General features: G+C 58.3%; 7 protein-coding genes across 13 annotated transcripts; 4 read left to right on the top strand and 3 right to left on the bottom strand.

Moving 5' to 3' along the window:
• Positions 1-60,031: 60,031 nt before the first annotated feature.
• Positions 60,032-74,478, bottom strand: CRYBA4 (crystallin beta A4). 4 transcript variants are annotated; one of them, XM_090063775.1, is made up of 7 exons: positions 74,348-74,478; positions 68,267-68,326; positions 67,833-67,951; positions 67,603-67,744; positions 67,168-67,310; positions 63,960-67,052; positions 60,032-63,696 (listed from the first exon to the last, which is right to left on the bottom strand). In XM_090063775.1, exons 2-6 carry the CDS (start codon positions 68,303-68,305, stop codon positions 66,905-66,907), a joined length of 591 nt encoding a protein of 196 aa, XP_089919901.1. In that variant the 5' UTR covers positions 68,306-68,326; positions 74,348-74,478; the 3' UTR covers positions 60,032-63,696; positions 63,960-66,904. The 4 variants fall into 4 exon arrangements, with proteins under 4 accessions (XP_089919901.1, XP_089919900.1, XP_089919899.1 ...); XM_090063774.1 differs by lacking the exon at positions 74,348-74,478 and having other exon boundaries at positions 68,267-72,358; XM_090063773.1 differs by lacking the exon at positions 74,348-74,478 and having other exon boundaries at positions 63,960-64,045; positions 65,083-67,052; positions 67,833-68,407.
• On the top strand, positions 72,380-74,237 carry CRYBB1 (crystallin beta B1). Its single transcript, XM_090063776.1, is given in 6 exon segments — positions 72,380-72,626; positions 72,858-72,976; positions 73,376-73,517; positions 73,629-73,669; positions 73,671-73,817; positions 74,055-74,237. Coding segments are annotated over 6 exon segments (873 nt in total). The 5' UTR covers positions 72,380-72,383; the 3' UTR covers positions 74,236-74,237.
• A 9,780-nt stretch (positions 74,479-84,258) lies between the features above and the next one.
• TPST2 (tyrosylprotein sulfotransferase 2) lies at positions 84,259-91,246 on the top strand. The gene is made up of 6 exons (XM_090063771.1): positions 84,259-84,856; positions 87,388-88,292; positions 89,337-89,535; positions 89,912-89,962; positions 90,430-90,478; positions 90,773-91,246. Exons 2-5 carry the CDS (start codon positions 87,457-87,459, stop codon positions 90,466-90,468), a joined length of 1,125 nt encoding a protein of 374 aa, XP_089919897.1. The 5' UTR covers positions 84,259-84,856; positions 87,388-87,456; the 3' UTR covers positions 90,469-90,478; positions 90,773-91,246.
• A 523-nt stretch (positions 91,247-91,769) lies between these two features.
• Positions 91,770-105,804, top strand: TFIP11 (tuftelin interacting protein 11). Its single transcript, XM_090063400.1, has 13 exons — positions 91,770-91,831; positions 92,097-92,299; positions 94,533-94,689; positions 95,352-95,508; positions 95,874-96,001; positions 96,552-96,704; positions 97,298-97,807; positions 98,491-98,597; positions 99,704-99,872; positions 100,065-100,308; positions 103,108-103,250; positions 103,568-103,733; positions 105,340-105,804. Exons 2-13 carry the CDS (start codon positions 92,103-92,105, stop codon positions 105,693-105,695), a joined length of 2,487 nt encoding a protein of 828 aa, XP_089919526.1. The 5' UTR covers positions 91,770-91,831; positions 92,097-92,102; the 3' UTR covers positions 105,696-105,804.
• A 646-nt stretch (positions 105,805-106,450) lies between these two features.
• On the bottom strand, positions 106,451-109,762 carry SRRD (SRR1 domain containing). The gene is made up of 7 exons (XM_090062514.1): positions 109,628-109,762; positions 109,494-109,534; positions 109,269-109,417; positions 109,102-109,200; positions 108,648-108,802; positions 107,230-107,275; positions 106,451-106,928 (listed from the first exon to the last, which is right to left on the bottom strand). The coding sequence occupies exons 1-7, from the start codon at positions 109,726-109,728 to the stop codon at positions 106,698-106,700; spliced, it is 822 nt and encodes a 273-aa protein (XP_089918640.1). The 5' UTR covers positions 109,729-109,762; the 3' UTR covers positions 106,451-106,697.
• A 57-nt stretch (positions 109,763-109,819) lies between these two features.
• Positions 109,820-122,931, top strand: HPS4 (HPS4 biogenesis of lysosomal organelles complex 3 subunit 2). 3 transcript variants are annotated; one of them, XM_090062509.1, is made up of 14 exons: positions 109,820-109,938; positions 110,373-110,752; positions 112,041-112,131; positions 112,543-112,686; positions 113,254-113,361; positions 113,529-113,645; positions 113,792-113,886; positions 116,638-116,710; positions 117,643-117,679; positions 117,964-118,060; positions 119,030-119,912; positions 121,139-121,268; positions 121,921-122,029; positions 122,617-122,931. In XM_090062509.1, exons 2-14 carry the CDS (start codon positions 110,712-110,714, stop codon positions 122,786-122,788), a joined length of 2,097 nt encoding a protein of 698 aa, XP_089918635.1. In that variant the 5' UTR covers positions 109,820-109,938; positions 110,373-110,711; the 3' UTR covers positions 122,789-122,931. The 3 variants fall into 3 exon arrangements, with proteins under 3 accessions (XP_089918635.1, XP_089918637.1, XP_089918636.1); XM_090062510.1 differs by having other exon boundaries at positions 109,879-109,895; XM_090062511.1 differs by lacking the exon at positions 112,041-112,131.
• Positions 122,932-123,842: 911 nt separating this feature from the next.
• ASPHD2 (aspartate beta-hydroxylase domain containing 2) lies at positions 123,843-129,941 on the bottom strand. 2 transcript variants are annotated; one of them, XM_090062512.1, is made up of 4 exons: positions 129,817-129,941; positions 127,035-128,151; positions 125,627-125,740; positions 123,843-125,251 (listed from the first exon to the last, which is right to left on the bottom strand). In XM_090062512.1, exons 2-4 carry the CDS (start codon positions 127,909-127,911, stop codon positions 125,142-125,144), a joined length of 1,101 nt encoding a protein of 366 aa, XP_089918638.1. In that variant the 5' UTR covers positions 127,912-128,151; positions 129,817-129,941; the 3' UTR covers positions 123,843-125,141. The 2 variants fall into 2 exon arrangements, with proteins under 2 accessions (XP_089918638.1, XP_089918639.1); XM_090062513.1 differs by lacking the exon at positions 129,817-129,941 and adding an exon at positions 129,266-129,406.
• Between the last annotated feature and the right edge of the window lie 5,883 nt (positions 129,942-135,824).

Below are 135,824 nucleotides of genomic sequence, written 5' to 3'. Positions count from 1 at the left end.
GCAGGTGGTATAATCAGCTCCACCCATCAAAATGCGTTGATTCATAGCAACAAGAGAGCAGTGGGGCTGGAAGGTCCCCTAGCCCAACCCCCTGCCCGAGGCAGGATCAACCCTGTCCAAACCATCCCAGATGATTCTGACTCCCATGCAGCAAGACCGACCACTGAAGGCTGATAGGTCGTCTTCATCGTATCTCCAATCCAACCTTTCCATATGGTCTGTTCCCAATATCCTGCACAGGCCACTGCTTCTGGGGTTGGTGTTGCCAGATCTCGTGGGGTGCATTGTGGTGCATCTCCGGAGACGATCTGTGACTTGCTTCTCTTGACCAACACATTAGGCGCTTGCATAGAGGCCCCATGATTTCATGGGAAAGTTGCATCTTCCAAAACCCACTCTCAATGTATTCTGGCTCCACCACGTATGCCATTTGTAGTTGATAGGTAACAGCAGCACCATTCCCTGAGGACCAAGCCATCCATGGTGCATCCAAACCGTACTATCCCCTGACTGCCGAGGAAGCAAGGCGTTCATTGCATGGCAGTAACGGCAGCGAGAGCCGTGATTCAGGCCATCGTACGCATGCGTGCAAGTGTGTGTGTTGGCAGTGAGTACATGCCCTCCACTTGCAAGGAGCTTAGCAGGCGCCGCACCCTGAAGCCCTCCAAAGCGCACTGTTTAATTTGAATGAAATCTATTAAATAGTATGGTGTCAGGTGTAATTACATGTTACCAGCTGGGTGCCAGAAGTAAGTTGCTAACACATTGGCATGGTTACTGTACACTTGGGTGAGTTTCAAACGTGGGTTTGTTAGTATCGGATCTAAGGGAAAGAAGCCAAGTCTGACGAGGGAAGAAAACAAGAGGAAGCGCTGTAGACTCATTGTTCGTCTCTGCTCCTGCAACGTTCGGATCGAATAACAAGCTCCTCTCCTCTCGTAACAGAACCTACTATCTCCTCTGCTGGTTTTTTCTCTCCAGTTCCCCTCTGCCTTGCCGAGGAAATCGCGGGCACGGTGGAAACGCTTGGAAATAACCTGACGGACAATCCTGGAGCAGGGAACAAGGTGTTTCTGCAGCACCCTGCTCTAGCAGCACATCCCTGGTGAGGTAGTTCCTACTGCTTCTGCCAAAGGCTTTCCCCAGGCTCACAGGGCACGACAGCACAGGCCGGGAGCTTGCCTGCCCCAGGCTGAGACAGAGGAGCTGGCTCTTGGCAAAGACCAAGTGTTGGCTCCCGGTTGCTTTGCATGTGCCCTTGGTTGTCCTCTGCCAGGTGCAGGTCTCTCAAAATCGTCATGTGTACAAGTGCCTGCAATGAATGGGCCAGGCAGAAGGAGCTCGTGTTCACAGAGCAGGCAGGCCTGAGCAATGCATATGACTGCCTGGGGCACTTCTTCAGGGTGCTCCAGGCATGAGGTCATGAGGGATGTGGCAGTGCCTTCCTCCCTGGGGAATAGCAGCTCCCTGTGTGTCCCATGCTGACTGCTGAAGAAAAGAAGCACCCGGCTTCTGCCTGGACAGGGAGAGTCTGCGCTTTGTGCCCCTTCCCTTTCCCTTTCCCTTTCCTCTGGAGCAAAGGACTGCAGAGCTCTTCTGTGCGAGCCTCAAGAGCCGTGCACTGAAAATCATAGAATCATCATCGAATCACAGAAGTCGGGTCGGAGGGACCTTGTAGATCTGCAAGTCCGACCCCCTGCCTGGGCAGGAGAAAAACTGGGCTCAGATGACTCCAGCCAGGTAGGCATCAAGCCTCTTCTTAAAGCCCCCCAGGGTAGGAGCCAGCACCGCTTCCCTTGGAAGCTGGTTCCAGACCCTAGCCGCCCTGACCGTGAAGTCGTTCTTACGGATGTCTGATCTAAACCTCCTCTCCAACAACTTGTGGCCGTTATTCCTTGTCCTGCCGGGGGGCGCTGGGGAAACAAGGTCCCCCCCAAACCCTTCTGGTCCCCCCAGTGAGTTTATAGATGGTCACCAGGTCCCCCCTCAGCCGTCTCTTGTGAAGGCTGAAAATGCAAAGAGGCTTCGCTCTGGACATGAAACACTGGAGTGAACCAGAGCTCATCTATGCATTTGTCTGCAGCCTGTCTGGGCTTCAACAGGTGCCGCTGTGTTTTCAGATTCCTTGCTGATGAATACCATGGAGACAAAGCTGCCATCTGGCTGGTTATAGGATTCACATTAAAATGGAGCTATGCCTGTGTAAGTAAAATATTGATGAAGAAGGCCTGAAGCTAGGAATGAAGTAGCCTGACTGTATTTCCTTCCCATTTTAATAGCTTGCTGCTTCATGCCAAGAAGACTAAAGTGTGTTATTTGGCACCGGATGAAAATGATTTCAATTGGGGAGTGAACGTGTCATTTGCATCTTGAATAAATAGGTTCTAACAAGAAGAGATCTATTTAATGGAGGGATGGAAGGAATCCGGACAGAGCCCTGCCTGGCTCCCGGTACGGAGACTATAATCAGGACGAGCAGAGAAAAGCTGGTAGCTCTTTATGGGACTAGGCAGCATATGAGGTTTTAAGTAAAAATTGAACTGTACAACTCTGTCAGTGCATCTGGAATTGGAAATGGGGATGTTTATAGGCCTGGGAATTGGAGATCCCTGCACCAGCCGTGTATTATGTATAATAAGCTGGCCTGGTTTGTAATGAGCGCTGTTGGAAATTAAAAGACATCATTACACTTTGAACAGCAAATTGCCAGCTTCCCTGTTAAGGAAGAGGCATTGCCCCAGATAAAGCCATGGGGGTTAGCCAAGCTCCCTGCTGATGTCACGGACGTGGCTATTTAGAGAGCACTGCGAACTGAAATGCTGACATCGAGGGTTCCCAAGCGGGGTGGATGACCCGGCACTCATCCGCGTCTCTCGGCACCCCGGGAATGGTAAACCTTGCCCCAGGGATGGGCACACAGGGTGCCGGGCAGAGCCACGTTTGCAGACTCAACAGCTGCAGAGAGCCCTGCAAATGGTGGTACCGGCGCTGTTCCAACACCCAGTGAAACGTGGTGTCCCTGGAGGCCGGTACCTGCATGGGGTCAAGGGGCTATGTCTAATCCTGGTGCACCACGAGGTCCGGGGGGGTTGGGACCAGTACATCCACCAGCCATTGCATTCCTGCGCAGCCTGAATCCCAAACTGAAAGCCCTTGGGGGGCAGAGTCCTGACCTACATCCCTGCTCAGCTCGGCTCAGCCTGAGGCAAGTGCTAAGTATGAGCAGTAATGTGCAGAGGCAAAGGGGGACGCGGTTTCCTTTGTGGGGCATCTTGTTGTTTTGGTGCAGAATTGGGATCTGGACTCACTTGCTTCTCAAGCGCTGCAGTGCAGTCGCAGGAGACCTTCCTGACCTGGCACTCCCAGTCTCCTCTCTGTGCTGGCATCCCTGGTCTGACTACAGGTTCCATGATGCACCACCGTGGCCCGTCTACGTGGTGCATCATGGGAGAGGAAGCCCGGCCCATTGAGCAGAAGGGCGTCGAGACAGGGCCTAGAGGTCGTCAAGGCAGCCCATGGAGATGTGTGTGCACACTGAACATACTTGCCCTTTGTAGAATCTGATTTTTATTTTTTTTAATCTAAAACTTGTTGGAAAGAGGATGCTTTTCACCAAAAAAGTGCAGTTGTTCAGAAACCCAAGCTTCCACCTAGAAACAGCGCTGAATCCCTCGCCCCGTCGGCCTGAGGCTGACGTGGTGGAGGTACAGCGTGCCGGCGGCCTCATCGGCGCCAGCGGCTTGCCCCCAAACCAAAGGCCTGGGGCGGGGCAGGGCGGAGGGTGCTGCAGCCGGCTCCGAGGAAGCGCTCCCATTTTCCACAGATCATTGGCCCCGCGCTGCACAGCGGCGTCAGAGATGTGACGCTCTACCCCGCCGATGTGTACTCGGGGAGCCCTTAATCCACGGGTCTCTGACGTGACAAACAATAATGTCTCTTTCGGAGCCGTTACGACTGATCGCGGTAACGTGCCCAGCGGGAGTCGTTAATTGGTGATTTGTGCGGGCGCTGTTGCAAAATTTGAAAATGTATTTACCGTCGTTCGTGGGGGCGGGGAATGAGAGGCACCGTGCCCCGGGCCGCGGGGAGGAACAAGCAGGCCCTCCTGCTGGCACCACCTCGCCGTTTCCAGGGCCGGCTCACTTGGAAATGGCTCTTTCTGCCTTCGAGACGTCTGTAAAGAACCGGGCCGCATCGGTGGTGACACAGTGGGGTTTCCCACAGCAAATAACACTCTGCATGTACGTGCCAGCGCGCAGGAAAGCATTCACTACAGATCCCCCAGCCATCACCACCCATGAAGGGGGCAAAGACGCGGTGCAAGCCCAGTGCAGCTCCGTCCCCGTCGAGACTGCCCTGCCAGCTCCTAGCTTCCTGCCCGAGTTTTCGGGAGGGTCTGAGGGGGCATGGACAGGCTGTCCTGCCAGCCTTCAGGCCCGTTCTGCTGGAAAACTTGTACCTAATCATCAGAGATCTCTCCCACGATTCAGGCAGACAAGGTTCTTCGGGTACATCCGATATCCCAGGTTTCACGCACCCAAATCTCACCCTTCAATTGTCAGCACAAATTAAAAGATGAGATCAAATAAGAGAAAAGCAATGACTGGAAAAGAGGCGGCCCCTTAGACCTAGTCTTTTAATATTGGGAGTGCAAAATATTGCCAGGCTGAAACAACCGGGTGATATAACTGGCATAACAGGGGCTGGAGCAGCTGACCTTGCCTTAAAGCCTGGGAGGCTATGAATAAACCCCTGCACACAGAAGCGTTCACACTAGGGTCACCTCGAGCCGGATTGCGAGGCCTCCAACGAAAACGGGTTTGCTCGCTCTGCAGCGGAGGCTGTGAACATACCCTCCGGCAGGACAAGATGAGCCCGCCGGGTTGCAGCTCTGCCACGCTGAGGTGCTGAGCACAGGCTTCGGGAACAGCAATAATTAACAAGCCCTTCCTCCTGTGGAATAAAGTGTACATCAATGCACAATTAAAATTCTGCATATTTTTAAGTAGTGCTTTCCAAATAGAGCCCCAGTCGTCTGCAGCTATTAATTTAATCAGCCCGTACAGTGCTCAGGTGAGTTCATCTCTCTCTCTCAGCTCTTTTCCTTGACCTTAATAGTAACAGGAGTGGATTGAGCAAGAGGGCTTTAACTGATTAAGTTACCATAGCAATGCTATTCATCGCTGCATTGCCATTTCCAGCTCGGCGAAGAGCGGATCATATTCTGCTCTCTGTTTATCCAAGGACTTGACTCCAAACAGGCCGAGCGCTGCCTGCATGGCAGGGACCGGCGGGCCTGACAACCTGCTCAGGGGAGGAGCGGGCCAGGAGCTTGCAAACCCAACACACTCAAAGGGAGCGTGTTCTTGTGCCCCTGCGGGCTGTGGAAAGGTCAGAGGGATCGTGTCATAAACCACAGACAGGAAAGGGGAGTCCGAGCTGAGCCACGAATTCTGGCCAACCCCTGCTCACAGGCACCACATAATTAACCTGCAGAAAGGGGCTGCACAATTACCCTCTCTAGCAATGGTCAAATGGAAACCCAGGGGCATGGGGAGTGCTGCAGGAAATTATCTGTTTGCTGAGAGCAAGGAGTTTTCCATGCAGATCTACGCAATCCTGCTCGCCCAGGACAGGGGCTGGGGCTGGGGCTGGGGCTGTGTCCGGGAGGCAACCCTCTCGCTATTCTTGGCTGCAGAGCTGCTCCTGGCAGCCGTTGCAGCTAAGTGTACATTAGTGCAGCCTTTGGGCTGCTCTCATTCACCCCTGGGCTTGGGCAAGCCCTGTTAGAGCTGAGAATGGGCACAGCACGAGGGTAGCCATGCCATCTCCCCTCCCACTCCTCGTGCGCCAGGAGAAGCTAGCCCCAAGTGATTTTGCACCGGAGGACGAGAGCCCCGGAGGCCCGGACTCCTCCGTTTCCCAAGCGGCGAGGTGCTCCCGGAGCTGGTGGCCGCCTTCGGTGGATCGGCGTGGAGCTGTATGAGTGTGCAATCAACACAGGAGAAGCTGAGTGTTGGTTATTGTTCTGCCAGTGCGCTGTTGTTTGTACGAGCATCATCCAGCAGCTGGGGAGGGGCGCGCGCACGTGACAGCCTGAAAAATTCATTGAAACGTTGGGTGTCAGCCAGAGAGAAAACATCACTGAATGGAAACATAAAAGGAAATGGTCCCATAACGTTCAGAGAGCGCTTCGGTATTTGTCCTCTTTATTCTGAAGTGTCGGGGATCTTTGGGAAACACTCTGGAATGGGACTTTTATAGATGGTCTAAATTAAACTTCACTTAATATTATAAGCAATAAATCCTCATTGTCAGGTTTTGTTTAGCGGGTATAAAAATGATTGGTAGGTGCTGTAGCTTTTCCCTCACGCTGGAAGATCAGGGTTTTTGCAATGCAGGGATAGTCCTCCCGGTACAAAACCCGCTGGCCTCCGCAGAGCCCTAGGACGTCCCCTCGGACCCGCTCCATCCCATCTTGGGCCAGGTCTGTTATTGGCACATGGCCTTTCTGCCAGGCGTACCCGGTACCTGCGTTGACACTCCCATGGAGAGATGGGCAATGCGCCTTCCCGGGTACCCTGCACATGGCCAGCAACGGGCATCACTGAAGAGCAGCAGCTCAGGCAGGTGAAAACCTCCTGTGGCCCCAACTCCCAAATGAAAGGGCCATGGCATATGCTATGCCCTTGCATTGGGCCCCCGCAAGCAGAGCCACGGGTCCCTCCCCACCTGCCCTCACCTGTTTGCTTCCAGGCTGCGGGGCTTTTGGGGGCTGAAGGTTGGATTCAGAGCGGGATGGGTCCAGGCCAGGTGCTGCTGCAGTCTGGGTGTAAGGAAAAGCAGCTAGGTAGCTATTTGCTCCGGATCCAGCTCGGTGTCGCACATCAGCACAGTTGGGAACTTGCAGGTTAGACTCCAAACCGTGAGATTGTTCAGCCAGTTGTCAGATTTATTTTATTTTTTTTTTGCTTTTTTAAAAAGTATACACAGTGGCTTTCGCTTCTGCTCTCCAAAGCGATAGGAGGTCCCCATGCAAGAAACGCACAGCCTTTTCCACCCTGCCTGCTGCCTGGCCTCCCTTCAGCAGTAGCAATCTCCATTCAGGCTGGGATGATGTAGTTGGGGCTGGTCCTGCTTGCAGCAGGGGATGGACTAGATGTGACCTCCTGAGCTCCCTTCCAGCCTCATTTTCTATGAAACTATGGAGAGATGGGCAATAGCTAAACATCAGCAGGGTAGGCAGGGACACTGCTCCAGGGTATTCAGCTGGCACCCAGCCCAGCGAAGGGCTTCCCCATGTCTTCAGCCTTCGAGGCCATCTCTGCAGGCAGCACAGGAGGGGGCCCGTGAGGATGGGGGAAGGAGGGCAGGACACTTAACAATTATTGACAAGAGAGTTACCCCATACCACGCATTTAACCCATCTGCCCTGTTTCCAGCGACTCCCCGTCTCTGCACCTGGGCCGGGATGCTGCTTTGCAGATGCAATTTCAGAGACAATCTTAGGTGCAAATTCATAGAATCGTCGAAACACAGAAGTCGGGTCGGGAGGAAAAAAAACAACAAAAACCAAAAACCAAAAACTGGGCTCAGATGACTCCAGCCAGGTAGGCATCAAGCCTCTTCTTAAAGACCCCCAGGGTAGGAGCCAGCACCACTTCCCTTGGAAGCTGGTTCCAGCTCCTAGCCGCCCTGACCGTGAAGTTGTTCTTACGGATGTCTGATCTAAACCTCCTCTCCAGCAACTTGTGGCCGGTTATTCCTTGTCATGCCGGGGGGCGCTGGGGAAACAAGGTCCCCCCCAAACCCTTCTGGTCCCCCCTAGTGAGTTTATAGATGGTCACCAGGTCCCCCCTCAGCCCTCTCTTGTGGAGGCTGGACAGGTTCAGGTCCCGCAGTCTCTCACTGTAGAGCCTGCCCTGCTGCCCCCTGACCATGCGAGTGGCCTCCTCTGGACCCTCTCCATGCTGTCGACATCCCTCCTGCACTGCGGCGCCCAGACCTGGACGCAGGACTCCAGCTGCGGCCTGACCGGTGTTGCACAGAGGGGGAGGATCACCCCCCTGGACCTGCTCGAGATGCATCTGTGGATGAACAAGAAGGTGCGGTTAGCCCTGCCAGCTGTGACCTCGCATTGTCGGCTCGTGTTCATCTTGGAGACAATAATGACTCCAAGATCCCTTTCTGCCTCCGTGCTCTCCAGAAGGGAGTTTCCCATCTTATAAGTACGCTGCTGGTTCCTACTGCCCACGTGCAGCACCCTGCACTTGTCAGTATTGAAACGCATCCTGTTTTTGTTAGCCCACCCCTGTAACCTATCCAGGTCTTGCTGCAGGCTTTCCCTCCCTACTAGCGTGCTCACCTCACCACAAATGTTGGTATCATCAGCGAATTTAAACAGGGTGCTTTTCACCCCATCGTCCAAATCACCGATGAAGAAATTGAACAGCGCGGGCCCAAGGATTGAGCCCTGGGGGACTCCACTACCCACTTCCCCCCAGGTCGACCCTTGAGCCAATCTGCAATCCATCTGACTGTGTAGGCATCAATGCCACAGTCGCCTAGTTTTTTAGTGAGGATGGGGTGGGAGACGGTGTCAAAAGGCCTTGCTGAAGTCCAGAAAGACTACATCCACAGTGACACCTGCATCCAGTGCTTTTGTGACCTGATCATAAGAGGCAATCAGGTTGGTCTGACATGACCTGCCCCTAATGAAACCGTGCTGGTTGTGCCCTTGAGCATCATCCCTGAGGCCGGCCCATCGCAGATGTGCTTCTTGAGGATCTTCTCAAAGAGTTTCCCTAGGATTGAGGTAAGACTGACGGCCTTATAGTTGCCCGGGTCCTCCCTCCTCCCTTTCTTAAAGATGGGGACCACGTTGGCTATCTTCTGGTCATCTGGCACTTGGCCCGAGCACCACGAGCGCTCGTAAAGCCGTGCCAAGTGCCCTGCAATAACCCCTGCTAGCTCCCTCAACACCCTGGGGTGGAGAGCATCTGGACCCGCTGACTTGAACACGTCCAGCCCCTGCAGAAGCTCTCTAACCCGGTCCTCTCCAACCTGAGGTCTGGAGGCGTTCCCCTCGAGTCCATCTTGCATCACAGGTGGGGAAGTCCCAGGTCCCTGCCCAAGAAAACGGAGGTGAGGAATTGGTTAAAGAGGTCTGCTTTCTCCTCTGGCACAACCGCCAGATTGCCCAGCGTATGTTGCAGGGGCCCCACGTTTCCCGGGGCTTTCTTCATCCTCCCTATATATTTGAAAAAGGACTTTTTATTATCTTTGATCTTGGACGCTCGTCCTAGCTCTGTGTCCGCCTTAGCTTTCCTGACAGCCCCCTCCAGGCCCGAGCAGAGGAGGTATACTCCTCGTTGGAGATAGCATCCCCCTTCCACCAGTTGTACGCTGCCTTTTTGGCAATCAGGCATTCCCAGATGCCCTTGGTGAGCCAGGGTGGCTTTCGGGCACTCCTGTCCCCCTTGCTTCTTGTTGGGATGGTCACCCCTTGGGCCCTGAGTATCGTCTCCTTAAGGAAGGACCACTCATCTTGGGCACTGAGCTCCCCTGCTCTCGGGACCCCCAGCACCTCTCCCACTAATCTCAACTCGTTGATGTTGGCCCTCTTGAAGTCTGGGGCTACCGTCTTGCTGCAGGTCCTCGACACCCTGAGCTGGATGGTGAACTCCAGCAAGCGACGATCGCTGTCGCCCAGGTGGTTGCCTGTGGCCAGGACCAGGTCCAACAGGGCATTTTCTCTGGTGGGACTGTGCACCTCCTGAATTAAGTGGAGGTCCTGTATCTCGGCCAGGAGCCTTCGGGAGCGGTCCGACCTGGCTGACTGCTCCTCCCCGCAGATGTCCGGGTAACTTAAATCATCCATGACAACTACATCCCTTGCCTGAAGTGCCTCTGCAAGCTGGCCTGAAAATTCCCGGTCCAGCTCCTCCCCTTGGTTGGGGGGTCTGTAGTAGACCCCCACCGTCAGATTGATTTTGGGGGGGGTGTGTGTGTGTGTGTGTGTGTGTGTGGAGGGGGGGACTGTGGGGCTGGGTGTGGTGTGCTAGTGCAGCCGCCTGCCCTCGCCTTGGCTCCAGTCGTAACTGGAATATTTATAATGTAACGTGCATGAAACGAAGGCGCCGCGGGGCCGTTCCAGGCTGGGGCCAGGCTCTGCCAGCGCGCCAGGACCAGGCACTGGAGGAAGCGGCGGGCTGGCCTGGCAGCTGATTTGAAATGCACAAAGCATCCCTGCTGCTGGTGCCTTCCACTGCAAGAAACCCGGAAAAGACAAGAAAAATGAAGGCAGGCGCAATCTCATTTTCTGAGGGCTGCAAGTCAGCCAGGAAATGGCTATTATTCCATCGACACTGTCGGTATTAAGTTATTTCCTTCGCTAAATACGAGAATGTTCATGAATATCTATTGAGTTCCAGGTACTGGCGTCTCCGAGCACTGCGGCTCACTGATTGTAGCTTTATATTCCTCCGACAACACACCTCAATCTCACATTGAAGTGAAAGACAATAGTATTTTAAATTGGTTAATAAATCTCTAGATTGATGCTCCTGGAAGGCCCAGGAACTTCGTCTCTATTACACGAATAAAAGTGATAACATTTTAACCACTGAGGTGCTAGGAGTTTGGGCAGCTCCTTCCATGTGCCCTTCGGGGAGGGCCGCGTCCCCCCGCCAGTCCAGAGAGGAGGGAATGGGTGTCAGGTGTAGTGGTCCCGGCCATTTTCCTTTGCAAAAGTGGGGGGAAATTAAAAAAAAAAAAATAGAAATACTAATGGGATCCAGGCAGGATGAGGTTATTGCATTGTCTTAGCTCCTTTTTTTTTGCCGGCGCCTCCACTCAGGCCCATATAAGGAATGGAAAATTCCTTTTTAGCAAGGAAAATGGAATCCGTGCAGCGCGCGCTCTGGTTTCCACGGCCCCCGTCGGTGAGCGGGATCTCGGTGCCTTATTTAGCGGTGGGAATCCCTTGCATCCTCCTCCTCCTATCTGCATGGGAGAGCAGCTCAGCGCCCCCGCGGGCACGCTCCGGCCCGCTGGAGGCAAGTTGTGGGGCAGTCTCACTCCCCCACAGCGGTGGGGTTTCAGCCGTCTTTGCTCCTCTGCAGGGTGTTAGCTTAGCATGCTGCATTCGCCCGGCAGTGGCCAGCGCTCACCTGCAGGCCAGGGCAAACGGGAGATGTACAGAGGGGAAAAGCGAATGCAATGCTCTGGCCTTGCAGCGAAGGAGGCAGAGTGGGTGCTCGTGCAGACTCGCCAGCCCTGCTGAGCTCCCCACTCCATCCAGGGACCGCAGCATGCTGTGCTCACGGGCTTGCCACGCACGGCTGCTTGGGGTCATGCCAGGGGGGTGCTCAGTTCAGGTACCCCCTCTGCACCACCCAGCATCACCCTTCTGCCGCTGGCTCTGCAGCTCCAGCGTGCTTGTGCGTGTGTAGCAGGGATGGAGCAATGCTGATGGTTCAGGGGCAATGTCCATAAGTGATTTCCTTTGCTCCTGGAGGTGCCTTCCGTTGGCAGATCCTCTCCTCTTCCTTCCCCGCAAAGCAAGGCTTTCAGAGCCTGACCTGCTTCCCAGGCACTCAGCGACTCATCCGCAGCAGCCTGAGGAGCAAACAGCACCGCCGATTCAGGAGAAGAGAGGGGAACAATTGGAGAGAGTCCAACTGAGGGCAATGAAAATGGTCGGGGGCTGGGGGACAGGACTGGTGAGGAGAGGCTGGGGGAAATGGGCTGACTGAGTCTGCAGAAGAGAAGACTGAGGAGGATTGAATAGCACCTTCACCTCCCTCCAGGGGGGCTGCACAGAGGCTGGAGCTGGGCTGCCCTCAGTGGGGGCAGACGACAGGACAAGGAGCAATGGGCTCAAGCTGCAGCAAGGGAAGTTGAGGTTGGAGATTAGGAAAATTTTTCTCACGAGGAGGGTGGTGAAGCACTGGGACAGGTTATCCAGAGAGGTTGCTGGAGGTTTTGAAGACCCAGCTAGACAAAGCCTTGGCTGGGATGGAGCTGGTCCTGCTTGGAGCAGGGGGTTGGACTGGATGTGACCTCCTGAGGTCCCTTTCCTCCCTCATTGCCTCTGATTCTGCAATGCTCAGCACCTTTGCTGGCCTGCCCATGCAGAGGCTGTTGTTCTCCCGCGGCACGGCCTGTCTTCACTCAGTGAACCTCTCTGTGGTCTTCATGGCTGCAATGCTGCAAACGCCGCTCTTCACATGTAGAGAGAGTGCAGCTCCCCGATGCACAGGGTCAGCGCGGAGACACCCCATCCATCATGCAGCCCGCTCAGAACCGGCCCAGGCTGCAGCAAGTCCTAGTGAGTCGCTCCAGGTTGTAACCGCAGCTCTGCTGAGCCAGTGGCAGTTGTGTTCACACCTATATGTCTACGCCCCGCATTGATAGCAGAGCCACAGAGGTCTTGCACACATGTGCTTGGTGCACAGTATGGGCATGCGTCTACATGTGCACACTCGTACTGTGCAGTAAATATGGCAACTTACGTCAACTTGAGCATACATTTGATACCTGCATTAGTTACCACACAGTAACGCATTTGTAGATGCCTTGCTGCGCAGTAACACCATGTGTGTGGACTGACCTGGGACTAACTTTGGTCCCAAATTGGTCCCCACACAGCGTTAATGCCCTTTAATGGCTGCCCATGTAGACACCAGCCTATTCCCATTCACTGTGCAGTAATTTACTGCGCAGTAAATTTAAGCCAGCATAAACGTACATGTAGACATGCCCTGCGTGTTTGGCCTGGCTGATACCATTGCTAAATAGAATTAGGAAGAAATAGAGTCCTCTTCCTTTTTTGAAGCCTCATAAATTACAGGGAGATGAGAATATTTTAATACAAGCCAGAGTATTTCAAGAACAAAGAGCCGTTCTGAAAATGTATTGAATATATATATTTTTTCCCCACCGATATTTAGCGTTTGTAAGATTCCTCGGGGAGTTCACAACAAGTGGAATACTTAAGGATATAGTACCATAAGTTCTTTCAGTATTTTCTTTTCAAGGAGAGTAACCTCTGAATTATCTAGGAAGTACATGAGCAACATGAAAGAGAGATTATGCACAGAAAGGAAAAATATGCAGAGAATTCAATTATGCAAAAAATGTGATGCGCTTTGCTTAATTCCCTAAACACATCCCCGCACTATAGTCAAGACAGCAGAGCTCGATGCACGCAGACAAGGTTTCCAGGTCACCCTTCTCAGCTCCTTCTGATCATTTCTTGTTTCTCTTGCTTCTGTATTGTCAGGGACTTTGCAATATCAGGGCTTCTTTATGTTTCATCCCTTGGCTTTTGCCAAGGCTGGGGACACTTTGGGAGACCAAATCCTGGAGCGAAGCGTGGCAGGGAGTCTGAAGCACTTGTGTGCTGCTGTGCCTTCTTTCATATGGTGTCAGATCGACTTCCAAATCTGTGAGCCCGTCTGGTGTTACCGCTCAATGCACAGTTTCCATGTACCCTGCCGGGGAATTTGTAAAGACTGCAGCTTTGGACAACATGCTGTGCTGTCTGCTGGACACTGCATCCATGCGGGGGCTGTCCGAGATGCTCATCTTGTACAGTGTTGTTCTGAAGCGTCCATATCCAGATCTCAGTCTGTCCAGCTTGACCCTCGCTTCTCTATCAAGGTTGTGCCCAGGTGGGGACTCATTCTGTGTTGGTATAAAATATTGTGAGAACAGATCTGACCTTTCCCAGTGGCCGACCCACTCAGTTGCTGGCCACCGGGTAGGTTTGACTTCCCCAGTCTCCTCCAGGAGCTCGTGGCCTTCACGTACAAATAGTTTATGACTTTTAAGCCTCTTAAGCCTCCATCTGTCCAGGTCTTCAGTTAACAGTTGATGGAGCAAGTGATTTTCGACATCTCTTGCCTCTATTGCCGTTAATGATGTTAGGGTCTGTCTTCTTATGTCACCTGGTCCAATGCCCAAGAGTGCAGGGAGTACATCAGTATGTGTGGAAGTTGTGCGGCCTGTTCTGAGCCTCAGCGCACTATTAAGTACAGCATCAAGCTGTTTAGTGTGATAACTTGTCGACCAGGCAGAAGCACAATATTTTGCTGGGGCATATAACAATTTTTTCCAGTTTCGATGCATTATACTTGGGTGCTGGTATCTCTCACACAGGGGGCGCATCTACATATGCATTTACTCTGCAGTAAGTGGGTTTAGGCCAGCATCTACACGTGCAGCCGTTAAAGTTCAGTAATGCTGCATGTGCACTGACTTGGGGCCAAAGTTAGTCCCAAGTCAGCCCACATACAGTGTTACTGCACAGTAAGACATCTACACATTCATTACTGTACAATAACTAATCAGGTGTAAATTTGATACCTGTATGATGCAGGTATCAAATTTACGTTCAAGTCAACATTAGTCACCAAATTTCTGGCGCAGTACAAGCGTGCACGTGTAGGCGCCACCCATACTGCGCAGTAATTTTGAGTTACTCTGCAATAATTTTGGTTACTGTGCAATAAATGTGTATGTATAGATGGGCCCAAGGGTTATTTTCCAGCAGGGAAGGTGACTGGCCCCTTCTTCTGAGGGACGAAGGGACTGGCTGACCCAGAGGGAGCCCTGGCTCCCATGCATCTCTGCCTATCACCGCTGCTCCGTTCTCACTTAATAAAGATATGATGGGGCTCACATCAGCCCTGGCAAGGAGGGGAAGGTGCAGCCCGGATCCCGGGCTGCACAGAAGTGAGGAGAAAGCACTGGGACATTCCCTTTCTAGCAACACCCTGATTACTTCCTACAGGCACGTACCCATCCTAGACCAGCTAGGTTTAGCCTTTAATTATGTCCCCAGCCTTCATGGATTTCCAAATGAAAGCCTCCCCCCATGACCCGGCGCCTGCTGCCTGCTACCCTGTTACCCGGAGAAGGTCGACATGACTGAGGTCTCTGAGCGACTCCTCCCCGAAGGGGGTTGAGAAGCATCCCCCCAGACACTCAGGCCCCTGGGGAATTTTACTGGTGAAAAAGGGGTTGGGTGAGGGCTGGATACACCTGGAGAGTTCAGCATCATTTTGCAGATAATAGAGAGAGATTTTCCAAGGTGTTTAACTACCTAAAGGTGCAAATAAGTGCCTAGCAGGATGTACAGAAGTGCCCCAGCACAAGGAGGTGGTGGGGAAGTAACCCCTACTGATTTCACAAGCAGAGAATAGGATGCTTTGCTTCTGGATGTTGTTTTTAGGTTACCCAAGACACAGCACTAAACCTGCTCCGACAAGCCCAAGGTGCTACAGCGTCTCTGCTCCTCTCACACACGGTGTCTTCAATCTTTTGTCGACGCCGACAGTGGGGTCGGGTGAGCTTCGTTCTCACTGCACTGCCAGCCGCTCCCGATTGCACTGAAGCCAAGCTCACATGAAGCCCGAGCCGTAAATGCACTGCTGGCGGGAGCTAGCCCCAGGGACACAAATTGCCGGGATCACACGGGCTTCTGGTTTTATTCTTGGAAGTCAGCACAGATGTTGCTTTTCCCCAGTTTTCTGGCTCCAGGACGTGAGCTGGCTGCAGCCCATCTTATCCTGGCATGCACATCACCGGGGCCACCTGCCATCCATGTGTACTCTTCGTATACGGTATTCCTGCACGGTTCAGTGCTGGGCTGGCTTGTCTTCGAAGCCACTGCTGGTTGCAGCTGGCTGTGACACAGCTCCTCACCCCCCTCCCCATGGGGGCAATGCTTCCCCTGGGCCATAAATGGTCTCACCGCTCTGCACTCGCGCAGGCTGCCTGACGTGCTCGCCGCTGCATTTCCCGGGCCGCCTTCTGTGGCAGATCCCTGCGCGCACGTTCAGTAGCTTCTGTCCTCTCTCTCCCGCGGCGGCTACAAATCAACCGGAGCAGGACAGGACGGCGCTGAGCATTTCGCTCCGGCGGGCCTCAGGCAGCACGAGAAGATGCTGCCTTGCTGCACCCTGGACCCAAGCGCCTGCGTTTAGTCATTTGCTGGCTTAAAGAGTCTTTAATTAAGAAACCAGCACAGCCCAGGGTCAACCTGATTTTTCATTTCCATTTTTAATAGCAGTAATCACCTGAGTCCAGGGTTAACGAGCAAATGGAGTTCCTCTACGGTGGCCTCCTCCTCCTCCTGGCTTGTCGTTAACCCTCAGGGCATCCCATGCCAAGGCCATTATTGATCAAATATTTTCTCTCATAAATATAATAAAGTTGGATCTGATATTAAAGCATCCCATAAAGTGAGCTTGGGGGCTCGCAGCGGCTCGTGCTGTACAGCTTAGATTTTGTTGGGCTATGAGGTGCAAACTTTGCCCGTCTTCTGCCTGAAAGTACAGGCCATTTTTATGGTGGTACTTGGCAACTCGGCTCATGTGTCCACCCCGGAGTCACCCCACCGTGCTCCCTGGGGCTTAGGGGAGCTGTTTGCTTAGGCAAGTTGCATCAGACCATGTGAGTAACTGATCTCTGGACATTGGCTCCTCTTTTCCCAATGTCCATCCGTGAATTTATCCGAGTCTGAAGGTTGACGTACGTAGATTTCCTCTGCTCAGCCGTTCGCACGCCATTCATCCAGCCGTTCACTGTTCACAACGGGCTACTATTCTCCTAGGTCACACAGCCTTGTATCCATCCCCCTCCTGAACAAATGAAGCTCTTCAAACAGGAGCACGTGCAACGATAGCACTCAGTGAACAGCCGGTACGCACCTCTGCACATGAGTGTGCACACGCCTCTCGTCCTTGGAGGTTTTGAAGACCCAGCTCAACAAAGCCTTGGCTGGGATGATGGAGTTGGGGCTGGTCCTGCTTGGAGCAGGGGCTTGGGCTAGATGTGACCCCTGAGCTCCCTTTAACCCTCATTGTCTATGAATCAGTGATTCAGTGAAGACCGACCGGCTCGTAACACGCCAGCACATGCCCATGTTTGAGAAGGCATGTGAGGTAAGTGGTCCAAATGAAGCTGGTTGTGCCCACAGCCCCCTCTGCTCCTGGCAGTGCAAGGGCTTCAGTTGAGGTTTATTCCTGGAGCATTGTAATCCAAGCCTCCAGCAGCACGTGTTCTGCATCTCCTCCTCCGTCCTTTCCTCGCTTTCTGGGTTTTGTCATCTTAAAGGATGCCATCCTTTTTGACTGCAAGGCAGGAAGACCACAAGGTATCCGTTCTCCAAACTCAGCCCTGATTTTTGTCAAATCCCTAGAAAGCAGCCGGGGGAGCTGGGATGGGCTGGCCCCACTTCCACGCTCTCACTGTGAGATACGGAGAGTTGGTCGAAATTTGAGGCCAGCAAATAGTCCAAAGGCTTTCATGGCAGTTCAGTCGCTTCCTCGGTGAATTCCCTTTGCACCCGTGTTCTGTTCCCACGATTGTGTCAGCGAGCCGGTGAGGTGGCATGAACGCTAGCGGGGAATACATTTCCAGTGCTTGTGTGCTCTTCCAAAGAGAAAATTGGAAATTATACCGCGTGACTTCTGGCCAATGGCAGCGGCAGTCGTAGCAGTTTGAATCTGGAATGAGCGCAAAGGATACATAGCATAATGTGCTTGATGGTTAAATTAATGCAGCCACAAATAAATCCAAGGGGCTTTCAGATGAGCTGTTAAAGGATTTGCTCAGCTCTAGCTCAAATCCCTTCTTCTTGAAAGCACAGGGCTTGGGGGCATTTTCTTACCAGCACCAGTGATACCAACTGATCTACAGCAGATGGAAAAGTCCCTCTGTGAGACCAGGATCAGAACGACTCTCTTCTGCTAAGAATTTCCTCTTCGGCTCGAAGGCAGGAGACGAGCAGCCAACGACGCGAAACTTGGGAGCTTCAGCTGAGCACAGGCTTCCTTTCCCTTCATCATCTTTCCCAAATACTCTCCTTGCCATCTGTGCAGGCTGTGAACATCCCTGCAGCCGCTGGCACGAGGCTGGATGGCAGTCGCGGGTGCTGTCAAGAGTGCAGCGGCCGATGCAAAAGCACCAGCTTCTCTGTCCACGGGTCTGATCCGAGACTCCGGCTCGTTCAGGGAAGGGGCTGCAAGCAGCGAGCCGTGGCCCCGCGTGGACACCCTTGTGCGACGCTGCCCTGCATCTCTCTGTTGCACAAGTGCCTCTTTTCAGTCTTCAGCCATCAAAAATGTTTTGGCTCCAGCCACGACTAGTATTTTGCCACTATTGTAGAAAAGCGGGGAGAAGAAGCTCTGTGGCTCCTAAGAAAGCTTTCAGACCCATTTCACTCTGCAGGGTTTAGGGTCTGTTCCCCACCAGTGACTCTCTGAGCCCACGCTGCGGTGCAGCATGTGCCCAGGGAGGCTGCTATCCAGCCACGTCTCCTGGATGAAGGCTTATATTTAGTGGCATGGTCAGCTGCAGGTGCCCCACACATCTCTAGGACCTTTCCTTGTCCCTGGCTGTCTCCTGTCTCCCCTGCGTGCAGTGTTTCCACACCTTGCAGTTCCAGGGACGCAGCGAACGGCTGCTCTGGGCGCATCCAAGAGGCCACTGATGAGTCCTGTCCCCGTAGGCAGAGATGCACAGCTGGCATCCCAGAGCAGGCAGCATCCCCAGGGACACGGAGGATGGAGAACGGGGCCCTGACTGTGCAGACAGTAACCGCCAAGGGCTGCCTCCGGGCAGGGGCAGGACAATGCCAGTCTTCTGCTCTGCCAGCCAAAGGGATGAGGCCTTTCAAAGCTTATGGTCAGGCAGGAAAAGAGTCGGAGGAAGAAGTGCCAGCTCCTAGGGGTGGGGAAAATGTTGGAAAAAGCACTGGGACTAGAATTAGGAGGAACCTTTGGGAAGCCCAGCAGAGCCCACCCTGTCCCCTGTGCAGTGAGGGCTGGAGGCACAGAGGAGCCAGCAAACAGACCCATCCTCGGAGGGCTCCGACTCCATCGATCCCGCTCGCAGAGGCCCACAGCGCTCATTTGCATGGAGAGGGGGAAGTCAACTAACTTCCCAGAGCCAAATGCACGGTTTCCCTCTCGCTGCTATCGACCAGCCCCACTGCTGCCGTCTGCAGCATCTCCGCTGATCCCACGGCGCTTCGATTGGACACTGCTAAATGAATCCTTTGCAAATGAACGTTTGCTGCCTGGGTGCAAAGAGTGTTTTGATAACGTGTGGGTGCTATTAGTTTATTTATTTATTTATGTCCCCATTAGTTGATAAATTTGCATTGAGCGCTGGGGGGGGCAGAGGGGGTGGAAATTGCTTCTTCTCCGAATTGAATGACATGAATTATTTCGGCCTAACTTACTAATTAAGACCTCATTAGCAGCCCAAATTTGTGATAGATCAGCAGTGGACTTGGCACACTGGTTTAATTTAATGATTTCTTGCATTACTTTGTTAATCATCTTTAGTCTGATTTAATTTATGCCAATGTGACTATCCTAATTTCTAATTAAGGCTTTGATGGCAGGGACACCACCATAGCATAAGAATTTCAATCAAGGATAATACAAAAGCAGATCCTAGTTCTTCTTTCTTGATGGATAGTCGTGTGGGGCTTTGCTCTTTTTGTCGGTGCTGCCGGCTGCCCTAAGAAGGCATGTCCCAATGCGTTCGCCCTTCCTGGGCCCTGGGGAGCCAAGGGCAGCAAAGGATGCACCCACTCTCCATCTCTGAGACTGCTGCCCTTGCACACAAAGGTGGTTGTGAGGAGGGTTTTGCATTGCAATGACACAAGCCCATCTGGTGCTGCCTCTTCAGTGAGGAGCCCCACAGGGCACAGCCAGGCCCAGCGTTTACCCCTCCCTAGGAGCCTGCAGGGCTATCTCTGCCCATGGGGACTGGACTTAGCAGTGGCCTCTTGGATGTGCCCAGAGCAGCCATTTGCCACATCCCTGGAACTTCAGGGTGTGGAAAAACCATGCACGCAGGGGAGACAGGAGACAGCCAGGGACAAGGAAAGGTCCTAGAGATGTGTGGGGCACCTGCAGCTGATGCAACTAAATATAAGCCTTCCTTAGATGTGGCTAGATAGCAGCCTCCCCAGGCACATGCTGCACCACAGCATAGACTCAGAGGGTTCCCAGAGAGTCACCTGCAGGTAACAGACCCTAAAACAGGGGTAGGCAAAATACGGCCCAGGGGCCAGATCCAGCCTGCCAGGCCATTCTATCCAGCTCACAGGGCCCTAAAAATTTACAAAATTGAATATTTATTTTCTCCTGGCTGCCTGTCAAAGATGACAGGAGACAGGGGCAGCAGGACCCAGGGGAAGCCAGCAGTGGGATCCAGCAGCAAGGCCCACCCAGCCCTGCCTCTCAGAACAAAAGCCCCTGCCTAGCAGAGGCTTGTGGCCTGGGACTGTGGGGCTGTTGCTGCTTCCCTGAGCCAGAGAGGGAAATGCGGCCTTCGACAGCTTGCCACAACTTGGGAAGTTGCCCTCTGCCTGAAATAATTGCTCACCCCTGCCCTAAATCCTGCAGAGTGAAATGGATCTGAAAGCTTTCTTAGGAGTCATAAAGCTTCTTCTCCCCACTCCTCCTACAACAGTGACAGAATACTAGTCATTGATGGAGCCGAAACGTTTTTGATGGCTGAAGACTGAAAAGAGGCACTTGTGCAACAGAGAGATGCAGGGCAACACCACACAAGGGTGTCCCTGTGGGGCCATGGCTCCGCTGCTTGCAGCCCCTTCCCTGAACGAGCCGGAGTCTCGGATCATCCCTGTGAACAGCGCAGTGCAGAAAAGCTGGTGTTTTGCATCAGCTTCAGCGCATCCCCTAGGTCTGCTGTGGTTTCTAAGTGGGCAGCCCTAATTGTCGGGGCACAGACCCGGCTTGGTGGCTCTGTGGCTTCTTCTTCGGTGAGAAACGAAATGAGCACTCTTGAGAGCTGGGAGATGTGACTGGACTGGATACAGTGACCGGACCCAAACAGGCCTTCAAAGCCAGGCTGCATTTCCTCCTCGGGGGTCACGTCCCGCTGCGATGCCTTGATGAAGGGATCGTCTCCCAGGCGGCCACGGACCCCATGCTGGGGATTGCTGGTCCCTGTCTCAGCATAACCCATGCTCTGTGCTGCGCCGAACGCCACTTTGAGATCATGAAGCAAAAGAATCGCCTGTACCAGCTGAGTCCTGGAAAATTAGAAAGTTTGAGGGAAAGTACATCTGCTAATCCAAAACATTTACACTAGTCGATATAAATTTATTTAGCACAGTAAATGACATAATTGAATTTTTATTTCCTTAATATATTTCACTGAAATAACTAATATTGTGAGTATCCCTGGCCTACAGATGTCTTTCATAGGAACATATTTCCTATATTATTACTCTTGTATAAATCTGACATTTAAACAGTTTAATAAATGAGCAGTTGTTTGACTTGTTTCAGTTTCAATACATTCTGGTGTATTAATAAAATATATTTCATAAGGCAGCTCAATAGACCATGCTATAAAAAATCGTGATTTATTAAAGATACATTTGCTATTAGTTGGGACAGATACTCAAAATGTCATTAAGGTTAAAATAATAATCAATCAAACTAATTAGACCCTATTTTTCATATGCAAATATAATTAAGCATACATTTCTCAATAACTTTAAAGAGAATTATTAAAGCCGTGCACAGTATGCTGAGTCCTAACTTGAGCTAATGAAATGACAGTGTCTCAACTTGCATGTGCAAACAAAATGGATTGGCCACTTTGTGCTTTGCCTAATAACTCAGAGCTGCACCACGTAAGGGATATACAAGCCAGCTGCACCAGTAGCCTATGGCAGCGTGGAAATCAGTTCTCGCAAGGGATGCCGTTGCTGCTTTTGATCACAGGAAGGGGGTAGTTGAGTCCCGTAGGCCAGCTACGTCACGCATGCTGGCTTTGCACCCACCTCCAGAGAAGAACGGCTTAGGTCAAGGAGGGAAGGGCATCCGATCTATCTGAGATTTGAGAGGGGCAGATGTCACTGCCAGAGCTGGCAGTAGGCCAGGCACAGAGGTTCACCTCCGTTTAACGCCATCCTCCTAGTAAAGCAATTGCAACCTAATTCGTGTTTTCAGCTTCATAGTCATAGCACCTCGCTGCCGTGATGACAGGGAGGATAGAAAGGCGGAAAGAAGGAAACGGGGGTGATTGCTGAGAGCCTTTGAGGGGCCGTATGAGTTTCTGGACTGGCGATGGGAGCGGATGGAGGGAGGGAGGGAGGGCAGCCTCCCTGCCAGGGCAGCAGAAGTGAGACCGTGTCTACACATGCAAGTTCCCGCTGACTAGCCAGAGTCCAGGAAGTTCGGAGAGGATGGTGGGAGCTAAGACCCCCATTTTCCATTCATCCAGAGGCCTATGGAGGTGGGAGGTGGGTGTTTCTCACCACGTCTGCTCCACTGGGAGGGTCTGGACTGGAGACTGGGCTCACTGGGGGAGGGAGTGGGTTAGCCAGATGCCTTGCACCCTTCTGGCCTTAGGATCGGGGCCACTTACTGGGGCCCCACACCAGCCATGCCCGCCTGGTGCATGGGATCCAAACTCTTCTCCGTCATGGAGGAAACTGAGTTTGGAAGTGGTTTCACGGTAAGCTGCCCATGCCACCACCGAGCTTTCTACTGCCCACCTGCTGGCCCAGGCCCACCCCGGCATTGTAATAAATTAAGAGTTTTGGAGATAATCGACTCCAAAATGCTTGTGTCGTGGTGTAATTAAGAGGACGGGTTCTGCAGGTACTAAAGCCATTGGCTGGAGATGCTCTGTGGTTGTTTGCTGAGGCTTTCCCCGGCAAATCATCCTGACTGCTTATTTCAGGGAGACGACCATTTTGTTAAGAGAAGGGTTAATAAGAGATGTTTATTTATGAACTTGGCATATTACTGTTGCGTAATTTGAATACAGTGCCTATGAGCTTTTTTTATTGCATGCTATAATTTCATTTTTAAAGCTTTTCCTATGCCATACTTTAAAAATGATATCGCAAACAAGAAATAAATTCTGTTTTGCAGCTGTGCTAACTATATTTACCCATGGGATACACTATTTTGTCCTTGACATAAATCCCCTGGGAATTCACTCAGAATTACTTCGGCATGCCAGATTCACTACATTAGGAGATTGTAGACCATGTGTATCACAGGGATGCTGGCTGGAGCTGAAAAGAAGAGGCACTTGTTTAGCATATTACCATGAAAATCAGTCACCTTGCATATTAGTGATTGCAGAGAAATCCAGGCAAGGGAAAGAAGGGAAATCGGCATGGATTACAAGACCCACATTGCTCCCAAGCAGCCATGGTATGTATGCGCGCGCCTGCTCAGCTAGGCATAAGTCAGCTAGCTCGGGGCTCTCAAGTCCCTGGCTGTTTGCGCTAAAAAATAATAGATTGAGCAGTTAGCACCTTTGAGAGGACATTTTTCTTCTGCACCTGCAGCAGCGGTCCCAGCACAGCCCCAAGAGCCAGAAAGCGAAAGGGGCTGGCCCCCGGAGCCGGCACGGACTCTCCTAGAGGAAATCCAGCTGGAGCAGTGAATGTCCAAAACCAGCGTCAGACAAGTTGAAATCAGTATAGGAAAGTCCGCGCACATGGCTGCTGCATTTGCACCCTTGGCGTGCGCTGGCACAACCGGGGGTCCACGCATCTAGCACCTAGCTCCTACGGGAGCCTACAAGACTGCAACCCCATGACCCCAGCCCCTCTCTCGGCACACCTCGCGGGGCAGGATGACTCTACCAGCGGCCTCCTTCCCCTGGCCTCTGCCGTGAGGCTCCATACTGGGGCGAGCTGCACTGTGCAGAGGGGTCCAGACGTTCCCACCGAATTAGTTTTTAATGTAAAACGTTGGGCACGGGACCTCAGCTTCCCCTCCCGGGATTCAGGGCAGCTGCAGGTCTCCATTGAGCAGATGGATGGAGCGTGCACCCCTGGTGCTTTCTGGCTGCTTTGGGGCTGGAGCTGGGCCTGGATCTACTCAGACCAGCTGTTTGTCCACCCAGGGGTCAGCGAATACTTCCCCTTGCGCCACAGGGCCTGATGCCCCGCCAGCGTCCGCGGGGACGGGACCTTAGACCGTCCCTGCTCTTCCTGACCTGGGGGTACAGTAACTCTGCTCCAGGGGCTGCAAGCTTTTCCCTGGAGCCTGCATGGCTCGAGCACCACCGCCGAACACAGCCACGCAGGACAGGGGCTGTTCAACCCCCCTGCACCGTGCTGCTCCACTCAGGGACTTGCTAAGGGCACTGAAGCCACGGCAGAGGGAGGTGCAACCCCACACTGGTTGAATGAGGCTCTTTCTTTTAATCTCAGGCCTCGTTCTGTGCAGGTGTCAGGATCCGGGACGTCAACTTGAATACGCAAGTCAGGCCCCCACTCAAAGGCCCAGGAGCAGACACGGGAGCTGCCATGAAAGAGGGCGCTTTGCCTTTTGCGCAGGGTGGAAAGAGGCAGCAGATATGACATGTCAGCACCTCTCGAGGGACAGGCATATTTTTGTCGATCGTGTAGCATCGGGTTCTCGTGTCACTGCATTATGGAGCTTGATGGCACTTTAATACGCTGTGACAAGGTGTAACGTCAAAAAATGCAACGCAAAACGAGATCAAACAGCACCGCAGTCCCCGGGGGGCTCTGATCAGATCTGAGGCATGGAAATCGGAAGGGGGAAAAATACATGCAAAGTTCTCCCCCCCCTTTTGAATCCCATTATTGTGGGCAAAAAACAGGTGACTTGAATTTCATTTTAGAAGGAAGGAATTAGGGACAAAGCAGATGTTTTCCGGACTCTCAGCTCTGTGGGCTGGGCCAGGCCTCCCATGCCGTTCACAGCCGGACAGTGCAAGAAGCTGCTTCACAACTAAGTTGTCCCCTTGCAGCCAGGAGAACCCGATCATCCACAAACCCAGAGCACCTGGACCTTGAAAAGGGCACACGGTGCAGGGAAGTCCTGCAGCCTGCGATGTGGCTCCGCCAGGCCACGTCTTACCGGCAGCAGGGCCAGCGGTCGATGGTGCCAGGGTTGTGCTGCGCCAGGGAGGGGGCGACCAACGGGGGAGGTTGGGAGAGAGCAGGGAGGAGGCCAGAGAAGATAGCTTTCATTTGAAGGAACTTCACCATTTATCGCCCGTGTCCCTGGCACCAGGACCGTGCATGGAGGAGGTGGGCTACCCCACTGTTTGCCCTCCTAGCTGGTTATGGGGCTGGCTGGGGTAATAGAGGTGCAGTCTGTCGGCACATTCGGCGCTTGAAGCCTGCATGCAAAGCGGGGTCCATGGTCCCCGTGGTGTTAGCCTGCGGGCCCCAGCACCACAGCCAGGATGACCCTGTGCCCAGGCCTGCAAACCGCAAAGGCAGCCCTGCAGTCAGTGCCGTGCAGGCTGTCGTGTCCCCGCACCAGGACCCACGCCGAGGCTGCCACAGAGGGACGCCGACACCCTCCTCGGGGGCTGCTCGGGCAGGGAGCAGAGCGCAGGGTCCTGCGTGACAGTCCCATGAGATGCGGGCATGCCGGCCCGGGGATTTAGCTACCGGGCCACACAGCCCCCGTGGCTTCGTTGCTGTGGGAGCCGTGTGGCCAGTTCCCACGGCTGTATCACACCCCTCGCGGTTTGGGGCCCTGAGTTTTCCCCGAGGGAGGCTGCGTCCCAAGCGCACCCCACAGGCTCAGGCCCTGGAAGGCCAAGCAAAAGCCCCAGCATTGTCTTAAACCGCCCCTGGAGCCCCCTTTTTTCCTGGCTCGTGATTTTTGTATGCTTAGAGCTGGCACTGCCCTTCAGCTCTGGCCCAAGAGACCCAAAGAGGCCAAAGCCAAGCCTCTAAATCAGCCCCGTCACTTATGAACTAAAGGCAGGGACCCCCTATCGCGCAGGTACGTGCGTCGGAGAGCCCCGCGTTACGCTGCAGCTGCTGCCCTCGGGCTTTCCATCACTCCTCCTCGGGCTCTCCCAGTTTGGAGACTGGCAAAGCAGCCTGCACTGGGATTCAGTCACCCCCATACAGTGCGGGGTCATCCCACCCCACAGCACCCGGGTGCATTCAGGCCCGTGCAATGGTGCAGCAGATGTGGAGCAACTTTTGCACCAGGGTCGTGGTGGGAGAGGCACCATGCCCACCTGCCCAGGGCCTCGGCATTATGACCCGTCCTTGCACTGGCTTTACCGGGGGTGGGCTCTCTACCACCCTTCCCCCAGCGCTGGGCTCCTGTTCACCGGATCAATCCTTATTGATCCCGCGGCTTTGAGCTCAGAGCGGGCGGGAGAGGCCGGGGGGGCGGCCGGCCTGCGTTTAAAGCCCCCGTGGCAGCACTCCAGCCACTTCTCCTTCTCGCCAAGCTGCCAGAAAGGGTTAAGCCCCAGCCGCAGCTGCATCCCTGCAGCTGCTGGTTTCTCTCTCCTTGCCACGGTTCAGGGGGGCTGGGGACTGATTGACAGGGAGTGTGCAAGGCACAGGCATCTGCACAGACTAGTTCCAACTGGTTTATTCCAGCAGTAACTTTAACGCCGAGGAAGGCACCAGGGTTGTGCGCGCGGGGTGGGAGGGAGGCCCTCTCCTGCCATTCCCCCGGCCTCCCCGCCCGGGGATAATTACCCAAGAAAATGCAGAGCGCGGCTGGAAAAGCGGCAAATATTTTAGCATGGAGGTGACGCGGCTCGGCCTATCGATTCCCGAGTTTAATAAGTTTTAATCACTTTATCTTGCCAATTAGCTGAGCAAAGAAAGGCTGCGCGCGTGCCAGCTGAGCGGGCCGAGAAAGCCGCCGGCTCAGCAAGCGCCTGATTTATTTTATTTTATTTTTTCGTTTGTTTTAAAATTGCTCGCCGAAGCTGCTGGCAACATGAAGCCAGGCAGCGCCGAGGGGAGAGGAGGTGGGGAGGAGGGTGTTGCAAAGCACCCAAGGATCGGGGAGTCCTGGGAGCTGCCCGTCCATGCAGGAGATGTGTGGCAGGGTCCGGGGTGATGGGGGTACCCTCGAGGCAGGTGCCAAGGGCAAGGGGTGTCTTGAAAACAGTGACACCCGCCTTGCCGATGGGCACAGATCCAGCCCCCTGCATCCCCGCTGCACCTTCCCGGCGGTGCCCATCCCCGACGTAGCTCTTCAGCAGCTACGACTGGTGCCCCAGCTCATGGCAAGGATCCAGTGCCTATAGCCAGCGTGCGCACAGCGTAATTGCAAGCAGATGCTTGCTGTCCCGAGAAGGGGCTTCCTTCTGCCTCCCGTGGCTCTCCAGCCTCCTCCCAGCTGCTGCCCCATGTTGCATCCGGGCGAAGTTCACTGTTGCGTTGAAAGGTCGGCAGTTCGGATGCGTGCCTAGCCTTTGTTTTAAACTGTCCAAAGTCCCCTCTCTGCAAGCACGGCCTCTCTGGCCCCGTGGTGGAGAGCAGGGACTGGGTGCCCTACACATTGCAACAGGTAACCAGCTGGGAAATTAGGGTTTGGCATCATTCCAGCCCTCCTTGGGCTCCTCCATTCGAGAGGCCAGTGCTAGCAGGAGACAAGCCTCCCGCCGTCCCTTCACCGGGGGAATTAATCTAGGAATTAATCTCGATGACCTCTGCAGGTCCCTTCCAGCCCTGCTCCCCTGTGACTGCGTGGCAGGGCTCAGGAGGGGTTTCAGCATCGGCTTCCCTGGCCTGCCTCTGCCTGGGGCTAAACCGCAGGCTTCAGCGCTCTCAAGTGAGATGAAAGGCAGGGGATGACTCCCTCTCTGGCAAATAATCATTGCCTCTGCACAGGCATCTGCATTAGCAAAGGGGAAAGGAAAATAAAACCGGCCTGAGTGCACAGCCCAAAAGAGCTGGGGGTGGCACAGGGGCATTTTGGGGGTTCCCATTCGCACACATTATGCAGCCACCCCAGAGTCGCTCGCTTGAAGATTGCGTATTTGTTCTTCGTGGCACAAAGCAGAACAAACGGCCGAGGCAGCATCTAAACAAGGCCAGCGTGCCGGGAGCAGGGTTAATCACCGCGTGCCAGGAGCCCGGTGTCTGCTTAAATGAGTTTTCCGCCTCTGGCGTCACCCAGGGCTGTGAAGATCAGCAAATCGCTAATAGGCCCGAGCCTTCGCAGGCTGCTCGAGCTGGCTGCAGCGCTGCGCCACTGCCTCGTGCCCCCGAGCCGGAGCGCAGGTGAGCCCCGGGAGCTCTCGCCGCCCTGGACCGAGGAGCGCCGGGACGGAGCAGGAGGTCCCGATCAATGAGCTGCTGCACAGGCCACGTTCATGCAGCAACGAGCTGCACCCTTGTTGGTGAGGAAGAATCAGGCTCATCTTCAGCTCCATCTGTCCGTCCATCCATCCCGCCCTCTGTTCAGGCCCAGCGCCGTGCCCGCGTGGCACTTCAGAAGCCCACCTGGGTCGTGACATTACCTCTGATAAATGCAGGGTAGCGGCTGCCATGGGTAAAACAGGACCCGGGTGGATGCATGGTGAAGCAGTAATACGAACCAGCAAAGCGAGCGTGCTGTGTCCGTGCAGGGGGTGGCTGGGGAGGCGCCCCCGTCTCCCTTGCTCTCGAGAGGGGCTGGGGGAGGTTTGCTTGCACCGGGACGGCGGTGATTCCTCACGGAGCTGGCCCTGGGAGCCGGCAGAGACGCCCCGGAGATGAATGCCTGTCGGGGCGAGCTTTGACCAGCATGCCTCTCCATTTGATCACTCCGAGACATGATTAATAAGCTTCATTACATGTAAAATTGGAGACTCTGACAAATGAGAGCAGCTTCTTCTCCTGCCATGTCGCATCCAGCCTGATGCGGGGAGGTCGGGGAACTGGGCCAACATCCCCTGGCCCAGCTCTTCCCCTGGCACCCGCGGCAGGCGCAAAGCACCACGCCCAGCCTGATCCACGCCAGCGGGCAGGGGTCTCGCTGACCCCACGAAAGAGGTGTGGAAGCTGGGAGAGGTTTATGGCGGCTGCCAGGAGCTGTTTCTAATGACTTCGAGATTGATGGGGGTAGGAAGAGCCTCTGCACTCACCTCCCCTTCCCCTCACAACGTGAGGATGGTTTCCAGCGAGGCACAGTTCGTCTGGCCCAGGGAAGTCCATCATGTCTCGGGCAGCAGCGGTCGCCAGTCTCGCCTCCTCCCATGTGCCCGGGCCCCGTGCCCAGCAGAGCCAGGGCAGCAGCAGGAACAACCTTCACGGTTATTATTTCTCGTGCTGGAGCTGACACCTGGATGACAAAGAGTAGGGAGGGACCTTGGGGTCAGGGCATTGCCCCGGGGCTCACTATTTCTTGCTCTGCCACTGGCTTCCAGGGTGGCCTTGGTCACGTCACTTAGTTCCCTAGCACCTTGAGACGCCTGAGCTGGGGGCTTTCCTGCCTGGGTCTGAGCTTGCATTGGCCAGATCCTTGTGCAGTCTCCTATCCCCCAGGGGCAGCCAGGGGGTCATAGGAAAGCAGGGCTGGAAGGGACCTCTCCAGGTCATCTAGACATATGCCCCTCCAGTCTCGACCGTCCTGCTCGCAGAAAGGGGATGACCCAACTCCCGCAAGGACGGCTCCTAACGAGCCTGCCACTGCACCTGGCAAAGAAAGGGTTAACAGCGCTCCCTTCCTTTTCTGCCGCACTAAAGTTCATTACTGCTACTAATTGCTTTGGAGTCGGTGCTTCAGCAGCTAATGGAAAATGTATCTCTAGGTAATGGATTAATTGCCCACCGCTGGCTGGCTCGGAGCTAGATTTCAGGCGAGGTGCAATAGCAGGGGGCTCCGAGCCGGCTGGTCGGGGACCAGGCACTCGCTCTGCAGGACAAATACAGGGTCATTTAATTAACTGGGCAATTGCACCTCCCAGCCCAGCTCCAGGGAGCGGGCAGCCAGGCCAGGGCGGCGACGGTGCAGGCCACTCCGGATGGACAGAGGCTTCCTTGGGACTGCCACAGAGGAAAGCGCGTGTGCAGAGGCGGCCCTCGGTGCTTCCCATCATATGGCAATTCGGTGCAATACAGGCCATTTTGTGTAATTAAATGGTTTTATTAAGGCATTATTAGCACTTTAAATTGAAAAGTCGCCGAGTGGGGAAGTAATAAGCGGCCGGCGTCTGCAGGCAGTTGACAATGGAGGGGAAGCACCAAGCGCCAGCTGCTCCAGCATGCAGGGGTCTCCTCCACACAGGGCCTGCGAGCTGGGGGCTGAGCCCAGCTCCCCGGGATGCAGAGTAGCCTCGGGTCCAGCCTTGAGTTATCAGCTGAGATCAGCGATTCATGCTGGCCTGGCAAACCAGCCCCTTCTGCGGTCACATAATTATCCAAAATCCTTGTTGGAGGGACCTCAAGAGGTCACAGCTAGTCTGACCCCTGCTCCAAGCAGGACCAGCCCCGACTACATCATCCCAGGCAAGGCTTGGTCCATCTGGGTCTTCAAAGCCTCCAAGGATGGAGACTGCACCACCTCTCTGGGTCGCCTGTCCCAGTGCTTCACACCCTCCTAGTGAGAAAGTTTTCTCTAACATCCAACCTAAACCTCCCTTGCTGCAACTTGAGCCCATTGCTCCTTCTGTCATCCGCCCCCACTGAGACCAGTCTCTCTTTCCCTCCACCTGGCATGTCTATGACCAGCTCCTGGTGCGTCCTGGCAGCAACAGCCAGAGAACAGCAGCTTCCACTTGGAAATGAAAAAGCCCATCTCTAGTCCTTGCCGCTGCAGCCAGGAGCGAGCCCCACGCTGTCGAAGACCCCCGAGCACCCGTGCATCAAACCGCAGAGCCAGCTTCTGCTTTCCAGCCTACCGGTCTCGAGGGAGCCTCGTGATGCCGGGGGCTTGACGTGGCCTCTGGGCCCCATCAGGACCAGCTGCCTCCACCCCTCCCCGCTGAGCTCTGAAGAGGTCACCCCACCGCCGGATGAGGCTCCCGACCCTTTTTGCACCGCACGCCGCAGGGAGGCCTTTCCTTTCCCCGAGCACGGCCGACTTGGCCTGGTCACCCTCCCTGGGGGATCTCACCGCTCATGCCGCGAGCCAGGGCTGGCCGAGATGATGCTCAAGGACCCTTCCAGCCTAGGATCGCCCTGGCACTGATGTTGCTATGTTGCATGTTGCTTCCTTGGGTTTTTTCATTATTATTATTTATTTAAATTTCATGTCTCCGGCCAAATTAGCCAAATGAGTCCAAATTCAGACAAAGCCCAATAGTCAAGTTCCAAGTTTCGACTGAGCAAAGCTCAGTGGTGTGGCTCAACCGCCGGACAAGTCTCCTGCTGCCCAGACTCATCAGTCTGGGGCTACAGATACTCCCCAGATGCACGGCAGGCACCCTACGTGCAAGCCCAGCGCCTAGGGGCCCCGGGGTGCAGATGTCCCCTGGACTCACTCGCTACGTCAGCACCAGCTCTCAAGTGAGCAAAAGCAGGTTTGGGAGTCATGTATGACCCCCGGGGAGGAGACAGCCCTCCAGGAAGGCTTGGTGGGGACAGAGCAGCTGCTTTTTAGTTCAGCAGGGGAGGGGGGTCTTCCACCTGCACCCTCCTGCCCCCAGGATTGCCCACGCTTCCCCAGCACTCCCATCCCGGGGGGTCATGTCATTGTGGAGCCGTTGCGAGGTGCTTGCAAACGGCCAGCCCTGTTTTCCCCCACGGCCGGAGGATCCTGGGGCAGGGCCTGTGCATACAAACGAGCCCGATAACCTGGCAGCCCCAATGAAAGCAGCAGGGCCATATATCTGTGTGCGGGAGAGGGGCGCCCGCAGCCTCCCTCTCCCCTTCCCCAGCGCAGCTTGAATAATTCAGTGTGGCCTGGTCTCGGGGGCACCATTGTCTTCAGTGAAGGCAAATCAGCCGCCTGGACAGCCTGTTAAGAGGGCCCAGCCTGCTGCCTTTTTCTGTAAATCAGGATTAATGAGACGGTGGAGGAAACTCAAAGCCCAGCGCAGCTCGGCTGGCAGCTCGCTCTGAAGTGGCTGCCGCTTGGATATCCTCAGGCAGTCTGCTGCGCCAGCCATCAACCTGCCGATAACTAGGTCTCGCCCAGGCCTGGCGCGCGCGGCCCGCTCCCCCGCGCCGCTCGCCTCGCGCCGGGAGGTTTGGGAGGTGCCGGAGGGGGAGACCGGACCCTGCATCGGCCAAGGGATGGAGGGACCGGGAGGGAGCGGCTGGCCCAGCCATCCCTGCCAGGGACCGGATGGACGGGCTGGTCTGCAATAAGTGCCCCCCATCCTAACCTGCTCTGGGACCCCTCCAGACAGCGGGGCCATGACACAGGACACCCCCCTTTCCTGCACTGAGCATTGCCTTCAAGGGCTTTCTGCATTGCGAGGATGGACAGAGTGCAGGATGCCCCCCAGTCCCGAAAAGCAAGGGGCCTAGGTGAAAGCCCGGCGCTCGTGACCGCCTTTGCCCACGAAGCAGAGGGGTGACATCCCCGGCAGTGCTTTTTCTCCCTCTGAATTTGTGCGGCCTGTCCTCTACTCGCTTGTATGTTATCCATCATCCCGCGTCTCCCTGCCCTGCCGGCTCGCCGCTCCCGGCCATCTATCTTACCGTTAAAAAATTGTCTCCCTTACACGGCGGCTTTCGAACAAGACAAATAGGAAGAGTACGATCGGGGAGCGAGGTGCCGCGTGGTGCACGTGATCCGGGCGGCAGCCGACAAGAGATCCCGCCGGACTGTCAGCGGCAGATCGAGAGGATGAGCGCGCCTGGCCCTGCAGCGAGCAAGATGGGCAGGAATTAGCACTCGAGCGACGTGAGCATGAGCTCCTCTGCCTCCCCAAAACAGTGTCTGTGCATGGGTCTAGGATAGGGTCTCTGAGTGGTTCCACGGCTGCAGAGGTATGAAATATCCCATGCCCAGTGTCCTTCAGGGCCCAAATCCTTGCAAGCAGCCAAGCTGGCACGTGGAGTCAGGAGAAACCCCCAGCCCCTTTCCCATCCAGAGGTCTGCAGCGCTCCTGGGTGCTCTAGCCCCTTCCCCATCAGACCACAGGCCTTGCCTCTTCCTCTCCAACTTGCACATAAAAGGTCCCCTTGGAGCAGGCTAGAGGGGAGGTTTGCCAGCTACTGCTCAGTGGTCAGTATGAAGCACTAATGGAGGAGTCACAGGATGTTTTCTGGGAGGAGCAGGTGGCTCCACATCCCTAGAGACACTGTGTGCCCAGTCCTCCCTCCCTTCTGCATCAGCCGAGGGACTGTTTTCCCTCCCTTCGCTGCATCTTCTTGCTCGTGATGTGTGAAGTCGCAGCAATGGCCCAGCAAGCAACCTGCAAGCCTTAATACCGCGTGCTTTTAGCATCTCGGCTACTGGTGCACTCTCCTATTCAGCTTAGAGAGAAGAACAAGGTCTGTCAAGCTATAGGGGAGGTTCTGGTCCTCCAGAGGTGGAGCAAGGCTGGTGGCTTTTGAACAAGGCAAATAGCAAGCATACGATCAGGCAGCGAGGTGCTGTGCAGGCATGCGATACGGGCAGCGGCTGCTGGAATAACAGAGATGTGAGATGCAGCAAGATCTTCCCACAGTCACTTGTGCCAGCCTGAAGCATCCTCAGAAGGGCTTTCCCCAAAGGGCAGGCTGGCACCTGAGTCAGGGTCGGGCATATACCCTGCCACCTGCTTGTACAAAGCCTGCGGGGCTCAGGATGCCTGACATCGCAGATGTGTTCCCTTCTGAATAAACTGAGCCGGCCACGCAGGGCCGGCTCGTGACACTTAGCCTAGGCAGGCGAGGCCGGCGGCACTGGCAGTCTGTGGGCAGCACGGTTTTCCCTCGTGGCTAAATGTGGAGCGGCGCCTCCGCATCAGCTACAAATCAGGCCCGAGGAGGCATCGTCGTTAAATCAATTAACGAAAGGCTGCTTTACATGCACAGACACGTGGCAGAAGTAGGTGAGAGCGAACAGCCCCACGTCACACTCCACAGCCCCGTGTCTGCTCCCAGACACATGACAGGGATGAGCTGCTCGATGCATGATCGTCTCTCCGTGAGCATCGGGACCCCATTGCGCCAGCTGCTGAAGACAGCCGCTGCCGTCAAGCTTGCTGGGGAATATCAGTGTGTCTGCAGCTTTCAGAGGAAAAGCCGCCACCATTGCAGGCGGCAGATAGTTTCCTGCGTTCAGCAGATATTATTGTCGGAGGCCGCCGGCTTCTGGCAGCCGGGTGATGGGCTGGGCCGGCAAAGGCCTGGGGCCCCCAAAGACTTTCTGGTTCGGCATTTGAATTGCTGAGACCCGATGAACACCAGGTGCCTAAAGCCTCCACCTCTGCCTGACCAGAGAGCAGTTAGGGGAGCGTGTTAAGAACAAAATCCCGAATGCAAAGCATCCCAGCGTGCAGGCTCCAAGGGGAAAGAGGGGGCTCCCCTCAGACGAAAAGTCCGGGCAGGAGGGTTTCTCCCAGTACGGAGGGGCTGCGGCAGCGTTGCTGGAATGCACAGCGCTGCTTCCTCCTTTCTCCTTAATGAGACAAAATAAATTTACATGGTGTCGGATTCCCCCCTCCTCCTTCCTCTAAAGCCAAGGCAGTTTTACACTAGTTTAGACAACCCCCGATCTCGCCTGAGCCACGGTGCTCACAAGCTGCCTGCATTTTTATGAGCTGACTTGTTATGTGCCGCAGAAGTATGCAAAATATGTCAAGCCCAAGCAGAGATTTGAATCGAAATGACTCTAATTACTTGTAATAATTTTTGCATTCCGACATAAAACAATGGTAAAATTTAAAAAAAAAAAGCTGTTCCAAGAGTTAAAAGACAAATCATTTAGCAAGTCCCTTACTTTATTGCCTTATTAGACGATTTACACTGCAACATTTTGAACATGGGATTGGGTGACTGCCCAGGGCTATCCAACTGTAAGCAGCGTTCACAGAGAGCTCTTCCCTTGTCATGAGTCGAGAAGTCAAACACTATGATCGGGAGTCCAATTGGCTTGTCAAATGAGCCGCCATTTCAAATGAGGAGCCTGGTATCAAATGGTGGGAACAGCCGCTTCTCCTTCCGCCTTTGTTTTCCTTTTGCTCCATATGGAAGCAGTCGTCATGTGTACAAGCGCCCCCGTAGTTTTGTTTCTCCCTTCCCGCAAAGCAGTGGCGCGGGGTTAGTCTGCGCGCTCGGGCCCAGCAGGCAATGTCAGGATGTCCGGTGTGGACGGTGGCAGAGACATCTGGCGGTGGCTTTCTCAGCAGCACAGACCCCGCGGCACGTGCGCTTAGCACCCGTTGCGTTTCCCTGGACCGCGGAGGTAACGTCCCGTGGGGCAGAGGAGGATGGCTGACTGCAGATACCTCCCAGCTTTCCATGGTGGGGCATGCAGCTGCTGCGTTTCTTCCCGTTCTTTGCAGCACAAGGCAGGGACCTCGCCAGGGGCGTGGAGACCACTTTGCTGTGCTGCAAATACTGCTCCCTTCAGCGTGCCCCAGAGTCAGGTGCCAGTGCTAACTTGCTAGTGGTTATCTGGCTTGCCCATGCACTGCTCTCATGCAGGGGGGTGTATTCCCAGAGGAACCCCACTGCAACAGCCCCTCGTAGGCAGCGACATGCACCTGTTGCATGCCAAGAGAGTGCCCACGTCTAGACAACTACGGATGCTCCCACCGCTGCTCCACGCTTTTTGGGCCTGCAGCCTCCCAGCCTTGCACTCTGCGTATTTGCAGCGGAGAAAGCAGTGGGTACAGTAGGGACCACAGCTCTCCAGCCCCTCATCACTTTCTAAGTGGAGGATCATACTGGTGCTCAACCATTTCCCATTTTCCGTGCGAAATTTCTAAACAGCCCGTCACACGGGCAACCCAGCAGTGGCTGGGACTCGTATAATGACGCTAAAGCAGAGAACATCTCATTATCCGGCATGGCGAGGTATCAAAGCAGCAAGAAGAACTCAATAATGTCGAGCTGCTACAGTGAAATTGTGTCCCCTGCAGTCATTAGTGTTTGGGAGTAACCCCGTAACCAGGGATGACTAATTCAGCTGTAAGTGCTGGTTGATGGCCACGGCTGTTTTCTAACAGTTCTGGGTTAATGATGCCATAAAAAATAAAGCACTGTCTGTTTTCTTTCTTTCTTTGTCTTTGTAATGTTATATTGCTGCACTTAGCAGGCTGTTAAGTTTTCTAAAGCCCGACAGCAATCTCTCCCTCTCTCTGGCTGTGTCTGTCCTCCTACATGAGCCACCTGGCTTCCACCACCCGTGCACCCATTTCGGGACGGACACTCGCACCCCGCGTGCAGATCGTTATTGTGTCTATATTGCCACAAACTCTGTCGGTTTTGCTTCTGAGTTGCTTGTCTCTGCCTAGGAGGTGGACACACCATTTTTCCCAACCACAGGCAGCATCGCGATACATCAGCCTTCCTAGGGACACTCTGCACCAGTAAAAACCGTGGCTGATAGCAGCTGCACCACCTTGGCTGCTATGGAAGAGCAGTAGGCAGGTGTCGGATGTGTGGCTCTGGGTGGAGGGCCACCGGCTGGGCCCCGTGGTTTCTGTGGATCTCACTGCCAGGCAAAAGATACCCACAACCAAGCAGTCACCACTGGGGTTCACGTGCCAGGGATCCGTCCTTGGGAAAAAGAAAAGATATCCTTCTTCCACGTGCTGGGATAATTGGGAGGAGTGAGGCTATGCCTGGCCTCATGGAAGATGAAGCCAGCATCCTCCAGCAGCTCCCTCCTGGTGCCTTTTGCAATGCAGCACGTGGTGATTGTCCCCGCAAGACTGCTGCAAGGCATCAAGGATGAGGCCCTTGTAGGAAGCCTACAAATTGGCCTGTGGCTTTGTTAAGAGCCCTTTAATTCTTCCCTACAGAGCTTTGTGCCTTGCCTCATGCTCTCAACCCAGACAACCTGCCGGCCAGCCCAAGAGGGGCTTTCCCTTAGCAATTCCCCAGCTGCCTGTGGATTTGCAGGTAGGCTGGGGATACATGAACACCTCACCCTGTCCTATTGGCACCCAAACAGCATCCTGCACACATTGCAGAGACCAGAGCTCCATGCCTCACCCACGCGTATCTTGAGAGCCCCATGGACTGATAACATTAGACCTAGTTTGAGCTATGGAGTCACTGAAATTCCCACAAGACAGACTGCACCCAGGGCTGTTTAGAGGAGTAGGAACGTCCGTCCATCCATGTTCTGTCAGCACCCCAAACTCATCCAGCGATGACCACACAAATGCCACCCTGGAAGGATCAGGACCATGCGACCCAAGCACCGAACAGCAGTGCAGCACGGTAATGCGACCTCACATAGACGTGGAGAAGGGACCACACTGGCTTCAGCATAATGTCAAAGTGCATACAACAGTAATCCCAAGATCATTTGTATGAGCTTCGTCTGAAAGTGTTACTTGTTTTACCTTCGCATGATTTGCAAACTATTACGCCCTACAAAATGAAGACTTTTGGAAGGATAAGTACATGTCCCTAGTCCCTGCATAAAGCGCAGGGGCACACGTGAAAAATGTGCAGAAGATATTAATTGTGTGGCGTGGCTGTTTCTTTATATTTTCACGGACCAGTTGCCTGCACCCGTGACTAAGATCTTTTGCTAGTGAATAAGGTTGTGATTGCTTCTAGATCCAGGCTCCCAGCATTCCCTTGGCCTTTGCTTTTGTACGATGCATGTTCCAGCTACGCATGTAATTGTTTCCATTATGGCCCAAATCTAATATATTATAGCAGTCCTGACACCAGGAGGTGGTTGCACTGAGGATGCATTTGAGTCCGGGGGTTGCAATCATTGGACTCACCTGAGCAATTCCAGGCAGGGGCATCTCAGTGCAAAGCTACCACTGTCCCGCTGATGGCAGTGGGCTTGGCATCCACCTCCATGTGAACCCCATGGCTGGGCGGGCATGGAAAAAGGAGGAAACTATAGCTGGGGTGTCAAGAGAGCAAGATGTTTATCAGCTATGGCAGGACAAAGCATCATTTGTAGGTTGATACCTTTGCGTCTCCTTGCAGGCAGAGCACAGCCACCAGTCCCCGTGGGGCTCTGAATTCCCACACCATTTATAACAACCGGAGACAATGCACCCCACCCACCCCCCAAACAAAGCTAGGCACCTCAGCACTCTTGTCTACTGCTTTCAGAGGAACTGATCCTGCTGGCTCTGGCTGCAGCAAAAATACCATCTTTTTTCATGACATAAACTCTGTACATACCTTCATCCTTGGAGGTTAAGGCCCGGGTAGACAAAGCCTTGGCTGGGATGATGTAGTTGGGGCTGGTCCTGCTTGGAGCAGGGGGTTGGACTGGACATGATGTCCTGAGGTCCTTTCAACCCTCATTTTCTAAGATTTTGTGATTCTATGCACAAAGAAAAAGATGGGGAGCTAATTGCACCCAGGTCAGGGAATCCACAAGATAGTTCACTCCAAAGTGTGCTGGTAGACTTCCCCCACCCACGAAAATGCGAAGAGACTCACAGTAAGGAGTTACTGGCATTGCCTCTGTGTTACAAGCAGCATAAAACTGCAGTTCAAATGATCGCAGCCCAGCGTCGCAGCAGAGGCAGGCAGGGTAATCCCAGCAGCCAGGCACACCGCTCCTGGGTGGGCTCCTGCCATAGACGGACAGGACGGGGGATCCAGCCCGAGGGCTTGCCCCAGCACAGCGTGTCCGGTCTGACTGTCCACTGTGGCGCTGCCCTGGTCACATCACCATGGGGCTGTTGGCAAGGCGAGAGACACCCTGAGCTGAGACGCGGTGCAGCAGCCTGAGCTGTTGAGATGGGGAGGCTAGGGCTTCCCCGCTACGCTCCAGCCAGCAGCGGCATGTTCTCATTGCGTGCGTTAGGGGGTAACGCGTCCTCCATCCTGGCACCCCCGTGTGCCCAGAGAATGGGCACAGGGGTCATGGATCCTCCATCCCCTTGCACCACAGGGTGCTGCTGGTGGTTGCTCCCCGTGCAAGACATGCACACGTGCAACTGCTCTCTCATGCCCCTTTGCCCTCCTAGGCCAGCCTGACCTGTGCCCAGGGCAGTCCCCGAGAGACCCTGGCAAGATCCCCGCACGTTGCAGGTGTTTCCTGGGGGCTCCTGGGAGAGGGGCCGTGGGCAGGCGCTGCCACGAAGGCTGAGGAAGAGCACGCTAAACAAGTGTCAACAGTCACCAGCCGGGCCCTTCATTTAGGCAGATTAAGCAAGCCGCTGATTGCCTGTGACATAATTTAGATGAATGGTGTGGGTAATCCATCAGGCAGACCCTGTGCAGGGCCCTGGAAGGAGCCGGCAGGGGTTCCCATTACCTTACATGTGTTAACAGCCCAAGTCCTTTGTATAAACAACAAAGTGGCTCTCCTGAAAGGGCCGCTTTTCCCTCATTGTCTGCGGAAGGACTCGCCGCTCTCAACATGATGAATGGGGCCGGAGCCGGGATTGGCAGCCTCCCCGCACAGGCCGCGCAGCCTAGCGTGGGGGAAGAGGGACACCGTGCGGGCAAGCGCAGCGCTGCCGGGCCCGGAGGCAAGGCGGGAGGAAGGGGTGTTGGTGCCCAAAAGCTTGCAAAGCACAATTTATTTAGCTGGTCTAATAAAACATATCACATCTACCCAAAGAGTTGTGTCTGCCAAATATTGCGGCGCTCCTCTGCGGTGCGTGTCGGTCACGATCCTCGAGGCTTGCCCGGTGCAGGGGAGAAGCATGCGCGTCCCCCCCTTGCCCCAGGCTGGCCCTGGCTCATGGCAGGGGTGTGCCCTGCGGGCCACCGCTGCAACCCTATGTGGTGCCCTGGTGTGGGATGCCAAGCAAGAAGCACTCGGGCAGGAAAACACAGAGCCGCTGGCAGATCTGGGGAGATGCCCCGGCCCATCCCGTGTGCCAGGAGCGGGGCACCCACAGCTGTGCAGAGCTGCACCTTCCTGCAAGGAGCAGGCATGTCTGCCGGCGCTGGTGCATCTCTGGGAAAGCCGTGGGGTTTGCATCTGACCTGACACTCGGCCCCATGCCGTGCCCCGACCCCTCCATCGCTGCCTACCGGCGCTCCTGGTCCTGCCCCATCCCCGGGGTTGTGCAGCTCTGGCGCCGCTCCCCTCCCAGGAGCACCCCGGTGGGGTCCCTCCAGGAGGGGCAGTGGCCACCGACCTACAGACCCACAGGTTATGCTGGATGGGGAAAACAGCCTGTGAGACAGCAAGACCCCACAGCAGGAGACCCCTGAGTGCTGCAATGCCCCATTTCATTGCATTCGGGCCCTGGATGCCTGGCACACCTGAGGCATCATGAGCAAGGCAGCCAGGGGCTGCAGGTATAAGGAGACTTCCTCACGCAGACAGGCAGGGTATTCCCACGGGGCAGCTTGTCCCAGGCCCAGGAAGGGGCCGAGGCCAGAAGCACGTGGTTCAGAGCATCATGGACTGTTTTCCCCGCATCTTCCAAAACGTGGCTGCATAGCAAGGATGTAGTGGCAGGGACCGCTCGATCCGGAGCAATAATGGCAGTGAAAAGAGTCTCCGCTTGGCTCCGATGTAAAAACCAGCCACAAAAAGTCGTTTATTGCTCCTCAACTCCCCGCCAGGAACATTATCCCTTAATTGCTGCATTTATTCAGACTTATTCTATATATCTAACAATAATGAGTATATTAGATATGTAATTATTACTGTCATAAACGTTATAGTGACAAAACAATAATTGAAATAGTGTCTTGGAGGATAATTCACCATTGCAATTAATACTGCCCTGCTTAGTTAATATGTCACGGTTTAAAATAAAACGCTGTCATTACTCCATTACTAATACCGCGTTATCATAATTATTGCAGTGATAATTAAATATCTATAGTGGTCGAGGATTGCTATAGGTTGGAATAGAAATCTCAGCAGATAACACTGAAAGGAAACAGTACCCAGAAGACCATAACACCGGGGTGTTAGCAAGGAGCTTGTCTAGGGGGATATCAGATGTGGGGCTAGAACGGACCGCCGGGGTCGTCGCATCCGGCCGCAGACGCCGTGTCGTAGGATGCCGCTACAGAAGTGGTGAGGTCTGCGTGTGCACGTGTGCAGTTACATGACGGCACACGCGTGCGGAAGAGTAAGGGGTCAGTGGATCAGACCAGGAACACATCCCCCCGGCCTCACTCCCCGGCGCTGCAGGATGTCAGGCAGCAGCCTCGGGCCCTTAGCAGGGCTCAGCGCCGCACTGAATCTGTCCCGTAGGTGTCAGAAGGGGATCGACAGGGGAGATGGGCCCTGATCCTGCATACCAGAAGTGGCCACTTGCCTCCCTTCAGCTCCATGAGCCATTCGCTGTCTTACAAGGGCATGCGGGGGCAGCCCAGGAGGCAAGCGCCCCAGGACCCCTGCCCCTGCTGCCCTCCCTCCACCACCGTCGAGGGACTCCCCACCCGCCACTCGGTCCACTCCTTCCACACAACCTCACCTTCCCCATCCCCGTCCCTGTCCCCGTCTTGTTGGGAGACGCCTGCTCTGTCATCTCTGCCACGCCGGTCCCCTTCCTTCACGCCGAGTTGCCAAGGCAACCGTATCCAATCCTTTCCTCTTTGTCTGTGCCCCAGTGATGGGATTCATGCACGGCATCTCCGCGCGCTGACCCCCGGAGACCCCAGCATGTCAGCCATGTTGTTTGGATGCCCCGACAGCGTGGGTTCAGCTCAGCACAATCCCGGCTCCTGGCTTCATTTTCTAATGAGACGGAGCATCCCCGGATGACGAGGATGCCGGGTGTCTCCTTCAAGAGCACCTGTGCTGGAGATCAGGTGCCGTCCTCCAGCACGGCAGTGGGCACACAGAGCGTGAGGCCCCACTGTGTCCAAGCGTTGGGTCGATCCCCAGGGCACGGAGCCACCGGGGTCACGGGAACGTCTGCCACTCCAGGCACCGTCCACCCGCCGTGCCAAGAAAACAGCCTGTTCTCCAGGCCAGAAACAGAAGGGGTGCTTGGAAACACGGCTCATCTCCCCAGCAAACCAGCCAAAAAAGACGTGGGCCAGGGCAGTTCCCATGCAGCTTCCACACCCTTGGATAGGGGAAGCAATCATTTCCTTTCTGTGGCAGAAAGCCACCTCGGTTTCTCCCCCAAATCTCTGCCCTGTGACAATGTGATTAGATGGGCCAGCACAGAGGAGTCACACCTCAGCCTGTCTCGTTAGGTAACCTGAGCTGGCTGCAGTCCTGGGGGGGGAACCTGCTCCCTCTGCCCACGGGACTGGCATCAGCCACCTGGGTGGGGGGCATCTACCTGGTGGGCTGGGATCTGCCCGGTAACATATGATGCATTTCAAATTGGTTGGCGGAGAGCCAACCGGGGCTGACCTCCACTGGCCCAGGTGAATGAGGTCACAGGGGCTATGTAAGTTAGGACGGGCGAGGAGGCGGGCTCTCTCTTCGGCCATGAGGTGAGGCAGCAGCCATGCGGGGGACACAGAGAAGCCTTGCCATCTGAAACTGGCTCTCTCTCACCCCAAAACTCATGAGCAAGGAACCGCCCGCCTCCAAAGGGAAACTTCACCGGCCGTTGGAAGATGCATGTGAGTACGCTACTCGAGATCTGGGTAGATATCTAGCTGGCAGTAACTCAGATGCGTGATCAAAAGGCTACCTCAGCCACACTGTTTGCTCTTTAGGATTTCTAAGATATTGCTCAATCCTGTACCCTACCCCTTGTAATCAATAAAGTTCTCCTTTTTGACTGGTGTGGGAGACTTATTGAGGGGTGGGTCTAAATTATGCCTAAGAGACCCCTTAGGTCTGCAGACTAAGGGAGACTTTACTTTTTGCCCCGACTTGGGGAAGTGCCCCAAGTGCCTGTACCGGGTTGAGTACCCGTCGGACTATTAGGCCTGTGTTTCCCCGAGGACACAGGGCCAAGACAGTCCCTTCTCGGGGTGGTGGCAGTGACGTTACCCCCAGGCTAGCAAGTGTGCTTTGGGAGAGGGGTCGGCCAAGCATGAGGCGCCCCAGGGAGGCGCTCGGAGCCTGGCAGGTGGTCAGGCGCAGGGAGGTGGGTGGCTCAATGCAGGAGCGCCCCCCACTGGCCCACCACACTTTCCACCGAGCATGGAGAAGAGAGGATTTGAGCAGCATTTCAGGAGGCGGCTATTGCGCCGCATGGCAAACCCACACCTCGTGACACCCGGTGCAAAGGATGGAGGAGGTCACTGCTGAACCATGCACTTTGGGTCACAGGAAGAGGAACAGCAGTGACATTTTATTACTATATACAATAGGCTCATTAATAGGAGCCACCGGTAATGGTCATTCATCCTCAGACGGCCATTAGCGCTAACTCAAAGAGCACAGAGATTTCCGCGGGAAAATAGATGGAGCCTAAGCCCACCATGCTGGGAGCAAGCTCTGCTCTCCCCGCAAGGCTGGAGGAAGAACAAAATGAAAAGACAAAGGTGTTTTTCTGGTGGGAGATTGCAAAGAGCAGAATCCCCATGGATGACTGCAGATGTCTACGGCACGCATGCGCCCCGTGACAGATGAAACTGGCAACCGTCAGGGGACAGAGCGCTATCCATCACGGCGAGGCTGGGCCAGATCGCTCGCCACACGGATTAGCTGGCAGCCTGAAGAGCTCCCGTCACCACTGTGCGGAGGCTTTAATACACCCAGAACTGCTGCATCATCAGTTGCTCCAGCTGAACATTTCTCTTACAGAAAGTTTCACAGCACAAAACACTCCCCATCCATTAGCTGGAGCTCACGGTTCCTGGAGCGCCCGTCATGCGTGTGCTGCTTTATCACCGTCTCCCGTGAGCTGAGTTTTCCTGCCGCGCCTTTGCAGAAAAGGGGGAGTGTATTTCCGAACCCATGTAGGTACTTTAGGATACCTCAACTTTTACTTGAGTTCAACTCAATTTTCTCAGATTAAATAAAATTTCCAAGTGTCACTCACTGGCAAACTATCAGTTGGAAGGTGGTTGATTTTTCTAACCCTATCTCTGGTCCAATTACAATTTTTAATCTATATGTAGATAATGGTGAACAAAACCCCTGTAGAAATGTCAAGAGCGAGGAGGTTATTAGCTTAGTTTTAATTACTGTCTATCATTCTTAGCAAACTGCAGTAACCTGATAAATTAGGTGACAGCTTCTTCTGGAAGAGCTGAGGTTAGCTTTCACGGCAGACTTTTGTAACCCAAGGTATATTGCTCAGGAAGGTGTTACCCCTCCCTCCGCTGGTGATAGATGATGAAAGGCCCAGCAACCTTTGCATTGTGAAGTCCTAGCACACTAGCAGGCAAACCTCTCATGATCTGCTGACTTTGCCTTTATCGCAGCTTCTCTTTTTCATCCGGCTGCTGGAAGCTCATTCCTTCGGCCAGATCCATTGCTCCGGGGAGACAAGGGGACTCCTTCTGCTGACGTCAGTCTAACGTGAATCCAAACCCAGGAGGACGGAGAGTTTCTCAAACCTTCACAAGCTTACTAGGACATTCCCCACAGGCTTCAGCAATGACTTTGGCTCATCTCCAGGTTCACCAGCTATGTTGAGCTGTTTTTGCAGAGGCAGCTTGCTCTTGGTAGGAGAATGATTTTGTACGGGGCTGATTTGCAAGTCCCCGATGCAGCAGGTAAAAGGGGAGCACGGGCTCTAAGTCTCCCTACGTGATGACAATGGGGAAATGGGTCCAGCTCCAGATATCAGGGGAGGGCCGGGCTGGTACAAATCTTCCATCTACTGGCAACCCTGAAGACCCCTCACCCCCAAAACCCAGGTAGGAGCTTGCCAGGGAGTTCACTCCAACTTGCTCTGAAGACACTGGCAAAGCTGCTTAGTTGTCCAAACCATCATTTTAGCCCAACCTTGTTTCTAAACAAGCCCCGAACTGCACCTCGAACTCATCTCATTGACAAACAGTGCGTCCATTGCTTTTAAGGAGACAAGCTGCCATTTCATTCTTCTGAAAAGCACATAATATGACAGGTGAAATGTCAGAAATGAGACTAAAGGCTTGGGGAAGGCATTCTTCAGCTGAGAAGTATTCCCGCTAGGAATCGTAAACTGTAGATTAAAGGTAAATGTCTCAAAAAGCCGGGAAAGCAGCGCACTCTGCCCGGTGTGCTTGTATGCAGGCATGTGTGTATGGGGGGATTTGATCCAGATTTGCTCCAGCTCTGGTCTGGAAAGGGGTGGCTGGTTTCCCTTTTGCAGAGGATCCGGACCTTATGACAGGGTGAACCCCTGGAGAGATTCGGGGCTGCCTGTCTGTCGTGGTAAGGGAGTAGGAGACATCCTGGGGCAGGGGCTGCTGAAATCTGGGTCCCTGCCCAATACAACCCCGAATAAACCCTGGCCCAGGGCCGCTGGGTGCTCTCAGGTGGGACGTTCCTACCCAAGACCCAGGCAGGGAGGAGGTGAGGGCAGGAGCCTTTTGCAGAGGATACCCGGTGGGTGCCCGAACCGCTCCCGAGGCCCCCACCTCCCCGACGGCGTTGCATCTATAAGCCAATAAGCAGCTTATTGCTCCGGAAAGAATTATCTGTGCCGGCATTAAGGTCGGCCGTAACACCGACATTATTGCTAGCAGGAGGCATATAAGTAGAGTCCGTGGCAGAGAGCGGCCTGTAACTCTTGGTTATTTATATGCAGACAGACCTGGTCCCAGCAGGCCGGCGCACGGATGCTGGGAGCCCAGGGAGGCCTGGCTCTGTTTCTCATGGCCTCACTGCCATGACCACATCCCGGGCTGGCTCCCAGGAGCAGGGACACGAGCAGGAAAGGGGGAAGCCCCGGACACGGGCGCAGCGTGCAGACGGGCACCGCGCAGGTGAGAGCAGAGATGCGGAAGGACCTGGCTGGGAAGCTCTCCACGAGCCCTAGGAGGATGCTGACTTTGCTGGGACTTTTTGTTTTATGTGTGCTATTGGGAGAAACAGCATCGAACTGTTGAATGGATTTTTTTTTTCTGCGTCAGTCCCTGCTGCTGCACTTGGGATTGCAATTTTTAAAGGGCCTCTCTGCCGCCACAGCCCCATGGCCAGCCTGAACCCTCAGCCCAGTTCACCATCGCTGGGACACAGCAGCATCTTTTCTCAGTGTTTCCTCACCCTAATTTCCCGCCGGACCCTGTTCAAACAACCTCCCCACAACTCATCCTCCCAAAGACGGGCTGGGCTCGCGCTCCAGGCTGCCTCGCGGAGGCCAAGAGCCATGGGAAACTCCAGGCTCGGTCAGAAAACCCCAGCTGATAAATGCCCAGGCCTGCGGGATCTGACTGGTTCCCACAGAAATCAAGAGTCTCTTGCACACTTTTCGAAATTAAAATGTGCCTCCGGTGTAACTTGTTATAAAAAATAGCAGCGTTTTATCTATCTTCAGTGCAGAACACAGATTGCATGGAGACGTTCAATTTGGAGTCAATTTAAATTTCAATTGTCTGTGAAATCTAAATCAATAGGCTATAGTTCAATGGCGCTCTAATAAAACAGGACATAACAGAGAAATCATTAGGGATTACATATGATAAGAGATTGGAAACAGTGTCTGGGTAATGGTAGAGAAGCCATTAGAGAATTACCTCAAGCATTTGCAAGTAAACCAACAACCCCTTCCTCCTCCGGAGACTAACAAGAAGATTTAATTGTGCTGCAGCGTCTAAAAATACATTTCCGTCAGCCTTTTGATTGGTAGACAATTTACAGTGACATAAAAGCACCAGGATGCTTCGCCGTTGCTCGGGGCACACAGGCTGTCCCCCCGCCCCTTGCCCCGTGCCCCCGCTTTCTCTGCTCGCGGTTGGGATCCGGTTTGCTCTCAGCCTCAGATGCTGCAAGAGGTGGGTCAAAGGGCTGAATGAATTTCTGGGTACCTGGGTCCCAAGCTTCACCTTTTCCTCCCCTGTCCAGCCGGGCTTCCCCGGGCCTCGGTTTTCCCAGCCGTTCCACGAGTGTGACACGTCCCTGCCTCGCCGGGCGGGAGCTAGACCCTTCTCCGGTCTCACTGGGTCCCGGCAGCCGGAGAACAACCTCTCCTCGAGGGCTGGCATGGCCTTGCGGGAGTCTCCCGCGCTCCCCTCTGGCCCCATGCTGGTGCCATGCAGCCTGGGCAAGGCAGAGCCCCTTGCACGGGGCATAGCTTCTTCGTTTCATACAAGCTGGTTGGGGCTGGCAGGGACCTTACAGGTCATCGGGTCCGGTCCCTCTGCACTTGGGCAAAGGGAAGCCAGCCGCATGTAGGAAGCACTAGAGGGGAATGTGTCTGCTGACAACAGTGATCGAGGTGGGGAAAGAGACCCCTTTTTCCTGGTGCTGGCCCAGCCCTGCAGCAAGGGGGACGTCCCAGCCATCCCAGACCTTCCCGTGGGCCCCACACATCAAAGCCGCAGGGTCCTTGGCTGGTGGTGCAGCCGGTTACCGAGGCTCTGCTTAGATGAAAGTTCGTGTCTAACAAGGCTGTGGGTTTAGGTGCTTGGTCGTCTCCAGGCTCCCTCTTGTGCCACTCACCCAGGCAGATGGAGGGAGGAGGGTGGGCCGAGGCCGAGCGGGCGGCGAGCTGATGCAGGACGATATCCCGCATGCACCTGCACCCTTTCAGATCAATGGGGATGGAGGCCAGCAAGCTCCCCTTCTTCTCTTCTCTTTCTGGGTCCCAAACTGGTCCATTCGCCCATCCTCCCACACTGATGCCCCCAAGCCCCAGAGCCAGCAGCTGTCTCCTGTAGCCACCTCTCGCCACGCGCCTGTAAGCAGAGGCCAGTCCCAGGGGAAACACAGCCAGTAGCCTTCACTTCCTCGGCTGCAGAAAGCAAACCCCTTCACCAGATCACAGCTGTTGCAAAGCCCATCCCTGGGCCCAGCTGTTTCATGTTGGCTGCAAGCACAGCACCTATGGGCGGAGGGTTGCATCCGCCATGCCCAGCCGTGCTGGGCCAGTCGACTTGCATTAAAGCCTCACCCCTCCTTAGGAGAGAGGCTCCCGGGGAGCTATCTTGAGCTCTTCGTCTCAGCCCTGCTGCGGGCTATTTGCTTGCCCAGGGCTCCCAGCTATCATTTTCTCCCCTGCTCAGCTCAGAGCTTTCCAGGCTGTTTCCTTTGAGCGTGGGGGAGCAGCATGCTCCCCTCGAATTGAACCCTCCTGAAGCAGCACGCGCTCCTGGAAAGCCAGCTCACCTGGGTCAGAGACATGCAGATAGACGCATTTAGCCTGAACCATTGTTTTTTTGTTTTCCCCTTGCACGAGATGATCAAATGAGATCAATTAAACCGTAACAGAGTCCCTGGCAGGGCCGTTAGCATGCTATTAATTGAAACGGAGCTAAAAAAACAGCTTTAATAGCTCCAAATCCCATTTGTAGCCATCGAGATGGGAATCAGGCAATAGAAGGCATTTGCATAATCAGGAGGTGGCTTTGCGGGGCTTTCAGAGGGAAACGTCGCTGGCTGCTGGGGCAAGACAGTTGCATGTGAGATGCGTGCATGCACGTGCGTGCATGGGAGGGCAGTCACAAGGCTTAAGAAAAGAAAGGAAGAAGGAGCTCTTATCTCCCGCAGCGTAGCGTGGGCACAGGTCACGAGTGGGACAGATCCCCAGATTCTCACCCAGATGTTGCAGCATTACGCGGGGGCCTTGAGACCCTTGCAAGGGTGCCACGGGGTGCACGCATGATTCACAAGAGAAACCCAGAGATCTTCAAACAGGAATCCAGAGTGTTAAAAGCTTTCCAGCCCGCTGTCGGCTGGGCTCTTTGCAACAGAAGAATTGCTCTAGTATTTTTTCTGTAGCCGGGAAACAAGTGCTGGCATTTTTCCGAGAGGGCCTTGCATCCACAGCCTCTGCTTCAGGGTTCAGCCCGACAGATCGATGGCGAGGGGACCCGCGGAGCCCAGCACGTCGGCTGCCGCCCTCCTTCCCGAGCACGGAGAGAATTGCCGGGTGTTTCTTGCTTCCAGCCAGGCACCGCGGGGGCTCAGGGCAAGACAGGCAGCTCTCCTCGGCCTGGGTGTCCGCGCGCGATATAAACCAGATTCCAAAGCGGAGATGAACAATTTCAATAGCAAACCGAGTGGAGTTAAGTGCATTGGAAAAATGTTTTTACAACCTTTGGTTAACCTGCAGTAACAGCTGCCGGAGCGCGTATAAATAAGGCCGTTCCACAGAGGAGATGGGGGAGCCGGGCTTTATTTTTAAGGCCGCGGTTTGGCTGCGGCACGGCGCTGGCATCGGGGGAAATATTGCGCGCCACTTACAGCGTGTCACGTTTAATACTCAGAAATGCAGCCGCTGAGAGCAATACATCCGCTCTCCTGACAGGCAGGGAGCTGGGGTGTATTTTAACACGGGTCCCTCTTTGGGAAGGAAAATCTGGGCAGGACCGGGCGGTGGAGGGTCTCCGAAAGCATCTCTTGACACCGAGGGCTGCAGGTGCAGGTAGGACCTGCTGGGCAGAGGTGGGGCATCCGCACCCAGCTCTTCCTACTGTGGCATCGCTCCCGTCCTGCAGCTATCCCACCCGGGGGGATTCCTTCCCCGCCCAGCACCTTCTTTCCAAGGCAGGAGCTGGCAGCGGAGGAGGCATCCTAGCCTGGATGCTCACGATGTGCAGGGCAACCTGGCACCTGGTTCTTGCTGCCTAGCCCCTTCCCTGCTCCCTCCAGCCGCCCCGGGGAGGCCGCAGGCTCGAAAGTGCAGCCCACCGCTCTCTGCCCAAGCCCTTCCCATTAATTCGGTGGCACTTGCCCCAGGAAATATATCCCCTGGAACAACCGCGGTAAAACAAAAGCTGTCCCCACCGCCCCTTCTGTTAGAAAAATCATGGCCCGGAGTGGAACCAGGGACACTCTTTTCTGCACCTGAAAATAAAAGTGTCACGCCGTTTGGCACTTCAGATCCTAGCCGAAAGGGCTCTGGAGTCCACTAAAGAGCGAGGTTTTAAGCTTGGCTGTTAAGAATGGCTAGAGATCCACCAGGCAGCGTGGAAACAGAAGAAATACTACAATGCCAGTGCTAAAACCTAATGAGAAATGGAACAAGCTGAGACAGAAGCTTAACAAGAAATACTAGACAAGTCCCCCAAGAAAAACTACATGCAGTATTGGAGAGGAGCTGCCAGCCATCTCAGCAGCCTTATTGATCAGGCCCCGAGAAATAAAAGGAGGCCTTTGGAAAGTAGATAAACGGGGAGATATACGGCGGGAGAGGCCCGGAACTGATGAAAACAGGAAAAAACACAGCTTAAATCATGGGGCAAATACACAAAAAAGAGGAAAGATAATAGGATTTGTGTTTATGGGTAAAGAGCAGAGCGAGGCGGAGGTGATCAGACACAACGGTAATTGAAAAGAGCCTGGGAAGAAATGGGATGCCGAGCGCCGCAGAAATATTTTCTTGGGACAAAGTGGGGTGAAAACCTGAATTAAACCGTCATTAATAGCAGTGTGAGACACAGTCCAAGGAAGGCGGTGGTGGGGGAAGCTGGGATGGAGAAGCTCCTGCTTTTGACTCGGCCTCACTCTTCGCTACAGGGTGTGTCTGGCCACCTCCATCCCCTCTCGGGCCCCGAGCCCGGTGCCGTCAGCTCCTCTCTGCTGCTCCGGGAGCCCAGCCGGGCTGTGCTGGCCTCTCTCGGTGAGACGGTCTGGCCAGGCTGGGGCTGCGGGAGCAGACGGGCCTCGTGCTGCGGGCTCTGGTTGCTCATGGCAAGGGGTGACAGTACGGGAAGGACCGCAGCATGGGAGCTGTGCAGCAGCATCCTGGAGGTGCCCCCAGCGCTCCCAGGCTGGGGAAATGCAGGTGGGAGCAAGCACAAAGTCAGACACGAGCATCCACGGGGGAAAGGGGGTCATTCCCCGCCGAAGAGGGCACCTGGGGCTGGCAGAGGGGAGAGCAACGTGGCAGCCACTTCCTCCCCCTGCGTTTCAGATCCCCAGGCCATAAAGTAAGGAAACGATACACAAAGTCTCCGCTCCCCGGCCCCTAAATCTCAGCTGTCGCCGACGCGCTGCAAGACACGCTCGCCCGCAGCCTGGAAATATGGTCCGGGCGCAGGGATTTGTGGCTGCGGGGCTCAGTCTGTCAGCGCGCGAGAAGGCTCCCATCACCAGCCGCAGGCCGGCCATTTGTCACCGGGGACCGTACGGGGGCACCGGGCTGCCGCAGAGCTGCGGTGGGCTGCTCCATAAAGGTGCCCGGCTGCTGTCGGGGGCATGAGGCCGGTGCACGGCCCCCGGCTGCGCTTCCAGCAATGCAAGCTGCAGGTGTGAGACCGGGTGCAGACCTGGCCGTGCTGGGCGCCAGGCAGGGCCAATGCAGCACGGGGGCAAAGCCTGGCGTCCAGGCGCACCCAGGAGCATGACCGGTCCCCGGAGGGCAGCCGGGCAGTGCCACGCCACGTGCCAGGAGGAGGAGCAGGCAGGGGTGGGACAGGCCCCTTCGCAGCCGCCGGCCTATTTATAGCAACCCCGAATCTCGTCTCCTCGCTGCCTTCTTGCTCTCGCTGACAAGCGCTCCCCGTGCAGCGGCTGCCATGGCAACGAGGCAGAGGAAAGGTTAGTGCTTTGTATGCACGCGATGCTAAGCACCACGCCGCGCCAGCCAGCAGCGCCGGTGGGCTGGGGGCTGCTCCGGGGTCCTGGCGCGGACCCCCGCAGCCGGCCCACGGGATCCCCCGCTGCAGGGACACGGCACAGAGCAACTGAGCGCTCGTCGTCGGCTTGGTCCTCGTGCTGCTGCTGGAGGCATCAATGGGGGTCGCCGGGGCAGCATCACCCCCTCTGCTCTGCCCACGGGGAGCCCGAGGTTTGGGGGTGCACCATTCCCGAGAGCCCCCTGCCCGCCCCTCGCACACCCCCGTGCATCACCAGTGCCATCCCCACGTCTCCCTGGTTCTCTTCGTGTCCTGCCCATATGCAACACGGGGTCGTGCCGCCTAGCAAAGGTGGCAGCATGCAGGAGCCGTATGTTCACGGCGTTTCCAGCCGGCTGGAGTGGATTTCAGAGGGCCTCCGGCTTCAAACTCATGCACCGCTGTCCTTTGCACGCCCCGGGACAGGCCAGTGGCATGAGGGAGGAGGCCTCTGGCATTGCCTGGTCCCTTCATTCTCATCATCTCTGAGCTTGGCCTGGCAGGCAGCGCTGCCTCTCATCCCCTATCCCTCCCCGGAGGAAATGTGGTGATAGTCATGCAGGAAATCCCTCCCCAGTGATGCCCTGGGAAACCAGCGTACCCGCAGTCCCCTACGCCCCTGGAGACTGGAAACACCCTGGAAGAGAGTTCCCTTAGCACTGCCACCGGTCACCAGGGCTGCCGGGCAGCCTCCTGCAGACAGTGTTTCGGGCCCGGATGTGGTTTCGTGCACACAGCTTTGGGCCATAATCAAAGCACTTCACATGGGGTGCAGCAAGCCAGATCTTTACGGGAAGTGCCGTGTGCCGCAGCTTGCGGCTCGCGGCCGTGTGTGCTTGGAGTTACTGCAAAACTCTCCAAACCCATGGAGCTTCCTGAGGCCACCCTCCAGTTCATGCCCCTGGCAACTTTTGTTCCAGCCGGCGGGACCCTGCGGGGTGTTACAGAGAGGGCAATGCCCGCTCCAGCTGCCCTAGATGGAGGGTATTTGCAGGATTGGTGAAGGGGGAGCCTTCATCAGCAGTATGAGCTTGGACTGCAGAAACCTGGCTGCAGGCAGGACACCGTGGCTGTGATCTAGGGTCATGTCCAGCGGAGACTGCGCAGTGCTCAGGACGGGGGCGCTGGGGGCCACGCACGCAGGGCCCTTGCCACTGCAGGCACGCAGGGGTAGATGTCCACCCCACAACAGCACAGCTGGACAGAGGGCGGGGAAGGAGCACTGCTGACCAGCAGAGTGACCAGAGGGATGGCAGCGAGCGGCCAGCTGGATCCACAATGGTTTTTCATCTTATGCCCCTCCCTGTGGTTTAAGGCCTTCAGGTTACCGGTGCCCAGGATTAGACACCAGCATCCCGGTGCCCAGCAAAGGGTATGTGAAGGCTGCACAAGCATGGGCCAGGTATTCTGGCAGGGCTCAGGACGGGGAGAGAGGGGGTGATATTTTGCTGCCCATTGCAGGTAAAGCCAGGAAGGATCACTGGAGGAATAGAGACCCTTTCCCAAACACACGTGTGCACATGCGGGTGCTTCTCGCCTAGTGAGGATGCTGTCTAGCTCTCCCAAGCATGCAGTGGGACTTCCCTCCATTGCAGTATTTGCCCCGCAATCACACGGGTGTCAAGGAGGAGAGAGGTCGGGGTGGGGGCTGCAGCCTGGGCAGAGTTAGCCCACGCTGCGTTCAGCTCTGAGTCTTAAAGCAGTTGGGCCGCAAGGTTTTGTTATTCCAGCCTCCAGGTAGCAAAGAGTCAAATTAAAAGGACGAAGACTTTGGCGAGGAATCAGCGGGACTGAGGCCCGTCTGGAGGCTGAGGGGTCCCCTGCGGGGACCGGGACAGCAGGGAAGTGGGGTCCAGCTGCCAGATTCTCGCCACGTCCTGTCTACACCCAAAAAAAGTCCCCGGTGGCCCATGGAGTGTGCAGCAGTGATGCACCGCAGCAAAAAGACCTGGAGGAATGGGGTTTGGTATAAACAGTCCAGGTGAAGGAAAGTCTGGGCTGGTTTGGGCAGGGCTGATCCTGGTCGGGCAGGGGTTGGGCTCGATGTGACCCTGCAAATCCCTGCTAGCCCCGCAGCTCTGGGATTCGGTGAAGCAGAGCCACAGCCCACGTGGGGAGCTGGCTCTGCCCATCACACGCTGCCTTGGGAGCAGGGGGCAGGTGAAGGCATCTTGATGGAGTGGAGACCTCCTAAATACTGCATCCTAATGCAGCTGCTGTGATCCCAACTCTAATCCAGGATCAGCAGGGAGGCTGCTTCCAGCCCCGGGTCATCCAGGGGCTTGTTCATTCAGGCATCAATGTCCCAAGTGATGCCCCCTCCCCAGGCAGGGTACTGCATGGTGCCTGAGAGCAAGCCACGTGCTTGCAATGCAAGACCAGGAGCCTGTTTACTAGGTGGGTGGAAACTAAAAGGGTTCAGAGCAATGGAGGTCCAGATGCAGCTTTTGGGGAAAAGCGAATGAAGCCAACCAGCTGGTTCCAAAAAAGAGGAGCCAGGATTGACCCAAATCACTGCATTTCCAGAGGTCCCTGCAGGCACACATGCTTACTACCCACGTGTATATGCACACGCACCGAGGCAACCGGGGTTGCTCCCAGGAAGGAGGGAACCTGCCCCAGCCTCAAAGCTGCCAGCTCCCTGCATGTCCCATGTAAAGGATGCAACATCCAGGGAGGAGGAGTTGTGTTTTTTTTTTTAATAGGGCCCCATGGAGACATCAGAGCAATTTTCAAGGAGGTTTGAAGCCACCGGGAAGCTTATTAGATCCGTTCTGCGGAGTTAATTTGATGTTGGTAATCAGTGAGCAAGTTAAGCAGTTAGGGAGAGAGCGGCTGCAGGATGCGGGTCTGTCTGTTTAGCCTGCTTGTAAGCTGTGGTTACTAATGAGGGGCTCATGAATATGAATGAGCGATGATTACAGTGCGGAAAGGGCAGTCAGCAAACCATAAACTTCATTTTAATCTTTTTATTATCAAAGTCACGTTATTAATAGCAGACACTGCACCGAGACCGAGCTTCAGGCACCAGTGATGGGGCTGCCTTGCCGGCCCCCCGGACACCTGGCCCCTCTGGACGCATGGCTCGGGATGCTCGGTGCCTGCCAGCTGGTCACGGTATATGGGCCTAGCCTGGCAGCGCTGCCTAGCAGAGGGGGACGCTGTTTGGAAACCGTTCAAGAGCTTTGTCACCCATGCACGTGATCCTGTTTTCAGCAACTGAGACATTCCCATGTGACTTCAGGGAAGGCAACACGCTTCCAGAGCGAATTTCCCACGGTCCCGCTGCAGGCGAGCCTCCCATGTCACCCACCTGTTAACAGGCAGCTGCTTCAGGGGAGGATTTCCACGGCTGCTAGATCGCAGCCCCCAATTTTTTTTTATTTTTTTTTGTAATAATATATTTCGTGCTCCGGGTCAAATCAGCCAAATCAGTTCCAAATCATATCAACGGAGCAGAACGCAATCGTTCCCAAAGCCACATCGGCTGAGCATCCTCCATTCCAGACCCGTCACCCTGGGACTTCAGATGCTCCCAAATCCACTGCAGGCATCCTACATGCAGGCCCGAGCCAGGAGGTCTTGGGGTTCGGTGCAAGCCTCCTCCATCCCTGCACTTGACCTTAGCCCACAAGAGCCCCCCAGATGCTTAGGACAGGAAGGGAAGACACTGCAGTGTATCATGACAAAGCGTGGCGTTACATGTCATCTATGCCAACTCCGGGGTGCAAGGTAAGCCAGCCTCCTGACACGCACACGTGTGCATATGCACACACGCATGCTCACACTGTGCAAGCCAGTCGCTGCCTCCCAGGAGCAAGGGTCTGTGCCATGTGCTTGCTTCACCCCCAGGTTGTGGGGTGAGGCTGCTGCTATGGGGGGTGCACCAGTCCCTGCCTTTCTCAAGCCCCATAAAGTCATTTTCTTTCTGCTCTTTCTTTTGCATTTCCCTCTGTCTCCCCATTTAGAGGCTGTAGTGCCCAGACACACCGCCTGCCGCCAGCCTGGCCAGCCCGCTGCCTGGAAGGGTAAGGGCAGCGCCGTGACCCCCGTCGGGCCAGCACTCCCCCAGCCTGGAAGAAACACCTCATTCCCCACAAAGAGGACGATCCCATTGTCTGAGCGTCTAATTAATTCTAATTATTTCCTTATGACATTCCTGATCCACGCGGCTCATGTAATGAGGCAGCGGTGCCCGTGTGAAATGCTGAAGCAGGGAATGTAGAACATGTTAAAAAATATTAATCTACAAATGAAAATGATTTTAATTGGATTCTGCCTTCGGGGTCGGGTCACCATTACATTTTCAATCAGAGTTGTCCAGTCAGCAAAGCCGCCCGCGCAGCCTTTTCAAATTGAAACGGCGATTGGCTTGCAGAGGTTAATAGGAATGTTGGAAAATAAATAGGTTATTGATTGATAATAACAATAAGCTGACTCCAGTTCTACCTTCGTGACCTTCTCTCACCCAATCTTAGAGAAAACTCAGTTAGCATCTAATTATGGATCGTCTTACAATGCGATGTATTAATGAGAGCGCGGCGCTGGACCGGGGCCGGTTCCCAGCAGAACTTGGCGGAAAGTCCAGACGCTGGTGGGTGAAGCTGGGCCGGGGCCGGGGGCTTCGCCCTCAGCATCGCTCGTGGGCTTTGAGCCATCTCCGCAGTGGCCGGCCCCTCCAGGCCACGGGATGACGCTTCCTGGGAGGGCGCGAGCCCCGTGCGTAGACCCATGTGGGCTTCTCCCGACCGGCCGGGGGTCCCCCATCACCCAGAAAAGCCAGCCGCCAAGCTATTTCCGCAGCCACGGAGGCAGGCGGCTTCCCCTGATTTCCCGGCAATGGCACTGCCTGTCACTGCTGCAACAGGACCTGGGTGCAGAGGATCTCCTTAAAATAGCATTGGGTTTGCATTGTTCGGGTGGTTGTGCTGATGGGAATTGGCTTTGCATCCAAAGGGGCTCCTAACTAGTTCATAACCAGCTGGCATTGATTACGAGCTACATGAGCAGGCGGCCGGTCCTCAATAAAGCAGCGTGGCTCGGGGCGCGGAGGGTTTTGCATGGGGCTGCAGAAAGGAGGCGGCCGTGAGTAAATCACCGCTGGCACCACCGCGGCCTCTGTTCCAGGCTCGAGCGTTGCGACCCAGCTGCAGCCACCGTCTAATTGCACAAAGGTGGAGGAAGAAAGGGAGGTGGCTTCAGACACAGGGGAGTTGGGAAATGGTTTTTTAACTGGTTTCAGAGTTGCCTGGGTGTCTCCCACGAGACAGCAGCCAGGTTGCTGCACGCCCTAGCTTACAGCCGTCCCGTAACCAAGCGGTCCCAAATCTAGCATGCTCTCCACGCAGCCCCGCTCCTCGCTGGGATGCAGGCCAGCGCCTCTGTCCCCTGGGAAAAGGCTGAGCTGCTCGCCCACGGACCAGGAACGTGTGTCCGTGGCCGGGCTGGGCTGGGGCAGCTGGAAGCTGATGGGAGCAGCACCAATTCCCGGGCGGGCGGGGGCCTCGGTAGTGCTGGGGACACAGGGGATGATGGTACTGAGGCTGGAAGGGGCTGTTCAAGGCCGGCGGGCTGGGTCCTCTGCTGTCTGCTGAAAACCAAGCGTTTGCCTAAACGTCGTGGCTTCCAGAGGCCGCACGCAGCTCGCCGTCACATTAACCAGCTAAACGAGGAGCAGAGACCCCAAGACCACAGCCAGGCCCCCCATGCCAGCAGCTCTCACATGCTCGAGGGCGCATGTGGTCCCAGGTGATGGGGCACTGGGCACCTGCGGGCTCCAGCCTCTGTCCCCGTTATGACCCAGTGCCCAGCCTGGCCTGAAAGCATCTGGAGGTGCAAACTGCTCCCAGCTCTGGCAGCCTTATTTCAGGCCCCCTGCCCCGGTGTGGGGGATAGGGGTAGGTGCCATTCACAGCGGATGCTTCACACGCAGCCACGGAGGCAGGCGGCTTCCCCTGATTTCCCGGCAATGGCACTGCCTGTCACTGCTCCAACAGGACCTGGGTGCAGAGGATCTCCTTAAAATAGCATTGGGTTTGCATTGTTCGGGTGGTTGTACAGCCACCCCCCTATCCCCAGCACCCAGGGGTGGGGTGCCTGGTTGCCACACCGGAGGAAGGGAGGAAAGGGACCTCTAATGTGTCTACACATCCCAGATTTGGGGACCAGAAACACTGCAACGCTCGTGTCATAGGTGTATAGTTATGGCCGGGCGTTCCTGTCCAGGTGAGGCTGTTCGGGTGCCCTAACAAGCCGGCCCGAAAAAGAGAGAGAAGAGACGGCCTTAGGGTTCCAGTTTGCAGAGCAAATGTTTTGTTTCTCCTTAAAAGTGTTTGCAAATGGATGTTGGGGCTGTTTGGACACCTGTGCGGAAGCTGCCCCCTACAAAGAAATAGAAAGGGGGTGGGAAATGCCAAGAAATAGCTGTAAATAAGCCCACCCACGGCTGTGCTGGAAGCTGCCCAGCAAGAGCAGCGTCTGAACGGGGAAGCTCCCTGCAAAGCCAGGGCTCACTCTTGCCCCCGCTGCAGGGAGAGACCCCGCACCGGGCTGGCCATGCTCACCTCTCACCGAGGGGGCTGGCAGGACACTTCCCTCGTGCTCCTAGCACCTTTCTCCCGGAGCCAGGCCGGGATTCGGCCTCATGCTCTGGGCATCCCGATGGCAGCCCGGTTCTTCCTGGCACTGGCCACCCGGCTCCCTGCTCTGTCCCCATCGGCCGGGCTGGGGCTGGAGCAGGGGCTCCGGCACAGAGCACGTTTCGGAGCAGCGTGCTGTGACAGGTGGACGCGCCACGGACGTGGGGCAACGGATGCCAGCAGGGACGGGGTCCAGGAGCCGCATGGGCTCGTCCCACGCTAGCAAGGCAGAGGCCTGGAGCGCCGGCTGCCGATGGCTGCCGGGAGCTGGGGCTCGGCTTTCCCTGAGCACGGCTGTCTTTCCTAGGGCAACAGCACCATCTGCTGCCACCTCCGCCGCCCGGCACCGGGCCAGCGTGCCCTTGCCCCGACATGGGCGCCGCACGGCCCCGTGCCTGGGCGGGTGCCTACCCGGGGCAGGGCTACCCAGGATAAGCCACGCTCCGTCGCCCGCTTGCTAGGCCTCGAGGCAAGCTGCTTCGTGCCACCTCCCCACCGCCCCCGTGCCTGGCGGGGCCCTCCGTAGCCACCCCCTTCCCTCATACCCCCCGGCCTTGCAAAGCCGCAAGGGCGGCGAGGCTGGGATGGGCGAAGGTCCTGTTTGCCTCCAGCCCCCCGCTCTCACCTCTGCCCTGTGCGGGCTGCCAGCTCTGCAGGGCAGGGACCAGCATGCGCACCAGGATGCACGGGTGCTGTGGGGGTATTAACCCAGCCTCAAATGGGTTACCAAAACCACCCTCCTCCAGCTGCTCACCACAGGGCCCGGGGGCTGCCTCATGACCTGGCACCCCCAGGAGGGCTCGTGCAGCCTGGGCAGCGAGGAGACCCCAGGCTCTGTGTCCTCTAAGACCCCGGGCCTGGCAGGGATGCACAGAGCTTGATTCTGCAAACCCAGCGATGCCGAAGCCGGCGCGGGTCTCGGCCAGGGCCCGCCGGGGGTGCGCCGGAGGTAGTGAGCCACGCAGGGTGTCACGGGAGAAGCCTGGATCCTGGCAGGGGAAGGGGACCCAACCATCTCAGGGGGACCGGGGAAAGGCTTTGCTAAAGGCATGCATGGAGAGGCAGCCGCAGAGGAGCTTGCACGCCCACGTCGCCAGCCAGACGGCGTGTGACACAGAGCGGCGCCACTGTGTGACGCCCGTGTTCGACAGGTGTGCACGAGATGCACTCACAGTAACCTTCACCTGTGGGCTGAAGACAAGCCTCAGCAAGCACTCGGTTGCTCTGGCTCAACAGCTACTTCCATGGAGGAGGCATCCCCCAGGCACCCACCTCCCTGGGTCTCCTGCCTGGGGCCAGCCAGACCTATGTGAGTGCCTCCCTTGCATGCTGGGGGGGTCGTGGGGGTCGGCATGACCGAACCCCTGGGCTGCAAGGGGCTGGGGTGAACCTGCACCCCGGGGTGTGCTCGCTGCAAGGATCAGCTGGAGCAGGAAGGGGGGTAAAGAGCAGGGGCCGGGGGCTGGATCCAGGCCAGGCTCGCATGGTGCTCCGGGCTGACAGCTCCTTCATTGCCCAGGCTGGTGGCACGGAGCTCCTGGGCAGGGCCTGCCTGGGGCTGTGGCTGTCCTGAGGGTTGTCCGTTGCTGCGATGCAGGCGGCTCTTCCTGCTGGCCCCTTCTCACCTCCCCGGGCCCATGTGTCCTCCCGCGATGCTCTGCTCCTCCGTGCCCTGGCTGCAGGCTGGAGACACCCGGTCCCCAGCCCGCCCTCTGCCTCCCTGGGCCCTCATCGGCCCCCAGCCCTCCGACATCCCCGGAGCCCCTTGTCCAAGCGTGGTGGGGGCTGTGCCCTTCGTTGGCATGTGGCTTGACTCAAGAGGCCTGGGCTACAGCTGCCCTGAGGGGGAATATCTCGCTCTCTCCCTAGCCCCGAGCAGGAGGCGTCTGCTGCAGGGGAGAGTCAGTGCTGGGCGTGCACGGCATCGGGCACGGCTTGCCTGGGGGGCACCGCACACGACCCCCTCCCTCCGTGGCGCACCCCGAAGACACGAGGCAAGGCGGGCATTGGCACACTGGCATGTTGAGAGCGGACCGTACAGCGCGATCGCGTTCGCGGCGCCGACGCGGGCAGACCAGCGCGCTCCTGCCCGGCCGGCTTCCACCGCACCAGGGGCCTGACCCTGGGACCACGCCAGCCCTGCCCCGCTGGCCGCCCCAGCACCACCCCTCCCGCCCTGGCCTCCTGCCCCAGCCGGGCTCCTGCGTGGAGGGCGGGGGGCTGCGCCCACAGAGGGGCCGAGGCTCCACCCCAGCTGGCAGCACCAGGGCCCAGCTCTGCAGCACGGACCGGGAGAGCTACGGCTGCCGCGAGCGTGCAGAGCCGTCACACACATGCATGGGCACGTCTAGGCGGAGCCCTCAGATGCATACATGTGCACATGCAACCAATGCACGCACTCACGCAGGCACAAGCGCACGGGGGCGCTTCTCACGTACACACATGTGCGCCGGCTCACACAGGACTGCCACCCCTGTGCAAGCATACGTGACACCACTGCACACGCACACAGAGAACCGTCACACACCTGCGTGCACACATGATGCCATCACACGTGCACACGTGCACGAAGCCGATGTGCACATAGAGGGCACCATCACACACGTGCACGCAGGCAGACACAGAGCCACCACACGCAGGCGCACCCGCCGTCATGTGTATGCGTGCACACAGAGCCATCACACACATGCACACATGAACAGAGCTGTCACTCATGCATGCCAAGCCACGTTACACGTGTCAGCAGAGCCATCGCACACAAAAGCATGCCCAGAGCCATCATGTATGCTCGCGCACGTGTGCACACATGCCCACAGCCATCACGCACACGCACACACATGCCCAGAGACATCCCATGTGCACACAGACCCATCATGCACACACACACCTGCAGGCCTTGCACACTGTGCTGTCCCGGGGGCCTCGAGCTCAGGACACCGACTCCCCGTGGGACATGGAGGGAGAGGGAGCACAGCCAGGGCCCTTCTCTCCCGAGCCTGCGACAATCCGGGGGACCTTTCTGCCCCCGGGCCCGAATGCAAGTGCAAAGCGCCTCCCGCGCTCCCGGCCCCAATCCTGCTGCAGAGAGGGCTGGGCTTGCCGTGACATCGCCCCGGCGGGGAATGCATGTGTGCACACACATGTGCCCTGCCCCAGGACAGCCTGCCCACAGCACCGGAAGGGGCAAGGCAGGTGGGAGCTTGGGGGCCAGGCGGTGCAACCCCCCCCTCCCTGCAGGGCCTTTCCCCAGCTACTGCAGCCCTGTCGGCAGAGACGCCCATGAAGCACCAGTGCCCGTCCCCAGCCGCTGGCAGGAGCAGGGGCCAAGCGCCGGGCATCGGTGCCACGCGGGCCTGGCCCCCAGCTGCAAAGGGAAGGCAAGGCAGGTTAGTGCCGGGCGAGGCTCCATCCCGCGCTGCGGCCGGCTGCAAGGAATGGGAAACAGTTAGTAGGGTCCTTGCGGAGGGCGAGAGGGAGGCCAAGCTGCCTGCTTTCTGCCCCCTGCCCAACCCCAGCTCCACGCTCCCCCCGGGCCTGCTGCTGTGGTGGGTGCACGGATGCGCCCGGGCTCAGCCCTGCGTCCTGGCTGCAACCTAGTGACCCCCATCGCAGGACCTCAGCGAGGCCCGATGTTAGTAGCATCACGACGGCGTTAGGCAACGACCGCGACGTGCCCCAGCACCGCGAGCCCCCCACAAAGGGTTAGTCCTCTCCTGCCGGCACATGCATTGCGGCCACGGGGCCCAGCTGCGGAGAGGTCAGCAGCACGGCGTGCCCCCGGTGAGGGGACCCGTTCCCGATGACAGGTGAATCCTTTCTTGTCCTTCCCTTATTAACTTGATTTAAAAGCATCAGCCCAGCGGCCTCACGCTTAAAAACCCCGAGCCTCTCCAGGGGAGCTCGGGCGGTCCGGCGGCACGGAGAACCAGGCCGGCGGGGATGGTTCACCGGTCATGGGGAGCGGCGCCGGGAAGTCGAGGTGCAAAGGAGAGCGGTTAGTAGCGAAAGGAGCGCGGCCGGAGAGATTAGCGCAGGCGGTTAGTAGAGAAGCAGGGCACCGCGCGCGCGCTGGAAGAGAAACGGAGAGAAAAGCGGCACAGGTTAGTCCGTCGAGGTCCAGGGAGAGACGTGTTAGTGGCGGCAGAGAGGGCCAGGGGCTTAAAAAGGAACTGAAAAGCTTCTGCGCCTCCGACGCCCGGCTCGGCCACAGAATCGCCCGCGCGTGCCGACAGCCCCGGGCACCCCCGGGCCGCAGCTCCCCGCGACCTCGGCTCGTGCCGCGGCAGGGCCTGGCGCGCTCACGGCGAGTCTGTGGGCGACGGGGCAGCTCCGGGCCTCCTTGGCCAGCGTACTTACCCACGCTTTTCCGCTCCCCTTTAAAGGCCACGTGCGCGGTCCCCGGTTAGTAGGAGGGGAAACGAGACGGGTTAGTAGGGCATGCGTTAGAGCCGGTTAGTTGGTTAGTTCATCCCAGCGGCGGGGGCAGCGTCTCAGTGGGTTAGTGGGTTAATAACGGGGCACGCATGCACCGCGGGCCCCGGGCCGGCACCGCAGCTCTCCCGCTGCTGGAGAAGATGCCGGTCCGGGCTGGGGAAGCCGTATGCAGCATCACGCCGTAGGCAGCACGCCGAGCCCCCCGCGCTGCCCAGGCCTGGACGGGCTCCCGGCATCTGGATCCCACAGCTCCCCCGCCTCGCGGAGCCCGAAGCCCGGGCAGGGAGGAGCAGGGCACATCGGGGCTGGGCAGGGGCGGGCACCGCGTGCCCCCTACCCCGGGGTCGGTGAGGAGCAGGCGCACGGCATGCACCTCCCCCAAAGGGACTGGGGGCAATCGGGCTGGAGACACTGCGCGGTCGGTCCCGTCATGGGTCCGGGGGAAAGCTGCTCAGTGCCACGCTGCGGGGTTTGACCGCACTCGCTGCTGATGCTACCGTGTCTGATGCCAGCCATGAACGTGGAGCCGCCCCCTGCAACGCAGCCTCCGCACCCGGGACGTGGCAGCGGGTAGCAGCATCGGGCCTGAGCAGCAGGCTGGGGCTGTCTGCACCCCGGCACTGAGTTTGGGGAGCATCCCCACGCCTGGCCCCAGGCACCGGAGAGCGGAGCACAGCTCCTTGGGGCGGCTGGCACCTGCCTGCTGCCCGGCTCGGTGCTTCTTGGAGGAGCCTCCATCAATGCCACCTACCCCCAGCTCCCGTCCCCAGCACCCGGCCAGCCCCGGGGGAGCCAGGAGGGGCTAGTGCATGGGCGACAGGTCCCCTCTTGTGCGGCCCGGCGTTGCACCCACCGGCAACGGCTGCAGCACGGCGGGGGAGGTGCCAGGCAGGCAGGAGCAGCTGTGGCACCCCACGGTTTCCCCGGTTCACCGCACAATCCCAGCGCCAGGCACAGGGAGGGTGCCGGCATCCTCCCTCCGCTCACCGCCACGGCCCCAGTACGGGAGCCCCCGGCCGCGCACTGCGGGCGCCCCCCGGCTCTCCCAGCTCCAGCGCGGGTGTGCCAGGGCACCCAGGAGCCGCGCGCCTGCCTGGGTGGGCGCCTCGCTGCCAGCCGCCCGGCTCCGGGGTCAGGGTGGAGAGCAGAGGCCGGCAGAGCCCTGGCCTGGCGTGCGCCGGCTTTCCTCCGCTCCCGCGGCGCTGCCTCCGCTCGGCGTGTCCCGGCTCAGCCCTGCAAAGAGGCAGGCGAGAGGCGTCAGGGCCCAGCACCCAGCTGTGCCCCGAGACGGTCACTTCCCGAACCCCGAATGCCGGGGGCTGCACGGGAGGGAGGGAGGCGCACCCCGCTCAGTCGCTCCCTTCCAGCCCCGTGTGACGCCGGAGATGGGGCAGCACGGGCCGAGGGGCTCACCCAGGCCATGGCAGTGCTTGAGCGCCAGGCAGGAGCGGTGCCGAGGCCTCCCCGGGCCCCAGCACCCCTCCTGCAGCTCCTACCTGGGCCCCTGAGCACCGGTGACCCCATCCTGCCCTGCTCCGCACGGGGACTGCGTGTGAACAGACCTCAGGTCAGTCATTAGCAGCTGCAAAAGAAAGCAACCAACACAGCAAGAGAGAACAGCACGCCACTCCTTCCTCCGGCACGGTGCCCGCTCTTCCCAGCCCCTGCCAGAGCCTCCCCACGCCCGGCCGGACACCATCAAACCCCCCTTAGCCCGGTCGCAGGCCGTCCTGTGCGGGCACGGGCAGCGTGAGGGTGCCCAAGGGAGTCGATGTTTTGGACACGCACCCTTGCGTGCACACATGCGTGTGTGCATGCATGTGCGAGGGAGGGCGAGCAGGGTGGGGCAGCAGCCCGCCTGGCCGATGGCGGTGCAGCCGTGCTGGCTGCAAGGCGGATGTACGGGCTACAAAATGGGGGACGCCACCCGGCTGCTGCTTTCTGGCAGGAGACAAAGGAGCCGGAGGTGTCCCCGGGGGCTGCGGCCGGCCACGCGGCCCCTCCCTGCCTCCGTGCCCGGCTCTGCTAGCACGGCAGGAAGGCCGGAGGGGCCACGCTCCCAAGCACCCTCCATCCTGGCTTCTTGCAGCCTTCGCAGCCCAATGGACCCCAGGGCGGTGGGCGCTGAGCCCCGTGATGGGCTCTCCACCTGGCTCCCGACCCCTGCGCCGTGCCAGAGCCCCCGGCTCGAAGCCTGCTGTCCCCGGAGCCGCAGCCCCTCCGCAGAGCACCCGGGCTGGGGCTGGGCCTGCGGCAGCATCGCTAGAGAGAGGGCCCAGGGTGCAGGGGGTCTCGGGGGCTGGGGGTGTTGGGAGGGCACGGTGCAGGCGCCGGGGCGCAGCGTAGCGGCCTGCTGGGGCAGGCGGAGCCAAGGGCATCCCCCAGCCCGTGTGCCTGCAGCTGCTGGAGAAGTCGCCCTCCTCCTCCTCCTCCTCCTCCCCGCTGGATGCAGAGACAAAGGAGCTGGGAGCAGAGGCAGGAGGCCGCCTCGCTACCTGCATGCACCCACCCAACCCCCGCGTCCAGCCCCGTGCACCTGGGGACCACAGGAGGATGCTCCATCACCTGTCGCAGGGGCCTGCTGCCCCCGGGCTCCCCAGTGCCCGAGCCCAGCCTTACCTGGCTGCAGCAGCGTGGGAGAGCGGAGCAGGCCAGGCGGGCGAGCGGCTTTGTGCGCCCCGTGCACAGGCTCCGCCCGGCTGCTGCGGCTCCCCGTCAGCCCTCCCCTGCCTTCCCCAGCCCGGGGGGAGCATCTGCGCGCAGCCGGGGCCAGCTGCCGCCCGCCCGAGCCATCTGTGCTGCTCCGCCTGGGCCCGGGGCGCCCACCCCTGCCCCAGCCCGGCCTCTGCGGGTGGGCAGGGGGTCCGGCGGGGGCTCTACCCTGCACCCGGCTGCCCCTCGGGGTGCAGGGACAGCCAAGCCCCGCTTCTGCTCCTGCAGCCAGCACCGTGCACCTGCCACAGCGGCTGGGGCTGGCGCTGGGGTGCTGGCAATGCCCGCAGACCGGCCCAGCCCAGGGCAGCCCTCCGGGGTCCGGGGGGTGCCCCGTAGCCACGCAGCATCCTGCTCCGCACGGCTGCAGACACGCGATGCGCCAGCGCCTGGAGAGGCGGGTGCAGCCTGGCCCCACACCCAAGCCCGCACGGGGGTGCGGTGCTGATGCCCCCAACCCTGCAGAAGAAGGGGTGGTGGAGACGTGGCGTGGCCCAGCTACGCGGGGGGCTGGAAATGCAGCCAGCACGTGCCCCGTGCGCCAGGGATCCCGTCCTGCGGGCTCAGAGGGCCTGCCAGGCCCAGGCTCTCGCCTTGGGACAGCATGCCCTTCTGAGCCAGCCCGGGTCCCGTCTGCACTCGCTGGGCGCGGGTCCTGGCATGGCTGCAGGTCCCGTAAGAACAGCAGGGTCCCACGCACGGGGTCACACCGGGTCCTGTGTCACACGGGGCAGAGAGCCGGGGCTGGAAGGGCGCATGACCAGGTCTGCCCAGGGCTTCCCCCTTCCTCTCCCCCTTGCAGCCTCCAGCACTGAAGGTCTAATGAGGGCTGATTCAGAGGCCGGGCCCCTCGCTCCCCTGCTGAATAGAGATGGATGCCGCTTTCCCCCAAGCCTGTGTCCAGCCCCTGGGTGACGCTGGCCAGCCTCTCTGCTTCCACCACACCTGGCGGCCACGAGCTCGACACTGGGTGAAAAAGAACATCCTTGTGTTCGTTTTAAACCGATGGCCTCCTAGTTTCATGCTGTGACCCCTCCTGTTCGGGTGACGGCGAATCCCACTTTTAAACCCCACTTTTCACCACGTAGTAGTTTGCAAACCCTTATCCTGTCTGCCCCCGCGCGCCTCTCTCCGCAGCGGAGCAGGCCTGGCCTCTCGAGTCTGCTCCTAGGGAAGCCCCTCCAGGCCGCTCGCCATCCTCGTTACCCTTCTCTAATTCTTCCACCTCCTTGTTGACCAGACCCGGGCGCCGCGTTCGAGGGACCGATGCTTCATGGATGTATTAAGAGGCATCGTGACACTTTCTGTTGCATTCCCAGTTCCCCCCTCAATCACCCGTGGGGCTGCATTTGCCTTCCTGAAGGCAGCTGAGCACAGGGCTGACGTGTTTAGCCACGTGGCAACGACACCCAGCTCTCTTTCCAGCGCACAGAGCCCGTCGCAGCCCATCCCGGGCTCCAGCTGCGGGCCTGCAATGCGAAGGCTGCACGGGGCAATTCGCGCTCCTGGCCAAGACCCGCTATGGGACCCAGCCGAGATCTCCCACGTGATGCCGGCACCCCTGGGTGAAGCACACAGCCCCTTGCTGGATGAAGCCAATGCACCTTTATTGAGCTTTGCTCCGAGCACAGCCGCGGGGGGCAGGCGGGTCCCAAGCCCACGGGCTCCCACGCGGCGTGCGGGGCCAGGGAGGAGGAGGTAGAAAAAGCGGAGGCCGCGGCGTCGGCGCTCACTGCTGGATCCGCCGGATGGACTGCACCTGGCAGGTCTGCGCGTGGGAGCCCAGCTCCCAGAAGTGCTTGTAGTCCCCGCCGTGGCAGTCGCACTCCAGGGTGTACTGGAAGCCGCGGTAGCCGGGGTACTGGAAGCAGACCCAGCTGGGGAGCAAGCACAGGGGGCCGTCACCTCCCCGCGGAGACCCCCGGGGAGCGGGTGGTGGGTCCCTCCTGCCCCAGCTTGCCCCGGGCCACGACCCCGCGGGCAGGTACTCACGCGCCGGAGTGGACGCGGAAGGACCCCACCTCTTTGCTGTTCCAGCCCATGGCCGGCAGCGAGGGGTAGTCGTCGCTCAGGTCCCCTTTCCTGCCCAGGAAGTTCTCCCGCTCGTAGATGGTGATCTTGCTGTCCCGGTGGTTCTGCGGGGAGCACGGGGCCCGCGTGAACTCGGCACCGCGCCCCCAGCCCGCGGGCAGGGGCCGCCAAGCAGCCCGGAGGCGGCTCGAGGCAGGCCCATTTGCTCCTGCAGATGTGCCTGAGTGTGGTTAATGCCTGCACCGTTAGCGCAGCCCGGCTTTTGCCGGCGGGGGGGTAGGCACTGGAGTAAAGCGGGCGCCGGCAAATACCGCCCGGCCTCCCCGGGGAGGCCCGAGCCTGGGCGCAGGGAGCGAGAGCTTGCTCCCCCGACAGCCGGGCGCTGGGGGCACTCACAGCGCAGGCGAGGGGCCGGAAGGAGCTCATGCGCTCCACGTGGTAGGCGTTGCTGCCGCTCCAGGCCTCCCAGCTGGGGTACTCGCCACGCTCCAGCACGAACTGCTGGCCCTGGAAGCCGCCGTGCTCGAAGCCCACCCACCTGCGGGGAGAGCCGGCTGGATGTCCATGTCCAGGGACACATCCCGCCCCCCGACAGCACCCGGGCAGGGGCCCCGCGCGGGACTCACGCGCCGCTCTCGATCTTGACGGAGCGGACGGTGTCGAAGCCGAACGCCGTGATGTCGTAGCACTCGGAGGTGAACTCGTGGCGCCGGCCCTGGAAGCCCTTCTCGTCCCACACCACGATCTGGGGAGCAGAGCGGGGCCAGGGGCTCCAGCTCTCGCCCCGTGACGCCCACCCCGCAATAGGCATCTCCCCGCCCCGGATGCTCAGTGCTTGCAGCGCAGCCTCCTGCCGCAGCTGCGTGCCAGCAGGGAGAGGGTCAACACCTCTGGGGCTGCGAGGGGACCTGGGGGTACTGCATCCTTGCCCCGCCGGCCTGGTCAGAGCTCCCCGGGGTGGTCCCATGCGCAGGGTTACCCCTGGCAGTACAGGAGGGGCTTGGGCATCCGCTCGCCCCCAGCACGATCACCCCCCACCTTCATCCCCAGCCCAGCACACCTTCCAGAGACCGGAGAACTTGGTGCAGTGCTGGCTCATGGCGGCTCCTCCGGCTCGGTCCTGGGGCAGCGAGAAGACGCGAGCCCTGGCTGAGCGCCTAAAGTTGCCTCGGACCCCCCCCGCCCAGGCCATTCAAACGGCAACTTCCTCCCCGGGGAACAATCCTGGGGCAGCTGCACGCGGCTGGGGCTGCCCATTGCTTTGAGCGGCACCATCGATGCCCCTGTGCCGGCCTTTCCAGGCGCTGCTCCGAGGGCCCCGCATGTTCTCTCGCAAGGCCGGGACCCCCGGGAACCGCCCAGCCCTCCGCCCAGGTGGGAGCGGCTGTCGCGGCGGCGCAGCCCGCAGGGCCCAGGACCGCAAAGGGGGCCGAGAGGCCAGAGCGACTCGGCTGCAGGCCCCACCTCTGCCAGGCTGCTAATCCCCCTCGAGCCCAGCCGCACGGACAGGGCGCTTCCCACGCACGGTCCCCGGTCTCCCCGGAGCAGAGCGCATGCAGGCCGGGAGCGCCGCGCTTCCTCCACCTGCTCCAGCTCCTCCGAGACCCCCACGTCCGGCTCCGGAGCCCCTGCCCCAAACCATCGCTCTTGCGTCCCCAGAGAGCCACGAGCGCGCTGCCGGCCCCCCGGGCCCTACCTGGCAATCGGCAGCCGGACTCGCGAGGAGCTAACGTGGCCAGGCAGCGTGCCGGCAGGGTTTATATAGCCTCCAGATAGAGACGAGCAGGGAGAGCATTACCGAAACCCCTAACTCAGCACACGGGCCGGGAGGGGGAGGGAGGCCCGTGGAGAACAAAAGCCACCCTCTAGAGGAGCGATGCACAGGGAGGCCGGTGGGCAAGTGCCCCCAGCCCGGCATCTCCCCCAGGCCGCTGTGCGTGAGCGTCGAGGCCTCGCCGTGCTCCCCGCTGGTGCCAGCCGCCACCCTGAGCCAGCGAGCCGGGGTCGAATGCGTCTCTCCAGCACTTCGCCCAGGGCCCCGGGTACAGCCGGGGGGAGCAGGGGCTGGTGCAGGGCGGGAGTTGCACCCCGGGTCCCCGGCTTTCCAATTTGGTTTGCACGGGCTGAAGTGTCTGCTCACAAAACCATCCCTGCGTGTGACACTGGGAGGCAGCCTCTGCTCGGGCAGCGTCCAGACACCCTGGCGGCATTACTGCGAGCCTGGCTTGCACAGCCGGGGCTTCGGGCACGCAGTGCTGCAGGGAGCAGGGGCGGGCACCGCTCTGACACCCCCCTGCTGCAGCCACGAGCTTCCTACTGACCGCTGCCTTGGACTTGTCTTATCCACCACCACCACCACCCCTTTGACCACAGACCGGCAGGCAGGTCCCAGCCCCGTGGGACCGTGCACGGGGTGCCGGGAGGGGCAGCACTGCCAGGACGGCGTGTGTCGACCTCCGCTCCTTTCCACCTGTGCTCTCGGCTGCAAATCAGCAACTCCCGGCTCGGCGGCTGTACGTCTGGCACAGACAACTGGGGGCGTTTGGGGGGATTAGAGTGATTAGCACGGGTCTGGCTCTGCGCTGGGGCATGCTGGGGAAGGCAGACAGCCAGATTTCCAGATTTGCCCCTGCTGTTTTGTGGGCCTGCATACAAGCACCAATGTCAGGCAGGCTCAGATGCACGTACAAAGCCAGCACCCAAGTAGCCCCCTGCATTTCTAACCCGGGGAGGTGACCATTGCCTGCCTCGTTCAGGGCCGCATCCAGCTCGGGGGTGTTCTGGATGAGACCTTGTCTGCACAGATAACGGGCAATTGATCTTGGAAGGGGACATCCGTGGTTGCCAGGGTGCAAGCCGTCCCGGCCTGATGACACGGATGTGCAAACAGGATAAAGTCCAGCTCAGGAACATGTGTGCTCAGGGCCTTGAAGAGGCCAATTTAGCAAAGCTGAAAACAATTATGAGCTGCACCAAGCGAGAGACAGAAATGTCAACATAAAAATCAAAGCCTAATTGGGATCTGCTCGAGAACATTTGATTTGCTGCCAACCCCCCCTCCCCGTTCAGACAGAAGGCTGCAGTGGTTAAAAGACGGGGCTGGCTTGGCAGGGAAGTAAAAGCAGCTGTAAACAGAGAACTATCTATAAAACGAATGGAAAAAGTGAAGGGGTGGTTAGCCACAAATGTAAATGGAAAGCTGGGAAAGGTATGAAATTGATAAGGGAAGGAAAAGGACGCAAGGAAAAATCTATGGGCAGTAAAGTAAAGACAATAAAAAGATGTTTTGAAGGACATTAGGAATCGATTGAGTCCAATATGAGATGGGCCTGGTAGAACTGTCAATAAAAATGCAGAAAAAGCAGAAGTGTTCAATCAATACTTACATATATATATGTGACTGGGAGGCGATGCTATAGTCACATCATACGCTAGCCTCCTACTTTCTGTTCCAGGTACAGCTACAAATGAAGTGAAACAGCAGCTGCTCCAGCAGGGCATGCTTAAATCAGCAGGTCCACCTACAAGTGCATCTAAGAGTTTTAAAAGAGCTGGCCAAGGACCTGTCTGGACCAACTGACTTTCAGCGCATCTATAAATACTAGAGAAGTTGCAGAGACCTGAAGGAAAGTCAGTGCTGTGGTGGTGTCTGAAAAGAGTTAAGCTGATGGCTGGACTGAAAATCCCCGTCTGTCTCACAGGCCTCTGAGAGGACCTTGGGAGGATCCTGGAACAGCTGATGGGGGACTTGATTAATGTGCAATTAAAAGAGGGCAATGCAATCAATGATAAGGAGCATGAGTTGATGCCTTGTCTGGCGGACAGCACAGGTGAGGTGGATTGCAGAAAGAGCGATGACACGATGTCCTGTGCCTTTAATAGAGGGTTTGACCTGGTACCACACGGCTTTTTGGTTAGGGTGGCATAGATGTAATGGTTTAGCAGCCAGCTAGCTGACTGCTAGAGAACAGAAAGTGATGGGGAGAGTGGGATCCACCCACCCCAGCAGATTTAACCCTTTGCGTCTCACTGGTGGGCCTGCTTCTGCACAGCTGTGCCAAGATTTAACCCCGGCTCCATGTCACGGGCAGACGAGAGATGGGACTGGGCCCTGCGCAGCTCCATGGAGGGGCCTCGAGGACGAGCCACGGGGTCAGGAGAGGCCTTGGGGGTGCTGGTGCTGGGGGCTGGGCGTGTGCTGGGCCGGGCGTCCACGCTCTGGGGAACAGGCTTCCAGGGCTGGGTGCAAAGTGTCTCTGTCAGGCCTTTCCGTTGTGCCCGGGGCACACAATGGAAATGCTGGGCTCAGCGGCTGTGCCGGGGCCCTGGGCCAGGCTTCCGGCTCGCTGCCCGTATTGGGAGATGTGATGACTGGGAGCTTCGGGGCAGACACTGATGAGCTAGCACTTCCTTTGTGCGCCAGCCCAGGGCCCGGCCTTGCCAGGCTATAAAGTGGGGCCCGCGCGGCACCCCCAAACACAGGCCCGCTCCCTCCACCCGACACAGCAGCTGCCCAGGTAAGAGGAGGCAGCTCCCCGAGGGCAGGGCTGGGACCCAGCTCGGGGCAGGGGCAGAGCACCGGGAGCGCGAGGCCCACACTCTCAGCCAGCGGAAGGGATGCATGCACGCGTGCACTCACGCCCCTCCGCACACTCGCAGCCTCCCCGCTTGGCAGGGCGGGGAGGACACCGCTGCCATGAGGCTGCAGCCACCCATGGAAGGGGGCAAGGGGGGAAAGGAGCTGCAGGCTCCCCAGCTAGTGGGGTAACAGATGTGGGCGCAGAGGTTTGTAGCTCCTGGGAAAGGAGCCTGTAGCCGAGGGATGCTTGCGTGCCCGGGGAGCTCTCAAGCTGGCGTCAGGGTGGAGGCTGGCAGGTCGGGATCCCCAGCCCGGACAGGCTCAGGATGCACGGTGTCTCTGCTGTCACCCAGGAGAGCCCCCGGGGAGGGGTGGAAATGCAAACGCCAGCTCTGGGATCCCTTCTCCCAGGGCACCCACTCTGCCCCTGGCTTAGCTGCTGCTCACCATTGGGCACAGGCTTCCCATGGGCACGTGCCAAGCACGTCTGACCTCCCCCATCCAGCTCCAGGGGCCACAAGCCTGGCAGGACCAGCACTGGGGGGCTCAGGATGTCTGGGGATGAGGGGGCTTGGGCTCTGGGGCCACTGGGAGGAGGATGCCAGGCCCCAAGCGGGACGATGCCTGGCACCTCTGGAACTGCCCCTGGCCTGCTAACCTGCTCTGCTCCGCAACTCGCCAGCCCGGAGCCGCCCCCGCCATGTCCGACACCACCAAGCCCGCTGCCCCCAGCCAGGCGGTCGATGACAAGGACAAGGGGGTGCCAGCCCCGGCGCCCGGCGCAGACCCCATCCCCGTGTCCAACAGCAAAGGAGAAGACTCTGCTCTGGAAGGCTTCAGGGTAAGGGGGCTTCTCTGCACGGGGGTCATGGACCAGCCTGCAGCCGGGGCGGGTGGAGGCGTCCTGCCCCGCGGTCCCAGGGTTGGAGCCTGGCCTGTGCAAACCTAGAGCTGGGCGTGAGGTGGGGGCAGGAGCCAGAGCTTCGAGGCACTGGGTTGGGCACCTCCAGCACTGCAGGCAGGGAAGGGTCCAGCCCTGTCCGTGCTGACGCCAACCCAGCGCTCCCCGCAGATTGTCGTCTTCGAGCAAGAGAACTTCCAGGGCAAGAAGATGGAGTTCACGGCCGAGTGCCTGAACCTGGGCGAGCGCGGGTTCGACCGGGTGCGCAGCGTTATCGTCAACTCTGGACCGTGAGTGGCACCCGCATCCAGCTGTGGGGCTCGCGGGCAGGACCCAGGGGAGGGGAGTCGGGCTGGGGTGCAGCGCAGGAGGCCGGGCCAGAACCCCCCGGGGAGAGCACAGGGGCCCACCCATGCTGCCGTGCTTGGCCCCTAGCCTCAAACCGTCCCGAGGCCTGTGCAGGCTGCTCCCTCGCTGCCGCAGCCCTGCATCCTCCGGCCAGAGCTGTCTCCAGCGCTGTCTGCGGACGCGGGGGGACCCCAGGCTTGCCAAGGCAGCCGGACAGAGGCTGTGCGTCCCGGCTGGCCCCAGACAGCCATAACCCAGCGGCGTGGCAGAACGGGGCTCCCCCAGGGATCCCTCCCCGAGCCCCAGCTGCCTCCACCCACCCTGGCCTCCCCTCCCCACAGCTGGGTGGCCTTCGAGCAAGCCAATCTGCGCGGGGAGATGTTCATCTTGGAGAAGGGCGAGTACCCTCGCTGGGACACCTGGTCCAGCAGCTACCGCAGCGACTGCTTCATGTCCATGCGCCCCATCAAGATGGTAAGGGCCGCCAGGCGTGGTGGATAGCAGCGCCGTGACCGTCGCGGCTTGCGGGGCTCTGGACACAGCCCGGGTACCCTCGCGCCAGGTTGGGGGACCCGCCCCGGCTGGGCCTGCTAGCGCCCGTGCACGCTGAGTGGGCTGCCCCCTCCACTGCCTTCTGCAGGAGGCCGAGGACCATAAAATCACCCTGTTCGAGTCCGCCGACTTCAAGGGCAACAAGATGGAGATCCAGGAGGACGACGTGCCCAGCCTGTGGGCCTACGGCTTCTGCGACCGCGTGGGCAGCGTCAAGGTGTCCAGCGGAACGTAAGCACCCCCGGCTCGCGGACCCCCGGCTCGCCGTGCTGCGCCGGCTGGCTTGGGGGTCCCCGGGGACGGAGCGAGATGCACGGGCTCCCCGGTGGGAAGAGAAGTCGGGGACTCCCAGGACACCCCTGCTCTCCGCGCCGTCTCGCGGCCCGTCCAGGCTGACCCGGGGCTCCCGGTTGCAGCCCCGATTCCCCCCCCGCGCCTCCGACACGCTGTCTCTGCTCTCCCTTGCAGCTGGGTCGGGTACCAGTACCCCGGCTACAGGGGCTACCAGTACCTCTTCGAGCGCGGGGACTTCCGGCACTGGAACGAGTGGTCTGCCTTCCAGCCCCAGATCCAGTCCATCCGCCGCATCAGGGACCTGCACTGGGACCGGAAGGGCGCCTACGACACCCCCGCGACCCCCTCCAACTGAGCACGCTTGCCGCTAGCCGCCGCACCCCGGGCCACGTAGCACCTTGACATTCCCGCTCCCCTGGGGGCGCACCCCCCTCGCTCCCGCGCGCTCCCGCACCCCGGGCACTTGCCTTGTACAGTGCACACCCCCACTGGATGTCCTTTACACTGTGATGCAGATTAAAGAGAGTCACGAGAGCCCCGTGGCCCCCCGCGTCTGGTCGGGCTTCCTTCGCCCCTCGTTCGGGCAGGGCTCGGGGGTCGTTCCCCGCGCAGGTGCACGGGGGCTACTGGCGGAGCTTGGCTGCAGGTGGAGTTGCGGGGGGAAAGCTGGGCCTGGGGTTTGCCCACATCCTGCTGCCGTGCAGCTGCCACGCGCTTCCTGCGCTGGGGCCACGCGAAGCTGCACCATCAAAGCTCCCGCGCAGGCGGTGGGGACTTCCCCTGCCGCCCCAGGGCCAGCCCCCGGCTGACTCTCGCAGCCCACGGCCACGGGGGATCGCTGCAGGGCTGGGAGACGGGGGGCAGCCGGGAGCGAGGGCTCGGGTCTGGCGTCAGGCGGGAGGTTTCAGGCGGCAGCAGGATTTCCTGCGCTTGCGGAAGCAGGAGCCGTGCTGGCAGAACGGCGAGGCCGGCGGGGAGCCTCGGCGGGGCCTTCCTCCCCCGCCCGTCATCCGGCGCGGACGCCAGGGCAGAGCTGGCGGCACGCGGGCGCTCGCCCGAGGGCCAGGGCGCACCGGGCTGGGGGCGGCAGCGCCCCCGCGGAGAGGGGCCAGCTCAGCCCTGGCCGAGCAGCCCCGCACGCAGCAGGAATACACGCCTATGCAGATGGGAGCGCACACGCAAGTGCATGCAGCAGCCCACGCCTGCGCTCCCACACACGTGTGCATGTGTATGCGCGCGCCTACAGCAGAGCGCCGACACGCACAGAAGACCCTGCGCACGCATGCGCGCCCGCCCCGCCCCGCCCGGGATCGCGGCCCCTCGTGCGCGTGACGTCGCCGCGTCCGGCGCTGCCCGGGCGGGGGCGGGATCGGGGCCGCCGGCTGCAACCGCCCGGAGCCGGTGAGCGCGTCGCGGGGGCGGGGCAGCCCCGTGGGTGCGGGGCCCGGTGCGCGCGGGGACCCCGCAGCCGGCCGTCACCTCAGGCGTGGCTCGGCACCGAGACAGCCGCACCTGTGGCGCGGGCAGGCCCGGCCCCTTCCCCCGCCCCACCGCCTGCCCTGCGCGGCCCCTCCGCCTGGGGCGTGCTTGGCTTGGGGCCGGACCTCCCCGTGGGGCCTTCGCGCCTCTCTCGCGTGCTCCCCCTTGCACGGCTGGAGGCCGCGAGCCGGGTGTGTGGCACCAGGGGCGCGCCCGCCCTGCCCTCCTCAGCAGAGACGCTCTGCTGTCCAGGACGGGGCAGCGGCCGGCCTCGTTGGCACCCGTCGCGGTTTGGGATCTGGCGTCGTGCTAGGAAAGAGCCTCGTCCGCCTCCCGCCCGAGGTCCGGCCGTGCCCTGGCAGACGCGCGCAGGCCTCGAGTGCTGTCGGGCAGCTGACGGGAGCTGCGTGACCTCGCAAAAGAGCCGTGGCACCGGGAGATCCGCCTGCGCTCGGCCCCCTGCCCTTGCACCAGGGGTGCCCGGGGTTGTCGGGCTACGTTCGTGGCCGAGTCGGCTCAAAACAAAACCTGAGCGCCCATGCGCTGTGCTAGGCTGGAGGCGCGTCTCGGCGAGGGGATGGTTGCCAGCCGCGCTGCGCGCACGCCAGGCCCGCCGCGGGGCCACGCGCTGGGATTGCTCTGGTCCTCTTCGGCCCCTGGAGACTCCTCCCGGCACGAGCGGCACTTTCTGGCAGCGCTTGTGCCAGGAACACGGGATAAAAGGATTAGGACTGGATTAGCCTGTGTCTTGCAACGTGGGTTGTTTTGCTGCTAGGTGCTTCTAAAGCAGCGATTCTGGGTTCACAGGCTGCAGCAGCCGTGCATATCTGGCCAGGGGTGCCCACCTGACCAGGGCCCTCTGGGTCAAGCCCAGCGGCAGGCTTTGAAGCCCTGGATCCGCGCTTCTCAGCCGCGAGATCCTTTTAAGGGTCGAAGTGCAATATGAGCCCTGCTAGGTGTACAGACACCTACGCCTGCTTCACAAGATGGAGATGTCAAATACAAATCCATAGGGTTAAAAAACTCTCTGCCCTGCCGCATCTTTCTGACAACAGAATTGGTCCGGTATTTCTTTCCATAGTCAAAATGCAGGTGAAAGCTCAGAGCTGGCAGTTTCCGAGAGCTGTCTTGAGGCTACTGGGGTTAGGAGCCATCGCCGATCGCTTGTATTGGAACAAACATAATTTATCTGCAAATCAGTTAAGAGAGAGCTCCTGAGTGCATGTGCTTGGCGTCTTTCCAGCCCACTGCTTGCTTTGTGGTTACCTGTGCTCTGTTTAAGTACCTAACAGCTGAAACGAGGAGATAGCTGTGTCATTTGAGGCTTGTGGGTTACCCCGCTGCACGAGGGGCTCTCGGGTTTAAGGCGTAAAGCTTTTTTTTTTTTTTTTTTTTTTTTTTTCTGTTTTTTTGCACCGGTCCTGGAAGCACTGCAATACCAGGTCAACGCATGGAGTGAATGGAGCACGCTCCGGTTCCACCACCCAATACCAAAAAGAATCTGCTCAATATAGACCTCTTAGGGAGGACATATCATATTAAGGCGTAAAGCCTTCCCTGAGTGCCAGAGGTGAGGTGCAGGGTGTTGGGCCTTGGCCGTCGCTGGCATGACTGAGCACTGTTTGCATTGAATTCCCGTAAGTGCACGGCGAGTTTCCATCCCAAGGCCGGGCGCTGAAATGGGAGCTCACCCCTGCCCTGCTCTGGGCAGACCCGAACAGGCCCTCCCGGAGCATGCGTTGCGGAAGAGGAGAGGACACCGCGGCGTGTTTTGCAGCGCTCTCAGGAAGCTGCCTTGGGGGTGCAAAACCACCTTTCTCTTGCACAAGCAGCTGACAGCACGCGAGTGGCCAGTTGTGTACATGCGGGTTGTCTTCCCTGCCACCTGATTCAAAACTCGGTGCAATTTGCTGGAGGTCATGGGACCGGAGACCTGGAAGTATGCCCCCCCCATGCACAGATCCAGAGGCCAGGCTGTTGTTATTTTTATATATTATATATATATGTATAGAAGAGAGAGAGGTTATTATCCAGGAGCTGATTGTATCTCCAGCATGCCTGGTGATGCACAGTACCTAAAGGAAAACCAGGCCCTGAGAGTGGGGCTGGACACAGAATATCACCCCAACCCCTGAGCGTGGCTGGAGGGTGCTGCAGCTTGCCAGGACGCTTGTCCCTGCCTGTGTCCAATGAGCTGGGGGAGGCTTTGAGCAAACAGCAAGGGGGTCAGCGGGGTCCGGGTGTGGCTGAGTAGTGTGGGACCAGAGCACGTCCACCCAGGCCCACGCCTCCCTTTGGCGTCGCTCTCCAGCTGCCCTGGTAGCACCCAGCCCACGGGGATTAGGCACTGGGTGGATGATGAAGGGACCTGCAAGCAGCTGTAATTTGCAGTCTTGGGAAGGAAGCGCTCCTGCTTCTTTGTTAGAAACGAGCTGCAACCCGCAGTGACCAGCCTCTTGACGCCGTCCTGCAATGGAGTGTCTGTTTAAAGGCTCAAGCGGGCACTGGGAGGAGATGTTGGCACAGGTCAAAGCACTTCTGCCAGTGGTGACTTTGCTGATCCCAGGAGCCTGTATCTGGTGCTAGCATCCCATGCAGCGGCAAGCAGCAAGGGAGCGTTTGGGGTAAAAACAGGGAGAGTAAAGGGGTGACTGGAGTGAGCCAGCACCAGCTCTGCATGGTTGGGGGGTCTCGCTGTTTCTCTCCGATTTGTCGGCTTGGGCTCCCAGCAAGGGGATGGGAAACGTACCTCCATCCTCGGCATCAGCTGTGTCCCCGGGGGGTTTCCCTGCACAGATGCGCAACCATCTTCCTCCTGAATGGGATTTCCAGAAGGCTTTGTGCCCGGGGTCCGGGCTGAGTCACTGCTCCAGCCATTGCTTTGTGGTGGATACGAGGAGTGAGAAGGATGCGAGTCAGACCCATGGTTTGTCCTCTTTTAGCCTCGGGTTAGGCTCGCTCCTGATTTCTTTCCTCCTTGTCATCACAGGGCATAAATTATCACCACCCCTCTGCCTCAAAAATGAGGTGGGAATGACAGAAACGAGACACTGGGACTTTTCCTTGGTTCCTCATTTTTCGAATTCTGTCTCTGCAGAGCCTAAGACCGAGCCAAAGGTTTTTTATAGTACCCCCGTCTGGGTGGCTTTGCTGTGAATCATTTCCCCATTTCTGAATTCACACAGGCTCTGCGCAAGCGTGTCTTCGGTTTGCCGTGTTTCTCCTTTAACAGTGCAGCATACACTGGGCCTTGGGGTTTCCTGGCACAGGTGCTTGCCCATGGTAAAGACCATCATGTGCCGCGCAGGCTTGTAAGGGCAAGAGGGTTCTTGGCTGAGGGATCACCGCGTCTGGCTGTGCGATGGCCACATGTCTCCCAGGGTCATCTTCGGTGATGGACTCAGCAGCCGATGGCCAAGGCTGGTGCCGGTTCAGGGTTTGCGGACAGCGGGTTTCCCACCGGGTTTCGTAGCAGCAGCAGGTCCCGTTCAGTATAAATATAGTGCTCCTGGAGCTCAGGCGTTGCCATCTGAGGCCTGCCCTGCACTTCTTGCTGGCTGCGGAGCAGTGAGGACGTGGGGGCGACAACGGGAGCTTTTGCTGCATGTGCAGCAGTGGACGCTTTTGCATTGGGCTGGTAACTCTGGCTGGGGAATGTGAGCAGGGCCGGGGGCTTCGGTAGAGCTGCGATTGCACCCGGGATACAGTTGGCCTGCCAGATGGATGCTTCTCTCATGGCGCCAGCATCCTGCCCCGGCACACCCATCACTCTCATCGGTTAACCCAGGGGATTGCGGTAGCAGCCGTCCCTTCCTTGGGGCGGCCATGGAGGAGTGCGGGGTCGGCTGCTTGTATGCAGTGGGATGAGGATGGAGACTCCCGTGTCTCCACGGTCCCTTTGGTCTGGAAAAATTCTCCCTGGACTGTCATTCTAGAGTGTTTCTAGGGTCATGAACCCTGCCCTGCCCTCTCGGACACTTGCTGCTCTCTCCAGTTGGCTGCTACCGCTTCCCAGGGGTGGCTGGATCTGCAAACAAACCTGCATCAGGTGAAAGCAAGCGGCATGCCACTCTGGGACAAGGATGGCTCTGGAAAAGCTCCCAGGTTGTGGCTGTCTCGCTCGCTCCGAGCCCAAGGCATGGCAAAAGGATGTTTCCTTCTGTCTAGGTAGATGGCATCCAAGTGAGAAGGAGCCTTGCTCCATGCTCCAGGATCCTGTCTGCAAAGCAAACCCAGAAATCTCGGAGCTGCCTGAATTCTCGGGAACGGGGGGCAGGGAGGATTGGGACTGGTGCCACCACCTGAGCAGGGACATGCAGGTATCAGTGACTTCCCCAGCATTAGGGGCCACACGCTGGCTCCAGCGCCGAGGGCAAGAGACGGCCGTGGCCCGTGTGTCTGCTTCGGAGACTGGCTGACAGGCCACGTTATCGGACTGCCCCACACTCGCATCTGCTGGGTTCCCTCCATCTAGGTCCGTAACGCAGTGCCTGCTCCTTTTTTTAAGAAGACTACGAAGGAGATGACAACCCAGAGGCTTTGAACGTCAACTGCTTCAGCTGCCTCTCTCCTGGCAGGAGGCAGCCAGGCTTGGCTGGTGTCACACCGAAACGGTAAGAAACCCACAGGGCCTTTCGTCGAGCTCATGCGACGAACCTGCTCGAGAACGCCACGAGCTGTTGCATCAACAGCTGCTTGTTCCTCGCTGAACGCTGCCCTTGGAAAGCCTCACAGTGCATTTCACAAGGAAGCAACTCCTCTGGGAAGGAGGCGTGGGAAGAGATGAGGGTCTGGTTCGCCTGGTTCCTGCAGAGCTGGGTGTGACAGCTTAGTCCGGTTTCTTTGGGGCTGCTTCTTCCACGCCAGGCCTCTGCTAGCAGGTTTTTAATTGCAGGTGCTTTCATTCACAGCACGGCTGGCAGGAACCAGCCTGCTCACAGCCCGCACCGAGGAGAGGTCAGAAATAAGTATGCTGGCACCGTCTCCCAAGCGCTGCCCGGGTGTCGCTGCCTGGCCTCCTCGAATGGAGGGTGCTGCGAGTTGGCGGGGCTTCTATAATTTCCGAAACCTTTTGGCATTAAGCAGATAATGAAATGCTTTTCTAATCGCAGCTGCCCCCAGGCGATAAGCAAGCAGGACAGTGGTGGTGTAAAATGTCCATCAGATCTTTGTTGATTTGATTTAAACCCTGTTAAAGCAGCCTGGCTTTGTTCGCGGGTCCTTGACTGGCCTCTCCTGGGGATGTGGGGAGTGCTTGGAGGGCATTCGGCTGTGAACGTTCTTCTTGGCTCTGGATTTTACCTTTCAGATATTTCTTAGCAACAGGCTCCAGTGTTTGAAGCTGGTGCATGCTGGCTTTGTGCTGTGTACCCCAGAGCTGTGCAACCTACTTTTGCAATGTATTCACAAGCGGAAATAAAATTTCCTGTGTCCCTCAATTGCAAGACGGGTCCCTCAATTGCATGGGGGGATTAGAGGAGGTCTCCAGGGGAAATAATCCTATCATGTGGACTCTCTGGTTCTCTTGACAAAACCAAGCATACCAAGAGGCAAGATCATTTCAACAGGGAGGTGTTCTCACTTTACGAGCAGCTAAAATAGGAACTGGACTTAAAACAATGACAAGGAAAGCACCCTTCTTAAAAATAAAATACAATTTAAGAAAAGGTTGTGGGCTCTGCCTGATTTGAAAACAAAGCTATAAAGACGTGGTGGGGAGATGACTGCAGAGCTTTGAATGCTGGAGAGAGCTGCCATGTCCCTGAAAGCAGACACACAAGGTGCACTTGGGCGACTGATGGATGAGAAGTCACTTGAGACTGCCAGGTCTCTGGGCACCGCAGGAGAAGGAGGTGTGAGGTTTTATGCAGGCCAGATACCCCTTCTGCTCCACTGACCCCCCAAAACTGGTGACCTGCAAAAGCATGCACCTTATCGAACCCGTTAGGACAGTGCATGGCTTCTGAGATGAAGGCTTCGGCTCCAAGACAACAGGAGCACATCACCCGACCAGGGGAGAGGAGAAGGGACCCCAGCTCGACATCCGTAATGGTATTGAGATCTGCTTTCTGCAAGTGGGCTCCCTGGACCAGACAATAGCTGGGCGAAGTGGAAGCAAAATGAAGAGCCATGGGAAGCTCTGCCAGGAAGGAAGCTGCCAAACGAGGGGGTGTGAGCAGCAAAAGCGATGAGTTTCATAGGAGTGGAGCGGGGGCGAGGTCAGGTTCACACAGTCAGGGTGACCCCAGTAGCTTCTCAACTGTACGGTCTTGGAACAGGCCAAGTTGAACGGAGCCAGACGTCCTCTGCAGCAGGGTGTCGCGGCAGGAGCATCCTTACTTCCATTCTCCTTTCACGGCCGCGTCCTGTGCTGGGTGCAGGCCAGGGCCGGGGGAGGCAGCAGTTCTGTGGAAACCACTGGGGGATCTCCGTGGACTACAAGCCGAGAAGAAGTCAGTGGTGCGGCGCTGGTGCAAACGGCCGGTTTCCTGGGGTGTGTCGTGGGAGTGTGGGAGGCAAGACGTGGGAGATAATGATTGTGCCCTGCTTGATGCTGACGTGGCTCTGAGTGCCGCGCTGTAATAGAGACGTGGACCTACTGAAGACAGTCCGGGGCAGCACCAAGGACACCCAAAGGTTTGGAAACCCCCCACCCCCAAGGAGCGGTTGGACAAGTGAGCTGGGTTTGATCAGCCTGGAGAAGAGGAGGCTGTGGGCTGAGGTGGGTGATAGGCCTCCCAAGAGAGAAAAGTGCAGAGAAGATGGGGATGGGTTGGTCTCTGTGCAGTGGCGGCAGCACAGGAAATGGGCTTCCGTTGCAGCAAAGATGGTTTTAAATGCTGGGGTAGCTTCACACTCGATGCAGCTCTAGGGCTTCACTGTGCAGCCCGGGGCGGGGCTGTGAAGCTCCCCCTTTTCCTGATGAACCGAGCAGGCTGCTTTTGTTGGGGCTGTACATAGGTGCCATTCACAGGGGCATTACGTCCTTTGCAGATATCAGCTGTGTCTCACAGGCTCCTCTGTCCCACTTGTCCGTGCCCGGAGCAGGGCGCTGAGGCGTGCTGTGCTCCCGGGGGTGCCCGGAGCCTCTCTGCTGTTTACCAGGCTGTCAGCCTGCAAAGAGGCCTATGTTATCAGTGCCGTAGGCTGTAAGCATTATCAGGAAGGAAGTGTGTGCACGTAAGCATGTGCAGGAGCTCACGCTTTATGCTCGCTCCAGTTCCAGGAGACGGTGCTGGGCTGGGGGCTGTAAAGTACGGTGAACAGCAAACGAGTCGCAGTGCCAGGCACGGCGGGGGGCGGGATGCTCCCAGGAGCTGAGGTCTCAGGCCCCTCCAGGTGAGAACCCCAACTCTGCTTGGAGCTGACGTCCTGTTGGGTGGGGACAAGGCCCCATGCCTGCGGGGTAGGGTGGAGAGCTCCTGCCAGGCTGCTAGCTCGCTCTGCAGAGAGGATCTTCATGAGCTCACACAGCTGCTGTCAGCTAATGGAGAGCTCCAAGCCCTGCAGACAGGTTCGGCTGGCCACGGAAAGGCAGCAGTGCCGTCCCCCAGTGCAAAGGAGGAAGCTGAGGCAGGGGTCAGCCCTCATCGCAGGAGGTGCTGAGCGCCCAGGGAGCACTCTCAGGCAGTCAGGCTAGAGGTCTCCAGAGGAAGAGCCCCCCTTCCAGGTCTGCGGGCTGCAAGCTGCCTCTGTGTGGTGGCTGTTCATCCTCGAGACTGACCTGTCAGCCAAAGTGCGGGGTCCTGCCACCCTGCAGGGGCTGCCAGCGCCCTACTGCAAGCGGGACCTGTGCATGGGTCACCCCCGTGATGTGCAGAGAGCTCGCGGGGATAAACAGGCTCGTTGGGAATCCTGGGGTCTAGGATAACGGGAGGTGCGTGTGCCTGCACATGTGCACAGGCAGTGTGAGGACCACATTATTCGGTCCTTGGAGCAGCTGGTGTGTCCTGAAACCCGGGAATCCGGCCGGCTTCGCAGGGGCTCCCCCCTCGCCCCAACTCTTTGATGTTGCTCTGACTTTGCCTGGAGCGCTCGGCTCCATGATCCTAACGTGCTGAGACAGACGCGCGGTTGCAACAGCAGGTGGGGCCGGGCCAGGCTTGGCTGGGAAGGTGTTGGAGCCTGGCTGGTGCCTCGGCCTCTGGCCTGCTGGCCACGAGACCTGGCAGCAGCTACGTCCTCCCCGGGCTCCAGGAGCAGGCTGCGCCGCTCTGCGCGCCTCCGTGCACCAGAGGAGCGTAGGTTGCACTTGCCACCGGCACTTCCATCCAACCCCAAATATCCTGCGGCGTCAGCCTCCCCTTGGGAGCCTGCCGTCCCCAGCAAGAGCTCTGCCCCGTGGGAGAAGCCTCCCCATTGCCTTTGTTCCCAGCGGGGTCTCAGCCCTGCGTGGCTCCCCGCCGCTCTGGGTCGCTAGAAGCGCTCGGCAAGGCATCTCTCCTGGTGCAACACGCTCCAGCCTGCCGTGCTGGGGGTCGAGGCTTGCTTTGCCTTGCCCATCTGAACAAGGCACGCACACCGGGGTGCTCGGGCCGAGTCCCGCCGGCTGGGTTGCCTCGTGGGGCCATGTGCCTGTTGCCAGGCAGTGATCTTTGAGATGCATGATTTGCAGCCAGCCAGGGCACGCGAGGCCTGGCAACCGGGAGGGTGAATACCAAGAGCAGTAGGCGCTCAGGTGAGGCCCTGCCATACTGCAGCAGATCAATGGTGTGGCTTCTTTCCCCTCCCCCTAGGTGTTTACCAGCCGTCTGTGTCTGAGCGAGAGGCCTGGCCGGCAGGGAGATGAGCCTCCCTGGGGAAGGTAAGTGTATCCAGCGGAGCGGGCTGATGAATATTGCATGCAGCTGCCTGCACATCCACTTCTGCCCTATTCATATTTTATGGCCGTTCCAGGCAGGCTTTCAAGCCTCACGGATATCGGCATCTAACCCAAATGCAGATCAAGGGGGGCTTTTAATGGCAGAGAACTCCCATGGGTTCGTGGGAGTCCTCCAGCCTCACGGCTGCTTTCCCACTGCATTGCTGGCTCACAGCTGCTTTCTTCAGAGCCAGCCCTCGGTTTTTGCTCCGGCTGCAGGAGTTTGTCCCACAGCTTGCCGCGGTTGCGTGTCCCCGGGGCGTGGAGCAGGGCTGCACGTGAGTGCAGACAGGGACCGTGCATCAGTGGCGGTGGGTGGGTCTGGCAGCCCTTGGTGGGCTGTCTGCCCAGAGTCACATCCTCGAGACGCCCCGTGGCCGGAGGGGAACCCTTCTTCCCAGGGCCCTCAGCAGGGAGATTGCATGTTGTAACCAAAAGCATCTTGAGTTTAGCAGCAGCTCTGGGTAGGCTCCCAGCACACCAGACCCGTGTCTTTGTAGTGCCTGTTCAATTAAGGCAGTGCACTGCAGTCTCCTCTCCTCCCCCTTAGGCATGAAATATCCTCCGTATAATCAGATGGTCTCAGCTGATTCCCTGCTCCGTGGCCAGGAGGGTCGCAGTCCTCTTGGTTTGGGCTGTAAGTGCGGCTGGTGCCAGAGGCTTGCAAGGTGGGGGGAGAAGTTGGAGGGGCAGGTTTGTTCGTCCTTGGGGTGGCTCTGGCTACACTCCAGGGTCCCCAGGGCAGCGCTATGCACAGCCCGAGCTGGACGAAGGACAGCAGAGGCAGGGCACCCTGCACAGCTGCTGTTGACAGAGCTGATGCCCTCCCCGGCAGGAGACGGAAAGCAAACGAATGCGCTGCCTGTGCCGGGGGCTGTCTGCTTGGATCCGGCTAAATGCCTCCTTTCATTAAGGGCCTCTGGAGGAGGACGACGGGTTTCTCCTTCCTGCTGATGAGGGCTCGTTAAAGAGTTCCCCTTCCCTCCTTCCACTCTTACGCAATCCAGAAGTTGCGAGGGACCCGGGGCAGGATTGCAAAACCTGTGCTGAGCCTGCAGGCAGGGCGGGAGGTGCGGGGGGCAGCCTGCCAGCTTGAACAGGGCCCAGCAAGCCCGGGGACAACCGCCCAGCAACCTGCAGCTGAGCAGCGGGAGCTCGCAGGGGACAAAGGAAGGCCCCTGGTGGGGAGCAGGGTCAGGTCAGTCTGGAGGATGATTCATGGCAGGGTGGAGTTGACTTGGTCATAGCTTCTGCTGCAACCAGCCCCTGGGCTTTCAAGCGGAAAGGGCTTGGGCTGTTCTTTCCTGCGGTGGTGAGTTTTTATAGCAGTAAAATGCACTGAAGCGTCTCATTGGGGAAGCAGGCAGCAAGGGAAAGCCGGGTCAGGGAGCTTTGGGGGAGCAACAGCTCACCTGGTCTGTGGGAGCAGGTGGAGAGAGGGAAGGCTGCAAGCCCCTGTCTCCCCCATGCACCAGAACTACCTGGCTCTCCCCATCGCGGGATGATCAGACCCGGCCATGGGCTCCCAGGCTGATGGAAGGGACCCACCCCCGGGCTGGGGAAGGAGCCCTGTGTTGGTCCGAGATGCCCAGCCTGCCCAGGGTTCAAGCTGCCAGGGTCAGGCGCGCAGAGCTCAGCTGCGACGCGGAAAGAACAACCTGGACTCGTGTCTGGCGGCAAAAGCTGAGAGAGGCCGGTTGCTGTGGGCCAGCTCACCAGCCGGTCCGAGCAGCGGCTGGTCCAACTGGGCGCAGCTTGTCCTTGGCGCATAGGGACACCACGCATTATTCACGCTCCCCCAGGTCTCTGTGAGGGACAGGTCTCCCACCCCCTGCATGTAAACCCACTGTCCCGTGCCACCTCTGGTCTCCCTCTCTGTTGAGGGAGGGTGGTAGCGGATGGGTTCTTCTCGACCTGGAAGGACGTGGGCAGTGGGGTTCCGCAGGGCTCGGTCCTCGGGCCCGCACTGTTCAACATCTTCATCAGTGACTTGGATGAGGGGGTAGAAAGCACCCTGTTCAAGTTTGCTGATGACACTAAGATGTGGGGGGATGTGGGTGCACTAGAAGGGTGCAATAGGCTACAAGCTGACCTTGACAGGTTGCAACGGTGGGTGGATGAGAATAGGATGGGGTTTAACACTGATAAGTGCAAGGTGTTGCACATGGGGAGGAAGAACCGGCACCACACTTACAGGTTGGGGAACTCCCCTCTTGCCAGCACGGAGACGGAAAAGGATCTTGGAGTCGTCATTGACTCCACGATGAATGTGGGCCAGCAGTGTGGGGAGGCAGTCAAGAAGGCCAACCGCACCCTGTCATGCATCCACAGATGCATCTCGAGCAGGTCCAGGGAGGTGATCCTCCCCCTCTATGCAGCACTGGTCAGGCCGCAGCTGGAGTACTGCGTCCAGTTCTGGGCACCGCACTTCAGGAGGGATGTGGACACCATGGAGAGGGTCCAGAGGAGGCCACTCGCACGATCAGGGGGCAGCAGGGCAGGCCCTACGAGGAGAGGCGACAGGACCTGAACCTGTTCAGCCTCCACAAGAGAAGGCGGAGGGGGGACCTTGTGGCCTGCTACAAACTGGTCAGGGGGGATCAGCAGGTATTGGGGGAGTCCCTGTTCCCCCGTGTGCTGCCAGGAATGACCAGGAATAACGGTCACAAGCTGGCGGAGGGTAGGTTTAGATTAGATATTAGGAGGCGCTACTTCACAGTCAGGGCGGCTAGGGCCTGGAACCGGCTTCCAGGGGAAGTGGTGCAGGCTCCTAGCCTGGGGATTTTTAAAAGGAAGTTAGATGAGCACCTTGCCGGAGTCATCTGACCCCGGTGCTCTTTCCTGCCAAGGCAGGGGGTCGGACTAGATGATCTACCTAGGTCCCTTCCGACTCTAGCTACTATGAAACCATGAAACTATGAGATGCCCCTTTCTCCTGTAGCTCTTGGCCAAATCCAGGCACTTGCAGCTCATCCCTCGCCAACTCCAGCTCCCTCCTGCCAGGTTGAGGCATCTCCAGCCTTTTGGCTAGCTGCATCTTTGATCGGGTCACACAGCAGTCTGTGAAGCCTGCTACCCCCGAGGTCCTTTAGCTCCACTACAGCTTAGCATAACTCAGACCGAAACCCCTACAGCCTGAACCCTGATCAGCTGTTGTTCCCTTCGCAGGTGCATGCTGGATGGCCTCCGCCCGGACTGAGAGCTGAAGGCAGAGCCCCCGTCGGCCCCCTGGGCAGGATGAGGGTCAGCGTGCGGCGGGTGCTGCTGGGCATCGGCTGCGCCGTGGCCCTGATGGTGACGCTGCAAGTAGGGCAGCAGGTGCTGGAGTGCCAGCAGGCGCTGAGCGGGCGGAGGCACGGGCAGATGCGGCCTGAGAACGAGGAGCTGGTGATGGTGGATGCCAACCGCGTGGAGTACCGCTACAGCAAGGAGATGCCGCTCATCTTCGTCGGCGGCGTGCCTCGCAGCGGTACCACACTCATGCGGGCCATGCTAGATGCCCACCCTGAGGTGCGCTGCGGCGAGGAGACGCGCATCATTCCCCGCGTGCTGGCCATGCGCCAGGCCTGGTCCAAGTCGGGGCGGGAGAAGATGCGGTTGGACGAGGCGGGTGTGACGGACCAGGTGCTGGATGCGGCCATGCAGGCCTTCATCCTGGAGGTCATCGCCAAGCACGGCGAGCCAGCCCGCTATCTCTGCAACAAAGACCCCTTCACCCTCAAGTCCTCCATCTACCTCTCCCGCCTCTTCCCCAACTCCAAGTTCCTGCTGATGGTGCGGGACGGCCGGGCCTCTGTGCACTCCATGATCACGCGCAAGGTCACCATCGCCGGCTTCGACCTCAGCAGCTACCGGGACTGCCTGACCAAGTGGAACAAGGCCATCGAGGTCATGTATTCCCAGTGCCAGGAGATCGGGCGTTCCCGCTGCCTGCCTGTCTACTATGAGCAGCTGGTGCTGCACCCAGAGCAGTCCCTGCAGGCCATCATGCAGTTCTTGGGCATCGCCTGGAGCGATGCCATGCTGCACCACGAGGACCTGATCGGGAAGCCTGGCGGCGTCTCCCTGTCCAAGTGAGTCCCTGCAGCTAGAGATGAGGTTATCCCTGCACCCTTAGCAGGAGGCTGCCATGGTCTGGCTGTTGCAACCTGGCTGCAGCCAACTGGGAAGGGGAGGAGCCCATCTCAGTCATCCCCGATTGTGAAATAAAGCATCTTGTGCAGCCGAGTGCATGCATACACACATGCGTGTGCACACACGTGCACTCTGTGCTCCAGAGAGCTGCTGTCTGCAGCTGCTGGAACACTCCCTCCTGCTGGGAGTTGTTAGATCTCACCTGCTTCAGCCAGCACTGACTGTAGCATGTGGGGACTGGCCGGGAGGTCTCTGCTCCTGTTCCCTTCTGGCTCTGTGCATTCAACATGGGCTGCACCTGTTCCCAGTGAAGCCTGGGTAGAGGTGCTGCCAGGCCCAGCTTTTGTAGCCCAACCAGGGTCCTCCTGCACGGCGCAGCACATCAGGGGAGCAGGCTGCACGGGCCATGACTCAAGCTGGTGATGCCTGAAGCAGCATTTCTGGTGTGTTAGATATTTAAGGTGTGGTCTCCTCAGTCCCAATGGGCATGTTGCTGAATCCCTCCTGCGGGGTGGAGACAGAAAACCACTGAAAGCGTGCACAAATGATGGGCCCCAGGCAGGGTTCGGAGGCCCCACCAAGCAGGGTGGGACATGGGGCTCCTGCTCCCAGGGCTGGCCCGGCTCCAGATGTGTAACTGCACTGTTGTGTAGCCTGTCTGTAGTAAAGCCCTTCTGCAGGCTACACAGCAGTGCAGATACACGCCTGGAGCCGGGCCAGCCCCGGGAGCAGGAGCCCCATGTCCCACCCTGCTGGGGCTGGAGCAGGGCCCCATGTCCCACCCTGACTAGGGGCTGGAGCAAGGCAGCCTCTCATGAGATGCATCTGTGTCCCTGGCCTCCGTCACAACCGCTCTTGAAGCTTCAGGTCTCTTGTTTTTAAGCAAGTTCTCCTGGGGGATGCAGAGCCCACTAGTCTAGCAGGACACAGACCCCAGCCCACTCCAGCATCCCAGTGAGTGAATGTCCGGCCTTTTTCCCCAGGATCGAGAGGTCCACGGACCAGGTCATCAAGCCTGTGAACTTGGAGGCATTGTCCAAGTGGATCGGGCACATCCCAGGCGACGTGGTGCAGGACATGGCCCACATCGCGCCCATGCTGGCCAGATTGGGCTATGACCCCTACGCCAATCCCCCCAACTATGGCAGCCCGGACCCCCTCGTGATCAACAACACGCACCGGGTAAGTGCGGGGCCCCCTGCATGGGTGGGGCGGGTTGCGGTCAGGCTTGTGGCCACGAAGGAATGGAGACAAGAGCCAGGTGAAAGGCTGAGACTTTAATGCGCTTTCCTAAGTCCCTGGGGAGAGAAGGGGTCTCTGCTAGCCAGGATCCAGGCAGCTGGGGGACAAACCTTGCATCTTGGCTGAACTAGCCCTGCCACCACGCCTGCTGTTGGCCCCAGGGACCCACTCCAGGTGCCTTACGTTAAATCACTGGTGCTCGTGTCTGGTGTGGGCTCCCAGGGATGAGCTGGGCAGTGACTGAGGCAGAGAGGGGCAGTGAGCAGCTCCCAGCCCAAGGCCACAGGGAGTCACTCCGGCTTTGCTTTTCTTGCAGGTCCTGAAGGGGGATTTCAGAGTGCCGACTAATCTGAAAGGGCATCTGCAGGTAAGAGCCGGTGGCAACGCGAGCGCTGTGGGTGAGTGTGCCCTGCACTGGGCAGGCAGCAGCTCCATGCTGGCGGCTGCTAAGAGAAGCCCCTCGTCTCTCCTGCTTGAGTCTCTTCCCCCCTGTCATGAGGATTGCAGCTTCCCAACCCTCTGAATCCGTTCACCATGCTCAGCCCTGCACGCTTACCCCACTGCCACCCCTCCAGCACTGCCCTCACTCGCAGCTCTGGGCTTGCCTTTGTGAGTCTGCATTCATCCCCCCCCACCCTGCTGTCCCAAAAGCTGTGCTGTGCCCACACGACCATGCTGCTCTCAGGACCCAAGCTGGCCTGGGGATCTCTGTGCAGTGCTGCTTCCTGCCCTGTGGATCACCCCGATGCCTCAGCATCCCCTGGTTGTCTCGGTTTGTTGGTGCAGAGGGGCTGTTTGGGACCAAGCTAACTCATCTGTCTTGGGTTGTTCTAGGTGCCTCAGAATACATCTGCCCCTCACTCGCTGAGTTAATGATTTCCAGGTAAGGGGTTGTGCTACAGGTGAAATTGTGCTTCCTCCCGGTGTGCAACATGCACTAAGAGCTCTTCCCTGGGGGTACCTGCATGCTGCAGCCTTCAGAGACTTCAGCAACATTAGAAACATCTTGCATGTGGGATTGATGAGGCCTGGGCCAGCACTGAGTAGGGAGGGGCGATGTCCAGGTCTTGGATCTCACTAACAAGCTGCTTGAAGTAGCTGTGGGTTTGAAGAGTGGACCCTGCGGTTGCTATGTTCAGCATCTCATCCCTTACGCTTCGCGTCTCTTCTGTTTCAGGAGGCTGCACGTGGCCTTTCAGTGTCCAGCAGAGAAGAAAGTTTGCAGTTGCAAAAGTGGAAATCTGTTATCCAAGCATATTGCTTGCTAATATTGCCAAAATAGGACTGCTACACAAGGAATGTATTTGCATTTATTTGCAAAGGCCAAACATGACACACATCGGATACCAGTTGTCTACCTTCTCTGAATGCTCTGTGTTAAAGAGGAAAATCCTGGGAGAAGAGTTTCCAGGCTGGAACTTCAGAGCACATTGGAAAGAGATTTGTCCATTCAGTTACTTGAGGACTTTTTAAAGTTGTATTTACAACTGCTCGTCATTCTGTTCTTCTGTTTGCAAACCGGGAATAGGTGTCGATAACCTCGTAGAGCATTGGTTGTACAAGTGACAATCAGAGATCTGCCTTCTGTCGTTCCTTCACTTGTAATTTACAGAATCTATTTAAAAATTAATATATGAGGCCATCTGTTTCATTCCTGGCTCCGCTCCGTTCATTTCCTGTGGTGATTAAACGCTGTTTCCAGACAAAAGGGCGTGTCATTGTTTGCCCTAATGATGCAGGGAAGATGTGTTTATGTGCATACATAATCATAGTGTGTGTGTGCATATAGTGTGTATGTGTACGTGTGTGTGTGCATGTATGCAACGTGTGTACACGTAATGTGCATGTGTTCATAATGAGTATGTATACGTGTGTGCACTTAATGCATGTGTGCATACATCATCTGTGTGCATAGGCCGTGGGTGTATATATGTGCATTTACCTGTGTGTGTAGATACATAATGCACGTGTGTGTGCAGAAGATGGAGAGAAAAAAATGAGTGGGCAGGGGGGTGGAGCGCAGACCCGCCCCCTCTGCCGCCTTCACCCCACACTCCCAACCATAGAGGAGTCCGCCGAGGCGGACAGCCAGCCGTGCCGCTCTGCCCCACCCCCTGACTCGATGCTCCGCGGGGCGGGCTTCCGGGCCGGCGCTGGCGTCTACGCTCGCGACCCCGGAAGGACATCTTGCTGCTTCCTGTTCAAGCTGCAGCCCCGCTTCCTGGTTCGGGGAGCGGTGAGTGGGGGGGGGGACGGGGTAAGGGGCTTGGGGTGGGGAGAGCGGGTTTGGAGGGAGGGAGGGAGAAGGGAATGAGGTGGGAGGAAAGGGGGAGGGGCTGGGGAATGGGGGGAGGCGTAGGAATGGGAGGGGTGGGAGGAAAGGGGCTGGGAAGGAAAAGGTGTAGGAGGAAGGGGGGGGAAGGGAGCGAGGTGGGAGATGCCTGTGCCTGCCTATTTGCCCCCCTCCCCCGACCTGCTCTGATGTCCGCCTGCCCCGGCAGGCCGCCATGTCCATGTCACACCTGTACGGGCAGGATGAGGAAGGCGAGGTGGAGATGGAGAGCTTCGAGATCACGGACTGGGACCTGCAGAACGAGTTCAACCCCAACCGCCAGCGGCACCGGCAGACCAAGGAGGAGGCCACGTACGGCATCTGGGCCGAACGCGACTCCGACGACGAGAGGCCCAGCTTCGGCGGCAAGCGGTATGGGCAGCTCCTGCGTGGGAACGGTGGGCGGGCAGGGTCCTCGCAGCAGCCCCGAGAAAGCACAAGACCATGAGAATTGAGAAGGCCAAAACGGTCCCGCATTACTGAGAGGCTCTGGCTGCAGTTCTCCTCACACGTCTTCTTTTATGCACCCCCTGCCCATGGCCCCTCCTGGCCTGAGCCGAGCTGTCTGTCCCCCAGACCAGAAAGGAGGTGCTCGCCAGGAGGGACTGGGTAGCAAGCCATCGTCTTCTCATTCCCCCACTCAAGTCTCCGAGCAGAGTTTTGCTGGCTGCCATCCACAGGCTTGACTCGTTTGGGGCCGGCATGGTCTGCTTGGTGTTCCTTTCTGGATTCCTTGTTGTTAACTCGTGACCTCGTTCCTTTCCCTGCTTACTTCCCCCAAAGTCAGTTATGTTTCCAATTGGCCCCTCTTTTAAAGGAGGTTTATAGTGTTTCCTTATGAGCATAAACCCACACTTCCCCATGACATAACAAACAAGTCTTTGAAAGACAGTGGTAGGCAGCAGATGCTGAAAGGGAGAGTGAACAGGGAAGGAAATGGGTTTTTTTTCCTCACTGTTCCTCTCCCCCCTGCAGCCTCTAGCATTTAAAATCTAGGAAGGTCTGATTCAGGGATTGTATTCCTCACTCCCATATTCAACAGCTACCAATGCCCCTTTCCTCCAGGAATGTCCCCCAGCCCTTTTGAATTCACATCTGGTAGCAATGAGTTCCACACTTCAGTGACATGCTGAGTGAAAAAACTGTGTTTTGTTCTTTCTAAACTTAATGCCTACTAGTTTCATTTTGTGACCCCTAGCTTTTGTACTGTGAGAGAGAGTAAATGATAAATCCCTACTGACTTTCGCTTCGCCATTTAGTTGTAAACCCTTGTCCTGTGTTCCCCTTAAGGGTCTCTCTTTCTAAACTGAACAGGCTTGGCCTCTTTAGTATCTCCTTACACAGAAGCCCCTCCATACCTTTCACCATCCTTGTTGCCCGTCTCTGGACCTTTTCTAGTTTTTCTGTGTCCTTTTGTGGTGTGAGGACCAGAACTGGGCACAGCATTCAGGATGCACTGTGGATTTATAAAGAGCAATATGCACCCTGGATTTATAAAGAGACATGGTGATACTTTCAGTTCTGTTAATAATTCCCTTAATAAAATAACTCCATCCTCTCCCTGCTGGTCTGAAAGGAACCGCAGGAGAGTTCTTTCATGAGCCCCCGGGGTTCTGTGACTTCGGTTTTGTGTGAACACCAGGGAGCCATTGGCAACATGACACCTGGAGCGTAGTTCAGAAAAGTGCTCTCTCAAGCACATAGAGGTGGTCAATGTGCTGGCTGTAGTTTGCGTAAGAGAAGGGAGGGATTAGAATCTCATACAGGGTTTTCTAGAAGCTACATAACCTGGGTTGTCCATACGTGTTGTTCACCTCCATCAGTAGTTGGCTTAGTGCCTGGATAGAGTTATAGAGTCATAGGATCAATGAGTCGGAAGGGACCTAGACAGATCATTGAGTCCGACCCCCTGCCATGGGCAGGAAGGAGCACTGGGAGTGGCAGGGGTCATAAGACCCCAGCCAGGTGCCTGTCCAGTCTCCTCTTGAAGATCTCCAGGGAAGGTGAGAGCACCACCGCTCTGGGAAGCCTATTCCAGGCTCTGGCCACCGTTACAGTAAAGTAGTTCTTCCTAATATCCAACCTAAACCTATCCTCCCTCAGCTTGTGGCCATTGTTCCTGGTGACTCCAAGGGGGGCCCTGGTGAACAGACTTTCCCCAAGTCCCTGCTGGTGGCCCCTGATAAAGTTGTAGGCAGCCACAAGATCCCCCCTCAGTCTCCTCTTGCGGAGACTGAAGAGATTCAGGTCCCTCAACCTCTCCTCATAGGGCTGGCCACGGAGGCCCTCAGCCATATGAGTGGCCTCCTCTGGACCCTCTCCAGGTTCTCCACGTCCTTCTTGAAGTTTGGGATAGAGATGATTGTTTTTCAAGGCTGAAGTTTGCTAAAACAAAAAATGCAGGGTCCTTTTCAAAACTCAGATTTTCCTTCATAAATTCAAACTTCCTGCATTTCAAGTACCAGCTTTTTAGCTCCATATCGTAACATAAAGAGTGAACTACTTGCAAGGGTGTCTCTGACTGTGTTTGAGCTGCTGCACCAGTGGAAGAACTCTGATGCACGCAGTTCTAAAAATGCCTCTCTAACGTGCTTTTCTTATATAGATCTCGAGACTACTCAGCCCCTGTCAATTTTATCAGCGCTGGGCTGCGAAAGCCTGCAGCAGAGGAGGAGGTGGAAGATGACTCTGACGAGGATGATGAGAAACCTATTAAGCAGGAAGAATTGCCCAAGGAGGTTGTACCAAAGAAGTTAAAAACGGTGAGTTATTCTTAAAGTGACCAAGCCTGTTAAAGTTGTTCGTGTAGTCCCCGTCACAGGAGCATCTAGACGTTAGCACATTAAATCAGCAAGTGAAAAAAAGAATGATGTTGTCATGAAATCGTAGACCTGTGGGCATCGTCTGCTGCGGAGACAGAGTTTCCCCTCACTTTTGTGCATTTGATAGGTTGATGGACCTTCCTGGCCCTTGCAAGGTTTGGCCCTTTATGAGTGTTCCTGCAGAGGAGATTGAAGTTATAACAAATGAGGGGCTGCATTTTGTTTCCATCCTTTCAATGATAAATTTGCCAGTCATCAGTTTCTGTTGATAGCACTGAATGTGACTAGCTTGAGCAAGTTACCAGTTAATGTGATTAAAAATCAGTGCCTGTTTTTTCTCTGTTCAGACGCACACAGCTTCCAAAACTACTTTTGACTTCAGCCTGTGGTAAAGGCTTATAATTATTAGCCTTCAATGAAAATGTGGATACAACTCCACAACGCTTACCAATATGTTGAGGAAGCTTCTTACATAGTGAGAAGGAGAGTAAGTAGCACAGTATGCGAGCTGCTGAGTCTCCTTTGGAAAGGATCTTCTAAGAGAGCTTACAAGGACCTAGCTTGTTATACTATTTAGCCATATTGGTTTCTTTTTTTAACAGGGTGGTAATTTCAAACCCAGCCAGAAAGGATTTGCAGGAGGGAATAAGTCTTTCATGGACTTTGGCAGCTGGGAGAGACACACCAAGGGAATAGGACAGAAACTTCTTCAGAAAATGGGTTATGTCCCCGGCAGAGGTCTTGGAAAAAATGCTCAAGGTACGGCGTCCCCTTCCTGCCCCTGCACACTAGTTTGGGTGTGTGAGGGATTCTTGAGGCGTTTGGTCTGCAAGATAAAATACATACGTATTCATGTTCTGTGATAATGTGAGACTGGCCTGTGGTGAGAGATGACAGTCTCTCTGTAGGAGGGGAAGAAGAGAAGTAAGGGAGGTGAAATTGGATGCAACAGTCCGTGTTTTAAAAGGAACACAGTAGGTATCACTGGCTGGGAAGATCAGCTGTACACGCAATGACAGACTTAAAAAGCAGCTGGTAATTTTACAGTCCTTAACAATATGTTTAGCTATGGAGAATCCCCAGCTGTCCTTTGTAGCTGACATGGCTATTGCAAACCTCACCAGGTATCATCAGTCCGATCGAGGCCAAGCAAAGGAAAGGCAAAGGAGCTGTGGGCGCGTATGGCTCTGAGAGAACCAGTCAATCGTTGCAGGACTTCCCTGTTGTCGACTCAGAAGAAGAAGCAGAAGAGGTAAGTCCAGCTCCTGTTGTGGCTGTTCCACACAGTGTGAAGCCTAGTTTACACACTCAGGCATTATATGTTCAAGGGACATTTTTCTCAGTTGTGTGCAGGAAGCCGTGGTTGCAGAAGTTGGGCTTTTCCTTCTTGACATAACATTCTTCCTTCGTGTCTTGAAAACCTTTAGCTGATCCCAAAGAAACTTATTGTAGGGGTGTCATCCTGGCTGCTGCGACCTTGCCTAAAAGCATTCCAGAAATGTCAAACCTTCTGGTTTGTCTAGGATACTGGGAATGGGTGGTGGTGATTTTTTTTTTTTTTTTTCTATCCTGGGAATAGACTGAACTGTACGTTTCCAGACCTGTTGCAATGTGACTGACTGGGCCCCAGGTTTGAGCTAGTAATTGGCCATTCAGCTTTAGCTGTTTGCCTTCACTCATTTTCTTTCAGTGCTGCATTCTGAGCGAACTGCAACTGAAATATTCTCGAGTGAAGAATCTCATGGCTCACATCCAGGGCTGTCAGCACTGCAGTTCTGGGCTAACCATGGCTTTTTATTTAGGCATTCCAGAAAGATCTCAGTCAGTGGAGAAAAGATCCCAATGGAGGCAAGAAGAAACCCAAATACTCCTACAAGACTGTGGAGGAACTGAAAGCAAAGGGCAGGATTGGCAAGCAGCTTTCAGCTCCTCCAAAAGAGCTGTCCCAAGTTAAGGTAAGGCTGTAGTCCAAAGCAGCGGCACGTGGGACATAAGGTGCTGTCTGAGAGGACAGACAGAATGATGAGGGTGGTAGCATACCTGCACAATGTGGTAGGATCAGAAATGGCAATTAAGTGAATCGGATGCTTGATCCCAAAGGAGCAGGGACTGGATTTGTCATTGGTGCAGACAGACTTCTGCCTGGATGGAATCACATTTCTTTAACAGGGAATAGAAATCCTGACGGCTCTGCTCCAGCAGCAGTATGCAGACCATTATGTACCCCAGTGACTTATTTCTATGCTCCTCAAGTGAAATAGTAGACTTGAGGGGAGGGGAGCTTTTTGTGTGTCTCTGTCAACAAAAAAGATCTGGTCTCTAACCCAAACTCTGTAGCCAGCACTAAAAGCCATGTGTAGAGCAGCCCCTAAACTTCTAGGGCTCCATCTTAATTGGTCTGGTTGAGATAACTTGATGCTGTTAATGACCAGTCTGAGTTTCTGAATCACATGGAAGCCATTGATTCCCAGTCCAGGGTGGGGGAGACCTTTCCTTCAAATGGAAACACAAAATCAGATCTTTCAGTTGTGTGTTTTCTTCTCGGAAGGTTATCGACATGACAGGCCGAGAACAGAAGGTCTATTACAGCTACAGTCAGATCGGCCACAAGCACAATATCCCAGATGACAGCCCTCAGCAACCACTGGGCAAAGACTCCAAGCCCCAAGGATTTGCCTTGCCAGAGCTGGAGCACAACTTGCAGCTTCTGATTGACATCACGGAGCAGGAGATCATTCAGAATGACCGGCAACTACAATACGAGAGGGACATGGTTATCAACCTGACCCACGAGATACAGAAGATATCGGAAGTTCTCACACATGAGGAGACGGCCATTGGCAACCTCAGCAAGGTGCTGGAGATGGTGGAGGAGTGTGAGAGGCGGATGATGCCCAACTGCAGCAACCCTCTTACGCTGGATGAATGTGCCAAGATCTTTGGGACCCTGCAGGACAAATACTATGAGGAGTATCGCATGTCCGACAGGGTGGACTTGGCTGTGGCTATCGTGTTTCCTCTCATGAAGGATTACTTCAAAAACTGGGATCCTCTCAAGGTGAGCCTGGGGTTGCCTTGTTCACATTGTTTATTGGTTAGGACTGAAAAAAGTTCTGGGGAACCTGCTTTGATCTGAAGCATGGATTATATAGTGAGAGAGTGGCTTTGCTCCTATGCTTGCAGTATGGTCCTAGCATACTTGGATAAAGGTAACTTTGAAAGGAGATCCCCTTTCCCCTGCTGTTGGAAGGAGGGTGTGGCACTGCATCTTGCTAAAGTGAAGGCCATGATTTCCAAAGTGACTTGAGACATGAGGGGTGTCTCAGTCCATGGAGGCTCTTATAAAGGGGCTTTGTGTATCAGAGGGGAGGTGCAGAGTATGAAAACACATTGGCCAGGCTTTCACTGCAGTAAGAGATGTGGGACAGCGCATGCCTCTTCAAAAGTTTGACAAGCGAAGGGTTTCAGTAGGCAATAGCAAAACCATCTGCATCTTAGTTGTACATGTGAAAGGATTAGCTTCTTGGATTTCTCTTTCTTTGCTGCTTTATGTTAAAGACACTTCAGGGTTTCACCCCTGTGGACTGCTAAAGGCCTCTGCTTGCTGACTATGTGGCAGAGGGACTGGGAGCAACTGTCTTGCTCAGCACATACTCTGAGCCCTATTTTCCCTGCCCTTTTGTGTGCTAACTAGTCTGGAGGAATAAAGGCTAAAGGCTGCTCTGCTCCATTCCTTTTCAGGACTGCACGTATGGCACAGATGTTATAGCCAAGTGGAAAACCCTCTTAGAAAATGATCAGCTGTTGTCTCTCAGTGGGCAGGACCTAACCACAGATGCCTTTCACAGGTAACCAGCACATGGGCTGGACTCAAGCACCATCTTCCAGAGGTGCTTTGAGTGTACTTTCCAGATCATAGAATCATAGAAAATGAGGGAAGAGACCTCAGGAGATCACATCTAGTCCAACCCCCTGCTCAAAGCAGTACCTTCCCCAACTAGATCATCCCGACCAAGGCTTTGTCCTGCTGAGTGTTAAAAACTTTCAGGGATGGAAATTCTACCACCTCTTTGGTTCTCTGGTTGCACTACTTTACAACCCTCCTACTAGGAAAGTTCTTCCTAATATCTAACCTAAACTTCCCTTGCTGCAGCTTGAGCCCATTGCTCCTTGTCCTGTCACCTGCCCTCACTGAGAACAGCCCAGCTCCATTCTCTTTGTAACCCTGTGTAGGGAGTTGAAGGCTGCTATTCAATCCCCCTCGGTCTTCTCTTCTTCAGACTAAATAAGCCCAGTTCCCTCAGACACTTCTCATAGGTCATGCGCCCCAGCCCCAGAACCATTTTTGTTCTCCTTCGTTGGATTCTCTCCAGTTTGTCCACATCCTTTTTGTAGTGGGGGGCCGAAAACTGGACACAAAACTCTAGATGTGGCCTCACCAGTGCCAAATAGAGGGGAAGAATCACTTCCTTCAGTTTGCTGGCAATGCTCCTAACAATGCAGACCAGGATGCCATCAGGCTTCTTGGTAACAAGGGCACACTGCTAGCTTATTGTCCACTGTTGCTTCCAGGTCCTTTTCTGCAGAGCTGCTGCCCAGACAGTCAGCCCCTAGGCTGTACTAGTGCATGGGATTGCTGCGTCTGAAGTCTAGGAATTTGCACGTGTCCTTATTGAACCTCATGAGGTTTCTTTTGGCCCAATCCTCCAATTTGTTTGGATCTCTCTGAATCTTAGGCCTACCGTCCAGTATATCCAGTACTCCCCCCAGCATGATGTCATCTGCAGAATGATCATCAGATGACCCCCAATCATGGGTAAATGTATCATGTGTTAAAATTGAGTGCTGAGCAGGTTCCAAAAAAAAGTAGTGCTTTAAATGCTCACGTGGAAGAGTTACCTATTGGTCTATTTCAGTTCTAAGCCATACCTTTGATCATGACTCTTTTTTCCAGGCTGATGTGGGAAATCTGGATGCCATATGTAAGAAACATCATAACACAATGGCAGCCAAGAAACTGTGGCCCGATGGTGGACTTTTTGGACAGCTGGGTTCATGTTATCCCTGTCTGGGTACTGGATAACATCCTGGACCAGCTTATCTTCCCCAAGCTACAGAAGGAGGTGAGAGGCAAAGTCACAGTAGGCCAATGCCAGTGCTGAGCCAGTGCTCAAATGCCAGTCTTCTCCAATTGTCCGAGAGCCTCTGGGGGGCCTTTGGGCATCACTGAGGGCAGTGAAAGGGAAAGAGTTCCAAAGGAGCCCTGGGATGGATGGATCTGTTTCAGTTCTGGCACACTCTTGTCTTGTTTCAAGGTTGAAAACTGGAACCCTCTGACGGACACTGTCCCAATCCACTCATGGATTCACCCCTGGCTACCGCTGATGCAGGCTCGCTTAGAGCCCTTGTATTCTCCAATCCGAAACAAGCTGGCAAATGCCCTGCAGAAGTGGCACCCCAGCGACTCTTCAGCCAAGCTGATCCTGCAGCCCTGGAAGGATGTGTTTACGCCCGGATCATGGGAAGCTTTCATGGTCAAAAACATCGTGCCAAAGCTAGGTGAGGGCGCTGGGAGACAGTGACACCGGAGAACAGGAGCAGGAGGGCACATAAACCCCCATGGCTCACTAAGAGCATCCGGGAATGTCTCCTTGCTAAAAGGGAGGCATACACCCAGTGGAGGGATGGGGTCATCGCCAAGAAGGACTATGTTATAGTCGCCCGAGGATGTAGGGGGGCAGTCAGGAGGGCCAAGGCAGAGTTGGAGATAGGACTAGCTTCCCGGATTAAGGACAATAAGAAGTCCTTCTTCAAATACATAGGGGGTAAAAAGAGGGTCCCGGGTAATGTGGGGCCCCTGCAGGACACGATGGGCAACTTAGTCATCACGCCAGATGACAAAGCTAACATATTTAACGATTTCTTTGCCTCTGTCTTCCTAAGTAGGGACCAGTTCAGCCACCTCCCTGCTGGGCCCCCCTCGGGCCCCGAGAGAGACACGCCTGGGCCAAGGGTTAGCGAGGAGTTAGTTAGGGTACTTCTGGAGAGGCTGGACGTGTTCAAGTCCGCTGGTCCGGACGATCTTCACCCTAGGGTTCTACAGGAACTGGCTGAGGTCATTGCGGGACCCCTGGCACGGCTCTATGAGCACTCGTGGTGCTCTGGCGAGGTGCCGGAGGACTGGAAGAGGGCCAATGTGGTCCCTATCTTCAAAAAGGGAAAAAAAGAGGACCCGGGAAATTACAGGCCAGTTAGTCTGACCTCAATCCCGGGTAAGCTCTTTGAAAAAATTATCCTGGCACACATCCAGGAGGGCCTTGCGGGGGAATGCATGCTCAGGGGCAACCAGCATGGGTTTATCAGTGGCAGGTCTTGTCAGACCAACCTGGTGGCCTTTTACGATCAGGTCACCAAATCATTAGACGCAGGGGTTGCTGTGGATGTAGTCTTTCTGGACTTCCGGAAGGCTTTCGACACTGTCTCTCACCCTGTCCTCATCAAAAAGCTGGGAGACTGTGGTGTCGATGCCCACACGGTCAAATGGGTCGCCAACTGGTTGGAGGGCCGCACCCAGAGGGTGGTAGTGGATGGGTTCTTCTCGACCTGGAAGGACGTGGGCAGTGGGGTTCCGCAGGGCTCGGTCCTCGGGCCCGCACTGTTCAACATCTTCATCAGTGACTTGGATGAGGGGGTAGAAAGCACCCTGTTCAAGTTTGCTGATGATACTAAGATGTGGGGGGATGTGGGTGCACTAGAAGGGTGCAATAGGCTACAAGCTGACCTTGACAGGTTGCAACGGTGGGCGGATGAGAATAGGATGGGGTTTAACACTGATAAGTGCAAGGTGTTGCACATGGGGAGGAAGAACCGGCACCACACTTACAGGTTGGGGAACTCCCCTCTTGCCAGCACGGAGACGGAAAAGGATCTTGGAGTCGTCATTGACTCCACGATGAACGTGGGCCGGCAGTGTGGGGAGGCAGTCAAGAAGGCCAACCGTACCCTGTCATGCATCCACAGATGCATCTCGAGCAGGTCGAGGGAGGTGATCCTCCCCCTCTATGCGGCACTGGTCAGGCCGCAGCTGGAGTACTGCGTCCAGTTCTGGGCGCCACACTTCAAGAGGGACGTGGACAATATGGAAAGAGTTCAGAGGAGGGCCACTCGTATGATCAGGGGTCAGCAGGGCAGGCCTTATGAGGAGAGGCTACGGGACCTGAACCTGTTTAGCCTCCACAAGAGAAGGCTAAGGGGGGACCTTGTGGCCTGCTACAAACTGGTCAGGGGGGATCAGCAGGTATTGGGGGAGTCCCTGTTCCCCCGTGCGCTGCCAGGAGTGACCAGGAATAACGGTCACAAACTGGCGGAGGGTAAGTTTAGATTAGATATTAGGAGGCGCTACTTCACAGTCAGGGTGGCTAGGGCCTGGAACCAGCTTCCAGGGGAAGTGGTGCAGGCTCCTAGCCTGGGGATTTTTAAAAGGAAGTTAGATGAGCACCTTGCCGGGGTCATCTGACCCCGGTGCTCTTTCCTGCTAAGGCAGGGGGTCGGACTAGATGATCTACCTAGGTCCCTTCCGACTCTAGCTACTATGAAACTATGAGAACAGCACATTTTCTGATGGGTGGCATATGAGAAGTTGGCCCAGTTGTAGTTTATTACTGTTTTTAGTGTTATAGGCAGTGGGCCAGGGAAGTGTTTGCAAAGGGGGCTTCCTGGCCCCGCACCCTGCCTTTGTTTCTTCGTAAGCCTCACTTCTGTAGTTCCTCTGCTTTGTATGGCTGTAGACCAGTGGTTTTCAACTTGTGGTCCAAAGACCCCTGGGGGTCTGCAGACTGTGATGACTGAAAGATGACTAGAATTAATGAGAAGTATATGAATACCCACACTTACAGTGCAAAGGAGTCCACACACCTCCACTCGAAATTTCCAGAGGGGTCCGCAAATAAAAAAGCTTGAAAGCTACTCATCTAGAACCTCCAGCCTGAGTTGAGGGAAGGGGAGTGGAAGGGGATCTGCAGTGTTGCACCCTGGCCTGCTCTCCAGGCTGGCTTTTCCCCAGACAGCTCTTCATTCACACTGGCAAAGCCCCTCGCTGCTGAGAAGTAGGACCTGGAGTGAGGTTTTGAGTTTCACACTTTTTGCTGCAAACTGTAAATGCTAGAGGTGAAGCAGATAGGCCTTTCAGAGGCAGGAAAGGTCTCTGGGTAATCACAGTAGAGAGGGGAATGCTTTGCTGGGCAGGGTATGGGATGCTACTGCTCTTGGAGCTGAATGGGCTGAGCTGCTCCTTGTCAGCTAAAGAAGCTGGTCTCCCAGCACAGCCATTCTTGTTCACTGCCCCTCTTCTTTCTCTAGGGATGTGCCTCCACGAGCTCGTCATTAATCCTCACCAGCAGCACATGGATGCCTTTTACTGGGTGGTCGACTGGGCAGGCATGATCTCTGTGTCCAGCCTCGTTGGGCTACTGGAGAAGCACTTCTTCCCCAAGTGGCTGCAGGTGTGTGGCTCAGGCCAGCTGGCTGGGAAGGGGCTCAGTCTTGCCCCCTAAGAGAGCTGTCTGTTGTTAACACGGGGTCACTATCCTGGTCCAGAGCACAGCCTGCGAGAAGGAATGGCCGCGTGCTCACTGCGTGTGCTTCTCGGTCACGACTCTATGTTCCCCAATTGCAGTGTTTGCTGCTAACAAGGCTCTCACAGCTGTCAGCAGGTGCCGCCACAGGCCCTGCTCTTTCACGAAGCTTGTTCAGAGCCAAACTAATTGACCTGGGGAGACTTGTCCCATCCTGTTGATTGGTCTTTTGGATTGTGTTGCAGGTGCTGTGCTCCTGGCTTAGCAACAGCCCCAATTACGAAGAGATCACCAAGTGGTACCTTGGCTGGAAATCCATGTTCTCAGACCAGGTCTTGGCGCATCCGTCAATCAAGGAGAAGTTTAATGAAGCACTTGATATCATGAACCGGGCAGTCTCCTCCAGTGTCGGTAAGGCTTTCCCTCTTCTATTCTACTTAGTCTTTCACAATGCAGCAGTACCTCGCTGCTGCCTGAGTCTGTTCAGATAGAACCCCTGCTAACTGGCCTCTCGGTAGCTCCTGCCATCAGCACTCATACAAATTGCTTTTGCCTGCTGTGTCATAGATGGCCAGCTCTGCAGGGTTATCTCTTCTGGTCCCTGCACTTGTCTGAATTATTAATTGGCTTCTGGAAATTTGCTGCTTCCATATATAAAGGGACATGTAGATAGTATTAAGTCGTTAAGCCTCTAAATATATCTGGGATCTGGTGTGTGTCAATAATGGAGGGATTGTGGCTTAACGACCTGGTACCCTGCCAAGAAGCTGGGCTCTTTGTTGTGAATAGCAGGCAGCTGGGTGGCAGGACAGACTCAAGGGAGAAAACAAGCCCTCGGCTTCCCAGTCCATGCCCCAGCCCGTGCCCTCCTCTAGAAGTTAGGGAGAACCTCCTATCCTGCTCCTTTCCATGTTTGCTGGATAACCTTGTGGCAACTCAGCGGCAGACAGTGGGGCGGCGCAGGGTCGGTTCTGGACATAGTGAAACAGGCCACAGGCGCACAGTACAAAATGCAGGGAGCTCACCTGCAAGAAAGCCTAGTAGGCTTCTGCGGACAGCCACTCAGCAAAACAAAGCTGCTGAGAACAGCTCCTCCCTGCTGCTGAGATCTGCTGGCCTGCCTAGCTTCTCAGCAGGGCCTACTTGTACTGTGCTAATTAACTTCAGGAAAGGGGATGAGTGGCTTGGCCTGGTCTTGCAGCAGCAGAGCACTGCTTGCCCACGATCTCCCTCATTGCCCCAGTGCCACAGCCATGCGTGTAAGCTCCCGGGTACATGCAGTTAGGGTCTTCCTGTGCTGAACCCTGTCACCTTGCCATAGTTCAAGAGCACCCTCTGCCTGCGTGTCCTGGGAAAGCACACAGCTCGCTGAGCTGCCTGGCACAGTGCAAATCCCTGCTTGCTTCATTTGTTCATACAGCGATGCTCCACTTAGCTGCTCATCAGCTAAGGGCATAAACTGTTTCCACACGTGGCACCCTGTCTGCTTGTGCGGTAACTGTAGCTGCATCTGTCTGCTCCGTAGCTAACTGCTTTCAGGACCGTGAACAGGGCCAGAGCTGCTCAGTTTGGGGATTGCTCCTACCAGCAGCATTCACTGCTGCTGCTGCTGACACCACTGTGCACATGTTGGCAGCCCCCAAACTGACCAGCTTTGCTCCCATTCAAGGGTTTCAACTTGGTGACTGCTATTAGAAGTCTTGAAAGTGAGGGAAACTGGTCGGTGGAGGGCTGCTGAGGCCATGGCACTGTGTGCTCAGCATTGTTTGGACTTGTTGGAGTGCCTCTTTTCTGCCCTGAATCTGCACACTTCACCTGAGCATGCTGGAATGGATTCAGGGAATGTGTTGCCTGCATACCCTCCCATTTCTGTTAGCAGCTAGGGAGCTAAAATACATCGGCAGGGTGGGGCCCTTCTCTTTGTAGTCACATTCTATATCCCAGAGTTTGGCCTCTCCACTGATGGACAGTTGCAAGTGACTTGGGACCCTGACTCCACCTTTCTTTGCCCCCCTAGGTGGCTACATGCAACCAGGTGCCCGGGAGAACATCGCCTACCTCACTCACACGGAGCGGAGGAAGGACTTCCAGTATGAAGCCATGCAAGAGCGGCGAGAGGCAGAGAACATGGCCCAGCGGGGCATCGGCATGGCTGCCAGCTCCGTGCCCATGAACTTTAAGGACCTGATCCAGACCAAAGCAGAAGAGCACAACATTGTCTTCATGCCTGTGATTGGGAAGCGACACGAGGGGAAGCAGCTGTACACGTTTGGGCGGATCGTGATTTACATTGACCGGGGCGTTGTGTTCGTACAGGGAGAAAAGACTTGGGTCCCAACTTCTCTGCAGAGCCTCATAGATATGGCTAAATAAGCAGCCAGCTCAGAGCTGAGCATGTTGTATATAAGGACCCCCACCCACGTTAGTGCTGTTTTGTTACAATAAAGAGGTGACAGCTTTGTAGACCTGATGGATTTTCAGGATTGTCTCTTAGCAGTGCAGCCTGATGTAGCAGCTGGCAGAGATGCTAGCTGCTGCTGCTTTTTGTGTATTCATAAGTCGGAGTAGAACAAGCCTCCCCTCTAGGTTAGATTGGCCATGGAGGCAGCGTGTCTGCATGCGGATAAGCAGAGGTCAGGCTAACAGAACAGTGCAAGGGCTTTTGTGCTGCCTCTGCAGCAGTGTTTCCTGCAGGCTCCCAGTCAGTGCACACAGTCTGGGGGGGCTGAGTTGCCCCCGAGCACTGAACTGGAGGGCTAGGGGGTTGGTCCAGCTGCTTCTTGGGACATCCTTTAGGAACAACTCAATATTCTGTAAGTGCAAGGTGCAGAAGGCCTGATCCTTCCTTCCCCCAAATGTTCCAGGCTTGAAGAGGCAGTCAGTCCCCTAGAGCATAAAGCCTCCAGAGCCCCTGGTTTGAATGGCGGATGGAAATCGCTCAAATCATAATATCCCCTCTTCCCCTGTAAAGGGTCAAAATCTGTCCATGCTTATTTGGGAATAACTTACCCAAAAGACCAGCATAAGCTCTGCATTGTTCCAGGGTGATTAGGGAGAGCGGGTGCTATAGCACAGGAAGTGGCTGATTCTGCACATACCACTACTTTCTAAATCGCAGGACAATGGTGTTTAGTACAAAACTGAGTTTACTGTCATTACATATAGCATCAGCCAAGGTGTCATTTTCACGCTATTAGAGAAAAATGTGTCCCATTTACCCCTGTTTGCAGGCACTGCTGCCTTCAGGATTTCTAGCTGACCATGTCAAGCCAGCCCACAACTGAGACCCACGGTGTCAGGTATCAAGGTAACATAAGTTAATATAACCGAAGATGAATGTAGCTCTGTAAAACAGGGCACTGAGCCATGGAGCTGTTAAGACTCCACTTCATTCTGGTTTGACCTTAAAATGCTCCCTTTGTCCTGCTTCTGGATGATCTCGAGGTCCTCGCACTCCTGGTAAGTTGGCTCTTCCTGGAACAGCCAGGTGTTGCTTGGGAGCTCCTTGAGTTTGGGTAAAGGGAACCAGTGAACAGAAGTGTCATTGAAAACATCTGCATACTGAGGTTGAGTGGGAAGTGGAATTTCTTCTGTTCCTTTTAAAACCTGAAAACAGTAAGCAGAGTGGCATGAACTACAAGAGAAATTTGTTCCCACCTTGGGGCAAAACATGATGGAAAGAGAATTTATTTTATTTTATTTAAAGAAAAGGAGCATCAAGCCAGAATGATGCCCTGTCTGGAGAGTTTTGTTCAGCAAATACATCAGCTGACTCCAGTCAGAGGCATTGCTGTCTGCCACAAAACTACTGGTCCACCTGATTTTGTTTCCCCATCGGTATCTAGTAACTTTGAGGTTCCCCACAAATGCACTAGACTAGATGTGTTTATGAAGTAGGAAGTCATACCTTTGCTATGTAGGAATAATCTCTCTCTAATATTCTCGACAGTAACCTAAAGAGAAAATGACACCAACTTTAGGACTAAAAATCAGTTGAGGTACTGTGGGTTTAACTTGGCATTTTCCCCAAATAGAGCAGTAAAAAGCATGTAGCCAAATATGTGAACAACAGGAGGAAGTACGACAATGTGGATAAAGCTGAATTCGTGCCAGCCTCAAAAGTGTTCCAAGGAAAGCACAAGATGACAGTTTTAAGTCCTTGGCATTAGGCTTAGATTTAGATGAATGGTGTCAGCCTCGCTGCTTAATTCAGCGCTGACAAAATGCAGCTGGCCAGTGGGTGGCATAACTTTCAAGCACTTAACTCCAACGGTTGTTTGTAACCCACTCGAACAAGAGGAATTCTTGCAAGGCGGCTCTGAGTACAGCTTGCAGCAGCACACGTAGAGGAAAAGCACCAAGTTGCACTGCAAACCTGCAATATGATGCAGGCTACAGGGACTGCTTTAGAAACTAAACCTTGAGAGATTCAGAACCCAGGGTGGACTCCCAGTCGGCACAGCTTGTGCAAAAGCTTCCTGAGGCCAACAGCATCTGAATAGGGAGCGCATCCCAGCTGGCATGAGCAGGGTAATAATAGTAACAACAAATATCTAATTCTCTGCTGCCCTTGAGGGGCTCCAAGCAACCAGCCAGTTTTGGTTTCATAGACGTTAGGGCTGGAACGGACCTCGCAAGATCATCAACTACAGTCCTCTGCCCAAGGGGCAGGAAATCAGCTGGGGTCAAACATCCCAGCAAGACAAGCACCAGAGTAGGTGCTTGCACCACTTCCGCAGAGAGCCTATTCTAGACTCTGGAGACTCGGACGGTAAAGAAGTTTTTATGTCCAGCCAAAACAGGTTGTCCTCTTCTTCCCTTGGGGTGCCCCAAACAAATGCTCTCCCAGATCCTGCTGCACCCACCTTCCATACTTACAGGCCGCCACCCCTATTTAGACACCAGGGGCCACTTTGATGAGCAGAGTGGTGCTGCCCCAGCTATGGGCACTGTTCCCACAAGCCACAGACCCTCGCATGGCTAAAAAACATCTTGAACTCAACCCTTCTGGTTCTGTTTTTGGTCACAGATTGGTACGACCAGAGGAAAACGGACCCTGGAGACACCCGCTCATGGAGGACGAGAGCTCGCCTTGGCCCTGGTCTCGTCACAGCCCTAACGTCCCTGCAAGTTGTGCTCGTTCATTCGCACACACCTTCAGTGCCAAATGGAACGTTCCTTGTGGAAAACATTCCTTTTCGTTTGGCGCTGAATGAAAAGAGCCCACGGCCACCGTCCCCCAGCACTTGAGAAGCGGGTGCAGGCACGACCTCCGGGGCTACCCTGGAGGGCAGGAGAATGTCCTCTCCTCCGGCACGTACCCACCTCTCTTCAATTCCCTGGAAGCTGTTCCCGATGATGATGATTTTGGACAGTGCTGCCACCGACCAGTTGCTCCACAGCAGGTTGTTATACAAAGCCTTCCCACAGTGGATCATGTAGAAGAGGGTGGTGCTGTCGCCCACGGGGTGTTTCCCCTCCTGCACAGATTTCACAGACATTAGGTCGGGGAGGGACCTTGCACGATCATCAGGTCCGGTCAGCGGGGCTCAAATCACCCCAGTGTTAAATCCACACTGCAAACGCGCAGTGTTTCTTCCCGTGACGCTCAAACCTCTTGAGCGGGCCTGGAAGCACAGGGCCCCCTGTCGAGCCCAAAACCCGTCCAACCTTCGAGCCCCACGGACTTTGGGGCGGGACGAACGCTCCGGGACCTCTCCGGGGCGAAGCAGCGGGCTGGATCCTCCCTGCCCAAGGCACCCGGGGGAGCGGGGCTCACCTCGTTCTCGGAGACGACCGCCAGGCCCAGCTCGGCCAGCACGGCCACGTCCAGTGCGGAGAAGACGGGGTCGAAGATGCAGCAGCGCTCGCGGGGGACCTAGGGGAGGCCGAGTGAGCAGGGCACGGTGTCCCGCATCCCCCCGGTCCCAGACACGCTGTCCTCACCTGCAGCTCGTCCAGCAGCAGCAGCAGCAGGGCGAGCTGGGGCCGCGCGGCTGCGCACGCCGCGATGCTGCCCAGGCCGTAGCACACGCAGCGCGGGGGGCGCTCCTCGGCCTGCGCCCCGCGTCCGCCCAGTGCTGCGCCCACCGCCCCTGCAGGAGGGCCGAGGGCGTGAGGCCGGGCCGGGCCGGGCACCCCCCAGCATCCCCCACCCAGCCCCGGCCTTACCCCGCAGGTGCTCCCAAGCGGCCTCGCCGCGCAGCGCGTCCCTGGGTGGGGGGGGAACGGAAACACGGAGTCATGGAGGCGTCATGGTGGGCCACCCAGGGGTCACGGTGGGGTCAAGGGTGAGGGGGGCTCACCGGGCCTCGAGCAGCCGCCGCTGCAGCGCCGCCGCGCGCTCGCCCGGGCCCGGCTCCTCCGCCTCCCGCCGCCGCCGCCGCCGCTGCCTTCGCGCCTCCATCCTCCGAAGCGTGGCCCGCCGCGGGCGCCGTACGGAGCGGGCGGGAGCGCTTGGCCCCCCGCGGCCCCCGTAGGGGACAGGAGGGAGGGAGTGGGGGGGCGGGGAGGAGTCACGTGCTGTTGCTGTCATGTGACTCCTCCGAGCGCCGACCCCGGAAGCGGCTGCGGGTGGGCAGCGGAGCCGGCCGCCGCCGCGCTCAGAGGGTTAAAGGTGCGGGGGAGGTGGGCCCGGGGGTCTCCCAGTTTGGGGGCTGGGACCCACTGGCTGCTGCCCCGCCCCCCGGGCCGGACCGGACGCCGGAGGGGCAGTTGCTCCGGGTTCCGGCCTGGCTTGGCCCGTGGGTGGACGAGCGGGGGGCGGCGAGAGGCACGTCTGGGGAGCGTGGTGGGGGGTGGGAGCTGCCGTGCAGCAGCCCGGCCCCTCGCCCGCCCGCCCGCCCGCGTGGAGGGGGACCCCGTTGTCGTTCGCGCCAGCGTCCGTAGCGACGCTTTCCCCTGGTTTTCGGCTCGCCGGCGGAGCCAGGCCGCGACGGGGGGGCGCCCGGCCGCGTCAGTAGCGGGCTTGTTCCCCGAGCGCTTCTGTCAGCTGCTCCGAGTCACATGTCGGCCTCCGGCCCTCATGCTCCCTGCGCTCTTCCCTTCCAGCGCCGGGAAGCCACGGTGAGAAACCACCCAGCGCGTCGGGCTCCTAAACCGCAGCTCCTCGGAGGCTTTGGTGAGGCTGTTGCGGGCGGCCGACGCACATGGCGCGTCCGGTCTTCGTGGCGAGCAGGGAGGAGCGCCGCGGGGATCGGCGCCTTCGCAAGGAGAGCGAACAAAACCGTAGACGTTTCCCTCGGCCAAAGCCAGAACCCGCCAGCGTCTCTGCATTTGTTGGCTTGTGAAACGGTGGAAATCCTCAAAAAAACGAGTCGGTCCCAGGCCTGGTTTTGGAGGAGGGAGCGCTCGTGAGAGCGAGGAGGCATGGTGAAGAGACTGACATAAATGGCCAACTCCGTCCTGTCAGAGCCGAACTCGGGTGCTTGGTGAGTAGCTCTCCTAGAGGCTTACGAGTTGCAGGGGGGGTTGTTGGGTGACTGACACTTGGTATCCAGGAAGATCCTACGTGCGGCCATCCAGCGCCTTGCTCTGCTTGTGTTGCTGCAGCAGCAGGGAGCAGTTGTGGGGCGCTGACGTCGCAGTGGGCCCAGGGTTGTGCCAGTAAATCGGAAGGGCGTTCCGGGCCCCAAAGGGCTTGCACGCGTGTGGGCACCTCGTAGCAGGTCGGCGCAAAAAACACGCCACACAGCACCCAAGTCAGGCTCACACGGGTGCTGGGAGAGGTTAGCAGCTGCACAGATGTAGGCTGTGTATGGTTGGGGGGGGCGGCGCGCAGGATCTTCATTTCCATTTGAGCTGTGCGTGCTTGTTTATAGGCACGCTTACTTACCAGACCGTCAGGGCAGTATCTGAATGCTTCGAGCTCTGGCGGCAAAAAAGTATTGCTGAGACGGGGGAGATTAATGGAGTTCCCAGGGAGTTGGCAGCAGTCAGGAATGCAGTGCAGCTCCCCGGATCGCTAGAGCGATGCCTTAATGCCTTTCCTGTGGGACGGGTGAAACATTCCAGAAGTGTTCAGACACGCTCCGAGAGACCGGATTTAATCCCCGCTCTTGGCTGCCACAGACGCTGTGTGCTCAACCTTCCCCTTTTGAGCTGGGCTGCAGGCTTTTTCTAAACTGAGCATTTTTATCATCATCACCGGGGCTCTGACCTCAGGACCTGTTGTGCCTGGAGCTTGCGAAGGTAACCTGTCCCCTCCAGAAAAAAGGCTGCTAGGAAATCCATGAATTCCCAGAGCTGTAAGCCCAAAGCCCTTGAGCCCTGGCCCACCTCCAGGGAGAAGCGTGCAGTTCATACTCTTTGCACAGGGAATGGGTCTGAGGGGCCACACTTGAGAGTTTTTCCTAAGAAGTGAGACGAGCTCCCTACGCTCAGACTGGGAGAACAGATCATCCGTCCGAGCCTCCCTCCTCCTCTCTTAGCTGTAGCCTTGCCAGCATCTGACTGGAACGCCCAAAGCTGGCAGAACTTAGTATCCTTTGCTGCTTTCTCCACCCTGCTCCTGTCTCTCAGCTCTGGGTGTGGCAGCTGCGAGAGCAATGCCTATCTCCCTTTCTTGGGCCTGGTAGGCGTTTTTGTGTTGCATCTTTACAAAACAGAACTTGTTTAGGGAGCAGGGTGGTAGCGACTGGGGGGTGGGGCATGGACTGGACTGGTCCCACTTAGGACCAGCAGATCTGTTGTCATCCTGCCGTTGCTTGGCTTTTGCAGGTGGAATTACTTTTTCCTTTACGACAGCTCCAAGGTTAAGGAAGAAGGGGATCCCACCAGAGCTGGCATTTGCTATTTTTATCCTTCTCAGGTAACCTCCAATTGTACTTGGAGCCTCTTTGTGGAACTGTGCATCACAGCATGGTTTATGCCTGTTCCCATCTCGTGGTACCACCTTCTGCTGCTCTCTTGCTGCTCCAGTTGTGGAACAGCAGCACTTTTCCACAGTGCTCAGTTGTGTGGCAAGGGCATAGGCCTCTGCACTGGGGGTGAGAATGAGTAGAGAGCAAGGAGAATTGTCCCATTTTACATGTTTCTGTACAGGGCTTTGGTCTCAGTGGCTGTAATGAAAAGCTGAGCTGCCATGCACCAGTGCTGTGGTCCAGTGTCCCATCCCCACCCTTGCCAGCTGCTGCCCAAGGGCGACGGGGAGGGGTGGGGGCATGCTTCCCCATTCCTCCAGAGCACCAGCAATAACGCCTCTTGCCTCCTCTCCCACCAGACTCTCCTCGACCAGCAGGAGCTGCTGTGTGGGCAGATTGCAGGTGTCGTGCGCTGCATAGTGGAGATTTCAAGTGTTCCCCCCAGTCTCATTCGGCTCAGAAAGCTCAAGTTCGCCGTGCGGCTGGACGGCGAGTTCCTCTGGGTGAGTTCAGGAGACCCGGTGGTGTGCAAGGAGGCAGCCTGGTGTGAGTGAGTGTCAACTGTCAAGTCATCCCAAGAGCTCGCCCAAGGGGCTTTCAGAAAGCTCCACACTGCAAAGGTTATACCTGTCCCCCTCATCCACTGGGCTGTCCCCTCCCTGTAGCAGAGCTCTCTGGCAGCCCCACAGGCCTTTCCATTGCAAAGGGGCCCCTTCTCTGGCCTGTGATCTGTGAATTCAGCCCCTGCATGTGCAGTCTGGAAGTATGCTGTCACAGTATTTAGCTGGAGTGCCAGGAGTCTGAAACAGGAGGGGAGCGGGTACAGTGGGCCTTTGGGTTTCTGGCCCTGATTGCACCTGCCTGAACTACCATGGCCTTCCCTTCAGCATTCATGCCCCTCTCACCTTCCAGGCTGGCTTTTCCATAGGCTGGTAAACAGGCAGCAGTCGTGTGGCCACCCAGGACTACTTGCAGGGGTTCCCTCGCTGCGGGCTAGACAGGAGTGATAGCTCGCTTGCTCTTCCCAGCTGCTGCAGTGACTGCTCTCTGTGCCGGCCTTTGCCCTGCAGGTATTGGGCTGTGCTGTTGAGCTTCCTGACATCAGCTGCAAGCAGTTTCTGGATCACCTGATTGGACTCTTCCAGTTCTACAATGGCCCCGTGTGCCAGGCTTACATGGTGAGTGCTGAGGGTGTGTTCTTCTCATCTGGAGTCATGTGTAGCCCTGGCCTGTCTTGGGCAGTGTGGAGAAGAGAGAGACTGATCTAAGGGACTGCATGTAACCAGGTCGTGTGCAGGCTAGACTCTTGCCACACGGTGTCTAACAGGCTGCCTCTGGTCCCCAGGCTTTTTCTCATGAAGAGCTGAGTAAGCAGTGGGACCAGTACATCGATCACATTCAGAAGAACACTAGTGACCTGCACAGGATCTTCAATTCCCTCTGGCACTTGGACAAAACCAAGGTGACTCCCCAGGCTGCTGACGTCCAGCCACGGAGCCCCCTCACCCAGGGAGCTGGCGTCCCCCTGTTGCACAGGTGCATTTCAGTGAGGTCTCACCTCTGGCTGGTGCCATGGGGTAACTGCCACCCTCTGCTTTTTGCACATAGGTGGACCCCCTGCTGCTGCTGAAGGCGGCCCTCATCTTACAGACCTGCCAGCGCTGTCGTCATGTCCTGGCCGGCTGCATCCTCTACAAGGGTCTGTGAGTATGCGGGGGCTTGTGGAGGCCCCGTGCCTGTCTGCTCTCCAGCCAGTCAGCTGCAGAAACCCCACCCTGGGGCTGTGCAGGGCAGTACCGCTTTAGCAGAGCAGTGGCAGCAGCAGAGCAGCTTTTCCTCTGCGGGGCAAGGGCAGGGGGCACCTGAGAGACCAACTGCACAGTGCCAAAGTGTCAGGAACCACAGAACTAGGTATGCCGTTCTGGTTGTCGTCCCAGACATGGCAGACTTTCTTGGCTGGAATTACCTGTAGGCGTCCAGCTGCCATACAGAGCCAGTGGGGACTGGGACTGGGAGCTGGGCTGGAGGTTCTTCAGAGCAGCCCCTGAGGTCACTATTTTTAATGCCTGAGCTCTTCAGGGCAGGGTCTTTTTCCCCCATGCCCAGCTGGCCTCTAAACACATACTGGGATGGCAACAAAATAGGCTAGCAGTGATATAGCCAGGCGTCCTGGCTCCCCAGACTCTCTGCCTCTGACCGAATATACCGGTATGCGAATATTGCATGCCGCATACCTTTTGCCTGCTAGTCCTAGCTGCCCGGGGCTCGGCCCCTGCAGTGACTGCTGACAGCTTGGTGGTGGTGGCTGCTGCTGCTGCCTTCAGTGCTGCAGCCACTTCCTTACCCAGGGTGGTGTATCCTGGGGCTGCCAAGCACTAATTGGAAAGCCTCCTGTGGCGGAGTGCCGGGCTTGCGATTCCGGCGCCGCTTGGGGAGCTGCGGGCTTTGCGGAGCGGGCGAGTGCGCGGCTTGTGGGGCGGGATTGGAGGTAGCTTTATAGCCGCCCTCGAGGTTCGCCGAGCTGGCGCAAGTAGACGACTTAGAGTAAGTTGTTAGTTTCTTTGTAATAAGTCTATAGGATGTCCGTTGGTTCACGAGGTTCCAGAGCCAGCCCTTGCGTTCCAGCACTGGAACCAGTCCAATGCTGGGTGCGGCTGCCGGCTCCGTAAGTCCCAGAACTGGTCAACGGCTCATTGAGATGGGATGTTAGTAGTAGAAGTTATTACAGAGCAGATATAAGGTAAAACAAAAGGTTTTAGTCACTCACCTGGCCTCACCCTCTTACGAATAAGAGGGGAGGCCGGCTGGAACGAAGTTGCAGTAAATATAAGTATAGCGAGCGTAGGTATGCTGTCTAAGCTACGATGAGAGGCAGTCGAGAAGCGGAGTCCCCGATGTTTCTTCAGTTACAGTATGCCGGATACAAAGGGGGTCTGTTGGTTCATGGGGTTCCAGAGCCAGCCCTTGCTCTCCAACACTGGAACCAGTCCAATGCTGGGTGCGGCTGCTGGCTCCGTAAGTCCCAGAACTGGTCAACAGCTCATAAATGGGATGTAGAATACAAACTGTAACGCGGTGAGTCGATTGTCGGGTTTTCGAGGCCTTTGTTTTCGCTGGGATACGCCCAGGCGGGGAGGCTGAGAACCCGTCTGCGGGGTGATCAGGCCTACAGAGTTTTCCAGTTGTCGTCTCTACCGTTTCTTGCTGCTTTGCCTCTTTATAGATGTTGGTTGGACTGCCTCTATGACTCCAACTATGATATAAGCTAAGCATACAGAGATAGGATAGTTTCTTTTACATAGTAGTTACTAGGCAGATTTTCTACATAAGTTTTGTTTTTGCCGAAATGACACTTTCTAGATAAGAAGTGCAGGTGTGTGGCTCAGTGCCGGCGGAGAACAGTACCAAGCGCTTATTTTGATTAACGGTTAAGACCTCAAGGTTACATAAATGTGAGAGTGCCGCGCGGCAGTTATACAGAAAAGAAAAGAAAAAATATAAAACAGTTACACCTCCTACGTCAGGTTACAATATACTGCCAGTGTCCTATCCCCTGTCTTGCCAATAATAAGTTCCTGATTGAATGCCTCGCTTGCTGGCTGGTGACACGTTCCACACAGGCTGGAACAGCTGTAGGGGAAAGGAGCCAGCCTCCTCACAGCAAGCATGAGCTCCCTTCAGCCAGAAAGGAGCTGTGCGCCAGCAGCATGGAGCCCCAGCTGGGAGTCGTTCAGGGACAAAGAAGGCCATGCGCTGACGAGGCTGCCCTACTGCTTCATCTGGGAGCCTTCCTTGCTGGGGTCTGGCAGGCCCTTGCTGTGATGAAGCCATGAGTGCAGCAGGCCAGAGGACGGAGGGTTTTGGAAGCACAAGGGGTGCTCTGCCCACCCTTCCCCAGTGCTCTTTCAGCTCTGAGGCCCCCCTGCCCTGAAGCAGCACTGCCAGCAAACTGCAAGGGCCAGGGGGCTGTGAGGGAAGTTCTGGGGGGGGCTTTAGTTCCCCCCGGCTCAGGTAAGACCTGTTGCTGCTGCCTGGGAGATGTTCCACGCTTATGCACATAGTTCAGGCTCAAAACCTTCTTGCTAGGGTTTGACTCTGCTCCTAGTTCAGTTCAGAGCCCCTTGGATTCAGCTGGGCGGCGGCTGTTGGCACTGGAGTGGAGTTTGGGGCTGGCCACCTGGATGACAAGAGGGCTACAGCTACCCCAGTCCGCCCCAAGCGCTGTGCCCTTACCTCCTGGCCCATCCCAAGCAAGAAGGAATCTCTCGGGGACTCCTGGGTCTGAAACAGCCCAGCAGAATCCAGAGCTGTGCTCTGAACAGGGCTGGCAGCGGAGGCCGAGGGGTACCGTTGCCTCTGTCTGCCGTAATGATCTGTTGCAACAGCGAGAGCAGGCAGCTGAGCCTTGCAAGCTCCTCTGCTCATGGCTGCCTGTGTCTGTTCTCTCCTGCAAGGATTGTGAGCACCCAGCTGCCCCCTCCCATTGCTGCCAAGGTGCTTCACCAGGGAGCTGAGCCAGCAGAGAAGGTACGTGGCAAACAAGTGCGCGGCCTAGTCCAGGCGCCAGTCCTCACTGGTAGATCGGGGCCCATTTCCGCAGCCAGCGGTAAATGCTTCCGTGGCTGAAATAACTCAAAGTCAACAGAGCCTGTGAGAGTCAAGTCAGAGCTGCTGCCCTGGGAGTTTGTTTCCTTGTCCGTCCTGTAGCTGTTGAATTCCCTTCAGCCTGTCAAGACCCAGTGGGATTAGTTTAGAATTAAACCAAATTAACTTTTCTGCTCACAGCTGGTGGTTAGCAACCTAAAAGGGCCTGAATTGCTTCCTGCTAACATTAAGGGGAAAACTGTGCTTGATTCCTGGGATTTCCAACCCTCTTGCTACGGGAGCAGGACAGAACACTGTGTGTGGATGCAGCTGTTCTTACAGTACCCCTATCTGGGAACAGCCTTGTGGCCAAATTTACCCTGGGTGGACCGGGGCTGGGTGCACAAAGATGCACGAGGTCAGTGGATTGCCTCCTGCAATGAGTGCCCCAGTTCTCACATCTGAGTATCTGTTATGATTCAGTCTGCATGTGAACATGGCATTTTCTGCTGCATAGTCTTCCCTAGTTGTGTGGGACCACTTAAAATCACAGCTTCAGCCTCTCTTCCCAAACCACGGGGATTTTCAGAGGCTCTGCTTGCTGGTTTCTGTCTGGCCCTGGTACTCTGCTGGGGAGAGAGACGGCATCCTGTGCATCTGCGCTGAAGTGTGTGCAGGGGGGAGCAGGTTCGTTAATCTTGGCAGCCTGAGTTGCTCCCACTGTGAATAAGCTCCCCACAGCCCTGCCTCAAGGGTAGGTCCAGTGCCCACTAGGAGCCTGGCCCCCGATAGCAGCGATTCTGGGCACTGGCTTGAGCCCTTACCATGTGCCTTGTTGAAGCGCTGCATTGACTTGCTCTGTGCTTTGCTTGCAGAGTGGACACGGCAGTGGGGATGTGCGGCAGGACCACGGTAAGCACTGTTACTCGCAGCTGGAGTAGTAAGGTCCCTCCAGGAGCACACGGGGAGGCTGGCTGGGCTCCCAGGCAGCTGATACCTGGAGGCTCCCACTGCCACCCCTGCTGAGGCCACTGGGTGTAGTCGCCTTGGGCGAGGGGTCTTGGGAGAGCCAGGGTGATGCTTCCCCCAGGGACCCTATCTCCCACTCCCACAGCATCTAGCATCAGCCCTGCCCTGCCTCCTTGCACACAAGGCCATTTCTTCTCTCGGGTCACTATCCTGCATTGTTCTTGTAGATCCTCCATTGCCTCCAGGCGTCTGCCTGCTCCCAGTTTTCCTGACAGAGGAAGAATCCGCCGCGCTGTGGGACTTCCCAGTGGAGTGGATGACCAGGTAGGGAGTGAAGCCCTGAGGCAGGACCCGGGGCTTGCCATCCTCCCTAAGGACAGTCTGGGCAGACAGTTCAAGGGGCAGAAATCACCCGGTACGTGTCAGTCTGGACAGTTCATATTGGATGGATCTGCTCCCTGGAACCAGCTCCAACCTGGGCTACTGCTCCCCATAGCATGGGTTCAGCATCACCATGTACTGCCCTCTCTGGGGTCACTACAGTGTGCATAAGGCTGCCATGCCATCTCTTCAGAAATAAACGCCTGAGTGGGGATGGGGGTGGGGTTTACAGACTACTAAATGGCAAAGAGAAAATCACCCGGGATTTATTATCAACTCACTCTCACCAGACAAGAACGAGGGGTCGCAGCATGAAGCAGGTAGTGAGTTTAAAGCAAACACCAGGATGTTCTTTTTCACCCAGTGTGGAATTAAAGTATGGAGCACATGGCCATCAGACTTGGCAGAAGCGGGGAGTTTACCCAGATTCACGAAGGGACTGAACACTTTCTTGAGGGAAAGGGGCAGCGGTAGCTATCAAGTATGGGAGTGAGGGGCCCTCTGCATCAGAACTGCCTAGACCCCAAATACTGGAGGCTGCAAGGGAGAGAGGAACGGGAAAATCCTGGTCAAACTCAGTCACTCTCCCTTCCAGCCCCTGCGCTCTGCCCCCGTGTGACACGAGAGACCAGGCAGGGGGTCGACCCAGTCAGTGGCAGGTCTTATGTTGGGCCGTGAGTGTAGGCAGGCAGCACTGCAAGCGAGAGGGACTGCACGGGGGAAGCTCTCAGGACTGCCTGGCTTAGAGGCAGAAGCAGACTGCGAGATCCCAGGGTCCCTCTCCCTGTCCCGGGAGGCACCCGCCAGTGAGCAGGTGGCGGGCACTGCTCCTCCGCCCAGTCATCCCCAGCCCTTGGGGCCCACAGGGGCTGCTACTAAGTGCTTGCCCTCATGTTCCTTCTACCCTCTTAGTTTGCCCGTGTCTCCAGCAAGTGCCAAGGCTGCCCCTCGCTCACGGGCCTTCTCAGATCCCATGGGCATCAAGGAGACCCTGGCCAGCACCTCAGTGAGGGAAACAGCCTGGGACCCGCCTGGAGCAGGTGTGGCTGTCAGCATCCCGGACTCAGCTTCCCCCAATGGCTTCCCAGAGCCACCAGCCAGCACGGGGGATGCTCACCCCGGAGCTCTGAGCAACTGGAGCCCTGAAGAAAGTTCTGCAGCTGGGGATGCTGCCGCTGCCTCACCAGGCGAGCAGGGAGCCCTGCCAGGAAACTCTGGACACTCTGCAGCAGAGCATGCTCGAGATACAGACGCCTCCTCTGCGCTTACAGACTCTGCAGCCCCTCGTGCCCAGGGCAGGGAGGATCAGAATATGACTGTGTTGGGGACCACCCCCGAGGCTGAGCCCTGCTTCCTGCAACGGTGCCACGCAGCCAGCAGCAGCTTCGCCACGGGCAGCACGTCCAAAGAGCTGAGCAGCAGCATCTGGAGCCAGCCGCACTCCCAGGGGACCACCAGCCATGGCAGGCTCCCTGGGGTGGGAGTCGGAGTGCCCAGCAATGAGCCATCTCTGTCTGACCCTGCGCCCAATGCTGAAGGCTCAGAGCAGCAGCTGCCTGCAGGAGACCATGGGGGGAGCCAGGGGCCTGGTACTGTGGAGCTGTATGAGACAGTGGTGGAGGGCGCAAGCTCCCCGGGGAGCAGGGCGACTGGCTCTGCTGACCCCACGCGCTGCCCAGCCAAACCGGCTGCACTGGTCAAGATGGTCCTGTATGTGCACAGCATCAGAGGGCTGGTGCTGTCGCTGCTGGCTGAGGAGCAGCTCGGGGCTGACACGGGCGCCATTGAGGAAGTGGTGAGTGCTGTGTGCAATGCCTTTTTGCATGCATGTGCCCTGTTGCAGGCCTGTCTTGCAGGGACAGTTGCTGTAGCCCTGGACTCCCTGCCCCTGGAGCCGGGAGCTTTGGCAGCCCGCCGGCTGACCCCTGACTGAGCCTGTGGCTGAGCCATGCTGGTGAAGCAGCAGTCCCTGGGGCAAGAGCACCTTGCTCTCACAGCCGTCTTCCTGGCAGCCCCTTGCCGACTGCACAGGCCTGGTCCAGGGCTCCCATGGGAGGAGCAGGCTGACAGGGTCACGAGGCAGCTGCCCTGGCCCCTGAGCATCTGCCCCACTGGGTGACTGAGAGCCCCCTCCCACCTCGCCAGTCACTGCCGGGGCTCGAGCGGGGGGCAGCTGCTCTCTCAAACCGAGCGCGAGTGCCTGGCAGCCCCCGCCCCAGGCAGGAAGGGCCCGCAGGGGCCGGTCCCAGGAGCACGGCAGCGTGGCTGCGGGCTCTGCTCGGCCGCGGGGCACGACGGGCAGACCTGCTCACGGTGCTCCCAGCGGAGCCGTCCAGCCTGGCAGCTATGGCAGTTGCCATGGCAACAGCCTCGTTTTCCTCGCTAGCGGGTGCTGGGGTGCTCAGCCGCAGGCACCTGCACCGCCCCCGTTCCTGGACCACACGTGGGAGCACGGTGGGCGCATCTGCGCCCACATAAGATGGCTCTGAGCTGGGCTGCAGCTCCATAGGGAGGGTTTTTTCCTGGGGCAGCAGGTCCCAGCGGGGGGGGGGAGGGACCTGTCTCTGCCCAGCTGGGATCTTGGCACCCCATGAGAGAGACGCTCTGCCCTAGGGCAGCAGGGTCCAGGGCTGGGGGCATCTGCGCACAGGGCTAGAGCTGCCTGGTGGCTGCAGCAGAGGAAGGAACGGAGGCAGCCTGGGGGATCATCCAGCTAATCCTCCTAGTGCTCGACAGGCCAGAGATCTCGCCCACCCCCGCTTCTCCCCGGCAGCACGGCCCTCCCTGCCCAGCCCTCCGCAGCATCCTTCAGCATGGTGCGGGGACAGAAATCCTCTTGCCAGTGCCTGTGTGGGCCAGGTGTGCTGGTCCCCGGGCTGGTGCCAAGCAGCAGAGTCTTGCCGCCGTGCATGGGGGCAGCAGAGCTGCCGGGCTTTGGTGCGCGAGTCTCCGGGACCCTCGCTGGCAGGCACTGCCCAGGTTTCCCAGGGCTCATGCCAGTCTGGGTTGTACCGTTCGCAGTATCACAGCAGCTTGGCTTCCCTGAACGGACTCGAGGTTCATCTGAAGGAGACTTGGCCCAGGGACCCTGCCGCCACCAAAGCCACCTACAGCTTCACCCACTACGACTGCATCCAGAACGTGCTGGCTGGTAGGTGCCCGAGCGTCTCCCTCCCTCGCGGCTCGGGCTCCAGGCGTGCGCCTACAGCACACGCTCGGTGGCCCAGCTGCCCCCGTCCCTGAGGCCCCGTCCATCCCGATCTTAGCCTGAGCTAGTGCGAGGGCCGGGCTGGAATAGTCGGGCGCAGGATGGTGCCCAGTGTGGCCGAGACCCCAGGGCGGTGCCCACTGTCATGTGTCCCGTGGAAGGGGGGCTGTGTCCTGCTCTAGCACAGCTCCCCTCCCAGCCCCCACAGCTCTGCTCCCAGCGCAGGGACTGGGCCAGGTTCCAGGCTCTTCTCGTTCCGGTCCTTCCTGACATCTCTTGGCAGCCCCACAGATGCTTGCCAGTGCCAGCCAGACGCCCTCTCCACTCCTATATAGGAGTGGGAGCCCAAAGCCAGAGGGACAGACCCCAGTGCCTCTAGGTAACCCTGTCTCAGGCCCCTCCTGTCCTCCCCCAGCCTCCTGGGGACTGACCCGTCTCATAGACCCCCACCCCACCCCGGGATCACATCATCACCAGCACGCAGGTTGTTGTCACTGCTCCCCAAACGGCTGGCCGGAGGCAGGAAGCGGCACCCTTCCTGGGACAGGCCCCTGTACGTGGTCAGCTCCCTAACTGCATCCCCCTGTCCCTGCAGCGAACCTGCCGCCAGCGGCGGGCGCGCAGGACCAGCACTTCCTGCGAGCCACGAGCCTGATCCACGCGGACTTTGCGCAGCTCCCGGCCGTGTCCGAGATGATCGTCAGGTACGGTCAGCCCCACGGGAGGGTGGGAGGGGGTCGCCTGTCCGTCTGGCTTCCACGGAGCAGGGGGAAGGCGCAGGCACCAGGGCCCGGGATGAAGACGCAGCTCGAGCACTGCCAGCTCCTGGCGCCATACGGCTTGAAGACGCAGCTCTAAATAGAGCTGTTCCTAATAGACTTGTGCCTTGGCTCGGAGCCAGAGGCGCTGGAGCTAGCGACGTGGGCTTGTTTTCCCGCACGCTGCGTTGGGTTGGAAACAGGCAGACTCCATCCCCGCACACCAGGCGTGATGGTCTTATCGCTGCCGCAGCCCCCGCCCCGCATCGCGGGGTCCTGCCTGCCCCACGCAGCTGCCGGCCTGGGAAGGAAGGTCTGAGCCTCAGCAGCCTGGGGGGTGGTTCATGCTGGGAAGGGGGCACCTGGCCCCCCTGCATGCAAGATGATGACCCCCGCCCTGTCCAGCTGCTGGGCCACATCAGCCAGCTCCCCCTTGCCCACGCGCCTCCTAGCCGCTGTCCACACGGACCAGCCACCTGCTCCCTGTGGGCTGCAGCTTCCGGTGCCCTGACTCTGCCGTCTGCTGCCCCCAGGAACGCCTGCACGGCCGTCTACGCCTGCCGCAGCCCCGTCCAGGAGACCTACTTCCAGCAGCTGGGCGTCCCGCTGCGCAACTCGGGCGCCCCCAACCCACGCGACAGCGCCTTCAGCCTGCCAGGCAAGGCCAAGCAGAAGCTGCTGAAGCACGGTGTGAATCTGCTCTGACCTGCCCGGCCGCTGCTCACCCAGCCTGCGAGGACACGGACTCTCGCGCCATGGGCTCAGCTCCACAGTGCAGAGACAGACACGGGGGGCCTTTGCAGTGCAGGGCTGCACTGACTGCTCCCTGCTGCGTGGGGGATCCGGGCGTGCTGGCCTCGAGCGGCCGGGTGCCTGGTCCGTGCCAGGAGGCCTGTGCCTTGAACTTGTTTCTGCCTCTTAATCCACAGAGGTGATCCCTGTCAAGCAGTGCCTTGTGTGCTCCCAGCCCAGCCAGGGTGCAGAAGCAGACCTGCCCCCCTCATGGCTGCTGGCGGAGGTGCCCTAGTCCCTCCTCCCACACGTTTCTAGCCTGAGCGCAGGGGTGCTGTGTGCAGAAAAGGCCAAGAGCACAGGGGCCAGCCAGGCCTGTCTTCGTGGCTCCTGACCCAGCCTGCTCGCCCCTGCCCGTGCCTTCGGGCGTCTCATCGGAGCAGGGCAGCGCGGCCATCCCGGGAGCAGGCCGCGCAGGTGCATGGCTGCCTCCCTGTGCGCCACCGGGTGAGCAATAAAACGGAGTCCTTGCGGCTCGTCCAGGCAGCCCGTCGCTTGTGTTCCTACAGGACCTCTCGCCTGGGGTGGCAGGGCTGGGCACCAGGCTGTGACACCTCCATGTGTCTGCTCCTGTTCTGAGCTTGGTGAGGAGGTGTCCAGGGGGAAGTGGTCCTTGGGGTGGCTGGGGAGCAGAGCTCCCCAGGGCTGTCCTGCGGGTGCAGATAGATCCTGCCCCATCTTACCCTGGGGCTGTTGCTCCGGGCACTGGTCTTTGCTGGAGGAAACCAGGCTGTGGTCTCCGCTCAGCCCTGGGGCTGGGCAGCATGTCTGCTTTCCCTAGAGAGCCCCAGATAGGTCCAGCCACCGTCTTGGGCGGTGACCCCCTTCTCGCCCATGCCCCCTCCCCTCGCTGCAATGGAAGTCCCAGCTCGCCCGAGCTGGGCCGCAGAGCACAGACCTACCCCCAGCTCTGCCACGGCCCCCCGGGCCGGCAGGGAGAGAGGATGCACAGAGGCACAGCCCCATCCAGTTTCTAGCACAACGGTTTATTAAGAGCCTCTCTTGGCCACTGGCCTGCACGCTGCAGAGGGTGACCGCTGCTCCATCCAGAGGCCTCGCCCAAAGGAGTCCAGCTGGGCGGGGGTCTCGCATGTCAGGAGTTATTGTACAAGAGTTGCGTATAAAAACCCTGCAGCCGGATCTGAGCCCTCAGCCTTGCATTCTCCGTGCTGAAAACCCTGCACCGCTCCAGCCGCTCCCGGGCATCTTTCCACCCCCTCCAGCTCCGGTGGCTGTCCTGGCCAGGCTGGTCTGCAGGTGACGTACCAGGTTCCCGGCGGGACGCGGTATGAACCTGACAGCTCTGTGCCAAGCAGTGCGGACGCCTGGCCGCGCTCCAGAGCCACCACGCTGCCAGCTGGGGGCCAGGACGCTTGCAGGTAGGCGGAGGAGGTTGCTCCTGTTGTGCTGCACAGCTCTGGCCTGTTCTCAGCCCCTTGCTCTTCAGGCATCTCCCCTCGTCTACCTTCTCCGGCCAGCCCGAAGGCTGCAAACCCCACAGCAGCCCAGCCCTCATCCCTCAAAGCAGGTGCTGGGCAATTCAGCCCACCCCTGCCTGAGGACATGCTGGGTGCATCCCAGCCCAGGACTGAGCAGAGATGCAAAGAGGAGGCCTGGGCAAGTGGCCGGAAGTCTTTAGCTGCAGCACTAGGGCTTGTGGCCACAGGGCGCAAGAGAGGGCATATTGGTTTTTGGTAGCCTGCATGCCAGCAAGCTTTGTCGGCGCCTGGCTCTCCCCTCTGTCTGGGGCCGTGGAGCCTTCTCGCACTATTTACAGGCAGGAGGGAAAGGTTGCAAAGAGCCAGGCCGGAGCCGGCGAGACGCGGCCCCTTTTGCCACAGGTCTGCGCGGCCCCACAAGGCACCGGGACGCGGTGTGGCAGGTGGGCAGATCATGGGGGCTGCGGCTCCGGTGTGGCGCTGCGGACCACGAGACATGGCACACGGTTACATTCGAACGAATACCCTTGGTTTCGGTTGCTCTAATTCTGAACACGGCAAAACACGGTAGCAACATGACACATACTACAGCAGCACGGCATCTAGTCACAGAGTCGGGGGCAGGGGGTGTGCGGGCGCAGCGGAGAGGGGTCCCCGGAGCCGACCAGGATGGGGAGGAAGAGAGACCGCAAGGCGACGCGTGTGGGACGAGCCCGGGGCGGGGGTGAGGGGGACCCAACATGGCGTGTGCTATGAGGAAGCTTCCCAGGAGGCTGCGCGTGGCCCTGCCCACTCGCCCGCGCCCCCCCGCCGGCCTGGCGGCGCCATCATCGGCCCGGCGCAAAGATGAAGTCGAGGGCTTGGCGCTCGGCGGCCGCCACGTTCGGGTGCCACAGGTCCACCATGAAGACCACGCGGGGGCCCTCCTCCGGGGGACCTGCAGGGGAAGGAGAGGCAGGGGTAAGGAGCCTGGATGGGCACTGTGCGCCCGCATGGTGCCGCAGAGACCCACGAGGACACCGGCAGCCGGGCAGGCGAGAGCATCCCTCAAGGGCTGAGACGCAAGGGCACCGGGGCGGCTGTCGCCGGCACCAGGAGCCCGAGCTGAACCGAACTGTCCGTGCAACCCGGGTCTTGCTGCGGCGCCGCGCTCCCAGCACCGCGGTGCTCGGGACCGCCGTGGAGGAAGGGGCAGTGATGCCGTGGCACTGCATGGAGGGGCGCAGCCGCCCGCGGGAGCTCTGCGCCCAGGAGCAGCTCCCTGGTGCTCGCTGCCACGGGATGGAGAAGGCGCGGGCAGCTCGGCGCTCACCTTCGTGGAAGGCCGTGTGCAGGAAGGAGTCATCGAACAGCAGGCACCGGCCCTCGGCCCAGCACTGGGGCTCGCCCCCCACCACCAGCTCGCAGCCGCTGGGCGTCTTCAGACCTGTGGGTAAGTAGGAAAGCACAGGCATCAGGGCAGGGAGCGGGGGGACCCTCCCAGCCCCTGCACCACTCCCAGGGCGGTTCAGAGGAGCTCTGCCCCCGTGCACCACGTTGCCTCGGCCCTGCTCGCTGCCCTGCCCTGCAGGCTGCCCAGCTGCTGTGTGCAAAGTCCAGGGCACGTGTCCGGAGCCGGTCCCCGATGTTTTCCTCCCCGCAGCGGGCTGTAAAGCTGGGAGAGGCAGCAGTGACCTGCGCCTTCACCCTCCTGCTCTCCCCGAAACCCAGGCTTGGTGCCTGGCACAGCAACAGCTGCCAAATCGGCTCTGCCTCCCATATGCACGGAGCTGTCCCCCATGGGGAAACCCCGGCGAGGCAGAGGCTGCATCAGATGGGATGTGCCAGAGCCATGGAGATGCTGCCATTGCCCCCAAACCCACCTCGCCATCGCCCCCAGGCCCAGCTGCTGCCACAGGGCTGACGTGCCCGCCTCCAAGGGCTGCAAGATGTGCGCCCTGCTCCCACCAGCGATGTGCCAGGCTTGTCCCCGGCACCGAGGCTGTGTGTGGCCAGTCCGGTGGGACAGGACCCACTCTGACGGCAGGTTCCCGGCAGCAGGGAGGACCCAGGCCTTTAAGCGAGGGGCCAAGAGGGAGTTAAAGGCACAAGGAAGCAGAGAGTTTCCCCTCTCACGGACAAGATGGGGAGGGGGTAGCAAGCCACGCTTGCTCTCTCCCCAGGGCCCCATGGCACTTGCAACCAGCTCCGGAGCCGGTGTCCAGGCTGCCGGCATCTCCCTGAGGCACGAGAGGCAAGTCACAGCTTGAGTCTGAACGCACATGCGCCGTGTTTGCCAGTAGGACCCCCCAGCGCTGGCGCTGCGCGTTCAGGAGCCTGGCTATCCGTGCACACGGGCATCCCCGCCAGGACAGGGGCACAGACACGGGGTCTCGCTGCCCAGCAGCTGGGCTGGCAGCAGGGTGGAGGTGCCCAGATGCTAGGGAAGGGGACTCCTGGCCTTTCCCATTGCCCAAGGCCAGGCTCAGCTCTGAGACCCAGGTTACGTCTCTCCACAAGCCCCTGCCATCCATCCCAAGCTCTCCGGGCCAGCTGTGCCCCCTCAGCCAGGGAGTCCTAACTGCGGCACAGGGGTCCGGGGACCTCAACTGCTGCAGTTGCACTCCCGTGTACCAGACCCTGCCCTGCCTCCCTGGCTGGAACTGCCGGCCGCTCCCTAGACGGTCTCCAAATCCTCCCAAAACCCCTGACCCCGCCGGGCCATGCTGGCGGCTACGTACCGAGGTGGCACCGGATGCGGATGTTGGTGGGCCCATAGTGCTCGGCGATGACGGTGCCCGGGCTGAGCACGGAGATGCACGCGTTGCCAAAGACGTTGTTGCCAATGCAGGTGCGGAGGCTCCCGAGCAAACGGTACGTCCGTGGGCATTTCCTGCAGTTCCGGGGCACGCACAGGCCCTGGTTCACCAGGTAAAAGGTGAACCACTCCCCGCTGGGCGTGCTGTTCATTTTCCAGCCCTGCGGGAGGCTGCAGTTGGAGAAGGCTTTGTAGAGGGTCTCAAACTCGCACAGGATGGTCTGGAAGTTGCGCTCCAGCAGCTCCACGTCATGCTTCTGCGCCTCCCGCGAGAAGTAGGGCATGGTGGGCAAGTCTGGCAGGAAGAAGACTTCGGGCTTCTGGATGGAGGGCCGGCTGCTCAGGTAGCGGCCCTGGTCGCGGATGCCCTTGTGAATCCTGCCCATGCCGGCCCAAGAATAGCGCTTGGCATATTCCTGCAGGTTGTGATAGAGTTTCTGGTTAAGGCCGTCGCTGGGCGTGCAGCGCACGCACTCGGGCGAGTGGCAGTACACGTACCCATTCTGCAGCCCGTTGGCGTCGGCGCTCTGGATCAGCGCGTTGACCGTGCCGTAGGCGCGGGGCTGCTCCCGCCCCACGTGGTAGCAGTACCACACGAACAGCACCAGCAGGCAGGCCACCGTGGCCAGCGCCGTGGCATCACAGTCCCGCACCGACTGGATGGCGGCCGCGACGCAGTCCCGCAGCCCGTCCAGCGACCAGCTCCAGGCCGTCAGCCACTCCAGAGACATGGTGGGCAAGCGGCGGCGAGAGGCGTGCAGAGGGGCCAGGCGGTCAGTCCTCAGGGGCACCCACACCATGCAGGTCAGTAGGGGCGAGGCGGGGAGGGCTGGCCACGCGGAAGCATCCTGGCGCCTGGGCCCGGCGGGCTCCGCCGCGCGGCATGGGGAGCAGCGACGGCTTCGTCTTCGCGCCTACATGTCGGAGCGCGGCAGTGCCGGCGCAGGCGTCGCGGGCTCCGCTCAGCAGGGCGGCAGCTGCGGGCCCCCTGCCCGGGCCGCGCGGTCGCTCATGCCGGCGCGGGGCGCTCGGCGCCGGCTCTGGAAGGGCGAGAAGGTGGAGGGCGTTAGGGGCTTTCTGCCCTGAGCTCTCGGGGAAGCGTGGCCCAGGCGATCGGACTAGGCGAGACCCAGCTCCGGTGTCGGGCAGCAGCGAGCGGAGGCTGGGTCTGAGCAGGGTCCCCCCGCCCCCGATCCCCTCCCCCTGGCTCCCGGCTCCGTAGTGACTTCCCCCCAGCACGTGCCCCGTCCCTGTTTGGCCCTGGCCGGACTCTCGACTCTGGAGGCCACGGCTCCCACCCTTTAATGCCACGCTGGGTGCAAAAAAGAAGTCCTCGTGTCCATTTCAAACTCGTGCCACGCTGTGCCCCCTCGTTCGAGTCCAGCATAAATCCCCAAACTCTCTCTTCACTGTTGAGTGGTTTATAAGCCTTCTCCCCTCTCAAGTACCCGAGCAGAGCGGGCCGGGCCTGGCCTCTTGAGTCTCTGCTGGACGGGAAAACTAGTGCCCTATTCCCCCCGGGCGGGCGCCCCTTTCTCCACCCCTCTCCTCCCACCGCCGAGGCAGGGGCCGTGTGGCTCCCCGGTGCGGCCTCAGGCTGAGCAGACTCCGATCAGGCTCGTCTGGAAGCAGGTGCCGGCCCGCTCCGGCCCCGATGCTCCGCGGCTCCGGGGACCAGGCTGCGACGGGACTCGGGCAGTGGCTGACACCGGGGCCCGGGCGGCGGCCCGTGGCGGAGGCCAGTGCGAGGATGCGGGCGGGCGGAGGGGCCGGGGAGAAGCAGGGACGGGAGCGGGCCGGCCGAGGAGGAACCAGAGCCTGTCCCGGCCCCGCCGGGCTCCAGGAGCGGGACCCGACCCTCCGGCGGCGGCGAGGCCCGCGACGTCCCGGCCCTGTCCTCCGCCCGCCTGCTTCCGGCACGCTTTCGGGCCCGGGCCTGGCCGCGCTCGGGGCTCTCCCCCAGACGCCCGGCCGGGCCGCGCCGGCCCCGGGCCGCCGCCTCGGCCCTGCCTTCCGGCAGCGGAGCGCGGGCCCCGGCCTGCGGGGGCGGGCAAGCTCCCGGGGGCCTCTCCGGACCCTTCGGCCGTCAGCCCGAGCGGGGGGGGTCGGGCGCCTGGGCTCCGGCGGAGCAAGGCTGCCGGCGCCAACACCTACCGCGGGGCCCGACGGCCGCTCCCCCCGGCGCCGCCTCCGGCTCTCCTGCGAGCACCTGGAAGAAAAGCAGGGAGCGGCCGAGGGCGGCTCCCCCCCGCCGGGCCCCGCCTCTCTCCCCGGGGCCGGGGCCGGGGGAAGCGGGCCTGCCGCGGGGGCGGGGCGGGGCGGGGCGGGGCGGGCGGCGGGCTCTGCGGCGGCGGCGGCGGCGGCGGCGGGCGGGGGCCGGCACCTCGAAGCGGCGCCGACTCGGAGCGCGGCTCCGCGGGCGCGGCCGGCCAGGCCGCGAAGGCCCCCCGCAGCCCCGGCCCCGAGAGCCCGCCGGCCCGCGCGGCACCCCCGCGGCACGTGGCGGGCCGGGCGCGCGGGGCGCCGCCTCCCACGCGGGATGCCGCTGCGGGGGCGACGGGCAGGGCCGGGCCGCGCTCCTCGCCCGGCCCCGGCCCGGCCCCGCGTTACATAACGAGACGCTGCAGAAAGTTGGCGCGGGCCGGGGGCCGGGGGCTGCGGGCGGGCGCGGGGCCGGGGCTGCGGGCGGGGCCGCGCGCACCAACCTGCTGCTGCGGCCGCGGGCGCGGGGCTGCGGGCGGGGATGCTCCGGCTCCGGCCCCGGCGATGCGGGCGGCAGCGCGGACCACAAGTCCCAGCAGCCCCGAGCGGGAGGGGCCGGCGCCGCCTCCGCGGGGGCGGGGCCCTGGCTGGCCCCGCCCCTGCCGCGCCCGCCCCGGGCCTCCGCCGCGAGCGCCCCTTCCCGGGGGTGGCTGCGGCCCCCGGGCCGCCCGGGCCGCCCCTTGCCCTCGCCAGCCCTCCCCTTCCTTCTGGGTTTTCGCCTCACCCCCGGCGCGTGCAGCACCTCGCCCCCGTCGCCTCGCTCCCCCGGAGCGGCCGGCGCGCGGAGTCCCGGCGAGGGGCGCTCCCGCGCGGGCGCAGCCCGGGGATGCCCGCGGCTCCTTACTGACCTGCGCTTCACTGCCGCGCACAGATCTCTCTCCCCCGATGTGCTCCTGCCCATCCTGTCTCTCTCCATCTGGCTCCCGGGCCATGCACGTCTTCTGGCCCCGTTTTCCAGCCCTCCCGTGCACGGCCAAGCCTCCCCTGCGTGTCCTCAGCACGCTCCCGCTTTCTTTTGGGGGGGGAAACAAGGCCATTGACGACAAGATTAAATAAAAGCAGCCCCGAATTCCACGGCTGGTGCCCATTCAAGCCCCCGCACTCCTCCCTCCAGTAGTCCCCTGAGTTTGCTGAAGCGTGCCCTTTTGAAATGGCAAACCTTGGTTCCAGACCTATTTTTTCCCTACCCAGTTGAAACTGAATCAATTCACGATGGCTTGATCTAGGTTATGTTCGGGGACCAGCACGGCTGTAACAGCCTTCTGACTTCCCGCAGCCGCATCTAAAAGAAGCCACTGCCTCTCGTTGGCTCGGTCGCTGCCTGCCTGAGGAAGTCTGCTGGAAGACCTCGGGAAAGCCGGTTACCGGCAGCGTGCGGCCGCTCGCCCGCCTCGGTCCGGGACGGCCTGCTCCCAGTACCGCTGTCTCTCCCGGCATCTAAGGCACTGCAGGCCTGGCCTGGAGGTGGGGAGCGGGTGCCAGAGCTGCCCTTGTAGGGGCAGGCCTGGCCAGAGCAGGGTCGGGCTCTGTACGATGCTACCCTGCCCCTCTTGCGTTATTTCTCTGCTGCCGGAGCGGTGCATCCCTTCAAATGTTCCCTCCGCCATGCTCCTGTTAGTACCGGGCTTGCAGCGGGAATTGCAGTCCCTTCCTCTTGTTACCCAGGCTCTCTCGCACTCCCCAGCTGCCTTAGACGCAGGCCATTCCACTGCATCTCGCTCCCGACTGCTCTTCTTACTAGGATGTTGTTTCTCCCTGCTGTGCCCGAATGCTTTTCATCTGTTGCTGCATGAAAACCAGGCATGGGGATGGATGTCTATCCCTTCCTTCCAAGCTCCCCAGAACAGTTGTGCTAGTCCCAGGGACTTTGGGGGAGTCCTTCCCGCAAACGCTTCCTCTCATCTTCCCCTTCCTGGCATTGGTGTCAGGGTCGCATCATCCCTCTTGCCCTACTGTGAAACCAGAGTTTGCAATACAGGGGTAGGATACAATACACCCCTTTTTGCAGGGCTCTCCAACCGTGATCACAGTAATGATGGCAGAAGTCTGCCTGAGCATAATCCCCTGGGGTGACTAAAGCACAGCTGCATCTGGGGCTACCAGCATGCGGGACATGACTGGCATCATCCCTGGTGATCGGGTCCCCGCAGACAGATCTGTAGGAGGGCCCAGAGCAGGGCTGTGGTTGGATCACCATCTCCTGCCTGGCAGGGCTGTAGCTAGAGATGAAAGCCACCCCTTTCCCAATGCAAAACCCCTCACCTGCCTCTGGGTCCCAGCCTGCTAGCAGCCGTTGCTCATTAAACCTTGGGTGGAGTTCGGGGCGGGGGCGTGCTTCTTCGGGCCTCAGTCTGACCAGGGACACCTCGGCCCTGCAGAGCAGCCACAGGTCAGAGCACATCACACCCTCCCTGGGGCTCATCCAGCCCAAGTGACTGCAGCTGAGCTCAGTTAGCAGCTTCTGGGCTTCCCAGGCATGGTGGCTGGGCTCCCTGGGCTGGGGAGCCAGTCCTGCCCCCGGGGGGTGGAGCTGCGAAGGGGGGTGACGTGGCCCTTTCTGCGCATGGGAGGGGGTGAGCAGGTCAGGGACAGGCCGGCTCCTGAAGCAGCAGGGAGAGGGCAGGAGCTGGGGGCATGGGTGGTGGGTCTGGATGGGGCAAGGCTGCTCACCTGGATCTGGGGCACGGGGCTCGCTTTGAAACCCGGTGCACGCTTGGGTTGGTGCGGAGGAGGGGGCAATTAGAGCGGGGTTGTTCCCCCCACGGGGCTCTGCCCAACACGTGGGGGCTGAGGGGCTGCAGCTCTTGGGGTCTCTGCCACCCCTTTGGGCACAGCCGTGCAGATGGGCTCCCCGGCCTGGGAGGGGCAGCTGGGGAGGAGCCAGCCGGGGCCTGGGTACGAAAGCGTGTGGAGGCAGGGGCTGAGGGCGCTCGGGGGGGGCCGGGCCCTCCAGAGCCGAGCCGTGCCGTGCCGTGCCAGGACCCGCCGGTGCTGCCTGGCTCTGCGTGGGGCTGGGGCCCGTTTGGTACCAGAGAAGTGAGGGGCAGCATCTGCCCAAAGCCACCAAGTGCCCCGTGATTTGCCCACGGCCACGTCCAGCTGAGACCCCCAAGGCTGTGTCGCAATGCAGCACGCCCTCCCCCGGCCCCCCCCCGCCTCCTGGGGGCAGGGTCCCTTCCTCCCACCCCTGCACGAGCCTTTGGTGTGCCTGGTGCAGTGCAAGCACGGGGCTGGGGGAGGCTGGAGGCAGCTTTGCCAGGGTCGGAGCAAGCGGGGGCAAGGAGGAGCGGGCCCTGTCTGCCCTTTGCTGAAGCTCTGCGTCACAATCGCCGCGGGGTGCCTGGGCCCTCCTGGGACCCCCACCCCGGCCCCGGCTTTGGGGAGCCAGCTCCAGAGCGTGCTCCATCCGCTCCGTGCATTGACCCGGCATTGCAGTGCTTGCAGGGCCGGTGCAAAAAAACAGGGGAAAAAAAAGAAAAAAAAGCTTTCCCTTTGCAAGAGGCTTATCCCATTGCTACGGCAGCCAGGAGACTGCGATGGGCAGATGGGTGCTGGTGACCCAGCCGGGCTCGGAGGACAGGGAGAGGCACCCAGTGGTTAGGGCTCATGGACTCGAGGCACCGCGACCACACGCCCAGCCACGGACCCCAGAGAGCTGGGGCTGAGCGAGGGCTGGAGGGTGCTGGTCTCCCCTGCGAGGCCTGGGCCAGCGGGAAGAGACCCGGGGCCGCGCCCAGCTGCAGCGCGCCCCTCGCTGCATTCACTGCTTGCACATGCGGGGTGGCACGCTGCCTGCCACGCGGGCAGCTGCTGGTGCCCCAGGGGCGCGCTGGCATCCAGCACGCGGCCCGGCGCGGCTCATCCTCCGGCCAGGCCGCGGGCTGGGGGCACTGCCCCTCGGGGGCTTGCCCCGGGTGCGCGGCGCCACGTCCAGCCTGCCTGCGTGGCAAGCAGGGCTGGGCGGCGGCGGTGCCACATGGGAGACGGGCCGGCTTGCACGCCTGGCCAGCCCCGGCGTGCGGGGGCTCGTGGCCAGCGCTGGGGTGCAGGCGGAGGCGGGCTGCGGCCTGCGAGGCGAGGGGCGGCGAGCTGCCCCCGGGGCCGTCGAGGCCGCGTGGCGCGCAGGCCGAGGCCCTGCGGGCGCGCTGGCCCCGTCGCCCCAGGCCTGACCCGCGTCAGCACATTCCCGTGCGTCACGGCCGCTGGCTCGCGGCAGGGAGCCGGAGCCGGAGCCAGGCGGGACGTGAGCCGCCTGCCAAGCCGTCGCGCGGGCGTGCCGGGGGCACTGCGGCGCTGGCTCGCTGCTCCCACGCTGCTCGGCCCCGGGCGGGGCGGCACCGTGCCCTGACCCCCCCGGGCCGGGGCGCTGCAGACGGGCCTGGGGGAGCGCCCCTGACAGCCCCGCCAGCGCCTGCAGAGCCCAGGGCCCCTTGGCAGCTTGTATCTGGGCTGCTGGGGACATCTGGCGTCCGCAGGGAGAACGGCGCTGCCCGCGCCCAGGACCGATGACCGGGGCCCCCCCAGCGACGGGGGTCCTGAGACACGCGTGCACCTCTGGCAGGGCCGAGGCCCCGATTCCCCCCGGCTCCGGCCTGCCTCAGTCCCACCACGCCAGGGACGTGTCCCCTTGCTGCTGCGCTCCCAACCAGCCCTCGCCGCTCTCCTCCGCCCCAGCGCGCAGCTCCCACCCACTCTACCTTGCTGTGCCGGCTCGCAGGCCGCAGCCCCCCTGCTCCTGCGTCTTGCTCTCCTGTCTGGATTTCAGGTGCTGCCCTGTGCAAGGCTGGAGGTCCCCGGCCACCAGGGTCTGTCCCCTGCGAGTCCCGGCTGGCTGGTACCTGCCCTGGCCCAGAGCGAGCCCCGCGCCCCCTTGGTGTTGCATCCCTTCGCTCCCGGATGCACAGCTTGCCCGCTGCGCAGACCAGACCTCATGGGGCTTTCTGACCAGATGGGGCTCACCCCGTATCAGCGACCCGGGGCAATTGCTCTGACCCAGTCTCTGTCACCTGCAGACGTTACTGGGGACGCTTCTGTGTTTTCTTGTGCATCCATAAAAAAAAATGTCCAGTAGCAGAGAGGCTGGGAGCAAGCCCTGCCCGGCCCCACTGTGTCATGGATGCCAGTCACATGTCACGACCGGTCGGCCAGTTTGCAAACTATTCACCATGCGTTGGAACAGCTCTAGCTAACGGGCAGGCGATGGGCAGCCAGGAGTCCCGGGCATTACAGGCATCTAGGCGTATTACGCTTGCACAGTAGCGACCACACTTCTAACCTCACCAGTACAATACCAGATTAGCTAGACAAGATCTTTTCTCCATTAACCCATGACAGCTGCCATTAATGATATCAATTATATTCTATATTAATCAAGTCCTAGCCCAGACATCCTGTTATTTTGCTCAGCACCTTGCCTTGTGGTCCTGCAACACTCCAGTGGGGCAGGAAGGGGAAGGGCCGATTATTTTTTTACCAAACCTCCCAAATCTGGAAGCAAGGAGACCTCAGAGAAAGCACAAAGCAGCTCGTCGCCAGCCGGCAGCAGGAGCTACAGGACGGGCACCAGGCTCTTGCCATCAGACCTTCTTCATAGACTTCCTTCCCCCCGCCCTGCACACCATTACTGTGGCAGAGCCACACAACTGCGTTATCGTTGGTGCTTGCCAGGTCCTCCTCCTGGGCACGTGGGTGCCACGCACCTGAGGAGGTGTTAGCAGCCGGGGGGCATCGCCACGCTCACATAGTGCACTGTCCTCACGTGACCCCAGCTGAGGACCGGGAGGCAGGATGCTCGGGTTCGGGTCCCACTGGGTTCGGGTCCCACTCGGGTTCGGGTCTCAGACAGGCTGCTCAGCCCCTCCGGGCGGTCTGCCAAGCAGGGGATGGTTATGTCTGATGCTGGGATCTGCCTCACAGGGGCTTTGAGATCTGCTGAGCTGACCGTGATGCATCTTGCTGAGACCCCAAACGCGCTTCCCAAAACGGTGCCTGGACAAACGCTAGATACTTTTAAATGTTGGGTGGAGCAGGGCTCAAAGGGAGACTAAAACACTTTGCATTACTTAGCTGCAGACAGCGGGAAGAGTGGCTAAGGAGTCGTGCCTGCTCCTGGGTCACCTGCCCTCTCCCCGCCGCACTCGTGTAGCACAGCGCAGGGGCGAGTGTCCCCAGCAACTCTGTGATGTGAAAAAAGGAGCTCAAAGGCCTTCACTCAGGGGGTGTTTCCGTGCAAGAGCAAAGAAAGCGAGTACCATTTTAGCACCCTATAAATGCAGTGCAAAGCAAATGACTGCCCTTTCTGGGCTGGAAGGATCTGGAGAGCTCAGCAGGCCAGTCCTTCTCCCTTGTCTTTGGAGGATCCCAAATGACTGAGCCCCCTCCAGCCACAAAGCTCACGCGTTCCCATCCAGCCGGTGACAAGTTGCCTGGAGGAAGAAACCCCCCCCCCGGT

This window comes from Crocodylus siamensis, chromosome 9, assembly GCF_052110815.1.
Source record: "Crocodylus siamensis isolate JL-2025a chromosome 9, ASM5211081v1, whole genome shotgun sequence".
NCBI classification, from domain to species: domain Eukaryota; kingdom Metazoa; phylum Chordata; order Crocodylia; family Crocodylidae; genus Crocodylus; species Crocodylus siamensis.
Note: the sequence above shows the minus strand (reverse complement) of the source record. Positions and strands in the feature narration are given on the sequence as shown.

Excerpts from the sequence above, each read along its gene's own strand:
- CRYBA4 (XM_090063772.1), bottom strand. The coding sequence starts at position 68,173 with ATGGGACCACCCCGGGGAGCTCTGACCAGGCCGGCGGGGCAAGGATGC. Across the intron at positions 67,745-67,832 it reads GTCAAGATCGAGAGCGGCGC|GTGGGTGGGCTTCGAGCACG; the intron begins GTGAGTCCCGCG and ends CTCTCCCCGCAG. Across the intron at positions 67,311-67,602 it reads TCCGGCCCCTCGCCTGCGCT|AACCACCGGGACAGCAAGAT; the intron begins GTGAGTGCCCCC and ends TGCTCCCCGCAG.
- TPST2 (XM_090063771.1), top strand. The coding sequence starts at position 87,457 with ATGAGGGTCAGCGTGCGGCGGGTGCTGCTGGGCATCGGCTGCGCCGTG. Across the intron at positions 89,536-89,911 it reads TGATCAACAACACGCACCGG|GTCCTGAAGGGGGATTTCAG; the intron begins GTAAGTGCGGGG and ends CTTTTCTTGCAG. Across the intron at positions 89,963-90,429 it reads ATCTGAAAGGGCATCTGCAG|GTGCCTCAGAATACATCTGC; the intron begins GTAAGAGCCGGT and ends GGGTTGTTCTAG.
- TFIP11 (XM_090063400.1), top strand. The coding sequence starts at position 92,103 with ATGTCCATGTCACACCTGTACGGGCAGGATGAGGAAGGCGAGGTGGAG. Across the intron at positions 94,690-95,351 it reads TACCAAAGAAGTTAAAAACG|GGTGGTAATTTCAAACCCAG; the intron begins GTGAGTTATTCT and ends TTTTTTTAACAG. Across the intron at positions 100,309-103,107 it reads AAACATCGTGCCAAAGCTAG|GGATGTGCCTCCACGAGCTC; the intron begins GTGAGGGCGCTG and ends TTCTTTCTCTAG.
- SRRD (XM_090062514.1), bottom strand. The coding sequence starts at position 109,728 with ATGGAGGCGCGAAGGCAGCGGCGGCGGCGGCGGCGGGAGGCGGAGGAG. Across the intron at positions 109,201-109,268 it reads TGCTGCTGGACGAGCTGCAG|GTCCCCCGCGAGCGCTGCTG; the intron begins GTGAGGACAGCG and ends GGCCTCCCCTAG. Across the intron at positions 106,929-107,229 it reads ATTATTCCTACATAGCAAAG|GTTTTAAAAGGAACAGAAGA; the intron begins GTATGACTTCCT and ends TACTGTTTTCAG.
- HPS4 (XM_090062509.1), top strand. The coding sequence starts at position 110,712 with ATGGCCAACTCCGTCCTGTCAGAGCCGAACTCGGGTGCTTG. Across the intron at positions 112,687-113,253 it reads TGGACGGCGAGTTCCTCTGG|GTATTGGGCTGTGCTGTTGA; the intron begins GTGAGTTCAGGA and ends TTTGCCCTGCAG. Across the intron at positions 113,887-116,637 it reads TGCATCCTCTACAAGGGTCT|GATTGTGAGCACCCAGCTGC; the intron begins GTGAGTATGCGG and ends CTCTCCTGCAAG.
- ASPHD2 (XM_090062512.1), bottom strand. The coding sequence starts at position 127,911 with ATGGTGTGGGTGCCCCTGAGGACTGACCGCCTGGCCCCTCTGCACGCC. Across the intron at positions 125,741-127,034 it reads CCGCATCCGGTGCCACCTCG|GTCTGAAGACGCCCAGCGGC; the intron begins GTACGTAGCCGC and ends ACTTACCCACAG. Across the intron at positions 125,252-125,626 it reads GCACACGGCCTTCCACGAAG|GTCCCCCGGAGGAGGGCCCC; the intron begins GTGAGCGCCGAG and ends CTTCCCCTGCAG.